This window comes from Sorghum bicolor, chromosome 8 (assembly GCF_000003195.3).
Source record: "Sorghum bicolor cultivar BTx623 chromosome 8, Sorghum_bicolor_NCBIv3, whole genome shotgun sequence".
In the NCBI taxonomy this organism is placed as follows: domain Eukaryota; kingdom Viridiplantae; phylum Streptophyta; class Magnoliopsida; order Poales; family Poaceae; genus Sorghum; species Sorghum bicolor.
In genome coordinates, this window is record NC_012877.2 from 5,820,283 (window position 1) to 5,961,669 (window position 141,387).

At 45.3% G+C, this 141,387-nt stretch overlaps 10 protein-coding genes, 2 long non-coding RNA genes and 1 other non-coding gene across 16 annotated transcripts; 5 read left to right on the forward strand and 8 right to left on the reverse strand.

Moving 5' to 3' along the window:
- On the forward strand, window positions 4,370-6,548 carry LOC8076294 (nifU-like protein 1, chloroplastic). The gene is made up of 4 exons (XM_021445748.1): window positions 4,370-4,473; window positions 4,565-4,643; window positions 4,984-5,294; window positions 6,249-6,548. Exons 1-4 carry the CDS (start codon window positions 4,387-4,389, stop codon window positions 6,438-6,440), a joined length of 669 nt encoding a protein of 222 aa, XP_021301423.1. The 5' UTR covers window positions 4,370-4,386; the 3' UTR covers window positions 6,441-6,548.
- TRNAR-UCU lies at window positions 7,922-7,994 on the forward strand. The gene has a single exon. It is a non-coding gene; the product is annotated as a tRNA-Arg (tRNA).
- LOC8079895 (F-box protein At3g26010) lies at window positions 34,025-37,116 on the reverse strand. Of its 2 annotated transcripts, none has more exons than XM_002442863.2 (2): window positions 35,454-37,116; window positions 34,025-35,365 (listed from the first exon to the last, which is right to left on the reverse strand). In XM_002442863.2, exon 1 carries the CDS (start codon window positions 37,046-37,048, stop codon window positions 35,822-35,824), a length of 1,227 nt encoding a protein of 408 aa, XP_002442908.2. In that variant the 5' UTR covers window positions 37,049-37,116; the 3' UTR covers window positions 34,025-35,365; window positions 35,454-35,821. The 2 variants fall into 2 exon arrangements, with proteins under 2 accessions (XP_002442908.2, XP_021301273.1); XM_021445598.1 differs by having other exon boundaries at window positions 34,025-35,121; window positions 35,213-37,116.
- On the reverse strand, window positions 39,309-41,679 carry LOC8076295 (F-box protein At5g07610). The gene is made up of 2 exons (XM_021445721.1): window positions 41,309-41,679; window positions 39,309-41,183 (listed from the first exon to the last, which is right to left on the reverse strand). The coding sequence occupies exon 2, from the start codon at window positions 41,156-41,158 to the stop codon at window positions 39,944-39,946; it is 1,215 nt and encodes a 404-aa protein (XP_021301396.1). The 5' UTR covers window positions 41,159-41,183; window positions 41,309-41,679; the 3' UTR covers window positions 39,309-39,943.
- Window positions 56,753-57,631, reverse strand: LOC110429850. The gene is made up of 4 exons (XR_002447037.1): window positions 57,447-57,631; window positions 57,275-57,354; window positions 57,075-57,199; window positions 56,753-56,989 (listed from the first exon to the last, which is right to left on the reverse strand). It is a non-coding gene; the product is annotated as an uncharacterized LOC110429850 (long non-coding RNA).
- Window positions 57,639-60,100, reverse strand: LOC8076296. Its single transcript, XM_021465950.1, has 4 exons — window positions 59,940-60,100; window positions 59,424-59,646; window positions 58,006-58,110; window positions 57,639-57,927 (listed from the first exon to the last, which is right to left on the reverse strand). The coding sequence occupies exons 1-4, from the start codon at window positions 60,098-60,100 to the stop codon at window positions 57,649-57,651; spliced, it is 768 nt and encodes a 255-aa protein (XP_021321625.1). The 3' UTR covers window positions 57,639-57,648.
- Window positions 61,876-63,030, reverse strand: LOC8076297 (F-box protein At5g49610). The gene has a single exon (XM_002442866.1). The coding sequence runs from the start codon at window positions 63,028-63,030 to the stop codon at window positions 61,876-61,878; it is 1,155 nt and encodes a 384-aa protein (XP_002442911.1).
- Window positions 63,956-66,593, reverse strand: LOC110429857. The gene is made up of 3 exons (XR_002447044.1): window positions 65,974-66,593; window positions 64,637-64,728; window positions 63,956-64,503 (listed from the first exon to the last, which is right to left on the reverse strand). It is a non-coding gene; the product is annotated as an uncharacterized LOC110429857 (long non-coding RNA).
- On the reverse strand, window positions 68,284-71,033 carry LOC8076298. The gene is made up of 5 exons (XM_002442867.2): window positions 69,441-71,033; window positions 69,077-69,299; window positions 68,615-68,950; window positions 68,381-68,472; window positions 68,284-68,301 (listed from the first exon to the last, which is right to left on the reverse strand). The coding sequence occupies exons 1-5, from the start codon at window positions 71,031-71,033 to the stop codon at window positions 68,284-68,286; spliced, it is 2,262 nt and encodes a 753-aa protein (XP_002442912.2).
- LOC8076299 (replication factor C subunit 2) lies at window positions 75,901-79,968 on the forward strand. 2 transcript variants are annotated; one of them, XM_021446719.1, is made up of 13 exons: window positions 75,901-76,235; window positions 76,345-76,423; window positions 76,534-76,613; window positions 77,484-77,603; window positions 77,687-77,756; window positions 77,848-77,921; window positions 78,002-78,122; window positions 78,248-78,310; window positions 78,391-78,450; window positions 78,836-78,961; window positions 79,058-79,141; window positions 79,412-79,527; window positions 79,756-79,968. In XM_021446719.1, the coding sequence occupies exons 1-12, from the start codon at window positions 76,192-76,194 to the stop codon at window positions 79,508-79,510; spliced, it is 1,020 nt and encodes a 339-aa protein (XP_021302394.1). In that variant the 5' UTR covers window positions 75,901-76,191; the 3' UTR covers window positions 79,511-79,527; window positions 79,756-79,968. The 2 variants fall into 2 exon arrangements, with proteins under 2 accessions (XP_021302394.1, XP_002441912.1); XM_002441867.2 differs by having other exon boundaries at window positions 75,902-76,235; window positions 79,412-79,949.
- On the forward strand, window positions 82,700-90,069 carry LOC8079896 (SWI/SNF complex subunit SWI3C). 2 transcript variants are annotated; one of them, XM_021445994.1, is made up of 9 exons: window positions 82,700-82,865; window positions 82,963-83,517; window positions 83,633-84,198; window positions 85,273-85,627; window positions 85,750-85,808; window positions 86,526-86,614; window positions 86,804-86,856; window positions 86,944-87,086; window positions 88,730-89,013. In XM_021445994.1, exons 1-9 carry the CDS (start codon window positions 82,838-82,840, stop codon window positions 88,748-88,750), a joined length of 1,869 nt encoding a protein of 622 aa, XP_021301669.1. In that variant the 5' UTR covers window positions 82,700-82,837; the 3' UTR covers window positions 88,751-89,013. The 2 variants fall into 2 exon arrangements, with proteins under 2 accessions (XP_021301669.1, XP_002441913.1); XM_002441868.2 differs by lacking the exon at window positions 88,730-89,013 and adding an exon at window positions 89,293-90,069 and having other exon boundaries at window positions 82,702-82,865.
- On the forward strand, window positions 112,721-116,087 carry LOC8079897 (aspartic proteinase Asp1). The gene is made up of 9 exons (XM_021466231.1): window positions 112,721-113,178; window positions 113,454-113,571; window positions 114,174-114,409; window positions 114,498-114,728; window positions 114,890-115,028; window positions 115,112-115,300; window positions 115,384-115,456; window positions 115,551-115,638; window positions 115,727-116,087. The coding sequence occupies exons 1-9, from the start codon at window positions 112,988-112,990 to the stop codon at window positions 115,836-115,838; spliced, it is 1,377 nt and encodes a 458-aa protein (XP_021321906.1). The 5' UTR covers window positions 112,721-112,987; the 3' UTR covers window positions 115,839-116,087.
- On the reverse strand, window positions 116,101-117,992 carry LOC8079898 (amino acid permease 3). Its single transcript, XM_021465951.1, has one exon. It carries the CDS (start codon window positions 117,990-117,992, stop codon window positions 116,544-116,546), a length of 1,449 nt encoding a protein of 482 aa, XP_021321626.1. The 3' UTR covers window positions 116,101-116,543.

A 141,387-nucleotide genomic window follows, 5' to 3' on the forward strand; every position in this document is an offset into this window, starting at 1 on the left:
CACTTGCTAAATGTATGAAGCTTGAGTTTCATGTCAAGTTTGAGTATTCAAAACTCCAATCATACATTTAGGGGGAGCTCCTATGCTCATGACCATTTAATTCTCAGTTATGATTATTATCATTTGTAAGCTCTAATTTGGTTGTCATCAATCACCAAAAAGGGGGAGATTGTAAGTGCAATCAAACCTACTGTGGGTTTTGGCGTTGATGACCACTGAATTAGGGAACTAATGAGATTTGTTGAGATGACAAGCAGGGAATATAGCAAAGAGGTTGTTGAATACCATGGAGTATCCCCCAATTCTAAAGGATGGTTTTCCTAGCTCCAAAGGAGGTTTAATTCGTTTTCGGTTTGAATTTGAGTATAGGAAAAGCCGTACTATAAAGAGGGACTCCAAGGTTGTTGATCAAATTGTGAACCAAAGGCTCAAAAGCTCATCAACATCCTCAGACCCAAGCCTAACCAGCATATCTTTCTCTCTACACTTTGGTGTTTTCAGGCTGGTTCAGGCAAGGGCGGCACTGCCGCCCTACCCTGTGACAGTTGGAGAGCTGGGTTTAAATACCCTTTCAGACCGTCTCAAACGGTAACCTGCTCATCTTCCTCGCTCCCAACCGTTGCAAACTGACCAGAGCTCACTTCTCTCTCCCTCCATTGTTGCTCCTCAAGCTCCCAAGCCAATCCTTGATTCCAACCATCAAAACTTGAGGGAAAAGGCAGCAAACTTCGATTGGAGAGCAGATCCATTGATTCTCAGTGTCAAAAAGAGCTTTTGGTTCACGTTTGGCCGGCAACCTTGAGTTTGTTACTCTTGGAGCTTGCTCCTAGCCGGCTAGGCGTCGCCCTAGAGCTTGCCAAAGTGTGTGGCAGCCAAGGGAAGGTTTGTAAGGTTACCCTTGCAGCTAATACATTCTTTACTCTTTGCAAGGGGTAAAATCCTTGCTTTGAGAACGAGGAGAAGGTAAGCCTGTGTGGCTAAGCCGGTCCTAGTGTGGGCGCCTCAACAACGTGGAGTAGGCCAAGCCTTGTTGTGGCAACAGCCGAACCACGGTAAAAATCGTGTGTCTTGTGTGCTTTCACTTGTGTATGAGTTTGTGTTAGGATTTGAGGCCGATCTACTTGGTGGGGAGGCTCCAGCACATTCTAGCCACATACCTGTGCTCTAACATCTTGCAGGAAGCTTGGAAATTTAGTCGATCTAAATTTCCCTGGGTAAAGTTTGAATCAATTCAGTTAAGCTTCTGTCTGTTTTTCTGTTGAGGCCGGCAGTGCTGCCCTGGGAGGGCCTCACTGCCGCCCTTGCCTGTGTGACTGATAAACTTTGTTGAAAAAGTTTGAACAGGCCTATTCACCCCCCCTCTAGGCCACTTCCTGTACGTCCAGAGATCCTACAATGGTCTGGGGTTTTCTCCACGAAATCTTTAAGTGGAATAATTACCCGACTTCTCTTAAAGATTTTTCTGACTCTTGGACTCAAGGCAAGGGGCCTTTACCTACTAGGTTAATTTTGTTTGTTTTTGCAGGTTTCGCTTGGGCCATCTGGATTAACAGAAACAGGATGGGTATTCAGCATGAGTTTCCAAAGTATCCCTCTGACATCATATACTCTGCTGTAACATTTATGCAGAAATGGAGTATTCTGCTTAAGGAAGATGATTGGGTTCGTGTCAAGCAAGTGAAAGACGACATCATGCTATGGATTGGAGATTTCAAGCCCACGGTGTTCAGCTCTACTGATGTCGTTGAAATCTAGTGGCTGGTTTAGCTTTTGTTTTCCTCTATGTGTTTCTGAGTAACTGGTGTTCCCAGTGGATTTGTTGGTTTGGACGGTTGTTCAAACTTCAAACTCTGTATGCTATGCTTTCTTAAAAGCAGAGGCTTCGCCTCTTATAAAAAAAAGGATGGGACGCATAGTGAGATGAATAGCATTAGATCCAGATTCCTTTGGAGGGGAGCTGAAGAAAAGTTTAGATATCATATGGCAAAATGGAAAATGGTTAGTAGACCAAAAGACCAAGAGAGTTTGGGTATTATAAACACTAAAATCATGAATGAGAGTCTTCTGGTTAAATGGATCTGGAAAATCTTTCAGCAACCAGATGAGCTTTGGTACAAAATCTTTGAAGCTAAATACTTAAGGGGTCATGGTTTTTTTTATTCTAAGGTAAATGGGGTCTCTCAATTTTGGAAGGGTTTACATAATGTAAAACATCTCTTTAAGTGGGGAGCTGTTTTCAAAGTGGGCAATGGTAAACTCTGCAGGTTTTGGGAGGACTGCTGGATTCAAGATGTGCTTTTAAAAATCCTCTACAGTAACCTTTATAATTTGTCTAGGAATCCTTTTTGCTTTGTTAGTGATTGCTATGAGAGGGGCTCTTGGGTAGTTGAGTTTAAAAGATGCTTATCTTCCCGAGATTGTGACAGTTGGCTGGGTCTTTTACATTTGCTTAAGGACTGTTCTTTGATTGACAACAAGGCTGATTGTACACATTGGGCCCTTGATAGGAAAAAGATTTTTTTCTACCAAATCGTTGTACCGATTCTTGACTAACAGGGGAGTAGCAGAATTGCTGGTGTCATATGGAAGAGCAGGGTTCCTTTAAAGATCAAATTTTTTCTTTGGCAAATTTCTAATAATAGGCTCCAGGTTGCTACTAACCTAATTAGAAAAGGGTGGAAAGGTTCTCAGCTATGTGGTGTTTGTGGTCAGGTTGAGGATATTGATCATATTTTCTTTCATTGTCACCTGGCAAAGTTTACCTGAGAGGTAATTTGTGAAGTATTTCATTTGTCTTCGCATCCTACCTCCTCGGAAGATTTCTCTATCTTTTGGTTAGGGGGCAAGGGGCCTCTACCAAAAAATCTGATCATTTTCTTATTCTCGGCCTTTGCCTGGGCTCTATGGATTACCAGAAACAAGATTGCTATTGAGAAGAAATTTCCAAAAGCTCCAATTGATGTGATATATTCTGCCTTGTTTTTGATTCAGAAATGGAGCGTGCTTCTTAGGAAGAAGGACCAGAAGCATATCATACAGGCAAAAGGAGACATTCTAAACTGGCTCAAGTCTTTCAAGATAAATCCTATTCTGCAATAAGATGTTGTTGAACTCTAGCTTGTAATAATCTTTGAAGCTACTTTTTTTCTTACTTTTTCTGTTGTGAACTGATATCCCCAATACTTGTATCAGCTACCTATTGCTTTCTAAAAAGCAGAGGATGTTTCCTCCTTTTTTTTAAAAAAAAAAGTAGATAGATCACCGCAAATAAGCTTGGCCATTGTCTCCATCGACGGAATCGACGGAAGACATCCCAGCTAGCTGGGAGATTGTGTTCAAGGCTAGAATAATTGCATTATAGTATAGACGTGTTGTTGACACATGTGCATCCCTGAACTGCTACTGTCGCGTTAGTATAGGCACTATACTAATCAAAATAAAATATGCTTATTTTATATTGGTAGTTTCTACTTACTTATGATATCGTATTAAAGCTATAATAGTGTTATCAAATACTAGTAGTAAGGCAGTTGACGCAAGCATAAGCTTATACTGAATGGACGTGAATTGAATTTACCAAAGAGCCAGACATGCGAGTCATGAACCGAAGGAAGAAGCAGCACAGTTCATATATAGGGCCTTGGTACAACAGCTTCATGAGCTGTTGTGAGCTGTTTTTTTTTTTTGCCAAACACTTATTTTCAAAACAGCTTCATGAGTGAAACTGTTTTTACTCTCCTCTCACAAAGACATAAGTTGGATGAAGCTAGAAAAAAGTAGCTTATTGCAGCTTCTCCCTCATTTCTCTCTCTCAACTATGCATAAAGTAGTTGGTGAAGCTATTTTGCCAAACACTTTCTCCAAAACAGTTCAGCTTCATCTAGAAAGTCACTCATGAAGCTATTTTCTAAAAAAACAGCTTTACTAGTGAAGTTGAGCTGTGCCAAACAAGCCCATATTCTATGCATGAATCATTCCTTCCTCATCAACCAAAACTTAAAAATCTCGCACATAGTATTTTGAAAGGGAGCAAACGAAAATCGATTTCTCTATTTAAAGAAACAGTACCTGACTCCATGGTGCAGTTATTTGAAGGAGGTGGCACGAGCGCGCGAGGTGGCGAGTTGCCGTGGAACCGCGCGAAATTTGGCGAGAAGCCAGCGAGACAAGCGCCCGGACGAGGCGGCCGTGCCCGGGAGTCGGGAGATAAAGCCGGCGAGCCCAGGACTCGCGGCACAATACAGATCAACCCGCCAGCCACCACCAGGAACAGCGGTGGCGGCCGGCGGGGAGCCTACGTCGTCTCGACCCCCACGCCGGCCGATTGGAACAATCCTTCACCCTGCGGGCGTGAGGGGGCCGTTCCAGTCGAGCCGTCGGACGGAGATGGCGACGTCGACGGCGCCGGCGTCGGCCGCCGCGGCGTGGGCTCCGGCCGCTTCCTCCTCGACGTCGTCGTCCTCGTCGTCCATGGTTGTGCTAGGCTTCCTCTTTTTCTCTTCTGTTGCTTGGAATTGGGAATGTGATGACGCTAACTGGGTGAGATGGATGTTCCGGCGTGGAGGTGCGTGTGGCGTCGTGGTCGCGTGGGAGCCCTGCGCCAAGATTGGTTGCCGCCCCGTCCATTGGCCGGCGTCCGCAAGGTGAGGCCTCCATCCTCATCGCCGGCTGCAAGTGCCAGTTGCAAAGCTTTCTCGCAGAGATGTTCTATAGCTTTATAGGACGACGAATTCTTGCATGATTCAGCTGAATAATTACATTGTTTCGCACTGTTCGTAATGTGGTTCTAGATGACTGACTGAAAAACGATCAATTCATAGTTTGCATCTAGCTTATTGCCAACTATTTTGCTGAATTTCTGCGCGGAATCTGATAGAGCAAGTTCATCTGAATGATCTGAACAATTCAGTCCTTGCCTTGCCCTTTTATGAGGTCATCAACTGCAACCTTTTAACTGTTCTATATACGTTCTATGTGAAGCAGTTGCACGAGCTGTTGCCGGCCTGAATACAATGGTCCAGTTGCCATTAACCACTGGAAATGTGGAGTCGGTTCTGGATGAAGTGCGCCCGTATCTGATAGCAGATGGAGGCGACGTCGCCTTGCACGAGATCAACGGCAATGTTGTGAGGTTGAAGCTGCAGGGAGCATGTGGATCGTGTCCGAGCTCAGTGACGACGATGAAGATGAGAATTCAGCGACGCTTGATGGAGAACATACCAGAGATCAGCGCGGTCGAACGTGTTGCAGATAAGGAGATGGGACTTAAGCTAAATGAAGCAAATGTTCAAAAGGTATATTTGTTAACCTGTAAGCTTATTCTGTTTATTTATTCTGAATCTTGTAGACATACTAGATGATTTGCATGAATAAACGAACAGGGTAATTCAACTGTAAATGGTCGATAGGCCCAACACTGCTTGGCACTGATTTTTTTTTCTCTAAAGGGGCGTTTGTACTGAAATTTGATGCACTGGCTGTCTGAATAAAAAATGTCTAAGCAAATAGATACAAGTATCTGATTGATAGCTGATCTCAGACCATTAGTTTGTGCAACTTTTAGTGCTTGGTAGTAGTTCTAGGAACATTTGCAGATTCTTTTGGACTTGCATTTCGAAACTACATCGTTTCAATTTAATCTTTTTTGCCTGTGAAATACTGAAATTTGTAAATATGAGGTATGAAATACTGAAATTTGTCAGTTTTATTTTGTAGGAACGAGGAGCGTATCTGAAACTCTGAATCTGAATAGATAAAACATCTTTTCTTTATGATCAAGTGATATTTTTCTATTACCATCATAACAATGGTTATTTGGACATTATACATTGCCTTCTTCTGGCTCCATTTTACGCTATTTACACCACTAAATGATTCACCTTTCACCTTCTTATACAGATAAAAAAAAACTCTATTAAGAGGGATATCTGAAAGTACTGGTGACTAGAGATGAAAACGGTACGGATATTTTCCGACCGTATTCGAGACCGAATTCGTTTAGAGAGGTTCAGATGTGTCCGTATCCGAGTCCGAATGTTTAACATCCGATACCGTATCCGTATCCGAATACTTAAATCGTATATTTATGATGTCGACATCTAATCATATCTTATCCGACATGATTGACATTATCCATATTCGTATCCGAATCCGACCAGAAATATGAAAACAAATATGATATCGGTGATATCCGTCCGTATCCGATCCGTTTTCATCCCTACTGGTGACCCCTCTAAACCAAATTTCAGGTACTAGCTGAGATTAGACCATACCTTGCTGGCAAAGGAGGTGGCGAGCTCGAGCTCATCAAGATCGTTGGCCACGTTGTCAAGGTCCGCCTCACAGGCCGAGCTGCAGGCGTGAAGACTGTTCGAGTGGCGCTAACTCAGAAGCTCCGGGAGAAGATCCCATCCATCGCAGCAATCCGTGTATTGTCATAATTTTTGTGGATATCTGTATGTCAGCTCCTAAAGGAGCACAGCTACAGGACCTATCAAGGATATGATGTACATGTGCTGTCTGATCGTTGCTATCAGGCAGTAGTAGCCTCCTGAAGTGTTCCTCGTATTGGCAGTCACTAGACAGGCAGAGCAATGCTACTTTGGATGCAACCGCCAACCAGATGTATATATGGTACGGGTGTTTAAAATTGAAGATGTGTGTTTTGGCCAAAATTATGCTATTGTTGACTCAAGCACCGTGCAATTCTGATAGGAAGCAAATCAGAAACCAAAGAGCTGCTAAAAGGTTTCACTCAGGCAAACACAGAACCTATGGCACTTGGTGTATGCGAAACCGTGCAAAGTTGAAACCACACCAATGTTTGGCTGTTTTGTGTTGTGTTGATGAATGCTAAATAAGAGTCTACTTTGACAATCTGACTTCATGAACAAATAAGTAATGGTGGGAACACTGTAAGACTAAGGGCAAGCAGTATTCATTCATGAAAAAAAAGAATTCCTGTGTCATTTGAGGTTGGAGCAAAACATGAAGTTATGAATAATTCCATCTACCAAAATTGCTGAAAAGCCAGTGTACATTTTCGATCCGATTCTGGTTTAATAGTGCAGGCTGGTTAGAACGACCACGTTTATTCAGCTGATGCTCCAGGCAAGTGAGGGGATGAGCGAAGGTAGATATTTAAAGCACAATATGTCAGTCATGCAAAGGTATTGAACCACAGATTCATACTGCATCGAAAACGAAGCATGAGATCCAGGTAGCTGATGGATTTACCTTTCAGTTGGCGTTCATCAGTAGCAAGGAGGCATCACAGATTGCCACACAAACGCGAGATCAATGCCCAAGCAAACTCAGCACACGAGCAGGGATAGTAGCAACTGAACAAAGCAAAGATTTGTCACATTACCAGGCAAATTGCCAAGAAACACCGCTAGTTCTCGTCTCATCAAAATGTGTCCGGATTACATCGCGGGAGCGGCGTCAGATCGAGACGAGAGCCACCCGGCCGCCCGGCAAGATCTCGGTGCTCTCACCGCCATCGGCTCCAAGAAAAAAAAACCAAAAAGGTGGAAGAAAGAAGAGAGAGATCCACGAACGCGGACCGGTCTAGGCGGAGCCGGCGGCGGAGGGAAGGATCCGCGACCCGACGAGGTAGGCGAGGAAGCCGGCGAAGGCGAGCAGGAAGGCGTAGTCCACCGCGACGAACAGCGCCGTGGATCCGTGGCTCCTGTTCTTGGCCGTCTTCTCCCCGGCTCCGGCGCTGAGCTTATTGGCCTTGTCCATCTTGCGTTCCCCCCTCCCTTCTCCGGTTCCGGCGACGTCGTGCGGCGGTGCGGGGCTGGATGGGTGAAGCGGCCGCTCGCGTAGAGGATGACCGAAGAGAGATCTGCTGCGCGTATCTATACGAGCACAATTAATCAAAATGTATATAAATTTTATGAAGGAATTAAACTAATCAGCGCCTGTGGCCTAATGGATAAGGCGTCTGACTTCTAATCAGACGATTGTGGGTTCGAGTCCCACCAGGCGTGTTTTTTTTCTTTTTTTTTGGTAGTTCTTTAAACTGCATCTAATCTCTTTACAGATTGATATAAGAGGAACCCTTCTTTTAGTTTTTTTATTCTTTAAGCTGCATCTAGTGAGAGCAAACCAGGTTTTCCAAAAAGAATAGTTTTATCTATAGTATGCCACATTTTTTTTATTGACAAAGACTTATTCTTTAAACTGCATCTAATGAGAGCAAGCCAGGTTTCCAAAAAAGGATAATTATATCTACAGTACTCTACATTTTTCTTGACAAAGACAAAACGTCCGGTTTCTAGAGTGACTTTACTCTACAGGTATGTTTTATGAGAACTTTTATTTTTCAAAATTTGTCTGAATGCTTGTGTGTTCATTTGTTTTTTTTTGAAAAAATTCTGAATTGACTTGAAAAGTAAAAAATAAAAGAAAGTGTCCAAACTAAGAAGAAGTATATATATGTTGCTCTAAAAAAATTTCATGCAAAATAAAAACATTGAAATACGAAATTAGACATTTGTAGTTCTATAAGGCCCCCCTTTGGAACATATAAAATTTTCATCGTGTGAAATTTCTGCGTTCCAAAGGGTCCCTAAATCCAAATTGACTTGCAAGGTAGAAAACGAAAGAAAAGTGTCTAAACCAAGAAGTATATATATGCACTCAAAAAATAAAGCAAAAGAGAATATGAAATGCTTGTGCTATATAGAAATGGTGTAAATAAAAATTTTGGTGTGGGAGAAGAAATATTTTTCACACGATTCTTGTAATATCTCTAATCTAAGATGTGGAACTCCTCAAACATGCAAACTTTCCCTTTAAAATCCTTGCAGAATTTGGTTGTAGGAAAAAAAAGTGGACAATCCCTATTTTGAATGTTTTTCATCTTTTATATCCTAACGATGATAACAATTTTATCGTTGCCAAATTCAACTTTGAAAGGATCTAATTAGCCTAGAGGGGGGGGTGAATAGGCGTATCTTAAAACTTGAAACTCAAAAACTCAAGTTGCGGAAGTCAAATGCCTGTCGGTACCACCGACAGTTTAGGCCGGTACTACTGGTGTCACACAGCCAGTACTACCGACGCAAACTGCTGGTACTACCGACTCCCTAAGACAGCTACGAAATCAGAGTGTAAAGGGCTTAGATTTCAAATCTGAGTTTTACCCCACTTTCCTAGGTATAGAAGAAGGTGTTGTTGAAGTCTCCTTAGCTCAGTCCTTCTCCACACCGTAGATCGACCTTTGTTTACCTGTCGAAAAGTGAAAAGAGAGAGGAACACAAAGAACACAAACAAGGGTAGTCGAAGCTACCTCCACAGCAAGACAAGGTATTTTTCCCGAGGTTTGGCAATCTCCACTAAGGAGTTCCTACGTCCCCGTTGTTGAGGTGACCACGAAGGTCTGACCACTTAGGTCTCCTCCTCAAGCAACCACAAAGGTTGGCTTGATGTATCCACTAAGAATCAAGGGGTAATACAAACACTTCGGGGTGCCCTCACAAATGAGTCAACACGGGCAACCACGAAGAACGCCTAGCCGGCTAGGGTTCCAAGAACCCAAGAGTAACAAACACAAACCAAACCGGCAAGACGAGGAACGGAGTGCTCAAGTCACAGATCGAAGCTCCCAACTCTCTAATCTCACTTCTCTAGCTAGAATCTCTCAAGAAATGAAGTCTAGGAGCAAGAGGGAGAGAGAGTGGGTGAGACAAAGCTTGGAGACTGTTTTCTCAGATGTGGAGTAGCTAGAATGAGCAAAACCAACGGTTACAAAAGAGGGGAGAGCTATTTAAACTAGAGTACAGAACACTGGCCGGTACTACCGGTGCAACCACCGGTACCACCGGCGTCCCCAGATCTAATCGTGAGAAAGGCAAGAAAGATGCGAGAAAAATACCTACCGGTACTACCGGCCTTGGGCCGGTACCACCGGCCAGCGCCGGTACCACCGGTGGAAGGCCGGTACCACCGGCAGTGCAAAATCTCGCAAAACAGCAGTTCTGCGAGAATTTGGCCTGCCGGTACTACCGGCGTTTCACCGGTACCACCGGCGGTAGCCGGTACTACCGGTCAAAGCCCGGTACTACCGGTAGTTCATTTTCTCGCAAAACTCAGGAGAGAACTGGCACTGCCGGTACCACCGGCCCTGAGAGCCGGTACTACCGGCTCACCCTGGCAGAGAAGGAACTTTCTAGAAGTTCGTGCGTGCAAGTGTGTCTCTCAAGCGCAAAACCTAAGTTGACCTGAGCACCTCTATCCTCATCTTACCGACTCAATTTGCATCCCTCTTGATAGTGCGGCGTTTCCTATAACTCAAACAAGAAATAAAACTAGGTAGCTTCTTGAGTTGAAACGTCGCTTAAATGAAGAAATTTTGGAGGTGCTGTGATTCACCAAATGTGTTTGTTTGATTCCATCAATGAACTAACACCTGTAGATTACACTTGATAGACATGTTAGTTCCTAATTTGATTGTCATTAATTATCAAAACCCACACCGGGGGCGAATGCACTTACAAACTCCCCCTTTTTGGTAATTGATGACAACCAACTTAGGCTTATAAAAGATTGAAAGAGGTAGAGCTTTTGAATTCCAAAAATTAGGTTGGGCTCCCCCTTAATGTATGCATTGGATTTGGAATTTCAAGTCTTGATTAATATCAAGATGGCATACATTAAGATCAAGCTCCCCCTAAATTTTGCAATCCGTGGGGTGCCTAAAAGAGTGTGTGTGTGAAAAGAAATAAACTGTGATGCGTATGACAGGATATATCACAAAGAGTAAAAGAAGAATTTGAATGATTATGCAAGAACCGAAGAGCTCACAATAATCATTCAAAAACAACATTGCACCAACAAAAGTTTAAAGAATCTAACACAAGCAAGGTATAACGAGAAATAAAAGTGTTTAGCTTACAATCAACCATCACACAACGTAGTTCTTGTTCACCACACATAGTTCACCACTTAGAAAGGTTTAAGACGGGCACCAACAACTAACTTATTACATCAAAGATAAGCCTAACACTCCCCCTTTGGCAGCAAGTGCCAAAAAGGGTAGGCTGTGAGTAAGAGCTAGAAGGACTACTCGTCATCATCATCAAGGTCGTCGTCGTCGTCGTCGTCGCTGTAGTCGATGAAGGTACGCAGCGGCCCCTTACCATGAGGATCAGCGGAGGTGGACTGCTCGTGAGGGGGTGCAACAGAAACAGAGGCCCTAGTGACATCGTCCGTAGCTCCAAAGATATCCTGATAAGCAAAGCCGGCCTCGGTGTCCTCCATGGAGAAGCCAGCAGGAATCCCACCACCATAGAATGGATCAAAGGCAGAGGGTGGTGGAGGATCCTGCTGCTCCTCATCCTCATCAGTAGAAGTCCGATGCAAGTTGTCATATTCAGCATAGGGGTCCTGGAACTCACGAAGAGGAGAGGACGGAGGAAGCGCTGCCTTCTCCTCAAGACAACGGAGACGCTGATCGGTCTTCTTCTGGCAATAGCAAAAGTAGGAGAAGAACCGCTGTAGCGCATGACGTGTAGGACTGCGGCGACCACGACCGCTGTCCTGAGGAGGGATAGCTTCCCCGTGAGCACCAGCAGCACCAGCAGGAGGGGAACACCAAGGGTAGCAGCACCAGGAGTAGCAGCACCAGGAGTAGCAGCACCAGCAGGACTGAGAGGAGGAGCATGAGGAGCACCCAAGTGCTTGGCACGAACTGGAGCATGAATGCATGGGTGCGAGAATTGCATGCCAGAAACTTGCTCAATAATATGCATCAGATATGGAGCATAGGGCAAGTACTTGTTAGGATCCACGGACGCATCAACAATCTTGTTCCACATGAAATCCGAGACACCAAAGCGGCCACCATTAGCACCAAAGTGAGCCAATATCTTAGGAGCATCTTGACGAAGGTGAATGGAATCTCCAAACTTGGGGTCAATGGTGTAGCGGATCAGGTTGTTCAGCACATAGAAGTAAGGCTTCAGCTGAGTAGTCTTGAAATCCGGATGGGCTCCTGGCTTGTACATTTCAGCAGCATCATGATCAGCCTCAGAAATCCCCTCAGCAAAGATGGTAGACAGCCGGGGTGCATCTCGATCCATATGATCAAAGGCAAGCAAGCGAGAGAAGGTGATAAAGTCAAGGCCATAGTGAACACCTTGAGTCATCCAATGCAGCACCCTAGATGCTTGATCCACCCATAATGTTGCCCAAAACTGAAAGATGATCTCCTCATTCCAAGTCTTCTCAAGGGTCATAAGAGGAAGGATGCGCCATTCTTCAAGCTTTTGTATCAAGGCATTGACCTCAGGGTGATTGAATTCTTGCAAAGACTTGAGAACCACATACTTGTGCTGAAAGAGTGGACCATTCTTGGTGACTTTGCTAGCCTTATAGAGGACGGACTCATAAAAGTCATTTTGAAACTGGGACCAAAACCGCTCCTCAACGCCCTCAAACTTGATGAACTTGTACGGGTTCTCGCTGCGCTGATTTCTCAAGTCCACAAGGCGCTTCTTGTAGTCAATACCAAGCCGAGGAAGAGTGCCAGATGGAATAGAGGGCCTCCGGACATGGGCATTAAACTGAGGATGCCACGAGAGGGTCCGGCGAGCACCAACCTCACTGAGATGCAGAGGCGAGCGACGAAGGACATTGGGGTCCATGGCTCGGCCTTCCTCTTGCACAGGATCGGGCACGGCTTGGCTTCGAACTCTTGCCTGGTGAGAGAGGGGTGGACACGGGACGGAGTGGGTGTGAAGAGGAGCAGGAATGCCCTCATCACCGGCGGAGGCATCAGCCGCAACCGGACCACGGGAAGGGGTCCCACGGCCACGCACTGCCCGGTCCGCAGAGCGACCACCGGCATCACTAGAGCGAGGACGAGCACCACGGGGAGGGTTCTTGCGCTTGTCGGAATCCATGCTGCAACACCACAAAGAGGGGCAGCAAGAGAAAGTTACAAGACCATACTAGAATGCAGCAAGAGATCGATCAAGGCAATGGGAGGAACTGCCTTGCTCACAGGGGCCGGTACCACCGGCCCTAGGGCCGGTACCACCGGCGGCACTGTGGAGCAAGGGAATCACCTCCAATCGATGAAATCAACCATGGGAAAAGCGCATAAAACATTCTAGAGGCTACAACACACTAAGATAAGGAAAGGAGTGCGAGGAATCGGCCTAAAAGTAGGTACATTGGGAGATCGGGCAACTTCAAGATGTACCTTGCTTCACGAAGAAAAGTGGCCGAGTCCAAGCAAACCCACGGGTCTTGGAGTCAACCAAGGGCCTCCACGCGTCCCTCACGGTCGGGGCAAGGTCCTCCTCAAAGATCGGGCAAAGAAGATGGAGGAGCCGAGAGATCGGGGCAAGAGAAGTGCCGCCGCCGCCGGGAGAGAAGAAAAGAGCAAGGGTCGGGCGGGTGGGGAAGAAGGAGAGAAGAGAAATAACTGCGGGGGGGCTTAAATACCGTAGTAAGAATTAACTGCCGGTACTACTGGCCCAAGGGGCCGGTACCACCGGCGAACCAAAAACCTGCGCGCGGAGATCTGCGAGATTCTGGCCTACCGGTGCTACCGGGCTTTGGCCGGTACCACCGGCTAGAGCCGGTACCACCGGGACTAGCAGCCGGTACCACCGGCTGAACAGGAAAACAGCGCAGAGGTGAACTTAGTGTGGCAAACATAGAAACAAATCAATCATGGCCAGATTTCATCAAATCATTACAAAACAATGGCCAAGCTTGAGATGTGAAAAATAGATTTTGAAAGAGCACTAGATTTTTCACAAAAGTTTGACCTTTCTAATCAATCAAGTATGTGCGAGACATCAAGCCATGTTACGAGAATCAACGATATTTAGTTCACGCCTCAAAGCACAAAATCTTGACTCATCTAGAGGTTTAGTGAAGATATCGGCTAACTGGAATTCGGTTCTCACATGTTGCACAGCGATATCTTCTTTGGATTGGTGGTCTCTCAGAAAGTGATGGCGAATGTCTATGTGCTTTGTTCTAGAGTGGTTTACAGGGTTATCAGCTAGCTTGATTGCCCCCTCATTGTCACACAAGAGGGGAATCTTGCTTTGCTCACAACCAAAGTCTCTCAAGGTTTGCTTCATCCAAAGTAGTTGGGCACAGCAAGCGCCTGCCGCCACATACTCGGCTTCAGCGGTGGAAAGGGCAATGGAGTTTTGTTTCTTAGAACTCCTGGACACCAAAGATTTACCAAGGAATTGGCAAGTCCCTGATGTACTCTTTCTCTCTACCCTGCAACCGGCATAGTCCGAATCGGAGTAGCCAAGTAGAGTGAAAGTGGAGCCCTTTGGGTACCATAAGCCAAGATTAGGAGTGAACACAAGATATCGAAAGATTCTCTTAACAGCCATAAGATGACATTCTTTCGGACTAGCTTGAAATCTTGCACACATGCACACACTAAGCATAATATCAGGCCTGGATGCACAAAGGTAAAGCAAAGATCCAATCATGGAGCGATATACCTTTTGATCAATGGCCTTGCCGTCTCCATCAAGGTCAAGATGTCTGGTTGTTGGCATTGGTGTCTTTATGGGTTTGGCCTTGTCCATGTCAAACTTCTTAAGCATGTCGGTGGTGTACTTGGTTTGACTTATGAACGTGCCGTCCTTGAGTTGCTTAATTTGAAATCCAAGGAAGTACGTCAACTCCCCCATCATGGACATCTCGAACCTTTTGGTCATGATCCTGCTAAATTCCTCACTAAAGTCCGCATTAGTACTACCAAATATAATGTCATCGACATATATTTGGCATATAAAAACATCATTATTGACTTTGCGAGTAAATAAGGTGGGATCGGCTTTTCCAATCTCAAACCCTTGTTTGAGTAGGAAATCCTTGAGACAATCATACCAAGCTCTAGGGGCTTGCTTAAGCCCATAGAGTGCCTTATCCAGCTTGTATACATGATCGGGATGATGTGGATCTTCAAAACCCGGTGGTTGCTCCACATACACGGTTTCGGAGAGGGGGGCATTGAGGAATGCACTTTTCACGTCCATTTGAAACAACTTGAGATCATGGTGAGCAGCAAAGGCAAGTAATATACGAATAGATTCAAGCCTAGCTACAGGTGCATAGGTTTCCCCAAAATCCAAACCTTCGATTTGAGTGAAACCTTTGGCAACCAACCGAGCCTTGTTCCTAGTGACCACGCCATACTCATCTTCTTTGTTGCGGAAGACCCATTTGGTACCTATCACGTTTTGCTTGGGTCTTTCCACCAAGGACCAGACTTCATTCCTAGTGAAGTTGTTCAACTCTTCTTGCATAGCCATCACCCAATCCGGATCCGCCAAGGCATCTTCCACCCTATTTGGCAACATAGAGGAGACAAAAGAGTAATGTTCACAAAAACCAACTAAACGAGAGCGTGTTGTTACCCCTCGTTGTATGTCTCCCAAAATGCTATCAACGGGATGATCTCGTTGAATAGAGTGATGGACTCTTGGGTGAGGCACTGCTATTCTTGTTTGAATGGGACCATCATCTTCGTCTTCATGGTCTTGGTTGATTTGAGAGTCTAGATCTTGAATGTTTTGATCTCCATCTTGGTTTGGTTCTTGTGCTTGAGGTGACTCTTGTCCGGCGTGTTCTCTTGAGTCATGACCTCTTCTTGATGTGGAAGCATCATCATGAGCATTGGTTGACCCATGATGCAAGCTTGGGTCACGAGAAATTTGCAAGTGTGCATCATCTTCTTCTTCTTCAACGGGTTTCACTTCACCGGTAGCAAGCTTTTTGATTACTTAGCGAGATGGCTCTTCTTTACCTAAAATTTCAGCATTGACTTGCTCCTTTTGAGAGCCGTCGCTTTCATCAAAAGTCACGTCTACCGCTATTTCAACTTGACCAGTGGTCTCATTGAAAACACGATAGCCATGTTGATTAGTAGCATAACCAAGTAAGAACCCTTCATCAACCTTTGGTGCGAACTTAGAGCTTTTGGATTTTTTATTAAGTATGAAACACTTGCATCCAAAAACTCTAAAGTAATCCACCTTAGGCTTTTTACCGATTAGAAGCTCGTAGGCAGTTTTCTTCCTTAGCTTGTGAAGATATAGGCGGTTGATTGCGTGACATGCCGTGTTAATGGCTTCTGCCCAATAATCCTTTTCGGAGATCTTGTATTCATCCAACATTGCTCTTGCGGCTTCAATGAGTGTTCGGTTCTTTCTTTCCACCACACCGTTTTGTTGTGGAGTGTATGCAACCGAGAACTCATGCTTGATGCCTTCTTCATCAAGGTATGCTTCAATGTTGGTGTTTCTAAATTCAGTCCCGTTGTCGCTTCTCACTTTCTTGATCTTCACTTCAAACTCATTTTGAGCCCTTCTTGCAAACTTCTTGAAGATCCCTTGAGTCTCACTCTTATCCTTCAAAAAGAATACCCAAGTGAAGTGAGAAAAATCATCAACAATTACAAAACCATATTTGTTACCTCCAATGCTTATGTAAGCATTGGGTCCGAATAAATCCCAGAAGAAGTTCAAGCGGTCTTGATGTAGTCACGATGTTCTTCGCGGGATGCTTGGCTCCAACTTGTTTTCCCGCTTGACATGCACTGCAAATTCTATCTTTCTCAAAAGAAACATTCGTTAGTCCAAGGATGTGTTCACCTCTTTGAAGATCGGCCAAGTTCCTCATCCCAACATGGGCTAGACCGCGATGCCACAGCCAGCCCATGCTAGATTTTGCCACTAGACAGGTTTCGGACCCTACTCTATTAACTGAAAAATCAACTAGATAGAGCTTGCCCTTTAGTTGGCCCGTAAAAGCAATAGAGGAATCCGACCTTCTAGAGACTTCCACACCCTTATTCGTAAAGAGACAATTGTAACCCTTCTCACAAAGTTGTGAGACGGATAACAAATTGTATCCCAACGAATCCACAAGCAAAACATTCGAAATGGAATTATCATTAGAAATTGCAATTTTACCTAAACCAAGGATATCTCCCTTACTATTGTCACCAAACACAATCCTTTCACTTGTGGTTTGATTTGGTTGAAAGGAAGTGAACATGTTCTTCTCTCCGATCATGTGATTGGTGCATCCACTATCAAGCACCCAACTTGGCCCACCGGAGGAGTAAACCTACAAGATAAGATTAAGCTTTTGTTTTAGGTCCCGAGTTGGAACCTAGGGGGTTAGACACATAAGATTTGGGCACCCAAACACTCCTCAAGATTTGTCTCTTCTTGAGGGCGCCCACATACTTCACAACAATCTTGCCATCCTTATCCTAACAACACATGTAATCACAAATATGATTGCGTGAGATAGGCACCTGCTGCTTGGGCATTTCCCCTTGCTTCTTCTTGATGTTCTTGTTGTTTGCAAGTGGAATTGTAGGAGTGGCAACATTGTTCACTTTGTCAATAAGATCAACGAGAGGCACACTCTTGTTGAATTTCACACAAGCCACCCCATTTATCATGTTTCTCCCATTGGCCTTACCATTGTACCGATTATATCCGAGGCCATCCTTGATTATGGGGTGCCTTGATGCCTTGAACACATTTATCAGCTGCTTGTCCTTGCACTTGCAGCCAATTTTGACAATAGTGTTCAGTCTTTGAATTTCTTTGTCCTTCTTGGCTAACTCATCACGGTTAGTGAGACATGCATTTATGTCAACATTTATGCATCTTTCACAGCTTTTACTTGTAGAAGCTTTTGAATCCTTGGAAGCGGTAGAGGTGCTAGACCAAAGTTTGTCATAGTTTAGTTCAAGCTCATGATATTTTGTTGTCAAGCTTGTGAGGCTTTCTTGGGCCAAACTATGATCATTCTTTAGGCTAGCCAAGGATCCATTGAGTGAGGAATGTTTCTTAGTCAATCGCTCATTGGAGTCCTTGACTAGAGACAACTCTACACTCAATTTCTCAACCCTCTCCTTTTCCTCGGAGAGACACACTTTGAGTCCTTGGTTCTTCTCCCTTTCCTCTAGGAGCAATTCGCCTTGCGACTCGATGCATGACTCAAGCTTGTCATTAGCATATATTAGCTTTAGAATTTTAGTTGCAGCAGCTTTACCATATTTCTTAATGAGATTATTGGCATAGTTTTCATCATCTTCATTATCACTATCATAGTCACTAGTGGTTTGAGGAGAGGAGTCAGTTTGTACCTTGTCTCCTTTTGCCATAAGGCATGTAGGAGTGTCATCATCGTCATCGGAGAGATTGGCGAAGAGCCTAGGCGATGAGTGGGTGTCGGAGATAAGTGCTGTGGATGAGACAACGTTGGTGAAGATCTTATTTGGGAAGGATCTCTCTTGTACGGCGATGGCAGCTACACTCTTCTTCTCATTGTCATCATCATCACTGTCACTATCCGATTGCCATTCTTGCCCGAGGTGAGCTTCCCCTTTTTTCTTGTCCTTGTACTTCTTGTCATTTTGTTTGGTGTACCTTGACTTCTTTCCTTTATTGGGACAATCTGCTGCAAGATGGCCGGTATCACCACACTCATAGCAAAACCTCTTTCTATATGGCTTGTTTCCTCCATATCTCCTCATCTTATCTTTCTTCATCCTCAGATAGTTCTTGTAGTTTCCCACTAGCATAGCTTGTTCTTCATCAAGATCATCATCCTCTTTGTGCTTATGCTCACAATATCCTTTGTTGCAATGACTTGACTCACTTCCATGTGAAACTGTGAGTGCTATGTTCTTTCTTTGATTTAGGGCTTCTTTGGCTTCATCATCCAAGACTTCATGGTGCATCAATTTTGCTAGCATTTCTTGAGGAGTCATAGTATGATAGTTGTCTTTCTCCATGACGACGGATGCAAGCATGTTGTTCCTTTATCTATACACTCTACAAATCTTTCTTGCTGCAGAGTTATCCTCCCATGTTGTTGCTCCAAGTGCTCTAATTTGATTGATCAATGACATAAACCTATCAAACATGGCTTTTGTTGTTTCTCCCTCAAGTATGCAAAAGTTCTCAATCTTGCTTTGTAAGAGCTCAATGTTTCCTACTCTTACACTCTTGTCTCCCTCAAAAGACACTTTCAAGGTGTCCCAAATCTGCTTGGCATTTACCATACCATTTACTTTGTTGTTGTCTTCCGGAGTAAGACATTGCAGAATCAAGGTAGCAGCTGTTGCATTAAGGTGAAAGTCTCTCTCATCTTCGGGAGTCCATTCACTTGAATTTTGTGGTGGATTTACTCCAATGTCCACTACTTCCCAGCATCTTGCGGCAATGAGATGCAACTTCATTCTATGAGCCCAATCGGTGTATCTTATGCCATCAAATGGAGGTGGCTTTCCTGGATTGATCATTGGCAATGTTGGATTCTTGCTTGAACTGTTGTAATCAAACCCAGCGTTGTTGTAGGTCTTTGACCCTTTGCTAGCATCTTCATTTCCACCTTCGCCATCCGACTCAAGACTCCTTTTACTTAGGAGTTCTTTCATCTTGTCTAGCTCTTCTTGCATCTTCTTCATCTGCTCTTTCTGCTGCAGCTGCAAGGATGCTGTGATTTGTGCTGTGATTTGCTCAATGATTTGTTGTTGAGTTGTTGGATCCATCTTGGCCAATATTGTTCCTCACGCGGTGAAGCGTTTGTACGAGGAACCTCGCTCTGATACCAATTGAAAAGATCTAATTGGCCTAGAGGGGGGGTGAATAGGCGTATCTTAAAACCTGAAACTCAAAAACTCAAGTTGCGGAAGTCAAATGCCTGTCGGTACCACCGACAGTTTGGGCCGGTACTTCTGGTGTCACACAGCCAGTACTACCGACGCAAACTGCTGGTACTACCAACTCCCTAAGTCAGCTACGAAATCAGAGTGTAAAGGGCTTAGATTTCAGATCTGAGTTTCACCCCACTTTCCTAGGTGTAGAAGAAGGTGTTGTTGAAGTCTCCTTAGCTCAGTCCTTCTCCACACCGTAGATCGACCTTTGTTTACCTATCGAAAAGTGAAAAGAGAGATGAACACAAAGAACACAAACAAGGGTAGTCGAAGCTACCTCCACAGCAAGACAGGGTATTTTTCCCGAGGTTCGGCAATCTCCACTAAGGAGTTCCTACGTCCCCGTTGTTGAGGTGACCACGAAGGTCTGACCACTTAGGTCTCCTCCTCAAGCAACCACAAAGGTTGGCTTGATGTTTCCACTAAGAATCAAGGGGTAATACAAACACTTCGGGGTGCCCTCACAAATGAGTCAACACGGGCAACCACGAAGAACGCCTAGCCGGCTAGGGTTCCAAGAACCCAAGAGTAACAAACACAAACCAAGCCGGCAAGACGAGGAACGGAGTGCTCAAGTCACAGATCGAAGCTCCCAACTCTCTAATCTCACTTCTCTAGCTCCAATCTCTCAAGAAATGAAGTCTAGGAGCAAGAGGGAGAGAGAGAGTGGGTGAGACAAAGCTTGGAGACTGTTTTCTCATATGTGGAGTAGCTAGAATGAGCAAAACCAACGGTTAGAAAAGAGGAGAGAGCTATTTAAACTAGAGTACAGAACACTGGCCGGTACTACTGGTGCAACCACCGGTACCACCGGCGTCCCCAGATCTAATCGTGAGAAAGGCAAGAGAGATGCGAGAAAAATGCCTACCGGTACTACCGGCCTTGGGCCGGTACCACCGGCAGTGCAAAATCTCGCAAAACAGCAGTTCTGCGAGAATTTGGCCTGCCGGTACTACCGGCGTTTCACCGGTACCACCGGCGGTAGCCGGTACTACCGGTCAAAGCCCGGTACTACCGGTAGTTCATTTTCTCGCAAAACTCAGGAGAGAACTGGCATTGCCGGTACCACCGGCCCTGAGAGCCGGTACTACCGGCTCACCCTGGCAGAGAAGGAACTTTCCAGAAGTTCGTGCGTGCAAGTGTGTCTCTCAAGCGCAAAACCTAAGTTGACCTGAGCACCTTTATCCTCATCTTACCTGAAAGAGCATCTAGGCCCCTAAGTGATTTCGGTGATTAATGATATTATTGACTACTATGACTAACGTGTGTTTTGTAGAGGCAAAGTCATAGGTAAGGTCATGGTAAATAGATACTCGATGGACAGAGACGTACATGCCTACTTAATAGTGGAAATCGTTTCAGTTTTCAAAGGATGGATGGACATCGTCAAGACTAGACTAGGTCTAAGTGCCATATGGTGGAGAAGGGCACTTAGAGTAGTTTAGGACTTTGTTTTCCTTTGACCGTACTATTAAGAGGGGCTTTGATCTAGTAGCTTGACTTAGGCAAGGCTTTAGGATTAGGTGTGGTGCACACTTGGTAAACCTAGCTCTAGGCAGCTCAGAGATAGTCCTTAGATCGAGAGGAACCAACTTCGTTTTGGAGCGATCGCGTTTCGACGAAGTTAGGGTGCCCAAGGAGGCACCGGACGCTGCACCGGACGCTCTGTGAGTGCGTCCAGTGAGGTCCTTAGCCGTTGGAACAGTGTGGTGCTTAGGGTTAGGCACCGGACGCTAGCACCGGACGCACCGGGTAGCGTCCGGTCCCATACCCAGGGAGGTTGCAAGCTTTCCCTGAGCACCGGACGCTAGCACCGGACGCGCCGGGTAGCGTCCGGTCCCATGCGCAGGGAGCTTGTAAAGTTCCCCCGAGCACCGGACGGTGCACCGGACGCTGGGAGTTAGCGTCCGGTGACCTGTCAGAGAGAAGTACAGTTAGCCGTTATGAAGCACCGGACGCTCGGTGCAGTGCGTCCGGTGACCCCGTTTTCAGTGGAAAACGGTTGGCCGACCTTTGGACTTCGTGGATAGTATTTATACTCCTCCACCTCGTCCATGAGAGGTCTCTTGCCCATTTGAACATCAGAGAACCTTGTTGTGGAGCAAGAGAGTTGCAAGAGCCTAGAGAGGATTGAGTTTTGAGTGATTTCTTGAGAGAATCCTTCTCTAGTGAGTTCCAAGAGTCAAGTGTGCATCCACCACTCTCTAGAGCCTTGTTTGGGTCAAGTGAGAGTTCTTTGCTTGTTACTCTTGGTGATCGCCATCACCTAGACGGTTCGGTGGTGATTGGAGGCACGAAGACCGCCCGGAGTTCTTGTGGGTGGCTCGTGTCAAGCTTGTGAGCGGTTTTGGGCGATTCACCGCGACGGAGTGTCGAAGAATCAGCCCGTAGAGAGCACTTGGTGATTGCATAGACCAAGGGGGAGCAAGACCCTTGCGCGGGTGCTCCAACGAGGACTAGTGGAGAGTGGCGACTCTCCGATACCTCGGCAAAACATCGTCGAGAACTTTCTTCCACTACTCCTTTACTTTCTAGCATTTACTTTGTGTTTTTACATTCTTAGAATTGCCATGCTAGAACAGGATTGGAACTAGGTTTCAAAACTTTTTATCTGGTAGCTCTCCAAGTCACACTAGGCACAAGGGGTTGAATTGGAGCTTATAGGTTGTTAAATTTTTAGAGAAGCCCAATTCACCCCCCTCTTGGGCATCTTGATCCTTTCAATTGGTATTGGAGCCTAGTGCTCATTATTTAGGCTTCACCGCCTAGAGAAAAGATGTCTAACGGGGATGGACCGCCACCCATGTTCGATGGGGATGATTTCCCGTATTGGAAAATACGGATGGAGTCATACCTTGAGGAATGCGACATAAAGTGCCTAAAAGCCGCGACCGAAGGGTTTGCCCCTCCGGAAAGAGCCACCGCTCTTACTCCACAAGAGCAAGAAAACGAGAAGTGGAATGCGAAGGCCAAAAACCACATCTTTAGAGGCCTTTGCAAAGAGGTGTTCAACCGCGTTCGGAGCCACAAAACCGCCAATGAACTTTGGAAGGAACTTTGTGCGCTCCATGAGGCATCAAAGAGTGAACGCGAGGAACGCTATCACTTAGTGATGAACAAGCTTAATACATTTGAAATGCTTCCTAAAGAAAATGCTAATGAAATGTATTCTCGCTTGAATGTCATTGTAGAGGAGCTTAATGGACTTGGGCTCACTCAAATGAGTGCGGCGGATGTAGCAAGGAAGATACTATGTGTTCTTCCCATTGAGAAATATGGGCACATAATAACGGTGCTTCATCAAGGAGATCTTTCCACCGCTACACCAACCACCATATTGGGGAAGATCAACGCTCATGAGATGTACATGCACATGAACCCCCAAGATGGCTCCTCGTCGGCCAAGAAAGAAAAGAAGGACTTGGCTCTCAAAGCTTCTCACAAGGGCAAAGCCAAGAAGATTGAAGTTGAGTCATCAACTTCAAGTGATGATGATGTATCTATTGCCCTCTTGGTGAGAAGAACCACAAAGATGTTGAAGAAACTCAACAAGAATGGAGTCAACTTTGACTCCAAGAAGAAGAAGTTCTTCACAAGTAGCAAGAGGAAGCCCATCTCCGAGATGGATTGCTACAATTGTGGTGAGCTTGGTCATCTTGCTCATCAATGTCCAAAGCCCAAGAAGGACAAGTACAAGAAGAAAAACAAAGAGCAAGATGACTCAAGTGATGATGAGAAGAATGACAAGAAGCAATACAAAAAGAAAGGTGGCAAGAAGAAGGAGCACTATAAGAAGAAGAATGGCAAGGCTTACATTGTTGGTGATTGGCTCACCGACATTGAGAGCTCAAGTGGTGACTCCTCCGGCAATGAAAGTGATGATGAGAAGGTTGCCGCCATTGCCATCGATGCTCCATCACCATCATCTTCACCACCATCTACATCCTCTACACACCTATGCCTCATGGCTAAGGGTGACCGGAAGGTGAACTACAAGACCGGTGGATCACATTGGGTAATTGATAGTGGTTGCACTCAACATATGACCGGAGATCCCCGGATGTTCACCTCTCTTGATGAAGATGTTGACAACCAAGAGAAGATCACATTTGGTGACAATTCAAAAGGGAAAGTCAAGGGACTAGGAAAGGTTGCTATATCAAATGACAACTCCATCACCAATGTGCTCTATGTGCAATCCTTGAGTTTTAACTTGCTCTCGGTTGGACAATTATGTGACCCAGGATTTGAATGCCTATTAAAGAAGAAGGAAGTAATTGTGACCAAGGAAGATGACAATGAAGTGATATTCAAAGGCTTCCGACACAACAACCTATATGTAGTTGATTTCTCATCCGATGAAGTTGATGTCAAGACTTGCTTATTCACCAAGACTTCACTTGGATGGTTGTGGCATAGAAGGTTAGCACATGTTGGAATGGGCACACTCAAGAAGTTGATGAAGAAAGAATTGATTAGAGGCTTGAAGGATGTGACATTTGAAAAAGACAAGCTTTGTAGTGCATGTCAAGCGGGCAAACAAGTTGCAAACACTCATCCAACCAAAGCCTATCTCTCTACTTCAAGAGTGCTTGAGCTACTTCACATGGATCTATTTGGACCAACCACATATGCTAGTCTTGGAGGCAACAAATATTGCTTGGTCATAGTTGATGACTTCTCCCGGTACACTTGGACATTCTTCTTGCAAGACAAGGCTGAAGTTGCATCAATATTCAAAAAGTTTGCAAAGAATGCCCAAAATCAATTTGATGTGAAGACCAAGAAAATTAGAAGTGACAATGGCAAAGAGTTTGACAACACCAACATTGAAGAGTATTGTGATGAAGTGGGAATCAAGCATGAGTTCTCCTCAACATACACACCACAACAAAATGGGGTTGTAGAAAGAAAAAACCGAACATTGATCACCTTGGCAAGAACAATGCTAGATGAGTACAACACTTCGGAGAAGATGTGGGCTGAGGCAATCAACACGGCATGCTATGCCTCAAACTGGCTCTTTCCTCACAAATTCCTAGAGAAGACACCATATGAGTTGCTCAATGGGAAGAAGCCCGATGTCTCATTCTTTAGAGTGTTTGGGTGCAAATGCTACATCTACACGAAGCGCCAACACTTGGGAAAGTTCCAAAGAAGATGTGACATTGGCTACTTGGTTGGCTATTCATCAAAGTCCAAGGCATATAGAGTCTTTAACCATGCCACAAACATGGTTGAAGAAACATTTGAAGTTGAATTTGATGAAACTAATGGATCCCAAGGAGCAAATGATAATCTTGATGATGTAGGTGGTGAACCATTGAGGGATGCCATGAAGAACATGCCGGTGGGGGACATCAAGCCAAAAGAAGATGATGATGATGTGCAAGTCATTGAGCCACCTTCCACCTCACATGTACCACAAGATGAAGACAAGGATGTGAGAGATGCTCATGAAGACACCCAAGTCACTCATGAGCAAGCCGTGGCACAAGCACAAGATGTTGATGCTCCCCAACCAACCCCTCAAGTGGCACCAAGAAGAACATCACATCTCCTCCAAGATCACTCTCAAGATCTCATCATCGGGAGTCCATCATGTGGTGTAACTACTCGTTCTAGACATGCTTTATTCATTGAACATCACGCTTTTGTGTCTCTTGAAGATGAACCAAAGACTATAGAGGAAGCTCTTCGTGATGCGAATTGGATCATGGCCATGCAAGAGGAGTTGAACAACTTCTCTCGCAACCAAGTGTGGACACTTGAAGAGCGACCCAAAGATGCAAGAGTGATTGGAACAAAATGGGTCTTCCGGAACAAGAAGGATGATCAAGGCAAAGTGGCGCGCAACAAGGCAAGACTTGTGGCAAAAGGCTTTTCACAAGTGGAAGGTCTTGACTTCGGTGAAACCTTTGCACCGGTGGCAAGACTTGAAGCAATCCGTATCCTACTTGCATATGCATCTAGTCATGATATCAAGTTATTTCAAATGGATGTGAAAAGTGCCTTTTTAAATGGTTATATTAATGAACTTGTCTATGTTGAGCAACCCCCCGGTTTTGAAGACCCTAGGTACCCCAAGCATGTCTACCGGTTGTCCAAGGCTCTTTATGGTCTCAAGCAAGCCCCTAGAGCTTGGTATGAGAGGCTTAGGGACTTCCTCATTGAGAAGGGTTTCAAGATTGGGAAAGTTGACACAACACTCTTCACTAAGAAAATGAATGGGGAAATCTTCATTTGCCAAGTTTATGTTGATGATATTATTTTTGGCTCTACTAATGAAGATTTTTGCAAGGAATTTGGTGATTTTATGTCCAAGGAGTTTGAGATGTCCATGATTGGCGAGCTATCCTTCTTCCTAGGATTTCAAGTCAAGCAAATGAAGGAAGGGGTTTTTATCTCTCAAGAGAAGTACACTCAAGATCTTCTCAAGAGGTTCAAGATGATGGATTGCAAGCCAATCAAGACTCCCATGGCATCAAATGGGCATCTCGACTTGGATGAGGGACGTAACCCTATTGACAAGACTCTCTATCGCTCCATGATAGGAAGTCTACTCTACCTCACCGCATCTAGGCCCGATATAATGTTTAGTGTGTGTATGTGTGCAAGATATCAAGCAATGCCTATGGAATCTCACTTGATTGCGGTCAAGAGAATTCTTAGGTATCTAAAATACACACCTTGCCTAGGCTTGTGGTATCCCAAAGGTGCAAGATTCCAACTTGTAGGCTATTCCGATTCGGATTATGCCGGGTGCCGGATTGACAGAAAAAGCACATCCGGAGGGTGCCACTTCCTAGGTAGATCACTTGTCTCTTGGATGTCAAAGAAACAAAATAGTGTTGCCTTGTCAACGGCCGAGGCGGAATACATAGCCGCCGGTGCTTGTTGTGCACAAATACTCTACATGAAACAAACTTTGCTAGACTATGAAGTAGTTCTAGACAAAGTACCTTTGTTGTGTGACAACGAAAGTGCCGTAAAACTTGCAAACAACCCGGTTCAACACACCCACACAAAACATATTGACATCCGCCACCACTTCCTTAGGGATCACGTTGCTAAAGGTGACATATCTCTAGAGAATGTGGGAACGGAAAATCAATTGGCGGATATCTTCACAAAACCCCTAGATGAAGCTAGGTTTTGTATGTTGAGAAATGAACTTAATGTGCTTGACCTATCCAACTTCACTAAAAGATAAAAGTTGTGTGTTGAAACTTGTAAATAACTTTTGCTTTGCATATCATGCATACTAAAACTAAAATCCAACTTGCATGTAGGGCTTGTCTAACATGGTTAAGATAACCCCCTTGTGAGTGTGAAAAAGCTTAACCTTGGATCAAACTTGACAAGCATTAGTTTACTTTCAAGTATTGCATTACAACTCATATCATATGCATGCTTGTTAGTTGACCGTTTCTTTTCGGTTATTCGTTGAGCATCCTCTGTGTTCGTCCATAGATAGGGGGAGCATTCAAAGCTCATTGTGATTCTAACCCCTAGCTTTATGGCCATATGATGCTCCTTGGTGATTTCTCGAACTATTTTCATAAAAAATTACTAAGCCTATGGCAAAATATTTGTGAAAATTTGAGGGTTTGAGAGAAGTCACTCATACCAGTTCCATTTGGTGTTTATTTGTGTGTTATTGAAGATGGAACTTGGTTGGGTCAAAATCGGACGTGGTGCTTAGTTGAAAAAGTGCTCAGAGGAGCACCGGACGATGCACCGGACGCTGCCTGTGTGTCCGGTGCGGTGAGTGTGCCAGACTGCACTCACCGGACGCAGGAACAGTGTCCCTGCAGCGTCCGGTGTGGTGCGTCCGGTGCTCACCTGGCGTGACCTGAAGCACCGGACGCTAAAGCCAGCGTCCAGTGCCCATCGTCCGGTGCAATGCCGATTTGCAATCTTCTCTGCGCATGAGTCCGGTGGTCACCGGACGCGTCCGGTGCCACATAAAGAGCGTCCGGTGACCCCATGGCGGGCGCATAAAGCCCGCGCCCAGGGGCTTTCGCGGACGGTTTCTCTTTCCATCTCTCAATCTCGCCCGAGTCAAGCGCTCCGCCGCCGTGCTCTAGCGCCGTCGCCGTCGTTCATGCGTCGTTCGCCGGCGGTTTTGGAGCCTTCCCCGCGCCAGATCCGCCCCGGAAGCTTTCCTCTCCCTCCTCTTCTCGCGTGGATCCAATCTCGTGAGATTTCAAGGGTTTGGGTGAGTCCTTTGTTTCTTGCCCTTAAGGTGTTCGATTCTTTGCGTGAATGGATCTAAGTGTTGTTTTTGACGACGATTCGATTCATTTTCCCCTTGTAGCACCTTGAGGAGTTGGCTCGAGTTCTCCGGCGGCCTTTGATCGTGTCATTCCTTCCGGATCGCGACTCGTCCTTGGATCGTAAGCCGTTCGCGCCCGTTCTTAATCTCATCTTGCGATCTATAGGGTTTTCTCATCTCTAGCTATTATGTTTTCTCATATAAACCCTATCTTGTCGATTCTCTACAGCGCTTTAATCTCCGTTGTCAGTTGGTTGTGTGTCGGACATTTGATCAGTCGTTAGTTCTTGCAATGGCACGTTGCAAGAATGTCAGCGGTCCGGCAGCCGGCACTAGAGGTTCCTCAGGTGGTGATGGTGGAGGTGATCCTCCCCGTCGCCTTTCAGCGGCAGAGAAAGGCAAAGGCAAGAAGCTGGCCACCAAGAAGCGCAAGGCCAGTGACAGAGATGCAGAGGTGGCAGAGGCAGTTGCAGCAGCGGCCGAGGAAGCTGAGAGAGGTGGACGCTCTGGTGCTTTGAGGATTGGGGATGATCTCACGCCACAGCAGCGGCGTGCAGTTCTTCAGGCAGAGGCTCTACACGGATCCTCTCTAGGCACTGTGATGATTGGAGGACAGAGGATTAGGCTCGTGGTTAGGGATCCGGCTCAGGAGGATCCAGACACTGAGACAGAGACCCAGGCAGAGGGTCCAGCACAGGAGCAGGAGCCGGAGCAGCCCCTCCGGAGGTCGACTCGCGCTCGTACCCAGGCCACTCCTCGGACTGGTACGCAGGGTCAGTCCACCTCCACTGCTCGTGCTACACCAGCTAGAGGCACTCTAGCTTCTCGACCGAGGCCAGTCAGGATCCACCGGTATCTCACTCTTGTGTCAGCCAGAGAGATCCAGCAGCTGAGGTTCATTCCGTTTCCCACCTGGTTCCCAGCTGCCAGGGATCCCAGAGCCGGTGCCAGGTTCTACACAGTCGTCCAGGAGGACATCCACGAGGCACTGGTTCGCTCTCAGGCACAGTTCAGGGAGCACAGAGTGATAGACCTAGAGATACTAGGGAACGTGGTTGGAGCAGACATTCGTCAGTATTTCACCTACCTCCACGGACTTCCAGAGTTACTAGCACTCCCCGGCACTTACTGTGAGCAGTGGGTCAGAGAGTTCTATGCGTCAGTGTGGGTTTCTCCAGATCACAGTTACATCCACTACGCACTGGCAGGCACAGACTACAGAGTGATAGCTCAGAGGGCCAGAGAGGTGCTTGGGCTGCGAGCCTCTCCCACCAGGATTCATCGGTTGTGCTACGGGAACGTCGAGCCCCCTCGTCGTCCTCACGGTGGTGAGATACCACCGGTTGACTTCGTGGCTCCCTGTTTCCGTCCACCTTTTGGGGAGGGTTCCAGCAGGACAGTGGGAGATTTGACACGCCCAGCTAGGATCCTCGACTTTGTGTTGAGGAAGACTCTTCTCCCCAGGACAGGCTACAGAGACAGATTCACTCGTATTCAGCAGTGGCTCGTTGCTCACCTCATCACTCAGACACAGTTTGACCTATGGGATCTGATTGTCTCAGAGATAGAGGACACCATCTCAGAGAGCTTCAGGGGCCGGCGTCAGTTGCCCTACGCACATTGGATCACCTTGCTTATACTTCGTGCTAGGCCACTGCCCCTGCCAGCTCACTTGCAGAGGGAGTTGACAGAGTCAGACACTGTCTTCCCCCACTACGACCCCAGGCAGATGTTGAGAGCGCACCACGACCTCCGAGCTCCTCCTCCTCCTCGTGCACCACGTGGACCGGTGCCCCCACCTTCTCCTAGGGGCACCCGCAGTACAGCAGCAGTTCCAGAGACAGAGGAGCAGCAGGATATAGCCATTGGGGCTTTCGCAGATGCAGAGGTTGAGGGAGAGTTTGACTTCGCCTCAGACAGTTCGGATGATGACTATCAGCCGCCAGTGACAGATCTCCCTCCCAGAGCACACGACCACGAGGCAGGCGGTTCTTCGAGTGCTTCAAACCCCGCCCTGCTTGCTATCTTAGAGGGGATGAGGGCAGATCAGCGCCGTGCAGCTGAGGAGCAGGCGAGGCGAGACAGGGATCAGGCTGCCATCAATGCAGCCATGCAGGCCAGGCAGGATGAGCTCCAGCGTCAGCTTCTCACCTTTCAGGAGCAGCAGCTTGCTTTCCAAGCCTAGCAGACAGCGATGATGTCCGCTCTCATGGCCGCCTCCGGGATTCAGCTACCGCAGATTCAGCTCCTAGGCACGTCGACTGTCAGGCCACCCACTCCTGCGCCTCAGACTCAGAGCCAGTCACAGCAGCCTCTCCAGCTACCAGCTCAGAGTCAGTCGTTCTCGACGCCACAGCACCAGGTCTCCCAGGGTGCTATTTCTTCAGGCTTTGAGCAGGTACCTCAGTTCACTCCTCTCCGCTCAGGCTTCACTCCTCAGTCAGCTTCAGCGTCGCAGCTTGTGTGGGACTCGCAGACAGATCCGCACCTCAGCTTCACCTACAGTGCTATGACTGGTGACCCTACGCCTCCTCCTCTGCAGGCTCCTGCAGTCTTTACGGCGCCAGTTACCACTACAGAGCTTTTGTCGTCGTCTGTAGCGTCTTCCGAGCAGCTAGCACCGTCCTCTACCATGCCAGAGACGATAGCTACCGCGACCGAGCCTGTGCCTGCTTCGTCAGCCGGACTCGAGCAGCCAGCACAGCCTGTGACAGCTCCAGAGCAGACCCGGACCGCTTCACCAGCTCCTGCAGCTTCAGAGGGTCACTCCACTTCCTCCGCCTCGACGGCCGACAGTTCAGACGATGCAGCTCGCTTCGAGGCCGTGCCGAGGGACTCCACTGCTTCACCTCCTCCACCGACTTCTTAGGTTTTTGGCGCTTGATGCCAATGGGGGAGAGAGTGCATAGGAGTATGAGAGTTAGGAGTCAGGGGGAGCTAGAGAGGGTTTTTATTCTTTTGAGATACTTTTTATGTGTGCTACTTTATCATGCATCACGTTTACTTTCATGCATTGCACTTGTGTGAGATACTATGGTTGTGAGACATGACTTGTGGTTATTGTGATATCTTAATGTCATGCGTTTTGGCTCATATTACCTTTGCTTCCGCGTTTCTACTCCGATGTACTTATGAGCCTTATGTTTATATCCTGTCGTATACCTCTCACATATTTGGATGTAGGATATTGGACTTGGTTGATATAAGCATGACTAATCCCGTTGTTCTTATTGCAACATGCTTATTGAAACCAAGTCACTTGAAAAACCTCAATTCTTTTCTACTCAAGGTTGTCATCAATCACCAAAAAGGGGGAGATTGAAAGAGCATCTAGGCCCCTAAGTGATTTCGGTGATTAATGACATTATTGATTACTATGACTAACGTGTGTTTTGCAGAGGCAAAGTCATAGGTAAGGTCATGGTAAATAGATACTCGATGGACAGAGATGTACATGCCTACTTAATAGTGGAAATCATTTCGGTTTTCAAAGGATGGATGGACATCGTCAAGACTAGACTAGGTCTAAGTGCCATATGGTGGAGAAGGGCACTTAGAGTAGTTTAGGACTTTGTTTTCCTTTGACCGTACTATTAAGAGGGGCTTTGATCTAGTAGCTTGACTTAGGCAAGGCTTTAGGCTTAGGTGTGGTGCACACTTGGTAAACCTAGCTCTAGGCAGCTCAGAGATAGTCCTTAGATCGAGAGGAACCAACTTTGTTTTGGAGCGATCGCGTTTCGACGAAGTTAAGGTGCCCAAGGAGGCACCGGACGCTGCACCGGACGCTCTGTGAGTGCGTCCGGTGAGGTCCTTAGCCATTGGAACAGTGTGGTGCTTAGGGTTAGGCACCGGACGCTAGCACCGGATGCACCGGGTAGCGTCCGGTCCCATACCCAGGGAGGTTGCAAGCTTTCCCTGAGCACCGGACGCTAGCACCGGACGCGCCGGGTAGCGTCCGGTCCCATGCGCAGGGAGCTTGTAAAGTTCCCCCGAGCACCGGACGGTGCACCGGACGCTGGGAGTTAGCGTCCGGTGACCTGTCAGAGAGAAGTACAGTTAGCCGTTATGAAGCACCGGACGCTCGGTGCAGTGCGTCCGGTGACCCCGTTTTCAGTGGAAACGGTTGGCCGACCTTTGGACTTTGTGGATAGTATTTATACTCCTCCACCTCGTCTATGAGAGGTCTCTTGCCCATTTGAACATCAGAGAACCTTGTTGTGGAGCAAGAGAGTTGCAAGAGCCTAGAGAGGATTGAGTTTTGAGTGATTTCTTGAGAGAATCCTTCTCTAGTGAGTTCCAAGAGTCAAGTGTGCATCCACCACTCTCTAGAGCCTTGTTTGGGTCAAGTGAGAGTTCTTTGCTTGTTACTCTTGGTGATCGCCATCACCTAGACGGTTCGGTGGTGATTGGAGGCACGAAGACCGCCCGGAGTTCTTGTGGGTGGCTCGTGTCAAGCTTGTGAGCGGTTTTGGGCGATTCACCACGACGGAGTGTCGAAGAATCAGCCCGTAGAGAGCACTTGGTCCTTGCGCGGACCAAGGGGGAGCAAGACCCTTGCGCGGGTGCTCCAACGAGGACTAGTGGAGAGTGGCGACTCTCCGATACCTCGGCAAAACATCGCCGAGCACTTTCTTCCACTACTCCTTTACTTTCTAGCATTTACTTTGTGTTTTTACATTCTTAGGATTGGAACTAGGTTGCAAAACTTTTTATCCGGTACCTCTCCAAGTCACACTAGGCACAAGGGGTTGAATTGGAGCTTATAGGTTGTTAAATTTTTAGAGAAGCCCAATTCACCCCTCCTCTTGGGCATCTTGATCCTTTCATTACCGACTCAATTTGCATCCCTCTTGATAGTGCGGTGTTTCCTATAACTCAAACAAGAAATAAAACTAGGTAGCTTCTTGAGTTGAAACGTCGCTTAAATGAAGAAATTTTGGGGGTGCTGTGATTCACCAAATGTGTTTGTTTGATTCCATCAATGAACTAACACCTGTAGATTACACTTGATAGACATGTTAGTTCCTAATTTGATTGTCATTAATTATCAAAACCCACACCGGGGGCGAATGCACCTACAAACTTCCAGTCACAAAAAAAAACATGTATTAAAGTTCGTTTGTCTTTTCAGCGGTACTTTTTCTGCCAGCCAACAATTTTTCTCTTACAATAAATAAGCGAACAGTATCACTGGCGGAGCCACCGTCCGGCCACCCCGGGCGGCTGGCCGGGCTCCTCGGCAAAATGCAAAAGAAATCTTCTTTATATTTATATAAAATTCTATGATTTTATAGTTAAATATTTTTGCTTAATGAGAATTGCCCGGGCTCCTGAAATCTTCTGGCTTCGCCACTGAACAGTATTTTTGGTCATGGCTTTTCAGACCAGCGAACAAGCTCCGCGGGACAGCTAGCAGCTGTACCTGATGTGATCACTACCGAGACAACGGCGTGCTGGAGGCCAAGTTTATGGCATTTCGCGTGAACAGCTCGAAGTTGATTCTTCTGTTCTGAAACAAGCCCTCTTATCTTCATCGATGGACTTCGCTACTTTGTGTGTCATGGAGTATTTTCACTACCTAGAGTTTGTAATGCCACTACGCATGATCTAGCCTAGCTAGCTGGGCTTGAGTTGGGACCCAGATGCGTCATGTGTTTGGACGAACCCTCTCTCAGAGTTTATAAAAAACTTAGTGCCTCACGATGTCGTCGAGAAATCTTATTCAATAGCAGGGCCCTAGAGCCAGTTAGCCAAGCGAATGATATTCCATGATGTAGTTAGATAATTGACCAAAGCATTGTCTGATTGAGACAGAGGGTTCTTCCCATTGTTTCAGTTTATAATAGCTTCTTCTGAAGAAACCACTGCCAAATTTGAGCTTTGTATTGAAGTTTGTGAAATGTTTTTAGTTGAGAGTAGTTTTTCTTTTCTTTTTTTTTTGAGCAGTTTTAGTTGAGAGTAGATGGTGATGCCCCTGAGTATAATGGAACAAATGTTAAATATTTGCGACATACGTCATCTGTTTCCTGAATCTTGAAACTAAAAATAGGGCACTTCTAGAGTAAAATGCACATCCCTGTGATAGGACACTAGTCTTTTATGAGACCAGTCATAGAAGAAAATCAAATTGCTGTCTCGATGAAGCACAGCTATGTAGTAGTCCCATATCCTTCCAAACATTCTTGGTCCAAAGAGATCTGGCTTGTTGATGCTTTGCTTGAAGACCCACGTCCATTACTCACTATCATGATCCTCAAGAACATAGATTGAGATGACATCACTCGACCAGACATTGCTGTCAACATAAAGTAAGCGTCCCTGAGAATGACATAGAGAGAAAAAAAACAGGGGCACAACCCTCATGTTGCCGGTGTCACAATCGGGAGATCTACCATGTCTCACCCTGTGTCCACTGAGACAACTGCACTGGAAATCATGCACAAATGCAGCCTCTGAAATAGGTTATTCACTCATTTGGCCCGTGAAGCAGATGTAGTCCCGCTCATCTATATGTATTGCATTTCTAACTTGGACCTTGTATATTGAACTTGAACTAGTAGTGAGGTATTGAACTTGAACCTTGTATATTTCTAGACTGGTAACACATAAAACAAAAAGAAATTTGTGACAAAGAAAACAATACCAGCACAGGCATGTTGTTTCCATTCCAGTGTTGATTCTTTAGATACAAATTCATATCATGCCAGACAACCGATCATCCAGAAAGAATAAAACTCAATAAGTGATCAAGTACTGGCTGGCAGGTTTCTTCAGCAAATTCCCCTAATAGTAAACTGTAACTACTCTTTCAAATGAAAACGCAGGCACGAATATGCTGATCTTGAAAAGGACATGGCTCACTGCCTCACTCATTGCAACACAAGAAGATATTTCACTGTTAAAACACATAATAACTCACAGCTAAATAGATTGATGGCATTCCAAATATCTAAGAAATTTGACCAAACATTGTGGTTCACGGCAATAGATATGTGCACATCAAAATAAAATAAAAAACTTATTTGAATTGCCACAAATATAGTAACAATGTCAGTCCTACTAGATGTTCCAGGTGCATTCAGAATAGCTACTTAGGAATGGTTCAGCACTGCTGCACAAAAATCAACATATAAAACACAGGTAACCTGCTTTCCAGATTCATTACATCCAAAATTACCAGTGGCAATAAAAACATGTACCTTTCCAAGACAGTTTAATTATCATCCAAAAATATACTGTTGGGATGATTCAATGGTACGAAGGCCTCCACCAATGCAATGCTGATCTCAAAAGAGTGCTTTGTATAAAGCAAGTTTTAGAAACACATGCCTGCCTGAGTATCATAATGCAGTCTACATGCAGCAGATAATTGAACAAAACACTGTTAGTGCTCATAAATCAGAAACTCAGAACAATTGCAGATAGCTGATTGGCACTTACATTTCCATCTTTACAGCACAAATATCACTTGATCAGAAAACCAAGTCACTTGCAACAACCAATGGTTCCTCCAACGCGGAACTAATGTAATCAGACAATTATTTGCCATGGAATGTCAGCTAGTAACTGCTTGGAATGTCAGCTTACACGGTTTCATATCTAAGCAACATGGTCTCAACTCTGAAGATAAAAATTATTTGCCAATCTTACAGTCTTCATATCTAAGTAACATTGTCTGAAGACATCTTTTGGTGCCATTTACCTACTGGTTGGCATAAAGACATACGGATATTCAATTTAGTTCCCTATCTCCTTGTAAATAAACCAGTGACAAATCTGAGCCTTGTACTGAAGGTTGTCCAGCAATCCTAGTTGACACTAGGTGATGTTAATGCCCTTGTGTATAATGGAACATATGGTAGAAACAGGCGATGCACATTGCACCTTAAATCAAGTTCAATCTTGACCACTTCTCCAAGAGTACAGATAACATGCACATCCTTGTGTTCCATATCATAGACCATCAGTGTTTTCTGCTTCCAATCATAGAAGAAAACCAAATTGGCATTTGGATGAAATGCAGCTATGCAGTAGTCCCATCCCCCTTGTGCCCCTCGTGGTCCAAATAGGTCTGGCTTGTCGATGCTTTGCTTGAGGATCCATGTCCACTCCTCGCTGTCCTGATCCTCAAGAACATAGATTGACAGGTCATGATCCTGCCAGCCATTATCGTACACATAAAGCAGGTGCCCCTGAGAGTGGCTGATGGTAGAGGAACGGCCATAACTTGCATTTTGCCGCATGCTAAAAGAGATGCCTACATTGTGCGGCACATGGGAGATCCTCCATCCCTGCACCTGTGTGTCCACCGAGATGACAGCTGCATTGAAGTCGTTGCAGAAGTGTAGGAAGCCACTGAAAAAGGTCATCTGTCCGAAGAAGTGGATGTCCCAATGAACCCACAAGTCATCATTTTCCTTGAAAACCCATCTGCCAGTTTCGGATGAGTAGATCTCCACTGCCACAACAAAGAACAAGTCGTTGTAGAAGTAGCACTCCTGCACCAGCTGAAACACATGGAAGTTTGCAGAGACTGCTGGATCAAACCCTAGCGCTGCCGAGCAGGTATCCGGTGAACCGTACAGCCCCTGGGTATCTCTCGGTTGAGGCAAGGCAACCCATTCCCCGGTGGCCGGATTGCACACGACGTAGAAGGGCGGTGGTGAAGGCCGTTCCCTTGTGTCCTGGCACCGCAAGAGGAGCAGCCCGTTGCAAGAGTCCAGCAGATCCATGTCCCCGCAGGTTGGGGGCAGGAAGGAGAGAGCCGTATCGACCCCAGGAGGCGGAGACGTGGGCAGGCCGACGAATCCGCGGGGCCACGGCGGGCGGTGGCCGGAGGGACGGGAGAAGAAGAGCCCCGACAGCGTCTGCGCGAACCTGCCGCGGTGGTCCGGGTCGGAGATGAAGGCGCGCCAGGCCCGCGAGACGCACTTGCAGAGGCAGAGCGACTTGGCCGGCAGCCGCGACAGGATCTCGACGACGAGCTCGTCCGGGAGCGGGAGGACGGCCGCCCGGTGGCTCCCGCCTTCCTCCATCCCGAGCAGCAAGGCGCGGCGGAAACCTGCGGCGGCGCCTGGTTAGGGTTTTGGGTGGGGGGTGGGGGGGGGTGTGGGGGGGCGGGGGCGGGCGATTGGATTCACTGCAACGGTTATTTTTCGTTGGGAGTTAGGGACTCCTCTAAGGCGCACTGCTCTGCTCCGGTTTTTGCCGCTCCGCTCCATGAACTCCACCATGGAACAGCTCTACGGTGGAGTTTGTGGAGCAGGAGGTACTGTTTGGCACGCAGCTCTGCTCCAGCTTAGGAATGGGTTGTTTTCATGCAAATGACCCATTATGCTCCTGATCAAAATTGCTCATGATATTTTCCGACCATAATAGAAATCAATATTTTTCGACCAAAATAGAAATCAAATGATGGAACATTAACAGAGACCATAATTAAAATACAAATAATTGTCCCATAAATTGTAAATAATAGAAAATTAAACAAAGGTTATAATTCAAATAATTCAATACCTGCTCATCCTTTCCTTCCGGCGGCACCTTGTCCTCTAATTCTCTGACCGCTAGCTCCCTGAACGGCACCAGCTTGCCTGCCGATGCCCTGGCCACTAGGGGCTTGTGTTGTCGCTCCAGTGCATGGCCACTGGCCGAACTCGGTAAAAGAACTCCAGCCATGATCACCAGGGGCCACTGGCCAGAAGCCGTATGAGGCCGGCTGTGGCGACGGACCGTACGGGGCCTGCGGCGACGTCGCGCCGTATCCTGCGCTCCCGCTTTTACAGGAACTAATCTCGTGATTAATGAGTGGCAGGGTGGGTAATTACCTCACAACTTTATGTGGGAGTATCAAACTCCAAAAACTGGAGTACCCCTTGAGATACTCCAGGAAAAACATGGAGCTGGCCTCTAGCTCCACCTTTTTTTTGGAGCGGAGTTCGTAGAGCTAGACGTGTTTGGCAACCCAGAGCTGGAGCGGAGCTGCAAAAACGGGAGCGGAGCAGTCCCAAACACCCCCCTAAGGCCTTGTTTACTTTCCAAAAAGCCAAAAATTTTCAAGATTCTCCGTCACATCGAATTTTTAGACGCATACATGGTATATTAAATATAAATATAAATAAAAACTAATTACACAGTTTGATCGAAATTTACGAGACAAATCTTTTAAGCCTAGTTAGTCCATGATTGGACAATGATTACTATAAACAAACGAAAGTGCTACGGTGTCGTGAAATTTTTCCCACAAAAAACTAAACACGGCCACAGAAAACTTTCAGAAAGTGCCATGGGATTCTACTTGTGCTTGATAATGCTGGACATAACAAGCGCAGCATGGAAGCATGATTGCTAGTACAAAATAGGATAAACAGCAACAACAACAACATTGGTGCTACATCATTTCCACAATTGGCACTGCTGTTTCCTAAAACAAAAGAAGGGCATTCATGCACTAGTAGTTAGCACAACGAATTCAGTTATGCTAAAACAATCACTCGTTGCAGCATAACCAGATAATTCACTCGGACTCGATAGCCTCACCGGGAAAGTTTAAATCCATGAACTCCATTTCAAAAAATAAATGATGGCAGTTAATCAACCAGACTACTAACGCAGTTATATATATGTTTGCATTCCCACAAATGCAGTTCCACGATTTCTCTTGGTACTGCACGTTCCAAATGGAATCAGGCTAGTAAGCTAGTTACTATAACTGAAATCAATCAGCATTGAATAAATTCTGCATATAAAAGGTGGAAAACACAAGAAACCATTCCCTCTTAATAGGTAAGGCTACAGAATAAACCTCAGTAAAATATAAGGTCAGCTGAATTCAAAGCCAGTAAGTGCTCCATCGATACACTGTTCGGTGTTCACTTATCTTAATCCTTCAGAACACGAATTTCATGAAAAATCTGTTTCAAAACAGTTAATGCACACATCCTTAAAATATTGCTTGGTGCAGCCAGCTGACCAGTACAGATTTCATCATGCCAATCAATAGTTAATTAGTGAAAGCCAATAGTAAGTGGTTTCTTCAATGAGATTCCCTGAAGTAACCACACTGTCAAAGGCCAGCCAATATCCATAATTGGCCATTGCTGTTTGTCAAAGCCAAAATGCTAGCATGAATCTGCTGATTATCACAGTGAACATAATTATGCTCACATGTCCCGCTCTTTGCAGAACAACCAGATAATGGTATCACCACCAGACCCATCTAAATCCATCAAAGTCATTTCAAATAGATTGGTAATTTGACCAAGATCTGCGGTTAGCAACAAAAGAAAATGCATGTACATCATAATAAAACCACACATTGCATTGCCACAAATATAATAAAAAGATTAGTCCTACTAGTTGCTCCAAGTGCACTCAGAATAGTTACTAAATTAGGAATTATACAGCACCAAACAAGTGGAATAACAAAGGAAGATAAACAGGAAAACTTAAGACTCTTAACAGGTACCCTACTTTCTAATTCATTACATCCAGAATTACTAATAAATTCTAAAACTTGTACACATCCAAATAGTAAATACGATAAGATATATTGCCAGCACGGTTCAAAAGCATGAAGGCCTCATCTGCCATGCTGCTCAAAGCAGTGATTGAAATTTCAATTCTTCTTCTCAACAAGCTTCAGAAACACATGTCTATGCAGATGATGCATTCATCACTGATATTGCCTGATGTAGACACCTAATGGACCAAAACATTGTTTTAGCAGCTCATAAAAATTGTCGATGGCATTTTGACACGGACATATTTCCATCTCAACAGCATGGAAATCCTCTTGAATCACCAAACAGAGCTAATCACAACAACAAATGGTTCCTCCATCGTGATACTAAAACTATTTTAGTTTACCAGCTCCTTCTGAAGAAATTAACGCCAAATTTGAGCCTTGTATTGAAAGTTGTGAAGTGCTTCTAGTTGAGACTAGATGATGGTAATGCCCTTGAGTACAATGGAACATATGGAAAAAATTTACGATGCACATCGTCTGTTTCTTGAAACTCAAAATAGGGCACTTCTAGAGTACAGATAACATGCACATCCCTGTGTTTCATATCATAAAAAATCAGATTTTTCTGAGTCCAATGATAGAAGAAAATCAAATTGCAGTCTGGATGAAATGCAGCCGTGTAGTAGTCCCAGCATATCCTTCCTAAATTTAGTGGTCCAAATAGATCTGCCTTTTCGATGCTTTGCTTGAAGATCCATATCCACTCCTCGCTGTCAAGATCCTCAAGAAAATAAATTGACATGGAACTTGATGTGCCAAGGGTATCAACATAAAGTAAGCGTCCTTGAGAATGACAGACAGAAGTAAAACGGCTCCAACCCCCACTTTGCCTCACTTGGGAGATCCTCAATGTCTGGCCCTCTGTGTCCACCGACGCGACTCCATTGCCTATGCAAAAATGCAGGAAGCCTTTGAAATAGGTCATATAGCCAGTGTATTTGATGTAGTCTCTGTCACTGCACTTGATTTCACTAAGAACCCATCTGCCAGTTCGGGACGAGTATATCTCCACTGCCTGGACGGAGAAATCGGGGCCATCCAACACCTGCACTAGCTGAAACACATGGAAATGTGTGGAGATGGATGGATCGAAGCCTAGTGCTGCTGTGCTGGTGTCCATGGTTGGACCCTCACTGGTAGAATAGCCAACAAGACCCGGGACGTGGCTTGGTTGGGGTAAGGTAACCCACTCTCCGGTGGCTGGATTGCACACGACGTAGAAAGGTGGTGGCGAAGGAGATTCATGGATGTTGCCAGTGCAGCACAAAAGGAGGAGCCCATTGCAGGAGTCGAGCAGCTCCATCTCCCCACAGGTAGGGGGAAGGAAGGAGAGTGCCGTATCGACCCCGGGAGGCGGAGGCGAGACCGAAGACATGGACAGGCCGATGAAGTCCCAGGCCGGGCGGCTGCCGTAGGGGCGGGGGAAGAAGAGGCCCGACAGCGTGTGCGCGAACCTGCGGCGGTTGGCCGGGTCGGAGATGAGGGAGCGCCAGGCACGCGAGACGCACTTGAAGCGGCAGAGCGACTTGGCCGGCAGCCGCGCGAGGATCTCGACGATGAGCTCGTCCGGGAGGACAGCCGCCGCCGCCGCCGCCGCCCGGCAGCTCCCTTCCTCCATCCCGACGAGCGAGGCGCTGCGGAACCTGCGATTCATGCGGCGGCGCGCCTGGTTAGAGTTGGGGGGACCGAATGGGTTCACTGCGGATTTTATATCATCACCACCGGGATTCGGCGAGAATCGAGATGGAGAAATCCATTGCATGCTCACCTCTTGTGCGGCGTTGAAGAGGAATCGCCCCGCCGCCGCAGACTCTCCTTGCTGGAGAGCCCAATCAACCGGCACCGGAGCCGGATGTGCGCTGGATGAAGAAAAGGTGAGGGATGAGGGGGGCCGGAGCCGGAGGAACTGGAACTGGGAGTGGCAGGAGCACAGGAAAACGAAGGGGGCGCAGCCTGACGGCGAGGTGTCTTCAGAAAACGAACGCTCGGACGGGAGCCTCCGTCCGACGATTCCGGTTCCGGCGCGATGGTCGTCCTCCCGCGCGCGGACGCCAGCAGCCGCGACTCGTATGCACGTGCGACGGTATATGTTACCCTTTTTGTTTCCTATTCTTTTCTTTTTTTTCCCCTTATATTTATCTTCTTTTCTTTTTCTTTTTGCTTTCTTCCCCTCCCGTTCGGTGTTGTTTAGTTTTCTTTTCTTTTTCTTTTTGTTTCTTTTCCTTTTTCTTGGTATTTTTCTTATCTTTATTTTATTTTTCTTTTTATTTCTTTTCTTTTTTTATTTTCTTTTTATAGCTTCAATTTTTTGTTTTATCTTTTTTTTATTTTATTATGTTTATCTTTATCTTTTTACCTTTTATTTTCTTTCTTTGTTTTTCTATTCCTTTTTTCTGCTTCACTTTATTCTTTTCTTATTATTTCTATTTTCTTTCTTTTTTTATTATTTTTTTGTTTTATTTGTCAACACATTAATCTAACACTGGTTATAAAGGTATTTATTGGATCATTTTTTTGCGATATGCATGTGGTTGATGCATAATAAACGCCTTCATATGATTCTGCAGTAGTTATTGAATTTTTTTAGTGGACTGATATTAGTTACACATAGAGAAAAACTAGAAAATCTACGTACTAGCGCTGGATCGATATTATTTTTTGTATTTATTTCATTCAATTTTTTATTATTTTTATTTGTACTATTTTTAGCCCTGGTAACTCGACAAACTGTTGTTGCCATCTCGCGATCGCTGTCCACGGGCATTTGGTGAACATTTTTTTTCAGCACGGGCGCATGGGCGAAGTGCTATTTTTGAGCACGGACACCTTGCCGAACAACTGCTTTTGCTTGAGACGTTTATCCGTCACGCTTTTTGCTTTACTATCATTAATAATTATTTTGTTTGTTTTATTTTATTTTTATTTTTATATTGTATTCTTTTTTATTTTGTATTTATGTTTTTTATAGATTTTTAGTTTTTCTACTTTATCCTACTTAATTGTTTTAGTTTTTCAATAACTTCAATCTTTGCTTTGTCCACCTCTATACCACGTTCAGACACTTTATGTCCTAGCACTATTCCTTCCTGAACCATAAAATGGCATTTCTCCCAGTTCAGGATTAAGTGCTTTTCTTCACATCGCTGCAAGACTCTATCTAAATTCTCCAAACAATGATCGAAGGTTTTGCCATAGATGGTAAAATCATCCATGAAAACCTCCATGATCTTCTCAATCATGTCCGAGAAAATAGACATCATGCACCGTTGGAAAGAAGCTGGAGCATTGCACAATCCGAACGACATTCGTCGGTATGCATAAGTTCCATACGGGCATGTAAAGGTAGTCTTTTCTTGGTCATCTGGATGGATTGGGATTTGGTGATATCCAGAATAACCATCAAGGAAACAAAAGAAAGAGTGGTTTGCAAGCCGTTCCAACATTTCATCAATGAAGGGTAACGGAAAGTGATCTTTCTTTGTAGCCTTATTGAGTTTTCGATAGTCAATACACATACGCCACCCAGTGACAATTCGTTGACGGATGAGTTCATTTTTCTCATTCCTAACAACCGTCATTCCTCCTTTCTTTGGCACTACTTGGACAGGGCTAACCCACTCACTATGTGGCACAGGATAAATAATCCCAGCACGATAGAGTTTGAGGACCTCTTTCTTAACAACCTCTCGCATAGCATTGTTAAGTCTCCGTTGTGGTTCCCTTGAAGGTGTAGAATTGGGATCAATAGGGATACGATGAGTGCAGAGAATGGGACTAATGCCCGTGAGATCCTCGAGAGAGTAGCCAAAAGCTGATCTATGTGTTTCAAGAACAGTGACAAGTTGTTGTGTTTCATAATCGGAAAGCTTGTCACTGATAATTACTGGAGTTTTTGAGTTGTTGTGCAAGAAGACATATCTAAGGCCAGAAGGAAGAGGTTTTAATTCTATCGAAGGAGGTGAAGGTAGTTTATTTTTGTCTAGCTCAACGGGTTCTACCAACTCTTCTTCTTCTTGAACAAAGTGTTCATGATTAAAGAATGGTTGGGTCATCTCCTCTTGAGTCACCATTAAGATCTCCTCAATAGGATCTGGGTCAAGTTTGGGTTCCACTATCGTGTTAATTGATCTAGCTAGAGGAACAACAATAGTGGAATTCCCAACTTTGAAGTCTAAATGACCTCGTTGTGGTTGTTCTTGTAGAAGTTTCATGATTGGTCTACCAATCAAGAGAGGAATCTCCGATATGTCAAAAATGTGGAAATGTAGACATATTCCAGAGTCCTTGATTCTAACAGGAACTGCCCTTAATACCCCATGGCTTTCTAGAATTAATCCAGATGGACTTTGTAAAAGTTTTTGAGATGGGGTTATGGACTCGTTGGGATAAAGAGTGTCAGCTAAATCCTTGGAAATAACATTTATCCCAACATATGGATTGTAGTGGACCTTCCTAGTGGACCCTCTAATTTGGCACAGAAGAATGGTTGAAGGAGTGATGATCCGAGCTACCTCAGGAGACAGCTCTGCTTCTGTTAGCCATTCGTAACTCAGAATAGCCGAAAGGCTTTTGATGTGTTCTATGTCAACAGATTCTACTCTTAGAACGGATTGAGTGGTCCTTGCTAGGGGTCGTGTTTAGATAGGAAAATTCGAGGTGTTTCCATAATCTTCAAAAAGATCTTCCTCGAATTCAAAGGGATGCTCTAAAGGTGGTGGTTCATCATCCCTTAGTTGGTTTTGCATTCCTTTATCAGGAGGTTTCTCTACAACCAAATTAATGGATGGGTCAGGTGGAATTTCTAACTCGGTTGCAAGTTCCTCATCTTTTGGTTTAGGATCAGGCTCGACTTCTTTTTCTCCTTCAGGAAACTCATCATAAATGCCTGTGTAAGGGGTATTTTCAAGAATTCTTTCTAGGATAGCTCTCCCCTCATCTGTGAGTTTGTGTGTGAATGAGCCTCCTGAAGCAATGTCGAGGTGAAGAGCAGCTTCCTTGTTTAGACCACGATAAAAGTGGTAGTACAGTACATGGTCAGGCAGGGAAAGGTTTGGACCGGAATTGGTAAGGCTTGTGAACCTAGCCCAAGCTGCTCCTAAAGTTTCCTTCTCTCTTTGTTTGAATGTAAGAATTTCAATTCTAAGATCAGCAATTCGAAAAAGTGGGAAGAAAGCGAGACAAAAGTTGTCTCGAAGTTCATCCCAACTTCCATTAACGCCTCCTACAGAATGAGCATACCACTTTTTTGCTCTTCCCAAAAGGGAGAACGGAAATAATTTCCATTTAAGGGTGTCTTGTGTCATGCCGGAAATAGATCGGCAAGAGCACAACTACTCGAATTCTCTAAGGTGGGTGTATGGATCTTCATCTACTTGCCCAGAGAAGGGTTGCTCCTGAATCATGGCTATTAGATCAGGGCCAAGGTCATAGCCATCTGTAAGAATTGGATGTGATGATGGTGGTGGCTCTAATAACTCGCCCTTTGGAGCAAAGAATTTATAGATAGGAGTGAAATCCATGTGGTATGGTGAAAATGGTAAGGTGAGTGTGGTAAAAGGGAAAAGAAAAAGGATACACGGACGACTTGGTTCGAAACTAGCACAGCTACCGCTCCCCGGCAACGGCGCCAGAAAGCTTGTTGGGTATTTTAAACGCAAACAGAAAAATCCGCAAGCGCACGGATACCGATGTAGCCTTCACCCGGGAGTATTCCAGAGTATCGATTTTCCACAGAGAACGTGAGTGTACTAATTAAGATCCAAGATCGCCCAAGGATAACTATATAATTGTTTTTGGTGGGAAGAGAGGAAGTTTCCTGAGAGTTCTCTAGTTGATCTAAGAATCAAGAATTACTTCAAGATTATCTATATCGGGACATCAGAGCACTAACCACAGAAAGAGATGAGAAGAGGGCTAGGAAGGTCTGACTACGGTCCTACAAACACCGATCCGAACGTGGTGGAATACGTCGACCGTTAGGGCTGTCACTACCCTAAGGCTACCACAACAATCCGCAGGATTGGGTGCAATTCCAGGTAATCGCAAGACTAAACACCAAGTCTAATCTATTAATTACTACTCTAGCGTTATAAAGACTAGAGCACTTGATGCAAGCGGGAATCCAATAAATAACTTGAATGTAAATAAAAGTAATTAAAGAACTCAGGAATTATGAATTGAAGAACCTGGAGAACGATGAAGAACGAACTAGATGCTGCAAAAGTATAATGTTGAGGAAGATCCGACAGATCCGGCTCCTCCTCCGCTCTCCTCTTCTCTCTCCCTATTTTCTAGATTACAACTAGAACTAACTAGAACTAGAACTAGAGGAACTAGAACTAGAACTAGATGAACTAGAACTAGATCTAGATGAACTAGAGGTAGAACTAGAAGAACTAGAGGGATCCTCTCTACTTGGATGAAGACTTGAAACCCTAGCTTTGATTCTGTAGAAGAGGTATGATCTCCAGGGGCCAGGGGGTCTGGTTTTATAGTCCCTTCAAGTGAATCTGGGCCGTCGGATCAAACCGACATTGATCGCATGGTTTTCCATGATCCTTTAGGTCGGTGGAGCATAATCCGCGAAACGTGTCCTGATTGGGCACTGTAGCTGGGCGGGCGCCCAGGAGAGTTGGGCGGGCGCCCTGCCTCCGAGCCTGATTTCCTTCCCGTTCGTTCCCGTGGCTTCTGGAGTCTTCTAGATGATAGAAAATTGCGCGACACGTTAATATCTCTATGTAAACCCGACGTGTGGGCCTTTCTTCCATATTTCCTGATAACCCCCTGCAGAAATAGACAAACACCAAAACTTGTGGAATTCTGTCAGATAAAACCCTAAGTCTAGGTGTTGGTTGCATTTGGATCCTTTTCCATGATTAGTTGATGGTTAAATGTGAGCATTATGGACCGTCAACAAGCTCCCCCAAGCTTAACCTTTGCTCGTCCCTGAGCAAAGCTAAAATCAGCAAGAAATCAGGGGTTACTTTTATGCCTCTTACTACAGGGTTTTTTTAAGTTATTACTAAGGTCTTAAGTGATTGAAAAAACAGAACGATCAAGTCAAGCACTATGTCTTAAGTTCTTCTGTCTTACCTTTGTTCTGGAGTTTTTTTTTAATAAGTCTGCAAAATAAAACTGAGGCATTTACCTTCTTCTCGAAAGATATATAAGTAGAGCTTTAAAAGTTTTAGCATACTTACTTTGCATTTTGCTATGTCAACGCTCGGAGTAAGGGAGAGGAATGTCATACTCCTAGATCAAGATCTTTGACCTTTTTGAAAAGTTTGTCATCTCTTACTGGCATATTGCTTATTAGAGGGACCATGGGCTATCATTTTTTTCTTTTTTTTCTTTTTTTTCAGTCTCTCTTTTTTTTTCAAGTGGGCAGCAAGTACCCCCTAATTCTACTGTCGGACACATGTCCATTTTTTCCACTCAGGTGGGTATCTTTGTACCCCTAATTCTACTTCGGACACTTGTCCACTTTTACCTCTCGTCTCACTCTTTTTTTCTTTTGAATCAAATTTTTACATAGTCCCATGCCTCTAACGCAATAATACTTCGGAAGAGTGAATCTTTTATATTTTTAAAACAAAAGGATCTTGATCTTTGGAGCATGATAATTCTCTCAACCAAAACTACAAGAATTAACTGGCTTGAACAAAGCAAGTGCCCACAGTTTTAATATTTATATCTTATAAGACTCTAGGTATTATGACCTCATATTTTTTTATGAATTTTTAGATTTTCAAAAGATAAAAATCTCCAGAACTCTAGCAAAACTTGGAACAAGTTAAATAGTAGCTCAGACCTTCTCATATCATGTTTGTCAATTACCTAGACTTGAATCAAACTTTCTTTTTATTTTATTTAAAACTTAGGATTACTCAAAACTATTGTATATTACTCAAAAGAAAAACTTTGTTTGGTTTCATGGTAATGCATTTTTTATTTAAATAAAACTATGAAAGAAAAGTAATACTTATCTAGATACACGTGGGAGTGCCTCCCCCAAGCTGGATGTTGACATAGTCGTTCACTCTTGTGACCTGCATGTTCAGTCTCACTCTTCTTAAGCCTCAAAATCCTGCACAACCCAAATAGACAACAAAACTTGTGGAACATGTTAAGGGTTAGGTAATTGTCTAGAGCTTATGAGAGCTTAATGTGAGAATTCTATGAACTCAATCACATCAAGTTCCTCTACCAGGTTGTTTTGTGGCTCAAGATAGATTTTCAAGCGTTGACCATTTACCTTAAAAGTGTTACCTATGTCATCTTGGATGGTAATGGCTCCATGTGTTGAAGTGTCAATAACCTTGTATGGTCCATCCCACTTACTTCGTAGCTTACCATGCCCAAAGAGCTTAACTCTTGAATTGAATAGTAGAACCTTATCTCCAGGCTTAAACTCCTTGTGCTTGATTCTCTTATCATGCCATCGTTTTGTTCTCTCTTTATAAATCCTTGAATTGTGGTAGGCTTTCTCTCTCCATTCTTCTAGCTCAGATAGTTGCATCAGACGATTCTCACTAGCGAGGTGGAGATCCATGTTCCATTTCTTGAGTGCCCAATGAGCCTTAAACTCTACTTCCACAGGCAAATGACAAGTTTTTCCATATACAAGTTGATAAGGTGACATGCCTATGGGTGTTTTGAATGCAGTTCTATATGCCCAAAGTGCATCAGGAAGTTTGTCCTTCCACCCCTTACCCATCTCATCTACGGTCTTTTGTAAAATATTTTTGATTTGTTTGTTAGATGTTTCGGCTTGCCAGCTAGTCTGAGGATGGTATGGTGTTGCGACGTTGTGTCGAACTCCATGATCGGCTAGGTACTTTCGGAAGATTTTGTCGATGAAGTGAGAACCTCCATCGCTTATAACTATCCGGGGTATACCAAAGCGAGGAAAGATTACTTCATGGAACATTCTCTTGGCATGTTTTGAATCAGCTGATCGACAAGGTAGTGCTTCTACCCATTTGGACACGTAGTCCACAGCTACTAAGATATACTCGCAATTCCCGGACATAGGGAATGGCCCCATGAAATCAATGCCCCATACATCGAAAAGTTCTACTTGAAGATTATTTGTGAGAGGCATTTCATTTCGTGAGTTAATATTCCCATGTTTTTGACACCGGTGGCATCTCCTGACAAAGTCCTTTGTATCTTCATACATCGTTGGCCAGAAAAAACCACTTTGCCAAATTTTAGCATGTGTCCGGAATGCTCCATAGTGTCCTCCATATGGCGAGGCATGGCATCTTTCCATAATTTGAGTAGCCTCAGCCATAGGAACACACCTTCTCAAGAGTCCATCAGCGCAAACTCGGAAAAGATATGGCTCATCCCAAAGGTGGAAACGACTATCGTGAAGCAACTTCCTTTTGTTTGCACCAGGTGGGACATAGCCTTTTACTATAAAGTTTACGATGTCTGCGTACCATGGATCTGCATGTGTTATCTTAAGAAGGGTGTCATCCCTTAGGTAGTCATTTATGGGAAGCTCATCATGTGTTTTCTTATATTGAAGTCTAGACAAGTGGTCGGCTACGGAATTCTCAACTCCCTTCCTATCTCGGATTTCTATGTCAAAGTCTTGGAGTAGAAGAATCCATCGAATTAGACGAGGCTTAGCATCTTTCTTAGTGAGGAGGTACTTGAGAGCAGCATGGTCTGAATAGATGATTATCTTTGCCCCCACTAAGTAAGATCTAAACTTGTCTATAGCAAAGACAACAGCTAAAAGCTCTTTTTCAGTTGTAGTGTAATTGAGCTGTGGTCCAGATAAGGTTTTGCTAGCGTAGGATATGGCATAATGCATTTTATCCTTGGTTTGTCCTAAAACGGCACCAACCGCAAAATCGCTAGCATCACACATGATCTCAAAAGGAAGATTCCAATCAGGTGGTTGAATGATTGGGGCTGAGATGAGTGCTTTCTTAAGAGTTTGAAAAGATTCATGACACTCATCACTAAAGATGAAAGGTGCGTCCTTAGCTAGGAGATTAGTTAGGGGTCTAGCAATTTGAGAAAAATTCTTGATAAAGCGTCTATAGAACCCTGCATGTCCCAAAAAGCTACGAATTCCTTTCACATTCGTGGGAGGTGGAAGTTTTTCAATAACTTCAATCTTTGCTTTGTCCACCTCTATACCACGTTCGGACACTTTATGTCCTAGCACTATTCCTTCCTGAACCATAAAATGGCATTTCTCCCAGTTCAGGATTAAGTGCTTTTCTTCACATCGCTGCAAGACTCTATCTAAATTCTCCAAACAATGATCGAAGGTTTTGCCATAGACGGTAAAATCAACCATGAAAACCTCCATTATCTTCTCAATCATGTCCGAGAAAATAGACATCATGCACCGTTGGAAAGAAGCTGGAGCATTGCACAATCCGAACGACATTCGTCGGTATGCATAAGTTCCATACGGGCATGTAAAGGTAGTCTTTTCTTGGTCATCTGGATGGATTGGGATTTGGTGATATCCAGAATAACCATCAAGGAAACAAAAGAAAGAGTGGTTTGCAAGCCGTTCCAACATTTCATCAATGAAGGGTAACGGAAAGTGATCTTTCTTTGTAGCCTTATTGAGTTTTCGATAGTCAATACACATACGCCACCTAGTGACAATTCGTTGAGGGATGAGTTCATTTTTCTCATTCCTAACAACCGTCATTCCTCCTTTCTTTGGCACTACTTGGACAGGGCTAACCCACTCACTATGTGGCACAGGATAAATAATCCCAGCACGATAGAGTTTGAGGACCTCTTTCTTAACAACCTCTCGCATAGCATTGTTAAGTCTCCGTTGTGGTTCCCTTGAAGGTGTAGAATTGGGATCAATAGGGATACGATGAGTGCAGAGAATGGGACTAATGCCCGTGAGATCCTCGAGAGAGTAGCCAAAAGCTGATCTATGTCTTTCAAGAACAGTGACAAGTTGTTGTGTTTCATAATCGGAAAGCTTGTCACTGATAATTACTGGAGTTTTTGAGTTGTTGTGCAAGAAGACATATCTAAGGCCAGAAGGAAGAGGTTTTAATTCTATCGAAGGAGGTGAAGGTAGTTCATTTTTGTCTAGCTCAACGGGTTCTACCAACTCTTCTTCTTCTTGAACAAAGTGTTCATGATTAAAGAATGGTTGGGTCATCTCCTCTGGAGTCACCATTAAGATCTCCTCAATAGGATCTGGGTCAAGTTTGGGTTCCACTATCGTGTTAATTGATCTAGCTAGAGGAACAACAATAGTGGAATTCCCAACTTTGAAGTCTAAATGACCTCGTTGTGGTTGTTCTTGTAGAAGTTTCATGATTGGTCTACCAATCAAGAGAGGAATCTCCGATATGTCAAAAATGTGGAAATGTAGACATATTCCAGAGTCCTTGATTCTAACAGGAACTGCCCTTAATACCCCATGGCTTTCTAGAATTAATCTAGATGGACTTTGTAAAAGTTTTTGAGATGGGGTTATGGACTCGTTGGGATAAAGAGTGTCAGCTAAATCCTTGGAAATAACATTTATCCCAACATATGGATTGTAGTGGACCTTCCTAGTGGACCCTCTAATTTGGCACAGAAGAATGGTTGAAGGAGTGATGATCCGAGCTACCTCAGGAGACAGCTCTGCTTCTGTTAGCCATTCGTAACTCAGAATAGCCGAAAGGCTTTTGATGTGTTCTATGTCAACAGATTCTACTCTTAGAACGGATTGAGTGGTCCTTGCTAGGGGTCGTGTTTAGATAGGAAAATTCGAGGTGTTTCCATAATCTTCAAAAAGATCTTCCTCGAATTCAAAGGGATGCTCTAAAGGTGGTGGTTCATCATCCCTTAGTTGGTTTTGCATTCCTTTATCAGGAGGTTTCTCTACAACCAAATTAATGGATGGGTCAGGTGGAATTTCTAACTCGGTTGCAAGTTCCTCATCTTTTGGTTTAGGATCAGGCTCGACTTCTTTTTCTCCTTCAGGAAACTCATCATAAATGCCTGTGTAAGGGGTATTTTCAAGAATTCTTTCTAGGATAGCTCTCCCCTCATCTGTGAGTTTGTGTGTGAATGAGCCTCCTGAAGCAATGTCGAGGTGAAGAGCAGCTTCCTTGTTTAGACCACGATAAAAGTGGTAGTACAGTACATGGTCAGGCAGGGAAAGGTTTGGACCGGAATTGGTAAGGCTTGTGAACCTAGCCCAAGCTGCTCCTAAAGTTTCCTTCTCTCTTTGTTTGAATGTAAGAATTTCAATTCTAAGATCAGCAATTCGAAAAAGTGGGAAGAAAGCGAGACAAAAGTTGTCTCGAAGTTCATCCCAACTTCCATTAACGCCTCCTACAGAATGAGCATACCACTTTTTTGCTCTTCCCAAAAGGGAGAACGGAAATAATTTCCATTTAAGGGTGTCTTGTGTCATGCCGGAAATAGATCGGCAAGAGCACAACTACTCGAATTCTCTAAGGTGGGTGTATGGATCTTCATCTACTTGCCCAGAGAAGGGTTGCTCCTGAATCATGGCTATTAGATCAGGGCCAAGGTCATAGCCATCTGTAAGAATTGGATGTGATGATGGTGGTGGCTCTAATAACTCGCCCTTTGGAGCAAAGAATTTATAGATAGGAGTGAAATCCATGTGGTATGGTGAAAATGGTAAGGTGAGTGTGGTAAAAGGGAAAAGAAAAAGGATACACGGACGACTTGGTTCGAAACTAGCACAGCTACCGCTCCCCGGCAACGGCGCCAGAAAGCTTGTTGGGTATTTTAAACGCAAACAGAAAAATCCGCAAGCGCACGGATACCGATGTAGCCTTCACCCGGGAGTATTCCAGAGTATCGATTTTCCACAGAGAACGTGAGTGTACTAATTAAGATCCAAGATCGCCCAAGGATAACTATATAATTGTTTTTGGTGGGAAGAGAGGAAGTTTCCTGAGAGTTCTCTAGTTGATCTAAGAATCAAGAATTACTTCAAGATTATCTATATCGGGACATCAGAGCACTAACCACAGAAAGAGATGAGAAGGGGGCTAGGAAGGTGAAAGCTCCAAATGGCTAGTGGGGGGGTGAATAGCCTATTTAAAATTTCTACAAACTTCACTAAGCAAGTGAGTTAGTAAAACAAATGGCGAAGCAATTCTAGCACTAGCTCAACTAAGCTATGCAAGCCACCTATACAAACTAGTACAAGGCTAAACACTAAAGCACAACAACAAGAGAACTAAGCTAAACAAGCTACACAACTAGCAAGGTAAGCAAGTATGTAAAGAGAGGAGAGTGATTGTTATACCGATGTTGTAGAGATGAGATATATCCAATCAATCACGTACACAATCACAAGAGAGACCTCGGCAAGAGATGACACAAGATTTTTTACCGAGGTTCACTTGCTTCCCGGCAAGCTACTCCTCATTGTGGCGATACACCCACTTGATGGATCACGAGCTAATTGGCAATCCAAAGCCAAACCCTCAGCGGGTGCCGCACATCCACTCACAAGATGGGGTTCTCCAAAGCCACGAGCAATCCACTAGAGTAGCCAATTGCGATCTCCCGCGGGGAAGGCTCAAGAACCCCTCACAAAACACTTGGTGAGGCTCTAAACAATCTCCAATCACGAGCTCAACACCACCGCTGCTCCAAGCCGTCTAGGGCGTCGGGAAACACCCAAGAGTAACAAGAAATCCGCAGTAAACTCAAGAATCAAGTGCCACTAAAAGCAACTCTCAAAGCAATGCACTTGAATCTCACTCAATCTCACTAGGATGAGCAATCAAGCAAGGAGATGAGTGGAGGGAGTGTTCTCTAGCTCAAAGTATGTCTCAAGTAATCAAATGTGCAAGAGTTGACCTCCCAAAGCCGGCCACCAACTATTTATAAGCCCCTCAAAGAAACTAGCCGTTGGCTGTTTTCACTGGGCTAAAAACGGGGGCACCGGACGCTACTAAGTGAGCACCGGACGCTCGACTCCCTGCGTCCGGTGCACTGGAGTTGGCCACGTGTCCTCTTTGAATCTCGCGTGTCAGATCCTAACGGCTACCTGCAACACACCGGACGCTCTGCAAGTCCACACCGGACGGTCCGGTGCACACCGGACTCGTGCGCAGAGAGGGTTGCAAAAACCCCTCACACCGGACGCTAACCACCGGACGCTACCAGAGTGCGTCCGGTGCTCAACCCTAGTAGGGTCAAGCACACCGGACGCTGAGGCCAGCGTCCGGTGCCTCCGCACTCAGCGTCCGGTGAGTGTTTCTCAGTGAGAAAACACTCCCGTGACTTCTCCAAAATTCCCACCGGCGCAATAGAAAATATACTCTTATTTTTCTCAAAAGCGCCGAATCCCGCCTCGCAAGCTCGGCGGGAGGGAGAGAGGAACCCACACCCCTCTCAACCCTAGGAACTCCACCTCCTTTGTAAATGTGCTAACACCAACAAGTGTCCACCACCAAAGTGCATTTGTGTTAGCTTTTCACAAACATTTTCACCAAAGGAGTTAAGTTAGCACTTTACTAGATCCTAATGCATATGCTCAAGATGTAGACCTAGTAGCACTTGATTCGAGAGATGACCGTGATTTCCCCTCTTGATAGTCGGCTATCTATCCTAAACCCGGTCAATCACTTCTCTACTCATCTTAGACCGGCAAAAGTAAAACCCTATGTTTATACCTTTGCCTTGATAACTTTGCTCCTTGTTTATCACCATGATCTTCACTTTATGCTTCATCCCTTTGTGATCATGTGGCCACCTTTCCATGCCACCATGCACCTTCATCACATGTGTTGCTATGCCTAACTCAAATCACTTAAACAAGAGGCATTAGCAACTTGGTGTCATTAATTACCAAAACCAAACTTGGGCTTTCAGAAGGTCTGACTACGGTCCTACAAACACCGATCCGAACGTGGTGGAATACGTCGACCGTTAGAGCTGTCACTACCCTAAGGCTACCACAACAATCCGCAGGATTGGGTGCAATTCCAGGTAATCGCAAGACTAAACACCACGTCTAATCTATTAATTACTACTCTAGCGTTATAAAGACTAGAGCACTTGATGCAAGCGGAAATCCAATAAATAACTTGAATGTAAATAAAAATAATTAAAGAACTCAGGAATTATGAATTGAAGAACCTGGAGAACGATGAAGAACGAACTAGATGCTGCAAAAGTATAATGTTGAGGAAGATCCGACAGATCCGGCTCCTCCTCCGCTCTCCTCTTCTCTCTCCCTATTTTCTAGATTACAACTAGAACTAACTAGAACTAGAAGTAGAGGAACTAGAACTAGAACTAGATGAACTAGAACTAGATCTAGATGAACTAGAGGTAGAACTAGAAGAACTAAAGGGATCCTCTCTACTTGGATGAAGACTTGAAACCCTAGCTTTGATTCTGTAGAAGAGGTATGATCTCCAGGGGCCAGGGGGTCTGGTTTTATAGTCCCTTCAAGTGAATCTGGGCCATCGGATCAAACCGACATTGATCGCATGGTTTTCCTTGATCCTTTAGGTCGGTGGAGCATAATCCGCGAAACGTGTCCTGATTGGGCACTGTAGCTGGGCGGGCGCCCAGGAGAGTTGGGCGGGCGCCCTGCCTCCGAGCCCGATTTCCTTCCCGTTCGTTCCCGTGGCTTCTGGAGTCTTCTAGATGATAGAAAATTGCGCGACACGTTAATATCTCTATGTAAACCCGACGTGTGGGCCTTTCTTCCATATTTCCTGATAACCCCCTGCAGAAATAGACAAACACCAAAACTTGTGGAATTCTGTCAGATAAAATCCTAAGTCTAGGTATTGGTTGCATTTGGATCCTTTTCCATGATTAGTTGATGGTTAAATGTGAGCATTATGGACCGTCAACAACCAGCTCGTCTGGGAGTTGGGCCACCGTTGGTGCCTCGCCCTCCATGCCAGCGACGAGTGGTGGAAACTGCAATTTTGGTTAGGGTTAGGCACTGCCGAATCTGAAATCGAACAAATCCAAAGAACCCTAGAGAGAAAATTCGACAAATCCGACCAGGCACAACGACTCTTGTTGTGAGGGCATAGGAAGGCACTGGAATTGGAACCCTAATACCACGCGTCCACGCCTAAAATCCGAGCACTTGAATGAACTCGTAATCATAGCTTACTAGCCTACAAGGGGAAGTCGGATGCTTACCGGGACCGGGTCGCTCTTCTGGAGCGTAGAGAGCACGCCGTCTTCCGCCGCGGCACCCCTGATGGCTCCAGTACGCGGCAGCCGCCACCGGCGTCGCACGCGGAGGATGTGCAGTCGGCTCGCAGCGAGTCGCCGCTCTCTGAGCTCTGAACAAGACGAAAAGAGCAGCGATGAGATGAGACAGAGATCTGAACTGCCGTGTGAGGCCATGGATACATCTGTAATGCTGGTTGTTGGGCCTGGGCCTGGGCTGGCCCGGGATGAAAAGCATACAGCCCACTAGTACTTGACAAGATCACAATATTTAATAAATAATTGCATAATTGCTCAGGATATTTTTTTATCGGTTGTCATAGTTACCAGATGATTATTATTATACTAGGTAGCGTGCCCGTGCGTTGCTACGGGACAAAAAACTTTTATGTTAAAAACACATAGATCGCACCATTAGTTTCATGCTCATATGTTGCTACGGGACAACTAAATATTTGTAAAGGAACACACGATAAATGTGACATTAAAATAACATTTAATTAAAAAACAAAGTTCGTGAGATTAAGACAGCCACACCTTGTTCTTGGCACTACTTCAACAGTACTTTTTAGCAAAGAAGCAATATTTTTCGCTCAACATTTTAATATCAGTTTCAGCACAAGTCAAATTTCAGCGAAACAAATCCTTGTTGCACACATTAGAACAACACAATAATAAATAGAAACGCACCCACAGATATATCCATGTCTACTAAAGAACGAGTAAAGATGTTTCTAATGCATCTTCAAGTTGATAGTGTAGAAAGATATGAGTATCTAACAAACCAAAAAGGCATATTTATTTCTTCCAAAAAATCACACGGTACCCTTGATCTATCTAGAACTATATAACTGAAAAATTGATATATCTATCTCTATGTAAAGTTCGCATATAGAAATTTGTTTGTCCAATAACCTCCTAAATCTATAAAATTGTGGCATAGTTAATAAAAGCCCAAGATATTTTTAATAGCATTAGTAAGTTGGTAACAAAGGCAAATAGATCAACAAATATGCAACGCAGGGAAAAAAGAGCACATCGGTAGCATACATTCATACCACAAGAATTTTGTTTTGTTACAATCCAATTCAAGATACAATGCTAATTCAAGACCATGGATTCCAAACTAAACTATGATTTGCAAGCATGCATGATCTCAGAAGAAAACTCAACGGAACAACTTCAGTCACCTAGTAACCTCATAGTTGTCTTTCCTTTCTTCACTTCACACTGCATATCCATCACCACCTATCTGAAAAGCCTTGATCCCCAAAAAACAAGTTATTAATCAGTCGTGCAATGACATTGCAAGATTTGCATGGAACAATTATGGCCAAGTTAGTTACCAGCTTGGAGAAGACTGCAAGGAGGCAGGCAAGCTGTGTGGCGACATCCACTGAATCGCTTTTTGTGTAAACTGTAAGATTTGATATGGGATATTTTGATTCCAAAAATATTTTTGCACTTCACACTACAAGACTTAGAGAATAAGTGAATAACCATAAACCCAAATAACTTTGAACTTAACTCAAATAACACTTGTTACCTTTGTGCCTGCAACACAGCAAGCAATTAGATATGAATTGCATATGGGTTCAGAACACCAATATCTTGCGTTCTAAGTTTCTAACATAGGTGAGAAATTGATCAAGTACTGGACAGTTGACTGTGATGGGTTCACATGCTTGCAATTAGAGAGAGAAATTTAAGCTACATACTTTAACTTTGGAAGATCTGATAGCTTCCTATTCGTTGATGAGAGCATGCAAAAGCTCCGGTCTTCTCCTAAAGAGCACATAATAGCAAAAATATTATCTTGACATGCCTGGACACAAATAACAACAGCTTTATAGCCCTCAAATTCGTGAATTCACCAGGTCCTTTCGAGCCAAGATTGCGACGATCCCACATTCATACAGATCACCAGGTCCTTCTGTCTGTTTCAAGTGGCTTATCAAGATCAACAGTTGATTTGACTGGACACTGCTTGAAATTACCATTTTCAAGGTTGTTGACTAAATTTGTTAAATTCCCAGGCTGAAGCTCAGTACTGGCAATAGTGGGCCTAGGTGTATCAATATTGGAGTTAAGATGGTGGACATTGCATAAGGACTGATGATTGTCGTGTTTCTTGATACCATTCTGCTCCACTGATGATGATGCAGCCATAGATTGGATCTCTGGGTCCACTTCTCTAAGCTGCATGTAAAACAACAGGTTGGTAGTATTTTGGGGAGACCTCCAATTTTTCATTTTAAAAATACCTTTGCAACTTACCAATTCCAAACAAGACTCTGGTAGTGTAGGTTTCTTGATACAAATAAAGTTTTGAATATCTTGTCTAAAAGGCATAATTATATCCCGAATTCCAGAGCTTCCAACCTGCAAATTTTACACTCTAAGTAACATATACCTTGAATCTGGAAACTGGGAATGACTTAATGACAACCAAATTGCAAAATGACGTAGTTTTGGAAGACAATAAACAAAATTAAAAAACGCTTGAAGATTGTTTCACAAATGATAAGACAAGCTACACTTGAATCACAAAGAAGCACCAATAAGCAGTAGCCGGTAGCCACATACATGTAAAATCTCCACGGTAGGTATACATGACTTCTTATGCGATGAATTACAAATAAGATGATATCATTATCTTTAGGCACTAAATAGAGCACTTAAACAATTTCCTGGTAAAGCAATGCCTTAATTCTTTTTAAAATCGGAATCATATATTTTTTTTTCTCGAACTATGCATGAGTGCTGTGTCATTTCATTAATTAAGAAGAAAAAGGTGAATAATACAAGGGATAGATGCAGAATGCCTTCTCCCAAACCCAGCACATGCATGCCCAGCAGGGGATTAGCTAAAGACGCGCCACCAATCACTACAAACAACCACTAACAGCACCTCTGCTATATAGGACTAAACGACCATGTCATGGAGACAAAATAAAATGAAAGACCCGACTAATACACGGCTGTCCATAAGACCAGCCAACAACTCCGCTGAATGAACTACACGCTGTCATCAGCTTTACATCCAAAGGGCTGCAAGATGGGCATCGGCAAACTTTGATGAAGTACACTCCACAATTTGAATATCATAATGACGAACAAATCAAAAAATGATTACACATCATATGATCACTCTTGAATCATCAATAAAAATTACATATTCAGTTACTTGTTGAAGATAATCTTTGAATCAGTTTAGATGAAAATGGATAATTTCAGTTTCTATCATGAAATGAAAATGCTACAGATCTATCACAATTGTTTTTCTTTCAACCTATTGTGACAGATGACATTGGTCAACAAGAATAGCTTGTGATCAGATACACTGTCCAGATTATTAAGTTTTCAAAACCAAAAATGATATCTGTTTATTCGTTTATCCTCACTAAACACAGGCTTCACAGTTTTAGTGAATTTCCCTGCCCTAGCACAAAGTTTCTACCAATCACAATTGACAACTAAACCAGGACAGTTTCAACAGAAACCAAGTGGCTACAACAAATAACTATATAGCTTCCTTCGAATTGTTCCAAAAGTGACGGGGTAAAATAATCAACATTAACATAAATGCAAGCTCTTCACGTAATAAAATGGATAGACAAATCAGAAGTCAGAAACACCCACATCGAAAATGCACATGGTTGCATAGGCTCTAAAGGGATCCTGGCTCTAAATACCTGCTCGGTGAGCTCAACCAGCAAGTCCTCGCAAGAGCGGACGGCGTCAACCCTAAGAATCTTCGACGGAGGTGGCGCCACTGCAGCAGCACCTTCGGCGGCGTCGGCGAAGGTTCCATGCTTCTCGAGGCCCCGGAGCGCCACCCGCTCCCGCACGGAATTTGGGGCGCCGATGAGGTACTCAGGCGAGAGGTCCACCAGCGCTGGCGGAGCATCAGGAACCCTAGGTGAGAGAACGAAGGAGTGAAGGAGAACCGAACGCGCGACACACGCGATCAAGGCTTGTAGCTTACTCTTTATTACGGAGAAATTGATGGCCTCATCGGCAGCGAGGGCATCAGCGGGGGGCGCGGGGCGCGGTCACCGGCGTGCACGCAGCCAGCGGGCTCGCGGCGACACCGGCGCAGCCGCTCCGGCAGCGGGCTCGCGGCGGGGGGCGCGGCCACCGGCGTGTGCGCGGCCAGCGGGCTCGCGGCGGCTCGCGGCGGGGGGCGTTGCGGCGAGGGGCGTGCTCACGGCGGCTCGCGGACGGGGGCGCGGCCACCGGCATGCGCGCGGCCAGCGGGCTCGCGGCGGGGGGCGTTGCGGCGAGGGGCGCGGCCACCGGCGTGCGCGTGGCCAACGGGCTCGCAGCGGCTCGCGGCGGGGGGCGCGGCCACCGGCGTGCGCATGACCATCGGGCTCGCGGCGGGGCTCGGCCACCGGAGATCGAGAGGAGCAGAGGCAGCTGCGTGGCTCGGCCATGGAGATCGAGATGCGGGGGGCGTGGGGCACGGATCGAGAGGAGGGAAACCAAGAATGGCGAGAGAAGGGAAGGCGCTAACCGCAGCGACCGAGGGTGCGGGGGCGATAACCGCGGGAGGGGGGGTGGGGCGATTAGAGCGAGGGCGGGGCGATTAGGGTGGGGGCTGACGATGACCTCCGGGTCTTTTTAGTTGTAGAGATTATAATAATACACCAGTTATAATTTGTCCTCGGCTCTCACAATCTCCTTTTGTGATTACATTCAGATGATAATGTGAACTATTTAGGATGCTGAGATGTCCAAACTGTGCTTATCCATACATGCCATGGATGTGCACTTCACTAATGCTAAAAATCAGATCAATGTTATATATAGTGGTAGTTGATTCTTGCTTTTGATCTGAAATTGTTTTTTTAGGGGAATTTGTTCTAAAATTGTTGATGGATCACCAGTTGAGCCACTCATGCTTCTTCCAATTGCCGTGCATAGGCTTAACAAGCTCCCTACCTGCACATCTCAATCTCCACACCTCCTCCACACTTCAACAATCTCATTCATCTACAACTACAAGTACCCTGCAGGCTGCAGCACAACAGGCAGCAATCACATTGTATACACAAATGATCAGTACTCGCATGGAGTGCCAAGTTACTGTCCATGTTTCTTACAGTGCTATCAACAGGCTACTGAATATTTGCCACTAGCAGTTATAGGTGATGAACTAAAGCCTATTCGCTTGAGCTTATCAGCCAAATCTGCCAGCCATTCGGCAGTATTTTTTTGTCACAACAAATCAGCCAACATTAGTAAAGGTTTCACTTTCACAAATGCCTAGAATAGATTCAGGAGAATCATGAGCTCCAGTAGCAGCAGTAGTACCTCTAAGCTAGCACAAGACCATAATAAACTCCCATCTCTTTGCTAGGCGGCAAGTCCAGGAGACCAGGATGACAGAAAATAGTCTCTAAAATTTCAAAAAAAAACAGAAAATAGTCTTGGAAAACTCCTGTAGTTCCGTTGGTAGAAAACGAGATTAAATTCTGCATAACAAGGTGGAAAATAAGAAGAAGAAAAAAGTTGTCCATAGTAATTGCTCTGTAACTTCATCAGATCCAGAACTACCTGTAATGTGTGAGGCTTGTATCATTCAATGCATGCAGAAAACTATTCTCTCTTACTAGTTGCACAGTACTTGCCTTGTTTAGTTCACCCTAAAATCTAAAAACTTTTCAAGATTCCCTATCACATCAAACCTTGCGACACATGCATAAAACATTAAATATAGATAAAAAATAACTAATTGCACAGTTTGTCTGTAATTTTTGCGTGACGAATCTTTTGAGCCTAGTTAGTCCATGGTTGGACAAAATAATTGTCAAATACAAACGAAAGTGCTACAGTACCCGAAACCAAAAAATTTTGCCAACTAAACAAGGCAAGTCTGGACATGAAGTCAATCACAAGAAAGGCAGGTTCTTCCAACAAGACATTGAGTTCACTGCTTGGAATTTCAGGTTACGTATGAGCTTCATGTCTAATAAACATGGTCGCAAAGTGAAAATTAAGGCATTTATCTAACGATTGGCAGTCCGCCAATCACTCATTCAGATGGCACTAGTTGCATTTCAAAATTCAAACTGAAACTAATGGCATGCAAATGTGACAACGGTATATGTTGGAAACCATGCATGAAACACAAGTACACAACTAGTCAGCACTTGGCGATGCTAAAGGCCCTGAGTAGAACGGAACATATGGTAGAAATGGGCGGTGGACGGGTGACACTTCACTGAGAGTGCAGATAACATGCACAATCCCATGAGTCATATCATAGGACATGAGTCTTTCACCTTCGTAGAAGTAAATCAAGTCATCATCTGGATGAATTGCTGCAACGCCGAAATACACTCCACGTGGTGACTTTCTTGGTTGAATCAGATCCAGTTTGCTGACGCTGTGCTTCAAGGTCCATTCCCATCTGTCGTCATGGTCCTCAAGAACATAGATTGAGATGGAATCATCATTCAGGTTGGCATCCACATAGAGCAAGCGCCCCTGAGAATGACCAACAAAGCCATCGCCACCGTCATCAGGGTCGTCACGACGCTGCTGTACATGGGTGACTCTCCATGTCTGCCCTTTGGTGTCCACCGAGGCAACTGCATCGTCGTCGATGATGCCAAAATGTAGGAAGCCATTGAGGTAGGTCATCTGAAGATTGCAGAGTATGGATTTACTCCACCCACTTTCCTTCAGAATCCATTTGCCAGTTTCAGACGAATAGATCTCCATCGCAACGACGACATCCACAAATTGGTCCTCCTTCTCCACCAACTGAAACACATGGAAGTGCAATGAGGTGGCCGGATCAAAGCCTAGCGCAGCAACGCAGGTGTTCTTGTCTGCCATCATCGCATCATCATAGCACATCTCCCCTGGGGCGTGGCTCGGCTGTGGCAAGGTAACCCAGTCGCCGGTGGCGGGATTGCACACGACGTAGAAGCGGGGCCGAGGCGACCACGGGACACGCGAGCTGCGCAGGAGGAGGAGCCCGTTGCAGGAGTCGAGCAGCTCCATCCCCGCACAACTCGGCGGCAAGAAGGAGAGCGCCGTGTCGACTCCGGGAGGCGGAGGCGCGCGCAAACCGGCAAAGCAGGGCCGGTGGGCGCCATCATGGGGACGGTGTCGGTAGTAGAAGAGGCCTGACAATGTCTGCGCGAACCTGTCGCTGTGGGCGAGATCGGAGATGAGGCGGCGCCAGGTCCGGGAGACACACTTGAAGCGGCAGAGCTGCTTGGCTGGCAGCCGCGCGAGGATCTCGATGACGACGTCGTCGGGGAGGTAGGCGGAGGCCGCCTCCATCCCGGTTCCGCGCGAGGCGGCGAGGCGTGATGACATCTGCGATTTGTGAGAGGCGACTCCGGTTTGGTTAGGATTGGGGAATCCAGAATCCAAAATCTTCCACAAGTAGGTAGTATATATATGTTCGACGGGCGGCGCTATGTCGTGCCGTGCCGTGCCGTGCCCTGCCGAAATTCCATCGTGCCTAGCGGATCTGTGCTTCGTGTTTGGCTTTCGGGCCCAAGACACAACCTGTGAGCCGGTTTTCGTGATGTAGCGGTTCGTCAAATACGTCGTGCTACACCGGTCCACGGCCCATTAAGGCAACAACAGCTTAGGTATTGTTTAGTTTTCAAAAAAATTTACAAAATTTTTCAAATTCTCCGTCACATTAAATCTTTAGACGCATGTATGAAGTATTAAATATAGACAAAAATAAAAACTAATTGCACAGTTTTGTCGAAATTGACGAGACGAATCTTTTGAGTCTAGTTAGTACATGATTGGATAATATTTGTCAAATATAAACGAAAGTGGTACTATTCCTATTTTGCAAAAATTTTTGGAACTAAACAAGACCTTATTTACATTATATTTTTACTAAATCCTAAAACATTTCATCATTTTCACCAACAATTCATAATTTTCGCTAGTGTAATAATTAATGACACACATATATAAGTCACAAGTACATTAATAATTAATTTTCATCGGGTCGACTATTAGAACGGGTTGTGCTCGTGCTGTGCCACGTGCCTGGGTGGCGGGCCAGGCACGGCCTAGTCCCTCAGGTCGTGCTCAGGTCGGGCCAAATCGTCGGGCCATGGGTCGTGCCACCACGCCGTGGGCTGCATCGCCATGTATACTAGGTAGCGTGCCCGTCCGTTGCTACATGATAATAAACAATTTATACTAAAAATACACAGATCACACAATAAGATAACACTACTGTAAAATTTAAGTATCAACATTAAAACAATGTAAATGCAACCCAAAAAGGTTATGAAATTAACATAGTCATGGAGAGCAACACGTCGCAGGCTCACAAACTCTACTTTATAGACCTTTCCGTGATGTGGCTAAGATAGTGTTTAATATCGGTAGGAAGAAATTTCCGATATCCATTTCTTTCATGCGCCAATAAATCCACAAATAAGGTTCGCCGTATCTCCGTACCATCTTGTCACACATTCGAGTATGTATATGTAAATATTAGTATGTGTCGCATAGGTAAGAAGTACAAAAATTTAGGGGGTGTTTGCTTCCCCGCCACATTCTGCTGCCTCAGGTTTGGCTCACCACTAGCAGATGGCGGGTGTTTGGTTTGGAGTTCGGACATGGCAGCCACAAGCTTTTCCCGTTATAAATCCCGCCACAGCCAAGCTTTTCCAGTTGTAGCTAAATCCAAAAGTGTATTTGACATACATCAGCGCTGGTGTATTCTTTACACCACTCTTCCACTGGTTTAGAATCAATCATGATAAGTAACTTTTCCTGCTGATCGAAAACAGAGAGCATATAATATATTTTTGAACGTATAGCCATGGCAAAAAAAAAACTGCAAACACAATAACCATTAGAATATCGTATAGGACACAAGTAATAAAAGTAGGAGCAAAAGACTTACATATCTGCATTGTGCTAAGTTGTACTCCATATTCTATTTCACTCGTAGTGTATCTTTTATGAAATTCAGGCATCTTTGTTAAAGCACATATTCTGTGAAAGTGAAGGACATCGAGAGTGAGGATTATTATAACATAGAAAAAAAGACAATATATTATAGCACGATAACCATTATAAAAATGTACTTATATAAAATCTTAGATCAATGTGATGCTTAGTAATATTAATATATTTTTTCATTATATTGCACTCTCGAGCCCTCTGAAAATGAACACCTAATTCGAAATAGTTCTCAGAGATGTCTCGATTGCTCATTAACAACTCGTGTAGATCCTGAACACTTATCACAATCTTAGAGGGATGAAAACCTTTAACCCAAAGTCTTCTGCAAAGCATTAGACATAGATGATTATTTTCGTCATATAAGAGAGCACTCTATCATTAGTAAATCAAGTAATTAAAATAAACATGTAGCTTACTTTAACATCGCTTTATCTTGAATTGCCATGACGTAATCACATAGTAACTCAGTCATCTATCATTAATTCATGATCATAGAAAGTTTACTAGGGACACTGAAGCTTCAAAGATTAGTGAGTGATTAGGATGTGATAAGGTTCTAAAATTCAATTTAAAGGCTCACGGCCTTGTGTGTCAATAACATATAAAGCAAGTAGTTTGCACTGATAGCCGAAAAGTTTAACTCTAGAAGGTACTAAATTCAATTGGGTTCATGGCCTTGTGTGATCTTAAAGCAATATATATATTTGAACGCTTGCTAATGAAAACGATTTTTAAGAAACTAATCAGGAGCCTGAAGAGCCTACTAAGCATGATAGCTTGCTAAGAGATGTTCCAAGATAAGGGAAAAAAGTTACTAAATGGACATTAAAAATATCAAAGAAGCATGGAGAAGTCTATTCATTGAAAATGGACACTGAAAATATATCTTTTCTTTGTCATTTTGATATAGTAAGAGATAAAATGCATCTGATCCCACGAGATAGCCATGGCAAACAATCACTTTAGTGACAAACAGTCCTTGTGTATTCAGAGATTCAATCCAACACATTCATATTTATCCAACACGGACAAACAATCTGATTTATACCATTCTGACTAATTCAATTTTGAACCCTATTGCTATATGGTTTGCCCGCGTTGTAATGCTATCCACAACTACTACCTACAAGCTCTGATAGAGCAGAAAAATATTGAACCTCAACAATGAAATAAATAATTAAACTTTTGGTGGACTAATCAAGCTAAAGTGAATTGTTCTAGATGGCATACAACATGAGATGATGCAGTAAGGAGAAAGGAGAAGGGATGGCATACTTCATAAACAGGGAGGTTGTTGACTTCGGCGACGGCACGTCGCAGCGCTCTCCGCGGTGTAGCCAAAGGGCGCCCGCGTGCTCTTCACGGTGCTCTCCGCGCGGGAGCCGAAGGACGCCCACTCGCTGGTTTGCACCAGGATACCACGCCGATTCATGGTGGGTCGGCGGCGGGCAACAACCACCGGTGGACGGAGGGCCGGATCCAGAGGATGCGACGTGCTGGGTTGCGTCATCGTTGCAGTGCTCTCCGTGTCACCGGCGAACGGAGGGCCAGGTTCGGCGGTGGGCAGCAGGCCGATTCCGGTGGTTCGGTGGTGGACACCAGTCACCAGAGAACGGAGGGCCGGGTTCGGCGGCGGGCACCAGCGAATGGAGGGCCGGATGCGGAGGCAGAGGACGGAATAAGATGCCGCACTGTAGGAAAGAAATGCCGTGATTGATGCCACATCATAGGAAAGAGATGCTGTGATTTTGTCCTGGGGCAGAACCTTCCTAATCGCGCGCGCGGGGGTGTCGTTCGCAGGACGAAAAGGCAGACGGACGAACCAAATTTTGTTACATTAAAAAATTGTTCACACTTTATTCTTTTTATTATAGTCGTAGGAGATTGACCCATCAAGCAGCCTTGGGCTGGAAACAGATCCATTCCTCACATTTGGCATGTTTCCAGCATTGATTCTTCGTAGATACAAAATCATATTATCCCAGTCAATTGTTGATCCAGAGAGAATAAAACCAACAGCTGGTCAAGCACTGGCAGGCAAAATCCCCTGATAGTAACCTGTAACCACTCTTTCAAGTGAAAATGCAGGCACGAATACGCTGATCATCACAAGGAATGAAATTAGTATGTTCGCATGGATCACTGCCTCACTCATTGCAACACAAGATATTTCACTGTATAACACAACCATACACATCTAAATCCATTGCTGTCATTTCAAATAGCCAAGAAATTTAGCCAAGCACTGCGGTTCACAGCAACAAATCTTTTGCCCACCAAAAAAAAACGTATTTGCATTGCCAAAAATATAGTCACAAGGTCAATCCTACTAGATGTTCCAAATGCATTATTCAGCACTACATAAACAATATCAGAAGCAATGTCATTCAACTTGGAAATACAATGCAAACATCCAAAAAAGAATACAGTTAATAAAGAATTAACGACAAAAGGTAAGTACCTAACTCATATAATTTTGAATTGGTACTGTCTGAAAACCTGGAAAAGACATTCAGGCTTGCAAATTGTTGCAGAAAATTAGGCATGCGAATTTTAAAATACAAATGACAAACAATACTACTCCATTCATTGACACAAATAATAAAATAGCTCACTTGAGCTTCACAGCAAAAAGTAGTTGAATAATGGCATAAATAGATTATCCACATCTACTAATAAAGAACTCATGTGCTGTGACAGAATAACACCCGAGTTCCATCTTCAGATTCTCCTAAATATATCCATCTTACCTATCGAATTCCAGAACCAGTGCCAAAGCTAGCATACAATGCACGTTCGCAGAACTCTCAAAGCAAGTACGCTCTCCAAACTATGACCTAGCCTCCATGAATTGCGAACAGAATGAGACCGAGTAAATGTGCACTGTTGTGGTGGGTCTATGCACTGGAGCACCCTCACAATTTCTGCATCTTCTTGTAGGTTCTTTAACCAACTAATAAGCCTTTAAATTCTCTTGAACTGGCGGACGAGCTGTAATGGGCAAAAGATTCATGTCAGTTGGTAGTCTATTTTCTCCTGTATACAAGTAACCATGTATTTTCCACATATGTGCATCTGTGAGTGAAAGCTAAGCTGCTGTGATGATTTGCCTTGGGAGTCAGACCACATGCTCAAAGCTCAATGCATCCATTCATAAAAAGTGATTCTGTACGTCAGAATTAAATGTAACATAACCACCTTTGTAATGTAGAGGCAAGTTTCAAGTTATTATCTCTAACTGGTAGTCTTTCTCCATTGGGAACAATCTCTTCTTATCACAGGTTTTGGATATGAACATGATGATGTCTGGAGGACAAATATAAATTTGCAAAGGAATTATACTACATTAGCAGGTTAAGTTATTTTTTTCTCAGATTTGCAGAACCTTTTTTTTCTTTTTTGCACATTTGCAGAACTGAGTTTTATAGCATCCTTTTTGGGACCTTTTTTTCTTCAAGGGGTGTTACAGAAGCCTACTGGTAATGCCATCTTAAGCCATGGGAAGCCTACTGGGAATGCCATCTTAAGCCATGGGATATAGCTGCTGGAGTCCTGGTAGTTGCTTTTGCTCCCATGGAAATATGATCATTTGATAATTAACTTCTGAAAGCAGTTGAATAAATAATCATTGGATACAGCAGAAAATATGGATCAGCATTTTTTCCCTTGGTCTAATCTTTACCTCAATCAGGTCTTGCATGTTCTTGTTCGCGAGGATCATTCTACCAACTGGGTTGTAACATTTTTGGTTGAAATTAGTTACAGGCACTACCTCTAAGAAAGCAGTAAAACCAGTTTTAAAATGCTATTGGGATATCCGTGGTCATTTCAGTGAAGACTGAACACCCAAGGTGAATGAATGAATGCATTCAATTACATCCAGAAGGAAAAATTGTGAGGCGAAAGAGGAACATGCCTGTCTTAAGATCAGATTTGCCTGTCATAATCCCTATCGAAGCTTGTGGTGGATGAGGTCTTCTCCTCCTCATTTCGTCATCTAAACCAATATTCATCACCCATGCAGCACGGTTCACTGATTGGATTAACTTGTTCTGGGCAGGATCTAGATAGAGACCATCCTGGGCGAATATGCCCACCTGGCTATCTAGACGCTTGCTGCGATTAATAATTTCTTGATTCGAAATAGTGTGTTCCCCACAAGCAATTTTCTCAAAATCTGTTGCACCCTCCCAACAATGTGCAACTGGATGCACAATTCTAACACCTTCACACTCGCAATAACAGCAGCGAACTTCAAAGACAAAAGACAAACAAAGAGATAATTAGCTTTAAGGTATTTAAAGAAGTCACAAAAAATATTATATTAGTTAAATGTCAATTTATGTAGGTGCTTGCAATGTCGAGATAAAATCAATACCTTGAGCTGACAGATCTGATGCAGGGAAGCAAAACAATTGATGGTTGTCATTATTATCTTCATAATTACTAAATTCTGCAAAAAATAATGTTGCACCTGATCCATCATCTGGACTTGCCCAAAAGTTAACATGTGAGTACTGACCCTTCGATTCTAGAATCTTTGTTTCATCGCCGACATTAACATTCACACCACAAATGATACCAAGCTCATAATGATAGCCCTACAACACGGAACGTCAAATAAGGAGAGAAAAAAGTGAACAGATTTTACACTACTTAAGGAAAAACCCAGATGACATCATTTCATATCTGTGCTCAGAAATCTGGAATTAACATAATAACACTGCAGGAAAACAACTGACCTTAGTTTGCTCATAATTCCACAATGCTGCTTGGACCTTTCCACGGACGAAACTTTGTTGAACAAGGAAATCTTCTTTTTCTTTTGCAAGCATCTTTAGGGCATCTTCAGTTAGCTCACTGATTGGCTCCAGCGCTTTAGCAATTGGAAATGACAGTAGTTCAGAGAGCTGAAGAACCTCGTTGGACGAAAGTATATGAGAAGCTTGCAGAAGTGACCTAATAGTAGATTGCACCTTAGGCAAGCATCGCACAACAAATTCACAATATGCATCAGGATCAGGGTGAGATGCCGCATGTGCTGCTTCCTTGTAGCCATTGTCCACACAGACTGGTGTATCATATCCTTCTAGTCTTGCTGTCTCAATTATCTTGCAGATATTCAGATTGCTCTTGAGCAAATAAATCATAGCATGATGCTCAGATATCTCAGGGAAGCATGCACGCACAAACGCAAGGAGTCCATTAAGGGACCGAGACTCAACGTGTCTCAACGTGCAGATGATGTCCACCTTGAATTCTTCGGACGGAGGGAAGTTGGTGTTGTACCAAATAGTGTTGACAATTATGTTAGACACGGTATTAAACGGGCCAAAACAGTAGCCTGCCTTTAGAAGGCCACGGTGGTGACAGGTCTGAAATTCTTCCATCGGTAACCGAGGCACCACCTTGAGATAGTGGCCATGGATTCTATCCATAAGAACACCTCGAAGTGACTCCGTCAGCTCACCCGGCACATTCTCAATACTTGCATTGATTTCTCGGTCATGAAAACGTTCAGCAGCAAGATTCATGGGTGTGTATTTGTCTGACCTCTTGAACTTGAGTGGCTTCTTGAGGACCGCAGACAATCCGCAGATGTCTTGAGTAGTAAGGCGACAATGGCGCTTTGCTGACAAAGTCTGGGTAATCAACTTGATATGAGACGCTAGTGCAAAGCAGCTGGTGATAAAGGCATCAAAATTGTGCAGCATTGCTGAACAGGCAGCGCATTTGAGAGCAGTCTTGACAGCAAGTGATGAGCAGGTATGGAGTTCGTCGCTGTGGCGATAGCAGCGATCGTCTTGAATGAGGCGAACTGCGACGAGGAGGTCGGCCCGAGCCAGACAGAGATAGCGCAGGGCCTCACAGGTGGGGAGGTGGCGGAAATACGATGTCAGGAAGCAGACGAGGCCCTCCAGCGAGCGTTCCGCAAGGGTCCGGGCTTCCGGCGGAGAGGAGGGGCCGTCGCCTGCGACGATCTTGGAGAGGACCTCCTCCCTCACCCTTGCCTCCCCGAAGGCCTTCGTCTTCAGCTTCTTCCTCTTCCTCTTCCGCTTTTTGGCGCCGTTGGGCTCGGGTTCGAGAAGCGCGGGCTCGCCAGCCTCCTCGGTGTCGGGGAGGAAGAAGAGCGTGTTGGCGATGATGTTGGTAACGGGGTCGGCGAATCCGATGCAGACGCCGGCGTCGAGAAGGCGCAGGGCAAGCACTGGCATGTCCTCCAACGGCAGCGCGCGGAGCGCCTCCTCGTAATGCTCGTAGATTAATTCCAAAAGCTCGCCCGCTCGGGTGCACCAAACGCCCGAGCCGCCGCCGCGCCGCCATCGACCTGCCATGTTCCGTGGTCGAGAGAGGGGAAGTGGGAGCTGGTGCTGATTTCCTATTTAGGGCCTCATCGGTCCCTTCCCACTAAAAATTAGCAGCTAAAATTAATACGGATAATATGCTAGATTTAATAGTTTTATTAATAAACCTATTAATTATTAATTAAAAGATTATTATATTAGTTATATACCTCTAGCTCACTATCTAACCACATATTGGTAGGTTGATCCAATCATAGGCCTTGTTTAGTTCACCCCAAAAAGCAAAAAGTTTTCAAGCTTCTCCGTCACATCGAATCTTGTGGCACATGCATGAAGCATTAAATATAGATGAAAGCAAAAACTAATTACACAGTTGAGCTGGAAATCGCGAGACGAATCTTTTGATCCTAGTTAGTCCATAATTGGATAATATTTATCACAAACAAACGAAAGTGCTACAGTACCGAAATCCGAAATCTTTTCGGAACTAAACAAGGCCATAGGTTTGCTAAAAATTAGGCAAAAAAGGTAGCAGCTATTTAGCTAACTAATTTTTAGTGCTGATAGGTAGCAGCTATTTAGCTAACTAATTTTTAGTGTTGATAGATGTAAACAGGCACTTAGCTAGAGTTTCACTGGGATGGACATGACAATGAGGCGGATTTTGGGTCCAGCGGGTGTTCGGGTTTGATTCTCCACATGGTTTTTGGTGGAACCAAAACTTCGGGTTTGGCTTCGGGTTTCGGTGTCCATAAGCTGATATCCAATGGGGCACTGAAATAGACCATTTTGAACAAAAACTCATGTTTTTTAATATATATATTGTTTGCATAAGCTATTAAGTTTGTTCTAGGTTAAGGCGTTAATTTTTCTGTTGTTTATTACCTCTTGTTCATACATGTGAACATGTAATATATCATGTATTTTTTGCTAGAAAATATTTATTGGTTTTTTAATTGTCATACAGTGGTGGGTCTCAGGGATCCATTGGATTTGGTTTTAGGTTCAGATTATCACGTGAAACGATATTGGGGTAGTTTCGAGTTTTGTGGTTGAGTCCACGGAGATTCCACCTAGCGCGAGTCTGCTTTGTTAGACAACTTCTTAAAAAAGAAGAGGTCTACAACAGTCTTGCTATCAGATAGCTAGTGTCAGTGGTTGGCTATATATGGCCAACGAAAATCAAGGAATAGCAAACTTTCTATTTTACAAAACCAAATAGCACATCTGTTGGAGCCTATTTTTCTACTATACAAGTTCTAAAAAGCCTTCATAATAAGAATAACAAAGCTGTTGGAGTTGCTCTTAGAGCATCTCCAAGAGCTTGGCTAAAATTAGTTGCCAAATTCTAATGTTTAGCCATTTTGTAAAATAAAAAACTTTTTTTAAAAAAAAGAGATCCACAACAACCTTGCTATCAGATAGCTAGTGTCAGCGGTTGGCTATATATGGCCAACGAAAATCAAGGAATAGCAAACTTTCTATTTTACAAAACCAAATAGCACATCTGTTGGAGGCTATTTTTCTACTATACAAGTTCTAAAAGGTCTTCATAATAAGAATAGCAAAGCTGTTGGAGTTGCTCTTACCATCCTTAAGCAGATGAGCAAATAGACCTAGCATGTAGCTCTGCTCTGCTTACAGGGGTATGAGGTTTTGATGACAATGGTCAATTTTGCCGATGTTGTATGTTGTATCTTATTATTTTAAGAATCATTCCCAATAAAGTGTTAACAAAATTTATAAAAAATAAACTCTTTCATATCCATATCTTATTAGGAAGTAAAATTTCCATGTCATCTTCTAATGCTATGAAACAATTTTGCACTACATTCCATCAAAGCAGGAAAAAAAAGAGAGGGCCTAATTGGTTGCAACTTTCAAGCCAAAACAAGGGCAAGTTTGAAGAATTTGGCATGCAATTGGTATGGTGCTAAAACATTAGCAATTCCTTCTAAATTTTGGCAAGACAACGTTAATCTCTCTAGCCGGTAACAAACCAAGTACCACCTTGATTGCCTTACCAAAATGTTGGCCTACCCTAATATCACTGTACCCATATTTTGGCTTGCCTTAAATTTGACATGGGCAAAGATCGATGTTCAACCAAGCCTAAAGAACAAACAAAGAATATATATAAAAATTAATTCAAACTCATCAGTGCTCCTCTATAATGTGAGCATGGAGGTCTGGGAGGCCCTGGTAGGCTGGTGCTACGCCATGGCCACTTGCACTCGCCTCTAAGAGGTCGTGGCCCGTTGCTGGCCACTGGTCGGCCGCTCCTAGACACTGACAACCCATCGCGAGGAAGTAGCCGCTTGCCGTGGGCCACTGGCTGCCCCACCTTCAGTCGTCAGAGTAGATTCATGAGTAGAAGGATCGAAGATTTAGGAGTTCATGGAACACAATATAGAGGAGATTTGGGGTTCGACAAAGGATCCATCCTGACCACACATGGTTGGATCTATCCATCCTAGCCATCTTCTGGCCAGAGCATCAAGGAGGTGTGAAGAATAGGACGACGACGCCAGTCGACCTCTGTGCCCGCAGAATAGAGAAGTTGCGAGTGAAGGTGGGGGAATAAATAAACTGAGGATTGTGTAATGAGTGGCAGCGGTGGATAATTTTTCACTAAATCTATAAGGAGGTACATAAGCTTGTTTCCAAAGTACTCTTGAGGAGCTCCGCAAAAGAAAAATATGGAATTGACCCTTAGCTCCACCTTTTTCTTTGAGCAAAGTTGTCAAAGTTAGACCCGTTTAGCTAGACAAGTTTGGAAGAGTTAGAAAAAGAGAGACGGAAGCAGTCCCAAATAGAAATAAACCCTAAATACTTTGAAACATAAAATAAATACTCACTCCATCCTAAAATAAATGCATATCTAACTTTTGAGGAGTCAAGCATTTTCACGCTTGAATAAAAATATAAAAAATAGTATCAATATTTATATATTCAAATGTTTATTATAAAAATATATTTAATGCTCAATCTATACTTATTATATATACATTATAAATATTAGTATATTTTTATATAATTTGATCATACTTTGAAAGGTTTAACTGTTCTAGAGGCGAGATGTGTATTTATTCGAATGGAGGGAGTACTCAAGTCTTGTTTAGTTCACCTCAAAATCCAAAAACTTTTTAAGATTCCTTGTCACATCGAATCTTGCGACACATGCATGGAACATTAAATATAGATAAAAAACTAATTGCACAGTTTACTGTAATTTGTGAGACAAATTTTTTAAACCTAGTTAGTCTATAATTAGCTAATAATTGCCAAAAAAAAACAAAAGTGCTATGTTCAAAAAAAATTTAACTCCCCAACTAAACAAGGCCTTGATATACAAATACAAGTAACCGTGATCTGGCTGATTGGCCCTTAGCAGCGGGGGTACGGGAACATGGGCACGTTCCCCGTTCCGGGAACTTCGTCCCGAAACGTGGAACGGGAACATCATGGAACATCGTTCCCAAATGCGGTGGAACACGAATCATATATAGGAGCAATCATAGGAACGTCAGTCCCAAGCGACTATGGAACTTCGTGGTGTGTGTGCATACTGCGTCATGCCCGTCCGTGAGCGGTCGGCGAAAAATCTAGATGGTGATTGACTCATTGGCCTAGACTTGCAATGAGCCTTAAGGTTGGAGTTGGACAGCCCTAAATGAAACAAAAATACAATAGTAAACTATATCACGCTAGGAATCGAACTCATTTGGTTCAAAACAACACGTAAAACTACCTGAGCCAACCACTACGTCCCAAACACGTTCCTTTAGAAAGTGGAACGCGTTCCACAACTTAAAGGAACAAGACGAAGCTATATACCCCCTACGTTCCATAGTATGAGAATGTCGTACCGCGTACTACGTTCCCGTATCACGTACCTATGTTCCGGGAACTTGGCGGATTGGCGGTCAAAAAAAAAGTCCTTGTGGAGGGTCCTAATCGTTGGCTCACGTATTTTTCAGCCCAATAACAAAGGCCCAGTAGCACACCTAGAGTCCTCACGTATTCCCTGCTCGTTTGTTCGTCTCCCTCGCACCGCACCGTCGCACGAGCGTTTCGGCTAAAGATGGCAACGGATAAAATCCGCGCGGATAGTGCCATCTCACGCCCGTGCCCGCGAGCAAAATCTCATGCCCGCATCCGTGCCCGCCACCCGCCACGGGTAGCAACTTGTGTCCGTGCCCGCTATCCGCGGGCAAAGCTTGCCCGTGGGCATGCCCGTATACTCAGCAAATACCTCTATTGGGAGGCACAATATTTATTGGGAGGCATCAAGAACAAGTGAACTTTCCTTTGAAATTGCACAGGAAGACGATGGCGGACTGCGGGGGCAGAGACGATGGACTGCACCGCGGAGACGACGTCTGGGTTGGAGGCGCGCGAGTGGGGTCTAGAGCGGAGGCGGCGTCCTGGATCAAGGATGCAGCGAGTAGGGTCTCGAACTCTGAGGAGCCGGCCAGCTGTGAGTGGAGACGGTGTCCTAGACCTAGAGCGGTGTGCGCCGCGAGCAGAGCAGCCGCGCTTGTCGGAGTGGAGATGGCGTCGTGGAGCGAGGAGCCTTCGAGCGGGGAGGCCGGAGTCGCAGGCTCACGAAGCAAGGAGGCGGCTTTGCGGAGTCGCAGGGGTGAGGGGAGGAAGTGACGGCGGCTGGTGGTGGAGTGGTAGAATTGAGAATTTGGATGAGAAAACCCTAGCATCTGAATTTATATATCTTCTCGACATTGGCCCCACATGTCAGTGCGGGTTTGGCGGGTTTGCGGGTACGGGCATGATCTTTTCTTACCTGTGAAACTATGCCCGTTGGGCGCAACTTTCTGCCCGCGCCCGTGTCCGTGGGCACAGATTCGTGCCCATATCCTCGCCCGCCGGGTCGGATGCCCGCGGGTACGCGGATATTTTCTGCCCGTTGCCATCTTTAGTTTCGGCCGCACGGGTGGAAGCGAGGACGGAGGGGCTAGCTGCCTGCCGGCGCGCCTACCCAGCCGGCCGCCGCCCATCCCGCCCGTGCTCTCTCCCTCCAGGTCGCACAGGTGCCGCGCCGGCGGCCCCTGCCCTCCAGGCTCCAGCTCCAGGTCACTGGCCCCGCTCGCAGCGCGCACGAAAACGCAGGCCCACTCGCCACCACCGCCCCCGCGCACTGCGACGACCGCTGCGGCAGAAGAGTTAGCAGATGGCGCCGCTCGTGCCGATGTCGCAGCCATGGGTGGAGAAATAGTAAGCCCGCACCACTCCCTCTCTCTCCCCCCCGCAATTTCCATCCCGGAATTTGGAATGGAGCACTCGCGGTTCTCTCTAATCGCGCCTCTTCTTGCTGGGGTTGCAGCCGGCCGAGGCAGGTCAAGGATGTGGCTCACCAGGAGGAGGTGATTCGGGTGCTCACCAATACCCTCCAGACCGCCGACGTGAGCAAGCGTTAAACCCTAACCCCTCTTCCGCCCCCCAACAAAATTTCTTCTTTTTATTCGCGGAACCCCCTTGGAGATTTTCTTATTTGCTGTTTGGTCACTCGCAGCTGCCGCACATGCTGTTCTACGGCCCGCCGGGAACAGGAAAGACCACCACCGCACTCGCCATCGCCTACCAGCTCTACGGGTATAGCCTCGTGCTGGACCCTTTCTTTTAGTGTAGGATTTCTTAATTTGGTTGTGCTAGTATGAGTAGTGTGCTATGTAATCTTGGATTGCCTGAGACTTGCCAGTTGCTACTGTAACGGAGCAATTGATGGCGAGTGCAGCTTGCTTTAGGATATTACTGATGATTATATAACCTCCAATGACAAACAAGATACTCTTTTTTTTCTTCTAAAATGGTCAAAAGAACAGCAACAGTTGTGGAGATCCCTAATTTACTTGCATTTTCAGCCCATTCTAAGGATCCATAGGCATTTTTTAGCTTGAATGGTAAAATTTGTTGGAGGTCTTGTTAGAGACTCTACATATGTGTGATTTTTTAAAAGTTGATTATTTCCATCAAGGTTCAAGGATGGACCATCAAAATATTCGAATTTATAATGTTGTTTTTTGGGGCGAAGATTGGCATTTCTGTTTGTCCCATGTATATGTTCGTGCTTATCATTGAGTCGAATTGAGTCGAATGATACATAGTCAGGTAACCTTTTTTATGCAACAGAACAGCAGCAAAATTAAACTATATGTGTTTAAAAAAGCCATTTAATAGGAACTCTGACTAATACAGAAGTAGCAGAATATGATTTTCTCTTCAACTCACATTTTTTTAACTTATTGAGAATGACTGTCAGACAATCAGTGTTGCCTCTGTTATGTGGTTTATGCATGTGGTGATTAATTTCTCAAATTTGTTCATGAAATTTGTATACCCATGTTAGTGCTAGTAATTCAGAAATGACGTTGAAACTGTTTTGTTTTTTAAAAACACGTCACTACTCTCGGATGGTTTGAGGAGTCAGTTTTCTTCAATTCTTCTCCTATTTGGATAATGCAGTCCAGAGCTGTATAAGTCAAGAGTTTTGGAGCTCAATGCTAGTGATGATCGTGGAATTAATGTTGTGAGGACGAAAATCAAGGACTTTGCTGCTGTTGCCGTTGGTACTGCACGGAAAGCGTAAGATCATCAAATTAGAAAGCTTTTCATTCTCATCTGATTTTTGTATTCCTTACTAGTTTTCTTGTTGTGATGGACTTTAGTGGTTATCCCTGTCCACCTTACAAGATTATTATACTTGATGAAGCAGATTCAATGACAGAAGATGCCCAGGTATGTTGCCACACATAATTCTTCTTAATAAATGCTTCACAGCTTCAGACCTAATACATATGTTAAGTTGATATTTGATATCCTTCTGTAGAATGCTTTGAGGCGTACCATGGAGACTTACTCCAAAGTGACTAGATTCTTTTTTATATGCAACTATATCAGCAGGTATTTTGTCAACGTGATCTTATTATTTTTCTATGGTACAAGTATTGAATTTTTATGATACATTATTCTTAATGTTACAGGATAATAGAACCACTTGTGTCGAGATGTGCAAAGTTTAGGTTCAAGCCTCTTTCAGAAGAAGTGATGAGCAACCGCATTATGCACATATGCAATGAAGAAGGTCTCAATCTTGATGCTCAGGTATTTAAATTAGCCTTATTCATGATGAGTCAGATGTCATACATTATTATGATAATATCCGGTCAATTGTTTCGAGCATTCTTTCGTTTAATAATTACTTAGGTTGAGATGCTTTGAATTAATAGGCACTGTCCACACTGAGTGCCATTTCTCAAGGTGATCTTCGTCGTGCTATAACCTATCTTCAGGTATGAATTTCCTCCAAACCTACTCTTTCGCATTAAGCTTTCAGTTGATTGTAGTTCCATATTCTTTTGGTTCGTTGCAGAGTGCAGCTCGCTTATTTGGATCTTCTATCTCTTCCAGTGACTTGATCAGTGTTTCGGGGGTACATCACCATTCACTTTTCTCCTCTTTTATTTGCGAATAGGTTAATTTATCACATACTACGAATTTACTAGTTCCTGTACAGTGTGATGATGAATTCATAATTTCCATTTGAGATAGTAATGTTATTTTTTGCTTGATGCTTGAGGTTATAAAAAGTTCATTCATGCTTGATGATGTTGCCGCCCCAGAACTTAGTGTAGTTCTAGCCTTCAACGAAGTTTTACACTCATAGCAACAAAATTGTTTATGTTGAAAGGAAATTTATTGTGCTTTTCCATGGAAAAATATCATATATCATGACAAATTTTACCATGCAAGTAATTGGTGACCTGAACAAAGGGAAATCAAACTTGTCCATTCATCACTTTGTCTCCCTGTGACAGGTTATCCCTGAAGATGTTGTCAAGTCACTGCTTGCAGCTTGCAGATCTGGTGAATTTGACGTGGCAAACAAGGAAGTTAGCAACATTATAGCAGATGGATATCCAGTCTCACAGCTGATGGCACAGGTCATCTATTTATTTTGTTCTAGATTTCATATTCTAGTTAATTACTATTCCTGTTGATTTCATCTGTCATTGCTGCTAACTGAATTACTTGTGCAGTTTCTAGATGTCATTGTTGGCGCGGATGATATTCCAGATGATCAAAAGGCAAGGATATGTAAAAAGCTTGGGGAAACTGACAAGGTTTGTCCGGCTAAAATTACAGTACTACAGTTCGTCCTTTTCTTGTTTCCCATGACTTGTACTCTTCTAAAGGGAAACCAAGAAATTTTTTTTCTTCCACATGACTAGTTCAGAAATAATATGATGTTGAATCCTGCCATTCTAGAGTTGCATCTTTTTATCCTGTAGCAAGTCTCTGAAACTGTATCCACACATGTATCGCATACTGAAACTTCCATAGTATCTGTAATGCCACATTTCTCACCTTTCCCCTTTTGGATGATTTCACAGTGCTTGGTTGATGGGGCAGATGAGTATCTACAGCTGTTGGATGTCGCCAGCGAGACTATTCGTGCTCTTTTCAACATGCCACAAACGCTGGTCTTCTAAGTTCATAAAGAGGAAAGGTGGTTACGATTGCGATCCCTGGCGAAAGCTTTTCCTGACTCTTAGATGCTGCCCGAGGCTAATCTGCCTCGGCATGCTGTTCCGATGTTGCTAGCTTTGTGATGGGTTGAAAAGCGATGAACTCGCCCTAAAATCCTGCTGAACTATGTGCCTGTGGATGTCCAATATGACAATGAACATTTCTGAACTTCACATCTTGAGTGTTATTTTTCCTCTTCTACTCCCAGGTGATGCATGATGGCAGAGAGCAGGTTAGCATCTCAAGACTTCAGATGCCTCCAGAGTCCAGAGTGCAAGAGTTGACACTGGCATTGCAGTTAGATTTTGTTAGGTTGTGCTTTGTAACGAAAATATGGTAACAAAATTACATTTTTAGGTGGAGAATATAACAAGGTTGCTTAATTGAGTAAGATTAACAGCAGGCAATGTCATCAAGGTTCCATCATATGTGTTGGTCTCACACATGGTCACGGTAGCCTCTAGAAGAATTGTTATCCTCAACTCGCACACATAAGAGCAACTCCAGCAGTAGCCTCAAAACAGGCCTCTACTTTTCATTTGGGTGCTCCCTCTACTTTTGGGTGTCCAAAATTTTTACTTCCACTCTAACAGTACTATTTAAATGAAGACCTCTAAATCTAAATTGGCAGACAATGACATGTGGGACCCACTCATCATTGGGTCAAACAGTTCGCTACCGCATGGCCACAAGAAGGGAAGGCTCGATGCTCACGATAACCATGGCTAGGACTGATCCTGCTCATCGAGGAGAGGCCATTCTCACCAGAAGGGACGGCGGCGGCGAGGCCCAACGGTGGAGGTCGGAGGTGGAGGGAGGGAGCGCGATAGTGAAAATCAGCGCTGGAGGGAGATGGGTGAAGCTGCGTTTGTTCGGTGTGAGGAGGTAATTGCCACACCACGCAGGATGGAGGCTGGGCTGTTGGGCCAACAGGAATGGAGTCTGCAGGAAAGATTTATGTGCCCACCCCAAATTGGGCCTATATTTAGCTATAGGGGCTCAAGTAGAGGCTCTGCTAGAGTTGCTCTAAGCAAATACCTGTATATGCATGCGTTGTGCGTGCCCTTAAAAAACCAAAATTGTTAGTGACACACCGCAACACGATTCATGCATTACAAATGTTTAGTTCAGTGGTTTGGTAAAAGAAAAGTCGGGGCAAAACGTGTAAGGAACGCCTATTGTTGGTTATGTGTATTGTGTGCTTTGATATTTGCTTGTTCTTTTTCATGCTGGATTAATTTACACATGGATATTCTTCTACATAACCCCCTAAACTATCTAGGGTGGAATACTTCATCCCTCAAACTATACAACTGAATATTCTATCCCATGAACTTTCAAAACCGGTCAAATAATCCCCTCGAGTGGTTTTAGTGGGTGGTTTTGTCTTTTTTCTTTTTTGATTATTTCACTGAATATTTAAAAAATCATAATAAATCACAAAAAAATCATAAAATAAAAAATTCAACTTTGTTGGACTCCTGATGAGTAGATCTATACAGGAATATATAATATGATATACTTTAGTACAAAGTTTTTGTTGTAGCTTTAAATCTATTTTTTTCTATAATTAATTCGAATAATTCATATATGTAGTTCCTATGGTTCAATTGTGGTAAAATTTTTATGGTGGGCTCACTATTATATGCTTGAACTATGGTAAAAATTCTATACTCGTCAGATCACGTATAACTTAGTTATAGATAAAGCATAGATTTAACAATAATAAAGCTAAATAAATCTATAACTAAGTTATACATGATCCAATGGGTATGAAACTTTTACCATAGTTCAAGCATACAATAATGAGCCCACCGTAAAATTTTTACCACAATTAAACCATAGGAACTACATATATGAATTATTCTTATTAATTATAAAAAAACATAGATTTAAAGCTACAACAAAAACTTTGTACTAAAGTATATCATATTACATATTCATTGTGTATATATACTCATCAAGAGTCCAAAAAATTGAATTTTTCATTTTATGATTTATCTATGATTTATTATGTTTTTTCAAAGATTTAACGAAAATAAATAAAAAATAAAAAGACAAAACCACCTTCTAAAACCACTCTAGGGGTTATTTGACTAGTTTTAAAAGTTCATGGAGTAGAATATCTGGTTTTCTAGTTTGAGGATGAAGTATTCTACCTTAAACAGTTTGGGAGTTATGTAGACTTTTTCCTTTTGTGAATATACGACATAGTAAGACATGGCTTTAGGTAAATTTTCGATGTCTAAGGGCACTCACAATGCAAGACTCTATCACAGAGTCCAAGACAATTAATTACATATTATTTATGTTATTTTGCTGATGTGGCAGTATATTTTCTGAAGAAATAGGTAAAAAAAATAAGACTCCAAGTCTTATTTAGACTCTAAATCCATATTGTTCAAGGTAATAAATAACTTTAGACTCTATGATAGAGTCTGCATTGTGAGTGCCCTAATACATCTAAAAATATTAGTCATTATCAAGTATTAAATGCATGCAAGAAACTCCTACAACTAATTAGCATAAGAAATTAAAAAGGGACTTGCTAAAATTTAGGTGTCTGAATTTTAGTTTTCTTTCAGTTGTCGAGCATTGCATATATTAAAATTACAACTTTAGTTTGTTGTAATTTTGATAGATACAATTTGTAATTTCTGATTCCAAGAATAAAAAAACTTGTTAGATAAATCCACAAACACGACAAAATCTAACTTGAAAACAATCCAAGACTATGGAGTTATGTCTTTGATATTGGAAAGCTGAGATATATGAAGTCTATCACACAAAAGAGACGTGTTATCATACATTATTATTTTTAGTTTTCAAATTTCTTCTATCTAACTCTATATTATTATTTTTAGACCCATCGCTAATGTTATAATTCTTAATTATTATCGGGTTTAGCCATATGATAATTCGCTCACAATTGATACCGTATCATTCAAGACCTAATGACACCATGGCCAACTCACATTTTGTTGACAACTTCCCTTCTGTACTATGGCTCATCTATTTGCAAGACCAGCTGTGCCCCCATATTTGGGTCTAATTCTATTGAATTTAAATCCTGTGCTGACAATTTGAATCCTCTCCAAAAATTTCATTTCAAACGGAAAACCAAGAGCTGAAATTTGAAGGAGCTGGAAGCCTCGGTCGGCTCACCCTCACTGCCATCGCACGTGCCTCCCGACCAACCGCCGTGGTCCCCTCACTCGCGGACACCACTCTCCGGGCGCCCACCACCTCCTCCGCCTCTTCCGCTCCCGCCGCCGCGTGCGCCGGCGACGATGCCGCGCAAGGCGTCCTCCAACTCAGGTACGCGCCCCGCCAGACGACCCCCGCTTCGCGCCTCGCAATTTCCGCACTCCCAAAACCCTAACGCGCTCTCTCCCTTCTCGACTCCCGCGTCCAGATGCGCGGGCCAAGTGGCGGAAGCGGAAGCGCGCCGCCGCCAGCGCGTCCCCGTCCAAGCAGCCGGGCGACCACTCAGACGACTCCGACACCGCCGCGGCCGCGAACGGCGACGACGAGGCGTCCCGCGCCACCTCCGCCAACGGCGGCCGAGGAACCCTAGCCGGCGGCGGAGGCGGCGGCGATGACGACCCCGCGCTCGACCTTCGTGCGGCGGAGGTGCTCTCCCCCAACGCCGAGCTAGTCTCCACCTTCCCCGCCGCCGTCCGCCGCGCCGTGGGCCGGCCTCACCCCTCGGTGCTGGCTGTCATCGCCGCCGAGCGTGCGGCGGCCAGTTCCGACGGCGCTCCGGCCACCCCAGCCCCGGTACCAGTTCTCGAGAACATTTCGCATGGGCAACTCCAGGTGATCTCGGCGATGCTGCCCGACCATCCGTCCCTGTCCTACGAACCTGACAAGCCGTCCACGTATGTCTGCACCCCACCTCCACTGATGGAGGGATGCGGAGTGCACAAACAGTTCTATGGCAAACTTCACATCGTGCCCAGGCACTCAGGTTTATTCTTGTCTTGGCACCAAAAAAAAATCATTGTTTGTCACTGACAACTACCTGATACTATAACAAACTGATAATTTAAATTGTGTTTTTTTTTGTTGATTCATAATTGTAGATTGGTTTGTGCCAACGACGGTGCACAGGTTGGAGAGGCAGGTTGTGCCACAGTACTTCTCTGGAAAGTCCCAGGGGCAGACACCAGAGAAGTACATGATGTTGAGGAATAAGGTGATTGCGAAATATTTGGAGCGTCCTGGGAAAAGACTTGTGTTTGCTGAGTGCCAGGGACTTGTCACAAGCACACCTGAATTGTATGACCTGAGTAGGATAGTTAGGTTCTTGGAATCTTGGGGTATCATTAATTACCTTGCAACAGGGTCTGTGCACCGTGGCCTGAGGATGCCAGCATCCCTCATCAAGGAAGAGATAACAGGGGAGCTTCAGTTGGTATCTGCACCAATGAAATCAATTGATGGTTTGATTTTGTTTGATCGGCCCAAATGCAGTATCCGGGCAGATGATTTATCTTCGTCGGTGTCAACCTCATCTGCTCCATTTGTGGCTAATGGTGACGCTGATTCAGCAAATTTGGACGAGAAGATCTGGGAGCTCTTATCCGAGAGTTCTTGTAGATACTGCTCACAACCTTTACCCAGCTTGCACTATGTGTCACAAAAGGAGGTGTGCACAATCATAATTGCTACTTTGTTATATTTTATTCTTCATATTTGGATGCTCCTTTGCATCTTCAGGACTGGATTATGCAATGCACTTCACACTTCTGACCTTATATCGGTCTATTCATAATTTTCAGTTTGTAGAATGAGACTATGTTATTGATCAGAGTACTCTATTGATTCTATTACATCCAAAACTTAGCATAGTTTATAACGCGACTCACTATTCCAGAAGGAACTGATTAGGACAACAATATTCTATGCTTGAGGTGATATTGTTGTTTCCTATGACAGTATTCTGAACTGATTAGTACAAGATTATACCCAAATAGCAATGATTAGGAAAGCAGAGATCATTATATAATTTTGCTGAAGAATTTACAAACAGTTTTGTATCTTACACCTCAACATAGGTATAGTATTGGTATTCTACATTATTAAACCTGTGATTTGAAGTACCAAGAGCCCATGAGATTGAAATGATGATTTGGTTAAAGGCATTGTAGAGTATCACCGTATACAACTGAATGTTACTACAGGGTAATTCTCATCTAGGTACCGAAATACAAATAGGCCTGAGTAAAGTTAAGTTGCTTATGTTTTAGTTTTAAACATGCTTGAATGTTTTAGTAGGGTAATTCATGAGTTAGGAAAATGGAAAAGTGTATTTTTCAAACGCTTTTTCCAGTTCAAAATACTTTGTCCAGTTTACTGGAATGTTTTATTTCAAAATAGTTTGACATAATTATCAACAGCATTTATTTGTGATTGGAAAGAGTTCTTGGCATGCTATGAAGCTTTATTTATATCCTACTACTATTTGGTTTTCCTAATAACTTGTATGAATTGATTTTGTATTTGATTTCAGTGTGTTATATACTTCATGATGATTTGCCTTGTACATGCCCTCTGTTTTGATATGCCATGTTTTAAGAGTGATTCACTTTAGTGCAGTCACTTTCTGTTAATGTGGATCTTAGTTGATATATATATTTTTTTCTTTTGTAAACTAGCCCTCTTTATCAGAGAAACATATAAATGAGACTAACAAGCTATCTTATTTTAACTGGTGGAGCAGGCAGACATTGCTCTTTGTTCAGACTGCTTCCACAATGCAAAATTTGTTATTGGGCATTCAAGCTTAGATTTTCAGAGAGTGGATGTGATGAAAGATGGATCAGACACTGATGGGGACAGATGGACTGATCAGGAAACTTTGCTGTTGCTGGAGGGCATAGAGAAGTTCAATGATAACTGGAATCATATTGCAGGTCATGTTGGGACAAAATCAAAAGCACAATGTATTCACCATTTTATTACTCTCCCGGTGGAAGATGGTTTGTTAGAGAACATTGAAGTGCCAGAAGCATCCCTTCCATCCAGAATGCAAAGCAATGGATTTTTGCATTCAGATTCCAATGGCAGTACTTCAGGTGTGTTTTGTATTTGTTCAACTAGCAAACTTCTCAGTTTTGTGCTTCAGTATTCATGGTTGCAAAATGTATCGGGATTCTATATTTTTGACTGATGATTTGTTCTCTTTGCTTTCCTCAAGGTAGCCAACCTGGAAACCAGATTCCATTCATTAATTCTGCTAATCCAGTCATGTCACTGGTGAGTCATTGTACATTATATTCAAATTTGGATACCGAAATGTCTGAAAGCATTTACAGCTGTAGTTATCTTCACTATTTGTTTATAGGACCATCAGTGATGTGCATACGTTTTCCATGCCTGAAATGTTTTGAATCAAAGCCCTTACTATCTCAAATCTCAAACAAAAAAAAATATTTACCATTTACATGTTGCTAACCATGACTCGGGTTGCTAATCCATTTCCTATGCTTTATTACTTTAGAAATTGACACAGTTTGGGACTAGACAGTTTATTGCAGTTCTTTTAATTGATCAAAAGCTGTTAAAAAACAATAATTCTGGGTGGAAGGCTGTATGCCTGTACCACCTTTAGCTATTAATTAGCTGTCTAAACTCACAAATATCTGGCTAGGGCACTGGTGGCATAATCATACGAGCTATTCCAGTGATAATGATAAATCCATGTGTAAATACTTATTGGGGGAATATGTAGTGCATAACCATATTTCAGTGTGAAAATGCTAGCTCTGAAACAGGGGCCATTGGGTGGGACTTGGAATCATTATGTTAAGGTGAACAAAAGGAACAAATAGGTTCACAAGTTCTGTTAGTAAAGCCTCGCAAGCTGCGGGTTGCAGTTTGCATACCATGCAGTTTTCTGTGTCATTATAATATGTCTCAATGGTCAATCTGTGTAAAGATTTATTTATATCTCTGGTCTTATTATTCTCGCAGGTTGCATTTTTGGCTGCTGAAGTAGGACCGAGAGTTGCAGCATCCTGTGCAAGTGCAGCATTATCGGTTTTGACGAGGGATGATTCCAGGTGAGCCACCTGTGCAATAAGTGATGCCCAGTGACTTGATTAATGAACATTTGCTGATTTTGATTTGCCATGTTTTATAACTGGAATGCAGTAACACTTCTATTATTTTGTGGTACCTGATTTGTTTTGTTTTTGGGGTCTCACATTTCTAGAGCTATTTGTTAACTTGGTATTTTCCATTCTGTTAAGGATGCATGCAGAAGGCATTGATGCTATGGGTCATGCTACTCATCTGAACTACGGTAAGTGCTTTGTCCCCCCTCCCTTTGTTTCAATCTTATTGTGCAAGAGGTTATTGTAAAAATACAACCAATCTTCTTGTGTACCAGGACCCTCATCATCCATTTCTTCTGAAACTGTGAAAAATGCTGCAATCTGTGGCTTGTCAGCAGCAGCAACGAAGTCCAAGCTTTTTGCAGACCAGGAGGAGCGTGAAATTCAGAGATTATCTGCCACCATCATAAATCATCAGGTCAGTTGCAATAAAAAAGTTTGTGGATTCTGCAATTTAGTTATTTTGGTGTCTGACCATCTTATTTTCATGGTATAGTTTTACAATTGTTGTCTGGCTACTGTGTCAGTGTTTTGCATCTATATGACTTCACAAGAAAAAAGGAAACCCTGATTCTCAACTATGATAGTCGTAGCTCTGGAGGAACCTATGCCATTATAAAAGTTGGTAATTACCTACAAGTCATTAAAAAAGTTGAGTTCACACAGGTGCCACTGCTCCGAACTCTTTAGCTCTGTATGCCACTTCTGTCAGATTTGACTCTAACGGTGTTAAACTGCAGGTATGAAAAGTCAAAAATACCCTTATGTCTGAATATCCAATTAATTTTTTTCAGCACCTTAACGATCTCAAATGAAAAAACTCAAAACTAAAAAGTCATAGATCTCGTCGGGATCTACAATATTTATATTAAAAATATTTTTATTTGATTTCATATAAAAAATATGTTTTTTCTAAGACATATTAATCATATCAAATCATATCATTTTTGTATGGAATTAAACGAAGATAATTTTTATACAAAAATTATAGATATTATCGAGATCTACAACTTTGTAGTTCTGAGTTTTATGATTTGAGGTCATTAAGATGCTCAAAAAGTTAATTACATATTCAGGCTTGAGGGTATTTTTACTTTTCACACTCGCGATTTGACACCGTTAGAGCTAAATCTGACAAAAGTGGCATGAAAGGCAAAAGAGTTTAGAGCAGTGGCACCTATGAAAACTTAACTTTTCTAATGGCTTATGGGTAATTATCAACTTTTATAATGGCACGTAAGTAAAAGCCTCTTTGTTCTTTTGTGTTAAAAAAAAGAATCTCAAGCATCCTTGACATGATGTCTTTTCCTTGTATTTTGATATGTTACTTCATGTGATGGTTGTGTTTTATGAAAAATGTCCAAACACTGAGTAGAGAGGAGGTTTTAAGCATGAAAGAGCCACTGAGAAAAAAAACCCGAATTCACACTTGTCGAAGTTTGGCATTTACCATAATTGGAGCTTATTTCTTAGCCGATCATGCTAATTCTCAGTAGTTTTGTAGTTTGACAGAAAACAATTTTCCTGCCACTATTATAGATATCTAAAAAACAAAACCTTGAGGTTGAGGGGCAGTTTGGTAAAAATTCATAACTGGGTTAGGGATATTCAGGGCGCCCTATCTGCTGTTTTCTTCACTGAATATCTCGCACTTTGGGATCTCATCTTCGAACTGATGCTTCAACCAGAGGTGGAAGACTCTCATGTTTGAAGTTCTCCAGTGATGGGCAATATATTCAGCAAAAAGCCTCCTATGAAAGCCTGTTTCATGGTACTGTAGTTTTCAGTCCTTATGATAGGATTTGGGAAACTTGGGTGCCTGGCAAATGCTGTTTTTTCTTATTGCTAGTGGCCCATGAGAGGTGTTGGACGGCTGATCGGTTAGCACGAAGAGGGCTGCCATATCCCACCTGCTGCCCCTTTCTGTGACCAAGAGGAAGAAAATGTTAATCACCTTGTGTTGACATGCTTCTTCACATGAGAATTTTGGTTCTTCCTTCTGCACTGGGTTGGCTTTCACTCCCCTACCTGATAAGATTTCCTTTGATGATTGGTTGGCAGAAGCACAAGGAGGGTGGCTGATCACTTAAGAAAAGGCCTAAACTCCATCTCAGGGGCCTGGACATTGTGGAATCTTCGTAGTCGCTGTGTTTTTTGTGGCAAACCTCCTAACCTAGCTAGAGAACTGTTGCTCGCTAGTGAGGAGCTCATTTCTGGGGTTTCAGTAGGGCACGAGGTATCAATCACCTCCTTGCCTGGGATTGAATGGGTTTTAATTTTGGTATTGGTCGTCTTCTTCCCTTTTAAAGGGCACGTCTTTTTGCTTAAGATTCTACTGTTTTGTCTGTGTGTGGTGTAAGGGTTCCTGCCCCATTTTTCTTAATATAATGATACACAGCCCTGCATGTCTGAGAAAAAAAAGTTTGACAAAAACGTATAGGTCACTGGTTAAAACCGCCCTTTACTAACTATCATGGAGATTCAACCAAGCTCAAACAGGTTCTGTTTTGAATGACTTTGAATCACTTACTTAGATAAATCTTCTTGAATTTCCTACTTGTAATTCTTGATAAAAGGCAAATGATATAACTTTCAGCTTGTTATTCATTTTTTTGGACATGCAGTTAAAGAGACTGGAGTTGAAATTGAAGCAGTTTGCAGAGGTTGAGACAATGCTCTTGAAGGAAAGTGAGCGGTTAGAGGTGATGAGGCAGCAGATGGTAACTCAGCGTGTCCGGTTGTTATCAACCCGGTTCACTTCCACAGGTGGTACAATACCTGGAGGCAGCAGCAGTATGGTTGCAAACCCAATGAATCAGGCCACCGGCCTTAGACCACTGATGATGCCAGGCACGGTGTCCCAGTCCAGCGTGCCGGCAATGTATGCAAATAACATGCAGGGGCATCCTCAGATGGCTCTGCTGCAACAGCGGCAACAGATGCTCTCATTTGGACCTCGCTTGCCTCTCTCGGCCATCAACCCTGGCTCGTCCTCGTCGGCACCCAACATGATGTTCAACCCTGGCATGCCCAACTCGGCAGCTCCTAATCATCACCCTTTGTTGAGATCACCCTCAGGGAACAATTCAAATGTAGGTTAGTGAGATGAGTTTTTCTTTTTTGGGTCTTAGATGCCTGAGTTGTAGCCCCTGATTCGTGATCGTTAACCATCAATTGCACAATCACATATAGAGATAGTTGTTATCAGCGATAGGTTCTCATTTTCTCTAGGCTGTGGACCGTGTGGTGTGTGTTTTGATAAGACTGGTGTTGCTAGTGGCTCAGGCAATGCATAGAGGATGTAGAGTTTCACCCTGATTAATTATTATTACTGCCCCATCGTAAAATGATGTCAAAAATGATTCTGCATGAATTCCCCATTCTTCATCTTTGGTCTGCAACTCTGCATCCAGGGGTCATGGTATGCCAAAATGGTTTACGTTTGGAATTTGTTGGATGCTAATGAGAAAATTTGGATTTTGTGCTGTCTCCAGCGGTGGGAAAATTTATCGAAACTGGTACCGAACTAAACTGTTTTAACTGGAAAAATTGGTAACTGAAATTTTCGCGATCTATTTGATGAAGGCTGACTCTATTATGTTAATGAAGTTTATTCGGTTTTGAGCTGGCATAACCGAATTGTATGACTGCACTCATAACCATGGTATCGGCTCTATTAAGCGTCGTATCCATGATAGTTTTGTGCCTCCGTGTTGTTGAACCATATATATAAATATATAACCATTTCCTGCTGGCACCTCCAACTGATAAAATTATAAACCAATATCAGATGTCACACCAGAGAACTACTTGAGGTGACCTCAATTCCCTAGACAAGTACCAATACGGCAATGCCTACCATTGTTTGATCATGTGCTTCTTAGTTGAAACATTATTAATTGTGTACACACTAGTTTTTTTTTTGACAATAACATATCATATATGTTAAAGCAGTCATAATACAAGAAGGTTCCTAAAGGGAGACCTTGATACAACGAGGTCCTCTGAGGCTCTGACCAGAAATAAAGACAGCAACGTCGATTAAGGCGAAGAGATAGACTATTCTGCCAGCGAGGGGTAAACGCAGAGGCGTCCAAGACGCGTGCACCCAGATGGATTGACCGTGCACTGCGACGGTTGGAGGGGGGTCGGTTAAGCCATTGAAGAAGACATATTCCGATAACCGAAGAATGATGTTGTTAACGTTGTCGGAGGTAGAAGAAGCTTAAACCGATAACCCAAATAAAGGCAGTATTATCGATCCAATGCCGAAGAAGTAGCTGTCTGAATAAAACATAGGTCACAAGGAACACAGACTACTGATTAAACACTATACATGGACTAAAAGGAGGGGGACAAAAGAGCCGGGCGTCTCTGTCCGAATGAAGACCTGTAGCCATGTAAGAGTGATACGAAAGAGACACATAAAGAAGATAGATAACGAATACTAGAAAAGATAAAAGATGGAGATGCACAGGTAAGGATGCAGACTGAGTCCACGTAGTGAACCAACACATCGCGATGCAAAGGCATGCAGGGCACGTCGCAGGCGAGGGTCCCACTTCGTAGGCCGCGGGACCCACTCCGAAGGGCGTGGGCCCCACAACAAGCTCAGGACGACGGCAGAGATCTGGATCTCGCGAGCTGGTGGTGTTGCCTCCATCAACATCAGCGACAAGGCCGTCGAAGCAGAGGCATCGTGCTGAGGCATACCTCCAGGTAAGATGCGTCGGCAAGAACATCCTTGGCCAGTGAGAACCACCGGCTTCTTGCCCAGACACGAATCCAAGAAGCTCCTCCGCCATGGAATCGAGCTTGCAGAGGTCGGCGGGGACGAGGAGGAGGAGGATCTGAAGGAATGGTGGAGGAGCACCTCAATCACCATATTTTCTCCATCTATCTCCATGGCTTCTTCTTCACAAGTAGTAGAAAAAATGGCCAAGAAGACCTTTATTTGGCAAAGGAATCTTACAAGGAGGAAGGGGAGGGGAATAAGGGAGGTAGGGAGGGGGGCCGGCCCACCTGCCCTGCCGCCGGCGAGCACACCGGGGGGGACAGGGGACCGGCGGCGGGGGGAGTTAGGGGGCAGCTAGGAGAGGGAAGGGGGGAATCGCACAAGGCGTCTTCCGCACTACGCGAGGTGGTATCGTGTACACACTAGTTGGCACCTCCTTTAACTCAAGATGGCAACGGATACCCAAAACCCGAGTACCCGACGTGTTTTACAGGCGGTATGGGATAAATTTTCTACCTATGGATATGTTATTGGGCAAAATTCTATACTCATCGAGTATGACGGGTACGGATGTTGGTGTATACTACACATACCTGCCTACCCGCGGGTAAAAATACCCGCCAAAATAACTGGCCACGCCCTTGTCATTTTGAAAAAAAATTGGATGGACCTTGGGTCCATAGCAGGTCCTGTGAACTCCCGTGGATAGCTGCCACGTGGAGCAGACAAAAAATCCAATACTACACATACCTGCCTACCGCGGGTAAAAATACCCGCCAAAATAACTGGCCACGCCCTTGTCATTTTGAAAAAAAATTTGGATGGACCTTGGGTCCATAGCAGGTCCTGTGAACTCCCGTGGATAGCTGCCACGTGGAGCAGACAAAAAATCCAACGGCTCCACCCGGACTTCTCTTCTGCTTGCAGCTTCTCCGTTCAAGTGGTTAAGCATGGCTCCACCACAGCATCCTCTCCTACATGCGCAGTCAGACGTCGGATTTATGTTTTCACCACGTGGCAGCTATCCATGGGGGCGCTCACAGGACCTGCTATGGACCCAGGGCCCATCCAATTTTTTTTTCTATTATTATATGAATATTAGTTTGTAACTTGTTGGAGACTTAGAATGATTTATTTTTGTGTGTGAATGTCTGATATTTATATGTAATTCTCCGGTATACTATCGGGTTCGGGGTTACCCGTCGGGTAGAATTTACCCACGGGTACATGTATGGGAGTCTTTTCCTATCTATGTGCGTGTACGGGTAACCCAACGGGTAAAATTTAGACTTCACTGGTGCGGGTACGGGTGGCCAGTGGACACTACCCGTCGGGTACGTACCCGTTGCCATCTTGAGCTCCAACTAACTAAGCTTGTTCGCTTGAGCTTAGAGCAACTTCAGCAGTAGCCCTAAAAATAAGACCCATACTTTTGATTTGGGTGCTCCCCTTACTTCTTGGGGCTCATTTTTTTTTCTTTAACTCCAACAACAGCATCCAAATTTAGATCCCCAAACCTATTCTAGAGAGAAAGAGAGAGAGAGAGAGTTGTAGGATGTCATGCACATGCAAGAGAGAGAGAGAGAGAGAGAGAGAGAGAGAGAGAGAGAGAGCGCTGGGGCTAGGACACACGATGGAGGATGGGGGTTGTCCTGTTGGACCAACAAGAATAGGGTCTAAAGGAGAAATATGAGTGCCCAAACAAATATGGGGTCTGGAGTAAGGGCTCTGCTGGAGTAATGTTTTTAGCTTGAGCATCCGTATTTAGCTATTGAGGCTTAAGTAGGGGCCCTGCTAGAGTTGCTCTTATCAGCCGATTCTGTCAGCAGCACAAGAAATCAGGCAACAATACTTTTTGCTATGGCTTATCAGCCAAATGAACAAGGCGACACTACAACTATGGATTCACATTACAGACTTTTAGGCCTTGTTTGGATGTCTATGCATCCACCTTAATCTATGTGTATTGGGGGTGTAATTTAAACTAAATATCATGCCAATACACCTCAATATACGTAGATTGAGGTAGATATATGGAATTTTTTTCCCACCGGAACCGTGGAACAATCAAAGCCAGGAAATCCGCCTCAAGTTCTCCAATAAGCAGGAATCACAGCACAGTTGCAAACATATATCAGTAATTGAGCTTATATTGAAACAGAAATTTAAAACAACAAGCCTTTCTATAATTTTTTTGACTAAAAAAACGTTTTTTCTCCAAAGTGTGAAAGAAATGAGATTCGTGAAATATGAATTGTACAATCTACTCGCCTGATTTGTCCTTAGCTCCTCATCGACGGCTAACGGCTTCCATTATGCACGTGCTGAATCACAAGCTACCATGGAGTACTTGGCAACGCGGCATGCGAGCCAAACGGCTTTGGAGTACAACATTTACAAGGTTGGCATCGGTCATAAGTACCATTCATTAATTTATTTATTTTGAGAGAAAAATATTATTGAATGATTGATAGATTTGATATATAAGCTCAAACACTAATCACCTTTAAAATCTTCTATACACTTCAAGTCTATTGAATCTTTTTGGTTGACCTTATAAATAAGGTCACGACTATGAGAAATGAACACTAACACAATGAACAAGATTCAAATAAATAATTTTTTTGGTTGAGCACCAATAAATATATTATAATTTTAGAAAGAAAATGATACTAATTTCATATTTTTCATTAAATGATTTTGTTATGATTTTTTTAGAGATTTCACCATATTTTTATTATGGCCAAAGTTGTCTAGTTTGAGAGCCATAGATGCGCTGTGTGCAATGTGCATCAACTTTTTATATGGAAGACTTGCGCTGAGTCAACGGTCAGTGGGTCAGCGGACAGATACAGGAACAGGAGCCAATTGCGAGGCAGCAGCAGGCCTGTCGCCCGTACTACTTCGACAATGACGTGAAACTGCCCGACGGACGACGGTGCAATCGACAGCTCCTCGGTGTCACTCGACTCCTTTTTGCCTGAAAAATCGTAGCTAACTTTTCACTCATTTATTATGAGAGAAAAATTCTACTAGTTGATAGAAAAAGTATGATTTATAAGATAAACAAATAAATTCACAATTCTATTGTTTACTCTATCTTCTATTTTAAGTAAAGATCCGAACAAATTTAATTAGATTTATAAAAAATATTTTAGCAATATTTATATCTTTTAAAAAGTTATTATAAAAATAAATTCAAAGCTCTATCCAATAATAATAGTTATTCATACTCTATAAATATTAATACTTTATTTTATAAAATTAGTCAAAATTAAGTAAGTATGATTTCTTGAGAAGTGGGAATGATATATGAAGATAGAGAGAGTACAGTAGCTCTTTTCAAAGGAACTGTTTCTCTCTTCTCCCCAAAATAAATTAGAACATAGTAAAACACTAAAACCAATTCTTTGATACACCAGCTCCCACAAGAATAGAGCAAGAAGCCGTAGCTCTCAGAAGCCTACCAAATGAGCTCACTAGTCTTAGGGCCTGTTTAAATCGGAGATGAAAAATTTTTGGATGTCACATCGAATATGTCAGAAGGATGTCGAAAGTGGTTTTTATAAACTAATAAAAAAATAAATTACATAGCTCGTCAGAAAACTGTAAGACAAATCTATTAAGCATAATTACTCTATCATTAGCACATGTGGGTTACTGTAGCACTTAAGGCTAATCATGGACTAATTAGGCTTAAAAGATTCGTCTCGCGATTTTTAACCAAACTGTGTAATTAGTTTATTTTTTTTATCTACATTTAATGTTTCATGCATGTGTCCAAAGATTCGATGTGATGGATGAAAATTTTTTTATGGGAAACTAAACAGGGAGAAGAAATAGCCTAGCGAATAGCTGTAGTCTTTGTCATTAATAGATTTATTATTATTATTTTGACGTTCCAATTCGACCATGTATGGAATACATGGTCCACATTGGTAGGAGGAGGGGCATCTAGAAATACATGAGCACTATACCATTTGGTACAGTGACAATCAAAGAATAGATGTTTAATTATATGTTTCAGGTTTGCTACAGTAATAATAAAACTTTAACGTCAAAAACAGTAATAATAAAACTTATTTTTATTTCAGTTTATCTTTGCTAGGTTATATTTGGTTAGAATGACCCCATTTTTCGATACCACAAGAAAATGTTAATCTTTAGTGGTAACTTAATATGTCAAATTTCCTATGAAACCTTAACCCTATTATTGACAAAAAAAATTGATACGTCCATTTGAAATGTCATATATATTTTTCTAGATATTTTTGGCAAAATTTTTCTCTTGCAAGTTACAAATGTTGATATACTAAACGACATGTAATTTAGCGGGTGTTTGATTGGGGGTGTTTAATAGGTACTGTAGCATTTCGTTTTATTTGGCAATTAATATCCAATCAAGGACTAATTAGGCTCAAAAGATTCATCTCGTAAATTATTCTCTAGTTATACTTTTAGTTTCGTAAATAGTCTATATTTAATACTTCATGCATATGTTTAAACATTTGATGTAACAGGTGATAAAGTTTACTGATTTCAACCAAACATGGCCTAGATTGGCCCGAGTCCTATCATTTTTCAAGTTTTTACTTTTGTGCTATTATAAAAGTTGATAATTATCATAAGCCATTAAAATAGTTGAGTTCTCGTAGGTACCACTTCTCTAAACTCTTTTGCTCCTCACGTCACTTCCGTTAGATTTAGCTCTAACGGTGTCAAACTACGAGTGTGAAAAGTCAAAAATACCCTCAAGCTTGTATATGTAATTATTTTTTGAGCATTTTAATGAACTCAAATGAAAAAACTCATAACTAGAAAGTTGTAGATCTCAATAATATCTATAAATTTTGTATAAAAATTATCTTCGTTGAATTTCGTACAAAAAAGATATAATTTGATATAATTAATATGTCTTAGAAAAATCATACTTTTTATACGGAATCAAATAAAAATATTTTTTATATAAATATTATAGATCTCGGTGAGATCTACAACTTTCTAGTTTTGAGTTTTTTCATTTGAGATCGTTAAGATGCTCAAAATAAATTAATTGTATATTTAAATATGAGGGTATTTTGACTTTTTATAGCTGCACTTTAACACTGTTAGAGTGAAATCTAACGGAAGTGGCATGGAGAACAAAAGATTTTAGAGCAGTGACACCTATAAAAATTCTACTTTTTAATAGCTTATAGGTAATTACTAACTTTTATAATGGCATATATGTAAAAGTCTCATCATTTTTCTGTCGTTTACACTCCCAAGCATTATTAAATGAACTCTGAGGACTATAGCATGGTATTGTTTAGATCCAATTTTTTTTTGAATTTCGTTACTATAGCATTTTTATTTTATTTGGTAATTAATGTCTAATCATATGAAAGGATCAAGATGTCCAAGAGGGGGGGTGAATTAGGCTTCTCTAAAAATTTAAGCAACCTATAAGCTCCAATTCAACCCCTTGTGCCTAGTGTGACTTAGAAAGCTACCGGATAAAAGTTTTGCAACCTAGTTCCAATCCTATTCTAGCATGGCAATTCTAAGAAAGTAAAAACACAAAGTAAATGCTAGAAAGTAAGGGAGTAGTGGAAGAAAGTGCTCGGCGATGTTTTGCCGAGGTATCGGAGAGTCGCCACTCTCCACTAGTCCTCGTTGGAGCACCCGCGCAAGGGTCTTGCTCCGCCTTGGTCCGCGCAAGGACCAAGTGCTCTCTACGGGCTGATTCTTCGACACTCCGTCGCGGTGAATCGCCCAAAACCGCTCACAAGCTTGACACGAGCCACCCACAAGAACTCCGGGTGATCTTCGTGCCTCCAATCACCACCGAACCGTCTAGGTGATGGCGATCACCAAGAGTGACAAGCAAAGAACTCTCACTTGACCCAAACAAGGCTCTAGAGAGTGGTGGATGCACACTTGACTCTTGGAACTCACTAGAGGAGGATTCTCTCAAGAATTCACTCAAAACTCAATCCTCTCTAGGCTCTTGCAACTCTCTTGCACCACAACAAGTTTCTCAGATGTTCAAATGGGCAAGAGGGCTCTCATGGACGAGGTGGAGAAGTATAAATACTATCCACGAAGTCCAAAGGTCGGCCAGCCGTTTTCCACTGAAAACGGGGTCACCGGACGCACATTATGTTGCACCGGACGCACTGCACCGAGCGTCCGGTGCTCATAACGGCTACCTGCACTTTTCTCTGACAGGTCACTAGACGCTAACTCGCAGCGTCCGGTACACCGTCCGGTGCTCGGGAAAACTTTACATGCTCCCTGCGCATGGGACCGGACGCTACCCGGTGCGTCCGGTGCCTAACCCTAAGCACGGCACTGTTCTAACGGCTAAGGACCTCACCGGACGCACTCACAGAGCGTCCGGTGCAGCGTCCGGTGCCCCTTTGGGCACCCAAACTTCGTCGAAACGCGATCGCTTCAAAACGAAGTAGGTTCCTCTCGATCTAAGGACTGTCTTTGAGCTGCCTAGTGCTAGGTTTACCAAGTGTGCACCACACCTAAACCTAAAGCCTTGCCTAAATCAAGCTACTAGATCAAAGCCCCTCTTAATAGTACGGTCAAAGGAAAACAAAGTCCTAAACTACTCTAAGTGCCCTCCTTCACCATATGGCACTTAGACTTAGTCTAGTCTTGACGATGTCCATCCATCCTTTGAAAACCGAAACGATTTCCACTATTAAGTAGGCATGTACGTCCCTGTCCATCGAGTACCTATATACCATGACCTTACCTATGACTTTGCCTCTGCAAAACACACGTTAGTCATAGTAATCAAAAATGTCATTAATCACCGAAACCACTAGGGGCCTAGATGCTCTTTCAATCTCCCCCTTTTTGGTGATTGATGACAACCTCGAGTATGAAAAGAGTTAAGGTTAATAAGGAGACTTGGTTTCAATAAGCATGATACAATAAGAACAAAGGAATTTGTCATGCTTATATCAACCAAATCCAATACCCTGCATCCAAATATGTGAGTGATATACGACAGGATATAAACACTAGGCTCATAAGAACAACGGAGTAAAACGCGGAAGCAAAAGGTAATATGAGCCAAAACTCATGACATAAAGATATCACCTAAAGCACAAATCATGTCTCATAATCAGTGTATCTCACACAAGTGTAATGCATAAAAGTAAACATGATGCATGATGAAGTAGCACACATCGAAAGTATCTCAAAAGAATAAACTCCCTCTCTAGCTAGCTCCCCCTAACTCCCTAACTCTCTCATACGCACTCTCTCCCCCTTTGGCATCAAGCGCCAAAAACCTAAGAAGACGGTGGAGGAGGCGGAGCAGAAGAGTCCCTCGGCGTGGCCACAAAACGAGCTGCATCATCGGAACTATCGGCCGTCGAGGCGGAGGAGGTGGAGTGACCCTCTGAAGCTGCAGGTGCTGGAGAAGCGGACCGTGGCTGCTCTGGTGCTGTCACAGGCTGTGCTGGCTGCTCAAGTCCGGCTGACGAAGCTGGCACGGACTCGGTCGCTGTAGCTGTCGTCTCTGGTACGGTAGTAGACGGTGGAAGCTGCTCGGACGACGCTACGGACGACGACAGAAGCTCTGTAGTGGTAACTGGCGCCGTAAAGACTGCAGGAGCCTGCTCAAAGCCTGAAGAGATAGCACCCTGAGAGACCTGGTGCTGTGGCGTCGAAAACGGCTGACTCTGAGCTGGTAGCTGAAGCGGCTGCTGTGACGGGCTCTGAGTCTGGGGCGCAGGAGTAGGGGGCCTGACGGATGACGTGCCTGGGAGCTGTATCTGCGGTAGCTGAATCCCGGAGGCGGCCATGAGAGCGGCCATCATCGCTGTCTGCTGGGCCTGGAAAGCAAGCTACTGCTCCTGAAAGGTGAGAAGCTGACGCTGGAGCTCATCCTGCCTGGCCTGCATGGCTGCATTGATGGCAACCTGATCCCTGTCGCGCCTCGCCTGCTCCTCAGCTGCACGGCGCTGATCTGCCCTCATCCCCTCTAGAATAGCAAGCAGAGCGGGGTCTGAAGCACTCGAAGAACCGCCTGCCTCGTGGTCGTGAGCTCTGGGAGGAAGGTCAGTCACTGGCGGCTGATAGTCGTCGTCTGAACTGTCTGAGGCGAAGTCAAACTCGCCCTCTGCGTCTGCATCGGCAAACGCCCCAATAGCTATATCCTGCTGCTCCTCTGTCTCTGCAACTGCTGCTGTACTGCGGGTGCCCCTAGGAGAAGGTGGGGGCACCGGTCCACGTGGAGCACGAGGAGGAGGTGCACCTCTGAGGTCGTGGTGCGCTCTCAACATCTGCCTGGGGCCGTAGTGGGGGAAGACGGCGTCGGACTCTGTCAACTCCCTCTGCAAATGAGCTGGCAGGGGCAGTGGCCTAGCACGAAGTATAAGTAGAGTGATCCAATGTGCATACAGCAACTTACGCCGTCCCCTGAAGCTCTCTGAAATGGTGTCCTCAATCTCGGAGACGATCAAATCCCACAAGTCAAACTGCGTCTGGGAGATAAGGTGAGCGACGAGCCACTGCTGCATACGAGTGAATCCGTCTCTGTAGCCTGTCCTGGGAAGAAGAGTCTTCCTCAACACAAAGTCGAGGATCCTGGCTGGGCGTGTCAAATCTGCCACTGTCCTGCTAGAGCCCTCCCCAAAAGGTGCACGGAAGCATGGAGCCACGAAGTCAACCGGTGGTATCTCACCACCGTGGGGACGACGAGGGGGATCCACGTTCCCGTAGCACAGCTGGTGAATCCTGGTGGGAGAGGCTCGCAGTCCAAGCACCTGTCTGGCCAACTGTGCTGTCACTCTGTAGTCGGTCCCTGCCAGTGCGTAGTGGATATAGCTGTGATCTGGAGAAATCCACACTGACGCATAGAACTCTCTGACCCACTGCTCACAATAAGTATCGGGGAGCGCTAGCAGCTCTGGGAGTCCGTGGAGGTAAGTGAAATACTGCCGAATATCTGCCCCGACCACGTTCCCGAGAATCTCTAGGTCAATCACCCTGTGCTCCCTGAACTGAGACTGAGAGCGAACCAATGCCTCGTGAATGTCCTCCTGGACGGCCGTGTAGAAGCGGGCACCGGCTCTGGGATCCCTGGCACCTGGAAACCAAGTCGGAAACGGAATGAACCGCAGCTGCTGGATCTCTCTGGCTGACACAAGGGTAAGATCCCGGTGGATCCTGACTGGCCTCTGGCGGGAAGCTGGAGTGCCTCTAGCCGGAGTGGCACGAGCTGTGGAGGTGGACTGACCCTGCGTACCAGTCCGGGGAGTGGCCTGAGTACGAGCACGAGTCGACCTCCGCAGTGGCTGCTCCTGCTCCTGTCCCTCTGCTGGACCCTCTGCCTGGGTCTCTATCTCAGTGTCCGGATCCTCCTGAGCCGGATCCCGAACTACGAGCCTGATCCTCTGTCCTCCAACTGTCACAGTGCCTGGAGGGGATCCATGGAATGCCTCTGCCTCAAGAACTGCACGACGCTGACGTGGCGTAAGATCATCACCGATCCTCAGAGAACCAGAACGACCACCCCTCTCGGCTGCCTCAGCCGCTGCTGCAACTGCCTCTGCGACCTCTGCATCTCTGTCACTGGCCTTCCGCTTCTTGGTGGCCAGCTTCTTGCCTTTTCCCTTCTCTGCCGCTGACAGGCGACGGGGAGGATCACCTCCACCATCACCTCCTGGGGAACCTCCTGAGCCAGCTGTCGGACCGCTAACATTCTTGCAACGAGCCATAGCAAATCAAACGTCCGACAAACAACTGACTGGCAATGGAGAACAACGCACTGCAGAGAATTGACAAGATAAGGTCTCTATAAGCAATTATATTGACTAGAGATGAGATAAGCCTATGGATCGCAAGAATAGATAAGATACGGGCGTGAACGGCTTACGATCCAAGACGGGACGCGTTCCGGAGGAGAGATCTTGATCGACAACCACCGGAGTACGCGAAACTTCTCCTCAAGGTGCTGCAGCGAGAAGACAATCGAGATTGGAAACAAACCCTCAACCAATGCCTTTGACACATAAGATCAAACACCTTGAGTGCAGGGGATTTAACACTCACCCAAACCCTAACTCTTAGCAAGAAAGAGGGCTCAGCACGAGGAGAAGGAAGAGGAGGTCGCGAGCGCAGATCTGGGCGCCGGGAGGATTCCAAGGGCGCCGGGTTCTTGGACTTCGGCGGCGGCGGCGGCTTGGTGACTTAGGGCAAGGCGCGGGCTCGGGCAGAGAACGGGAGAGGAAAAAGAACGCCCGCGAGATGCCCCTGGGCGCGGGCTTTATGCGCCCGCTGCGGGGTCACCGGACGCTCTCTTAAAGTGGCACCGGACGCGTCCGGTGACCACCGGACTCATGCGCAGAGAGGTTTGCATTTTGGCATTGCACCGGACGATGGGCACCGGACGCTGGCTTTAGCGTCCGGTGCTCCAAGTCACGCCAGGTGAGCACCGGACGCACCGCACCGGACGCTACACGGATACTGTTCCTGCGTCCGGTGAGTGCAGTCTGGCACACTCACCGCACCGGACGCTCAGAGGCAGCGTCCGGTGCATCGTCCGGTGCTCCTCTGAGCACTTTTTCAACGAAGCACTACGCCCGAATTTTACCCAACCAAGTTCCATTTTCAAAAGCACACAAATAAACACGAAATGGAACTGGTATGAGTGACTTCTCTCAAACCCTCAAATTTTCACAAATATTTAGCCATAGGCTTAGTAAATTTTTATGAGAATAGTTCGAGAAAAAACATCAAGGAGCATCGTATGGCCATAAAGCTAGGGGTTTGAATCACAATGAGCTTTGAATGCTCCCTCTATCTATGGACGAACACAGCGGATGCTCAACGAATAACCGAAAAGAAAAGATCAACTAACAAGCATGCATATGAAATGAGTTGTAATGCAATACTTGAAAGTAAACTAATGCTTGTCAAGTTTGATCCAAGGTTAAGCTTTTTCACACACTCAAGGGGGTTATCTTAACCATGTTAGACAAGCCCTACATGCAAGTTGTATTTTTAGTTTTAGTATGCATGATATGCAAAACAAAAGTTTAATTACAAGATTCAACACACAACTTTTATCTTTTAGTGAAGTTGGATAGGTCAAGCACATTAAGTTCATTTCTCAACATACAAAACCTAGCTTCATATAGGGGTTTTGTGAAGATATCCGCCAATTGATTTTCCGTTCCCACATTCTCTAGGGATATGTCACCTTTAGCAACGTGATCCCTAAGGAAGTGGTGGCGGATGTCAATATGTTTTGTGCGGGTGTGTTGAACTGGGTTGTTTGCAAGTTTTACGGCACTTTCGTTGTCACACAACAAAGGTACTTTGTCTAGTACTACTTCATAGTCTAGCAAAGTTTGTTTCATGTAGAGTATTTGTGCACAACAAGCACCGGCGGCTATGTATTCCGCCTCGGCCGTTGACAAAGCAACACTATTTTGTTTCTTTGACATCCAAGAGACAAGAGATCTACCTAGGAAATGGCACCCTCCGGATGTGCTTTTTCTATCAATCCGGCACCCGGCATAATCCGAATCGGAATAGCCTATAAGTTGGAATCTTGCACCTTTGGGATACCACAAGCCTAGGCAAGGTGTGTATTTTAGATACCTAAGAATTCTCTTGACCGCAATCAAGTGAGATTCCATAGGCATTACTTGATATCTTGCACACATACACACACTAAATATTATATCGGGCCTAGATGCGGTGAGGTAGAGTAGACTTCCTATCATGGAGCGATAGAGAGTCTTGTCAATAGGGTTACCTCCCTCATCCAAGTCGAGATGCCCATTTGATGCCATGGGAGTCTTGATTGGTTTGCAATCAATCATCTTGAACTTCTTAAGAAGATCTTGAGTATACTTCTCTTGAGAGATGAAAACCCCTTCCTTCATTTGCTTGACTTGAAATCCTAGGAAGAAGGATAGCTCGCCAATCATGGACATCTCAAACTCCTTGGACATCAAATCACCAAATTCCTTGCAAAAATCTTCATTAGTGGAGCCAAAAATAATATCATCAACATAAACTTGGCAAATGAAGATTTCCCCATTCATTTTCTTGGTGAAGAGTGTTGTGTCAACTTTCCCAATCTTGAAGCTCTTCTCAATGAGGAAGTCCCTAAGCCTCTCATACCAAGCTCTAGGAGCTTGCTTGAGACCATAGAGAGCCTTGGACAACCGGTAGACATGCTTGGGGTACCTAGGGTCTTCAAAACCGGGGGGTTGCTCAACATAGACAAGCTCATTAATATAACCATTTAAAAAAGCACTTTTCACATCCATTTGAAATAACTTGATATCATGACTAGATGCATATGCAAGTAGGATATGGATTGCTTCAAGTCTTGCCACCGGTGCAAAGGTTTCACCGAAGTCAAGACCTTCCACTTGTGAAAAGCCTTTTGCCACAAGTCTTGCCTTGTTGCGCACCACTTTGCCTTGATCATCCTTCTTGTTCCGGAAGACCCACTTTGTTCCAATCACTCTTGCATCCTTGGGTCGCTCTTCAAGTGTCCATACTTGGTTGCGAGTGAAGTTATTCAACTCCTCTTGCATGGCCATGATCCAATCCACATCACGAAGAGCTTCCTCTATAGTCTTTGGTTCATCTTCAAGAGACACAAAAGCGTGATGTTCAATAAATAAAGCATGTCTAGAACGAGTAGTTACACCACGTGATGGACTCCCGATGATGAGATCTTGAGAGTGATCTTGGAGGAGATGTGATGTTCTTCTTGGTGCTACTTGAGGGGTTGGTTGGGGAGCATCAACATCTTGTGCTTGTGCCACCGCTTGCTCATGAGTGACTTGGGTGTCTTCATGAGCATCTCTCACATCCTTGTCTTCATCTTGTGGTACATGTGAGGTGGTTGGTGGCTCAATGACTTGCACATCATCATCATCTTCTTTGGGCTTGATGTCTCCCACCGGCATGTTCTTCATGGCATCCCTCAATGGTTCACCACCTACATCATCAAGATTATCACTTGCTCCTTGGGAGCCATTAGTTTCATCAAATTCAACATCAAATGTTTCTTCAACCATGTTTGTGGCATGGTTGAAGACTCTATATGCTTTGGATTTTGATGAATAGCCAACCAAGTAGCCAATGTCACATCTTCTTTGGAACTTTCCCAAGTGTTGACGCTTCTTGTAGATGTAGCACTTGCACCCAAACACTCTAAAGAATGAGACATCGGGCTTCTTCACATTTAGCAACTCATATGGTGTCTTCTCTAGGAACTTGTGCGGAAAGAGCCGGTTTGAAGCATAGCATGCTGTGTTGATTGCCTCGGCCCACATCTTCTCCGAAGTGTTGTACTCATCTAGCATTGTTCTTGCCAAGGTGATCAATGTCCGGTTCTTTCTTTCTACAACCCCATTTTGTTGTGGTGTGTATGTTGAGGAGAACTCATGCTTGATTCCCACTTCATCACAATACTCTTCAATGTTGGTGTTGTCAAACTCTTTGCCATTGTCACTTCTAATTTTCTTGATCTTCACATCAAATTGATTTTGGGCATTCTTTGCAAACTTCTTGAATATTGATGCAACTTCGGCCTTGTCTTGCAAGAAGAATGTCCAAGTGTACCGGGAAAAATCATCAACTATAACCAAGCAATATTTGTTGCCTCCAAGACTAGCATATGTTGTTGGTCCAAACAAGTCCATGTGAAGTAGCTCAAGCACTCTTGAAGTAGAGAGATAGGCTTTGGTTGGATGAGTGTTTGCAACTTGTTTGCCCGCTTGACATGCACTACAAAGCTTGTCCTTTTCAAATGTCACATCCTTCAAGCCTCTAATCAATTCTTTCTTCATCAACTTCTTGAGTGTGCCCATTCCAACATGTGCTAACCTTCTATGCCATAACCACCCAAGTGAAGTCTTGGTGAATAAGCAAGTCTTGACATCAACTTCATTTGATGAGAAATCAACCACATATAAGTTGTTGTGCCGGAAGCCTTTGAAAATCACTTCATTGTCATCTTCCTTGGTCACAATTACTTCCTTCTTCTTGAATAGGCATTCAAATCCAAGATCACAAAGTTGTCCAACCGAGAGCAAGTTGAAACTCAAAGATTGCACATATAGCACATTGGTGATGGAGTTGTCATTTGATATAGCAACCTTTCCTAATCCTTTGACCTTGCCTTTTGAATTGTCACCAAATGTGATCTTCTCTTGGTTGTCAACATCTTCATCAAGAGAGGTGAACATCCGGGGATCTCCGGTCATATGTTGAGTGCAACCACTATCAATTACCCAATGTGATCCACCGGTCTTGTAGTTCACCTACACACAAGAGATCAAGCTTGAGATTTAGGGACCCACATTTGCTTAGGGCCCTTGACCTTCTCTACTAGTTGCTTTGGCACCCAAATCTTCTTTGGCCTTTGCTTGTTTGGTGGCCCCATGAAGCTAACCTTGACCTTGCCACACTTGTCTTTCCTTACAATGTAATGAGCATTGAAGGCAAATGGTCTTGCATGCTTGGGCAAGGGTGGTGGTAGTGGTGCCTTGCACTCATGAGCAAAGTGTCCTTCTTGACCACACTCAAAGCACCTCTTGGGCTTTGGCTTGCTTGGTTGATCATGAGTGGCTAGTGACTTGATGAGCTTTGTTTGATGAGCCTTGTAGCCAATCCCACTCTTGTCCTTCTTCATGACGGTGTTCATAAAAAGCTCACTTTGAAGGTCCTTTCCCTTTGTGAACTTTGCTAATCCCATGGTTAGGTGTTCCTTCTCTTTCTTTAGCTTGTTGTTCTCTTGAGTTAGCTTCTTGATGATTGGGTCATTGTTGCTAGCTAACTCATCCAAGATGAATGTCTCATCTTCTTCTTGCTTGTCATACATCAAACCAAGCTTGAGATATTGATTCTCTTCCTTGAGCAACTTGTTCTCATATGCAAGCTTCTTGTCTTGATCAAGTGACTCAATCACATTGGTCTTGTGCTTGGCTTGTTCTTGCAACTCTTTCTTGAGCATGACAATTTCATCCTTGAGCTTGATAGTGTCCTCATAACTCTCGGCCACTACCACTTTCTTGCCCTTGCAATCAACACATTTGCTTGTGCTCTCCACAAGTAAGTCATCACAAGATGTGGCTATATCAAGCTTAGCAACATTGTTAGTAGCAACATGTGTTTCATCAATTGCAAGTTCATAAGCAATCTCAAGGTTGTCATAGTTTGCTTTTAGAGTTGTTAGCTCTTCTTTAATTGCTCTATATCTAGTGATAAGCTCATCATGAACACTCTCAAGTTTATCATGTTTTTCTTTGAGCTCTTTTAGAGAGAGTTTGAGCTCCTTGAGCTTAGTGGTCATGATTTCATTTTGATCTCTAAGCTCATCACTAGACTTAAGCTTTGCTAGAAGTGTTTCATTTTCAAGTTCAAGCTTTTCATTTTCACTTCTAGATTTTCTTATGACTTTAGTGTACTTATTTAGCAATTTTACAAGTTCATCATAAGAAGGTGATTCATATTCACTATCACTTTCACCACTTTCATCCTCACTTTGTACCTTCCGGTCACCCTTAGCCATAAGGCATAGATGTGTAGAGGATGTAGATAGTGGTGAAGATGATGGTGATGGAGCATCAATGGCAATGGCGGCAACCTTCTCATCATCACTTTCATTGCCGGAGGAGTCACCACTTGAGCTCTCAATGTCGGTGAGCCAATCACCAACAATGTAAGCCTTGCCATTTTTCTTCTTGTAGTGCTCCTTCTTCTTGCCACCTTTCTTCTTGTATTGCTTCTTGTCATTCTTCTCATCATCACTTGAATCATCTTGCTCTTTGTTCTTCTTCTTGTACTTATCCTTCTTGGGCTTTGGACATTGATGAGCAAGATGCCCAAGTTCACCACAATTGTAGCAATCCATCTCAGAGATGGGCTTCCTCTTGCTACTTGTGAAGAATTTCTTCTTCTTGGAGTCAAAGTTGACTCCATTCTTGTTGAGCTTCTTCAACATTTTTGTGGTTCTTCTCACCAAGAGGGCAATGGATGCATCATCATCACTTGAAGTTGATGACTCAACTTCAATCTTCTTGGCCTTGCCCTTGTGAGAAGCCTTGAGAGCCAAGTCCTTCTTTTCTTTCTTGGCCGACGAGGTGCCATCTTGAGGGTTCATGTGCATGTACATCTCATGAGCATTGATCTTCCCCAATATGGTGGTTGGTGTAGCGGTGGAAAGATCGCCTTGATGAAGCACGGTTACTATGTGCCCATATTTCTCAATGGGAAGCACACATAGTATCTTCCTTGCTACATCCGCCGTACTCATTTGTGTAAGCCCAAGTCCATTTAGCTCCTCTACAATGACATTCAAGCGAGAATACATTTCATTAGCATTTTCTTTAGGAAGCATTTCAAAAGTATTAAGCTTGTTCATCACTAGGTGATAGCGTTCCTCGCGTTCACTCTTAGTTCCCTCATGGAGCGCACAAAGTTCCTTCCAAAGTTCATTGGCGGTTTTGTGGCTCCGAACACGGTTGAACACCTCTTTGCAAAGACCTCTAAAGATGTGGTTTTTGGCCTTTGCATTCCACTTCTCGTTTTCTTGCTCTTGTGGAGTAAGAGCGGTGGCTCTTTCCGGAGGGGCAAACCCTTCGGTCGCGGCTTTTAGGCACTTTACATCGCATGCCTCAAGGTATGACTCCATCCGTATTTTCCAATACGGGAAGTCATCCCCATCGAACATGGGTGGCGGTCCATCTCCGTTAGACATCTTTCTCTAGGCGGTGAAGCCAAAAAAATGTGCACTAGGCTCTGATACTAATTGAAAGGATCAAGATGCCCAAGAGGGGGGTGAATTGGGCTTCTCTAAAAATTTAAGCAACCTATAAGCTCCAATTCAACCCCTTGTGCCTAGTGTGACTTAGAAAGCTACCGGATAAAAGTTTTGCAACCTAGTTCCAATCCTATTCTAGCATGGCAATTCTAAGAAAGTAAAAACACAAAGTAAATGCTAGAAAGTAAGGGAGTAGTGGAAGAAAGTGCTCGGCGATGTTTTGCCGAGGTATCGGAGAGTCGCCACTCTCCACTAGTCCTCGTTGGAGCACCCGCGCAAGGGTCTTGCTCCGCCTTGGTCCGCGCAAGGACCAAGTGCTCTCTACGGGCTGATTCTTCGACACTCCGTCGCGGTGAATCGCCCAAAACCGCTCACAAGCTTGACACGAGCCACCCACAAGAACTCCGGGTGATCTTCGTGCCTCCAATCACCACCGAACCGTCTAGGTGATGGCGATCACCAAGAGTGACAAGCAAAGAACTCTCACTTGACCCAAACAAGGCTCTAGAGAGTGGTGGATGCACACTTGACTCTTGGAACTCACTAGAGGAGGATTCTCTCAAGAATTCACTCAAAACTCAATCCTCTCTAGGCTCTTGCAACTCTCTTGCACCACAACAAGTTTCTCAGATGTTCAAATGGGCAAGAGGGCTCTCATGGACGAGGTGGAGAAGTATAAATACTATCCACGAAGTCCAAAGGTCGGTGTCGACGAAAGCTAGTCGGCAGTCTACCTTGGGGTATACCCACGGTAGTAGTTTATCGGTAGACGGTGCGCAAACTACGAACTCGATGGTGACGCAAGACACGGACAAGCTTTTTATCCAGGTTCGGCCGCCGAGTTGGCGTAATACCTACGTCCTGCGTCTGGTTGTATTGATTTGTGCTGAGAGAATATGATCTGTCCTAGGGGGGTCCCTTGCCCCTCCTTATATAGTCTGGAGGGCAGGGTTACAGATCTAGAAACTAATCCTAGTCGGTTACAATTACCATAGATAATTCGATATCAATTCCTATTCTAACCGACTAGAATCCTGCTTGATCTCCACGTCTTGTTTCCTTGCACGAAACACGGGCTGTCGGATCAAGCCTTGAACTCGTCTCGTAGTGGGCCAAGCTTCCTAGCTGAAGTCTAGCCGTAAGGGTATAGGGGTTTATACCCCCACAGTCGGCCAGCCGTTTTCCACTGAAAACGGGGTCACCGGACGCACATTATGTTGCACCGGACGCACTGCACCGAGCGTCCGGTGCTCATAACGGCTACCTGCACTTTTCTCTGACAGGTCACCGGACGCTAACTCGCAGCGTCCGGTACACCGTCCGGTGCTCGGGAAAACTTTACATGCTCCCTGCGCATGGGACCGGACGCTACCCGGTGCGTCCGGTGCTAGCGTCCGGTGCTCAGGGAAGGCTTGCAACCTCCCTGGGTAAGGGACCGGACGCTACCCGGTGCGTCCGGTGCTAGCGTCCGGTGCCTAACCCTAAGCACGGCACTGTTCTAACGGCTAAGGACCTCACCGGACGCACTCACAGAGCGTCCGGTGCAGCGTCCGGTGCCCCTTTGGGTACCCAAACTTCGTCGAAACGCGATCGCTTCAAAACGAAGTAGGTTCCTCTCGATCTAAGGACTGTCTTTGAGCTGCCTAGTGCTAGGTTTACCAAGTGTGCACCACACCTAAACCTAAAGCCTTGCCTAAATCAAGCTACTAGATCAAAGCCCCTCTTAATAGTACGGTCAAAGGAAAACAAAGTCCTAAACTACTCTAAGTGCCCTCCTTCACCATATGGCACTTAGACTTAGTCTAGTCTTGACGATGTCCATCCATCCTTTGAAAACCGAAACGATTTCCACTATTAAGTAGGCATGTACGTCCCTGTCCATCGAGTACCTATATACCATGACCTTACCTATGACTTTGCCTCTGCAAAACACACGTTAGTCATAGTAATCAAAAATGTCATTAATCACCGAAACCACTAGGGGCCTAGATGCTCTTTCATCATAGACTAACTAGGCTCAAAAGATTCGTCTCATGATTTATAGACAAACTATATAATTATTTATTTTTTATCCATATTAGATGATCTATGCATGTGCCGCAAGATTCGATGTGATGGAAAATCTTGAAAAACTTTCGAATTTTAGGGTGAACTAAACCAGGCCTAATACTGCTGCTTCTTGACCAAATACCGCAGTACACGGAACATTCCGAGGAGATGAAGGTGTTGCAACCACCCAATAGCATCTAAAGTGGATGATTTGTAATTTCACATTATCTTGTCATGTTTATATTATATTGTTTAAAGTTTAGCCACTAAACTTACATCACTTTAATTCTCAAGGCTCCACCATATGAACTAAAGTGTTGTTTAAATTTGTCCAATTCCAACTTCACAAAAAGACCATTAGTTTATTAGACCATTAGTCTAAAGTTTAATCCTCACCTTTAACCGACTAAACTTTAGACCATGAATTCTAACTAGAGTCTTGTAACAGATACTAGTATATTAACATTTTTCTTTTTTTAGAAAAGCTCTAAGTACTAAATGAGAGTGTTGTTTTTCCTATTACACAGTAGTGAATGGTCAGTTTGGAAAGTAGTAGGTCCGAGCTCCATACATGATTTTAACCTTAAAATAAAGTGACTTAATCATACATGTTTAATCCACAATAGTAACAAAAATGATTAATTAAACATATTTAATTGCCACTGCTCTATTTGCAAGAATTTCTTTATTTCGAAAAGGGAAATTTTACGCAAGAGTTTTATACTCAGTCATCCATCATTATACGGTTCCGGCCTAGAGCTATTTAAATAAACAAGGTAAAAAGTATCAAATAAAAGAACCAACATAAATACAAACAACGAACAACACTAAACCTATTAGAAGACACTCATCTATGCTTGGCAAATGTTTCCATTGTCAAGGTCTCCAACATTCAATATGCCCATTTCGAGATAAGTCTATCATCCTACTTTTTAAGTGTAGACCAAACATGTGTCTCGCAAGTAGGCTTGAAATAGCCTTTACATAAGAATGTAGACTTCGTTTTTCAAAGATTACATCATTTGTAGTCAATCAGAAAAAAGTTATACTTATTTCCAGACAAACTTGATATTGGAATTTTTTGGTACTTGTTGTAACCAAACTAAAAGATGTCTCATGTTCTTTGGTCGTTGTAAACTTAATGCAACTTAAACAACTCTCCAAACAAATTTTGCAACATGACAATTGAAAAACAAGTGTATGATGGTTTCCTTGTTGCTACAAAAACAACCATTTTCAGCATATCTCTAAGTTCATTTTCGGTGATTGGCCTTTCGTTCAAATAATATCCTGAAATTATTAATTGTAAGTTGCACCTAAAATCCAAAAACTTTTTAAAATACCTCATCACATCTATTCTTACGGCACATACATAAAACATTAAATATAGATTAAAAAATAACTAATTATATAATTTATCTGTAATTTACGAGATAATTTTTTTGAGCCTAATTAATTTATAGTTGGACAATAATTACCAAATATAAATGAAAGTGCTACAGTACTAAAAACTTTTCACCGAAAACCTAAACAAGGCCGAACGATTTTTGTACATGCATTGCAATTTGGAGTAGAAAGTTGTATAGTGCTATGCGTTTGATTGGTTTTCTACGTAAGTCGTTAGACCGAGTCTCCATACAGAGCGGAGAGTGTGCAGCTCAACTTGCTTTGAGAATAATGTAACTTGTCTATGGCCTTGTCAGATAACTAAGGGGATGTTATGTTTGGTTTGGGTGTTAAAGTTTAACAGTGTTGTAGTATTTTTGTCTTATTTAGTAATTATTATCTAATTATGGGTTAATTAGTTTTAAAAGATTCATCTTGTATTACTCTCTAGTTATATTTTTAGTTTGGTAAATAGTCTATATTTAGTACTCCATGCATGTGTCCAAATATTCGATGTAACAGGAGTTAAACTAGGAATCTTGGATAAAGGGTTGCAGGCGACCAATCCGACCCTACATTATCTTTAGGATAGTTTGCAACACGAGGTGACGAGGTACAAGAAAGTTATAAAGATCAAGAAATAGTTTGCTGAGATAAACATTCAAGCTTCACACGGTAAAAAAAAAGCGTCAATCTGGCACCACTTGCAGCTCTGTACAATAAATAAGTATTGACACTGCTGACTTCCTGTGCATGCACCACGCTTGTACACACTTAAACAATGATGCCAATTGCCAAAGCTGAACACAACAGCTAGGCAATACCTTCCTTCCTTTCCTGGAACAATCAAAAGAGTAGATGAGTACAGCAGCGTCCACACAAGAAACAGCCACTACTATTCCTTGACCCACACTCCTCCCTTTCCATTCCATGCAGAGGCAACCTTTCACCTTTGCCTTTACCTAGCCGATTGATCAAAAAAACGAAGCTGAAAAAAGCCGCATCAGAAACATCTCTGAAAAGAAAAGGGGGAATAATCTAACAGTTAACTGAAAGTCTTCTCCTTCCCTTGCATTTGCATCTTTTTTGTTCCTTGCTGCTGCAACAAAACCAAGAAACAGCAGCAAGCCTTTCTCCTTCCTCGGAGGAAACTTCCAATCCACAACACCACTCCTCCTCCCATCTTCTTCCTCCTCCGGTGCTCCCTATAAAACCCCTCGCCTCCCCACCCTCCCACAGGCCCCCACCACACCACCAAGAAAATAAATTCAGAGAAAGGAGGAGCAGACAAGTATAGCTAGCTAGCTGTCTCCTCCCCTGCTCCCAGACTCTGCCTGTCCTGCCCCCCATGGCTCCGAGGTGGGCCCCGCCCGCTGGCCTCGTCGTGCTTGTGGCGCTGCTCGCGCTGCTGCTGGCGGCGGCGGCGGTGGTGCGCGGGGACAAGCCCGTGAGGGGTGGGGCGTCCAGCTCCGTCGCCGGCGTGGAGACCGAGGCGTCCTCCGCCGTCTTCCCGCTCTACGGCGACGTCTACCCGCACGGGTGCGTTCCCCCTCGCTCTTGCTCTGCTCTTCTCCGTGGCCAGCCAATCTGTTTCCGTCCATTCCCCTTGGCTGACTCCAAGAGCCACTACGGACGAACCAATCAACTGATTGCCACTTTTGGTTCCATTCGGGAGCCCCGTGGATTTCCGTGCGCATTGCTCTGTTCTTCTTGGAGCGTCAGACAGAATTGTTTACTGCTCCAGAGATGGATCATCTTTTTCAGAGATTAAAAAAAAACAATTTTTTGATCAGCAAAATCGATTTCTTTCGCAGCTTGTACTATGTGGCCATGAACATCGGCAACCCGCCCAAGCCATACTTCCTGGACGTCGACACCGGCAGCGATCTCACCTGGCTGCAGTGCGACGCGCCCTGCAGGAGCTGCAACAAGGTACCGTTCCTTCCTTCGCCGTCCGTTCCATGATTCTCTGATTTTTAATTCAGGTCGGCCAAGGATGCTGCTGCCATCATGAGTTGTTCATGGAATCATGGTGGTGTTAGTTCAAGGATCATTGTTCGACCTTGGGATTGTTTTGGTCCAAAGTCTTTACCTTCACTGTTTTCTTGTTTATTTAGGCACTGCTTTAATTTATCAAATTCACAATTTCGCTTTCTGGAATATCAGTAACTGCTGGCTTGTTGATTACGCTGCTTCCACTGCAAATACTATAGTTCGGATACCATGTAGGCACTATATTCTGTTAGTTAGTTGGTATTTCTTTTCAAACGAAAAGTCACTTCTGTCGGAAAAAGAAGGATAAAGTGTAGTCCACAAATGACAGTCACGAATCAGTTCAGTTCAGGTCTTCTGGAATTGGCATTTTCTCCTGGATGTCCTATTTGGACTTTGCTTTCCAATTCAAGATTTATCGTCTGTCTCTTGTTAGTCTTGCATTACATCACCTGTGGAGCATTCTATTTCTCTCTAGCCCAAAATTTGTAATTGAACACAATGCTTAACATACTTTTTTTGGCATTGTCTTGTTGGTGCAGGTGCCACACCCACTCTACCGGCCAACAAAGAACAAGCTGGTGCCATGCGTGGATCAACTGTGTGCTTCCCTCCACAACGGGCTAAACAGGAAACACAAATGTGATTCACCATATGAGCAATGCGACTATGTGATTAAGTATGCAGATCAGGGGTCATCCACCGGTGTGCTTGTCAATGACAGCTTCGCGCTCCGACTCGCAAATGGCTCTGTTGTCCGCCCCAGTCTGGCGTTCGGGTACACTACTTGCATCCTTTGAGGTGTACTGCTTTTGCAAAATTAGATTCTTGAACTGGTATTTTTTTGGCCCCTTCCATTTGTGCAGGTGTGGTTATGATCAACAGGTCAGCAGCGGTGAGATGTCGCCTACTGACGGTGTGCTTGGGCTTGGGACTGGATCAGTTAGCTTACTTTCACAGTTCAAACAGCATGGAGTCACCAAGAACGTGGTTGGCCACTGCCTCAGCCTAAGAGGTGGCGGGTTCCTCTTCTTTGGTGATGATCTTGTGCCTTATCAACGTGTGACATGGACTCCTATGGTTCGCAGTCCTCTCCGGTGAGCATCATGGTCCTTTAAAGTTGCAATGAAACCTGTTTCCTTTGGCATTTTCAGATGACATCAGAATAAATTGTGGCCTTACTTTCTCCCTTTCAAATTGTCATAACATTATATTTTATGAATTATTATTCTAGCTTGACATAAGGTTGTATTTCCAGGAATTACTATTCCCCTGGCTCAGCAAGTCTGTACTTTGGTGACCAGTCACTGCGTGTGAAACTGACGGAAGTAGTCTTTGACAGTGGAAGCTCATTCACCTACTTTGCTGCACAGCCATATCAAGCACTTGTCACCGCTGTAAGTTTAAAAACTTCTTCTCATGTAGTGCAAATAATAATTCATGAGTAAACATGGGGATAATGAGGTTTTGTTTCTTGCAGCTTAAGGGTGACCTAAGCAGGACGCTGAAAGAGGTATCTGATCCCTCTCTTCCTCTGTGCTGGAAAGGGAAGAAACCATTCAAATCTGTGCTTGATGTGAAAAAGGAATTCAAATCTTTGGTGCTGAACTTTGGCAATGGCAACAAGGCGTTCATGGAGATCCCTCCTCAAAACTACCTCATTGTTACAGTAAATATTCCATAACCCGATGAATTATTATCAGTGGCAGTAGTAAGTTGTTGGTGGCTAAAATCTGTTTCTCTGTTTGTCAGAAATACGGTAATGCCTGTTTGGGCATCCTCAATGGATCCGAAGTCGGTCTCAAGGATCTGAGCATTCTTGGAGGTAGGAAGTTTAGACAAAACCAATTAACCCCATTTAAAAAGTTTATTTATGACTCGCACAACAATTAATGTTATTTTTTTTATTTCCCTTGCAGACATTACGATGCAGGATCAGATGGTGATTTATGACAATGAGAAAGGGCAAATTGGATGGATTCGTGCACCTTGTGATAGAATCCCCAAGTTTGGATCCTCCGCTCTTCTGTGATCATTTCACACCCCTGTACAGTGAACATACACCCACTTAATTCATTTCTATTTATCCGAACAGCGACAATACCATTGATGGATTTGATGAACGTTATTGTTGGCCTCAATTCCCGGGGATCATGGGTCTTCCGAATGAAGATTGCCCAGCCTATTACCGTTCAAACAAAGAGTGATTTGCCCAAGGGGAGGCCGCTAGAGTGACAGAAAGAACAGAAGGATGATCACCATGGGGAGGCTGGACACAGTGTTAGGATCGTGTATTCTTTAGGAAAGAGAGAACCTAGTCACATGTAAACATCATAATGTTCATATATGAAATATAATGATCACCCTGTTACGAGTATACTCTTTTCGAGCTTTTCTTTGTACATTCTTTACTTGGTGTTCTATTGATGTGATATATATACTACGGTTCCAGGTGTCTAGCGACTGTGTGATACACAGGCAGCAGATTGTCTTATTCTTCAGGGGCGTTGTGTGGATAATGGCCCCTGGAAACGATGATGTTTCAGAAATACTTGTGTTAGATTATGCCCTCAAGGCCTGTAGTAGCTGGGTAAACTTGTATTATTACTAGACACAAGGTATCTGTTGCTGGTATCACCTTGTTTGCTTCAGAGTTCAGAAAGTACTGAACATGTCGCAGCAGGCATTATTGTTTGGCATATTGTTAGTTGCTTTTATTTCTTGCAAACCTTGAAATGCTTTGTTATGGACAATCCAATGGGAAGCTACAGAAACAAGTCTGTCCTGGCCACTATTATACACACATTACAATGAAATGATGGCAGACTTTCAGTAGCAGCTGCTACTTCACAGAAACAAGCTTCTCTGGTCATTGCAAACTTTCAGTAGCATGCACATGTATACGGCGAGGTTTAGCCACTGAATGGCCGGAAATCCCTGAACGCGCCGACGAAGCTGGCAATGGACCCTGCTGTGGCGACGACCGACACGACGAGGCAAACGGCGGCGAGGGCCTTGAGGCAGATCCACTGGGCGCTGCGGCGCGTCACGGCGCGCTGCTTGATGTACATCTCGACGGGGAAGTAGACGGTGAGCGGCCAGAACGTGAAGGCGCCGATGAGCCCCACGACGCTGCCGAAGAATGGCAGCGCCATGGCGACCACGGTGGCGAGGCACACGAACGCCGAGCGCCACACCAGCCGGAGCGCGCTGGGCACGAAGGGGCCCAAGCGGAGCTCCTTGGAGATGAAGGCGCTCTCCGGCCACGCGGCGGCGGCCCGGCTCTCGACGAACGCGTAGATGGGCTGGCAGAAGACCTGGTACGCGCCGACGAGGTGCACGACGATGGCGGCGTTGGCGACGTCGACGAGCCAGAAGGGCTCGTAGAAGCCGAAGCCCGTTAGGAGGTTGTCCGGCGCGGCGTTCCCGAAGGCGGCGTACCCCATGCAGCCGCACAGAGCGTAGAACGCCGTGGTCGTGGCGATGCTGAGCGCCGTGGCCTTGTTCATGACCGCCGTCTCCGACGGCGGCGGCGCCTTGATCGTGTCCTGGATCTCGATGAGCACGTTGGAGAAGGAGTAGGCGAAGGCGATGTTGCCCAGCGCCTGCATCGTGCTCCAGACCTTGTGCATGACGGTGACGCCCGACGCGCCGCCGACGGCGACGCCGGTGAGCGTGCCCCTGAACCCGCCGTTGGCCACGGTCTGTGCGACGGCGAGTCCGATCCCGATGCCGGAGTAGGTGAAGGACATGACGGAGGCGACGATGGACAGCCACTCGATCTGATGGAAGCCGGGGATCTGCGAGAAGACGATCTGGGTGGCCCCGAACGCGATCATGTACGGCACGCTGGAGCTCCGGCACGCGTCGTCGTGGCCCCGGGCGTGGAAGCAGTTGGCCCTCCAGACGGCCTGCATGCTGATGGACGCGGCGATGGTGTAGCCGACGGCGACGGCGGCGAGGTTGGCGTACTGGATGACGCCGCAGAAGGTGACCTTCCAGCCGCCGAGGATGGCGCGGACGGCCTCCATGTACGAGTAGTTCCGGCGGCCGCGCGCGCCCGTGGCGTCGGGGTTGTCGCTGCCGCCGCCGGCGCGGTAGCACTCGGCGAGCAGCGTGGAGGTGTAGTACGTGGCGCCGCCGAAGACGAGCAGGACAGGGGGCCCCGCGGCCCAGCCGAGCTGCGCCACCGCCCAGGGGAGCGAGAGCACGCCGGAGCCGATCACGGAGGTGATGATGTGCGCGCTGGCTGTGAGGACCGTGCCCGTGCGGCGTGGGCGGCCGTCGTCGTCGAGCTCGGCCGAGTGCTCCGCCAGGTTGCCTGCCTCCAGCGAGACCTCGGTCGGTTTGATCTGTACCATGGCGGCGAGACGGGGTGGTGACGACGTGATCGCGTGGTGTTCGGAGAGGCAGAGGACTGAGCGGGTATATATATATAAGATGGAGAGCTGCGTCGGAATTCGAATTCGAATTCGAAATGAACAGCAAGTCGGATGTCGGAATAAACAGGGTATCGGACATACAGTCGGATTCTCTCCCGATTCCGGAAGACGATTCTAACAAATTTGGGGGTGTTTTCCTCGTAAAATCTAAAATACAAAATGGCAACTACTTTAGAGTCATGAAATGCAAATTAAAATTTTCAGAGTTATGTTTAGTTCCGTCCAAAATATAGAATTTATTGCTTTTATAAAAGCCTCTTGAGGCTCTTTTAGGTTTTTTTATCTCTTGATGTCAAAATCTAAAATGGAGAATAACCGTCTTTTTTACCAAAATTTTTAGTGTTTAGTTTTATTTTATAAAATGATATACCAAAACCTAAACTTTTTTTTTAAAAAAAGGAATTAAACACGCCCAAAGTATGTTAGACTGTCGATATACGATAATTTTCCATATAGTACTATATTAGATGAGTAATGTTTTTTTTTTTGCTCAGTTCATTTCTTTTCCATACCCTGGTTCGTGATCACTAAAGTTTTTTTTTTTTTTGCTCAGTCCCGCCTTCTGTTCTGTTTCTCTTGAAATATTCGGCCCAGATGGGTTTAGGTCCAGCGTGCATCATAAAGCCCATTTCAAATGTATGTTTTAGATTATTAAGAAGGAAATGTTCTTCTTTTCTATTTTTCCTTTCCTTTTTCTCTCCTTCTATTTATGGAGTTTTTGTTTTAATTTTTTTCTATTCAATTTGACTTCTTTTTATTTTTTTGTCTAATTATGTTTTATTTAAAAAAAGGTTTGTAAAGGATGCATGTTGTATTGTTTGTATAGTACCAGGGAGATCTTCGTTGGTGTATTTCTTGTTGTTTATTATGTGGTATCCATATACGTTCCATGATGTATTTTTAATTGTTCACGCAATACTCATGAAATGTTCCATGATATATTATGGGTGGTTCAGGTGGTAGTAGCAGTAGTATATCCACACAATATTCCATGGATTTTCATAGCCATTTTCATGTTTTTATGGTTTTTTATTTTCATTTATGATTTATTATTTTAATAGTTATTGTCGGCGTCTAGACTCGTGGTCTAGGCACTAACAAATATAAGTCTGCGTGACTGTCCAAACTTGGATGGCGATGCAAGTGAGACACAGAGGGTTTATACTGGTTCGGGCCAAGAATGCCCTACGTCCAGTGCGATCGGGGGTTCTGTATAACCTTGCACCCAAAGGTGCTTGTAGTAGGGGGTACAAGCAGGTTGCGAGAGAGGGCTGAGTCCCAGGTCTCGGCTTTGTGGTGGACAGAGTGTTGGTTGTTGCTCTGGCGAAGAGTGTGTTAGGCGTATGTGTGTGAAGACCTGATCCTAGCTATGAGCCCTGGCTCCCCTTTTATAACCTCAAGGGGAGACAGGGATTTACATGGGTAAATTTCCCTGAGTGGAAGAGTTACAGCCCCGACCCTGTTGAAGCCTGTACGTCTTGTCCTTGAGGGATGGTCACTCCTGTGGAGGTTTACCGAGCCCTGTAGGAGTCGTGGGGGTCGGATCACCGGTGCTGCTGCATGTCGCGTCAACAGTGGGAAGAGACGTCAAATAGTGGTGCTGATTAACCTCCCCCATTCCCTTTCTACTGTGAGGCTGTACGCCACAGTGAAAGAGGTAAGAGCACACAGTGAAAAAGGTGATGCTGCAGTGCCCAGGGTGGTTGGGACAGTCGTCGCCCTGCCCTGCTGCGGTATGGGAGACATCGCATCTGTCATGTCGTGGGTACGGGCGCCGTGTGGTGGAAGTCTCGCTGCCCAAGTGGAGTGGGGTCTGGTGCCCGAGTCTGGAAGGGGTCGGGCGAGACGGAACTTGACGTCCGAGGCCCTCCCTGAGGGGTCGGGCGAGTCGGAACTTGTCGTCCGAGGTCCTGGAGGGTCGGTCGAGTTGAATGAACTGGGGCCCGTACCCCGATGATTGTGGTTAGTATGTTTTTTACGTTTTGTATTGCTCTGATTTGGATATCCCTTTTTATGGTACCCAACAGTAGCCCCCGAGCCTCTGAAGGGGTGGGGTCACCTCTTTAGAGGTTCTTTCCCCGGGGACTGCTTGTTGACTGGGAGCTTTTTACTTTTCTCCGGAGGGTGCGCGCGAGCGCACCCGCCGGGTGTAGCCCCCGAGCCTTTTGAAGGAATGGTGTTATTCCTTCAAAGGCTTTTACCTCTTGCAGCTATAGTCTGGAGTATTTTTGAGAGATAAGTTGCGCGTTCTTTACACGTAGTGCCTGTTCCCATGGTGCGAGGAAGCCCCCGAGCCCTTTTCCCCAAAAGGGGCGATCAGGTTCTTTCTCGTCTTATAATTACGTCCCTCATTCTTCCTATCGCTCGGAGGAGGGGTGGGTCGTGCCGTACTACCCTCGATGGGCGAGTGACGACGCTTCCCGGGAGCTGCAGGCGGGTAGATCCAAGTGGATGCCCGAGTCCCATTCGATAGGGGTCGGCTAGTGGCCTTATGGGCACATCTCAAAAAGTACCCGAGGGCAGTCACGGTGGATGTCGGAACCGTTCGTTAGGTTCCGAGGGCTCGATGCCTCCCTCGATGGGATCCCACTCACGTGACACCCGCATGGGTCTCGGATATGACTTGTAAAGATGCGCCGATTCCCTGTGGGGCTCGGACCTTGGCCTCTATTGTGCTCATCTTCAGTCATCCCTCGCTCAGTCATCCTGAGGCGACTGTTCGAACCTGTGTCTCAGGTCAGTCTCGCAACCTCTGGAACGTAGGTGGCCGTGGCCTGGGGATTTTGGGCCTCGAAAGGCTTTCTTCAGACTCGTTCTGTAGTGTTGGGGTCGGGCGAGACGGAATCTGCGCCCGACGGGAGATCGCCTTGCAACTTTAGCTCGGGGTCTTGATGGGGTCGGGCGAGACGGAAAACTGCGCCCGACGGAGACCTTCCTGCGACGCTTGGTCAACGGGGGGTCGGGCGCCGCGTCCCCCGGAAGGAACTGCCCTGACATAACCTTTCAGGGCGCTTCTTTTGAGGCGTGGTGCGCGGGGAGTCGAAACGGCCGTGCCGTCTTGCGCTGGCTGGATGGGACGTTTCGCCTGCGAAATAAATGCGCGCGTGCGGCGGGCGCGAGAATCAGAGGGAGTTGGCGCTTCGAATTTTTCACCTGGTGGGGAGTGGGCGACGGTTGCTCTCTCTCCTGCTTGGCCTTCTGCGTAGGCGGCGTGTTCGTGGCGCGCCCCTTCTATAAAAGCGGCCGCTGGGGCTTAGTTTCTTCCCCCTTGCTCCTGCGCAAAAAAGTCTTTGCCTCCTGCCTTTTCTTCTACCGCCGTCTTCTCCACATCTGCCGCGCAGACGCTCTTTTTCCTCCCAAAGCCATGGCCGGCGTTGAGGCGTGGCCGCCCAGCAATGTAACCAAGTCCGCGCTGGAGGCGCGCGTGAAGGCCGGGATTCTCCGTCCTCTCAAGGATGTTGAGTTCCCAGAGTGGATCGTTCCCTCGGCGAACGACAGGGAGCCAAACCCGCCACCGGGCTATGTGGTTTGCTTCCTGTCGTTCCTGGACCGGGGGTTCAGGATTCCGGCCGGTCGTTTGATCAGGGCGATCCTCCACTACTACGAGGTGGAGCTACACAACCTGAATCCCAACTCGGTGATGCAGGCTGCCGTCTTCACCACGGTTTGCGAGGGATTCCTGGGGGTTCCAGTCAATTGGAATCTCTGGCTTCACCTCTTCAAGGCGGAGATGTCGGCCTGCTACGTGGGGAAGGAGAAGTTCCCCCTGCGAGCCGGCGGCTGCACGCTGCAGATTCGTCAGCAGCGGGCCGGGTTGTACATCTGGAGCTCGATGCCCTCGTCAAACCGGGGGTGGCAGAGCGGGTGGTTCTACCTCCGGAATGACGGTGGTCTACTACCAAGATACACCGGGAAGATGGTGACGGAGGTTCCCCAGAAGTGGGCGTGGGGTGCTCCGGCCGAGGAGCAGAAGAGGCTCGCCCCGCTTCTCGCGGGGCTTCAGAAGTTGCAGGATGCGGAAGTCACCGCGGCCACGGTGGCAATCGCCTTCCACAAGAGGAGTCTGCTTCCGCTGGCGCAGCGGCGAGCGTACATGTTCGAGATGACTCGGGACGTCCCCTGGGCCGGGACGAAGATGTTAGCCGAGCCGATATCGGCATCGGACATCGCCGCCCGGGTGGAGAAGACGACGCACTCGGACATGAAGAATTCCCGGGTGGTGCCGATGCGTCCTGAAAAGGGCTATATTTCTCTGGTAAGTGTGGATTTTTTGCACCTTCTTCTCTTTTCCTTCTTGCCTTTTTCTTGACTCCTGATCGTTCGTAGAGGATGGGGGTCGTCAAGGATTCCCTGCCCCCTGTCCCAGAGGACAAGGAGATCCGGACCAAGAATTGGGCCCGGAACGAGGAGCAAAAGAAGGCCAAGGAGGACAAGAAGGCCAAAGCAGCGCGGATAGCGCAACGGCGGGAGATCTCCGCCAAGAATCATCGTGAAGCCGAGAAGGCGGGGGTCGCCCCGCCCCCCTCTCCCGAGACTTCGGTCTCGGAGATAGAGGGCGGGGGCGACAACGCCGACTGGCTTGACGAGCTGATGGAGGAGGACGACGTGGTCCCCCCTGCAGGCGGGGGGACCGAGGTTCCAGAGGGGTCAAAGGCCCGAGGGGGGTCGGAGGCCCCCGAGGAGACCCAGGTGCCGGGGGGCGGACAGATCGTCCCCCACGTCATCGTGGATGACGAGGACATTGCACCTCGGGAGGGCTCGGCCCCCGTGGGCCCCTAAGAGGGGGAGAAGGCGTCGGGGGGCGAATCTGAGGTGCCCCCGCAACCGGTAGCGCCAGAGGGTCAGGCTGATCCCTCCCCAGCGTCCGGGGTGGGAACCGGCGCCTCGGTGGAGGCGTCGCAGGCTGAGACCCCTGTGGTGCCTCCTGCGACGCCGGTAAGCGAGACGGGGGTGCCATCGACGGCCCCTGGCACTTCGGGAGGCCCTCAAGGAGCTCTGAGCTCCCAGAAAAAGTCCGCTCCCCGAGCGAGGTACGTATAGGATTTCTGAACCTTTCGCTGATTTTTTTGTTTTTCTCTTTCTTCTGATTTGGCGTTGCTCCCTCAGCCGTAAGCAAAAGGCGCCCTCGGTGGCGCTGGCCCCCCTAAAGGCTGTAAAGAGGGGGGCTCAGTTGACTCCTGGGTCGGCTAGGCCTGTGTCGCCGCCGCCTCCGGGCTACGAGGAGGGAGGGCGCCACCAGGGGCAGGATACGGGGGCGCCGAAGCCCCAAGTACCGGAGGAGACGCCCCTTGCCCCCGGGGCTGCGCTTCCTCCGGAGGATGCTGATCTGGGGGGTGCGGTCCGACCTGCGCATGCTGAGGAAGGCCGAGCCATCGTGGCGTCCAGCGCGGCGCCTGAAGCCCCCGCGGCGGGAAGGGAGGAAGATGCCCGATGGGGCAAGAGCCCCATAATCTGGCCCAACCTCGGCGATGCCGAGGGAGGAGCCAGATTCGTTCTGGATGACCCGTCGGAGAATTACCTCTGGTAGGGTCTGGAATCGTGCGGGCGTGCCAGCGTCGAGGCCATCAACCGAGCTTCTCAGCTCGTGGCCCGGGACATGTTCAATTTGGCCCAGGTAAGGCTTTCACCTATGTTGCAAAGTATTTTTGTTCTTATTTTGCAATACTAACTCCCTGCGTGACTTCCGATCTTGTAGGCGCTCAAGGCAACGTCCCTGGAGAAGTCAGTTTTTCTTCGCCGAGAAAGGGATGCCTGGGCGTCTTTCGAGAAAGAGAGGGCTGCCAGGGAGGCGGCTGAGGGGGAGCTTGCGAGGGAGTGCGAGATCTCCGCCGAGCTTCGGCAGAAGTGCTCGGCCCTGGCATCAGAGGCTCGGGAGGCCCAGGAAAAGGTCGCCCCCCTAGAAAAGAGGGTCGGGGGCCTTACCCAGGAATCCGAGGAGCATAAGGCGGCGGCCGAGAGGTACAAGGGTGAGGTCGCTCGGCTTGAAGCTTTGCTCGCCGAAAAAGACCTTGCCCTGAACCAGACTTAGGCTGACCTCGCTGGGGCTCTAGGCCAGGTGGCCCGCTGGCATCAGAGCTCGGCGGAGCACGAGAAGCGAGCCAAGGGTAAGACTTGCGCCTTTTACGTTGGCCCCCTTTGCACTTTTGAGTTAGTCTTTCCTACCTTTTTGTTTCTTGTTCTGTTTTTTAATCAGAATTGGAGAGGAAGGTGGTCGAGACGACCTCTGCTGCCGAGGCCCTGCAAAAGTCCCTTGACGCCGAGGCTTCGGACCGTTCGGCTCTTGAAGCCGCGGTCACCTCGGCGTGTGAGGGGCTCGGGGTGTCGGCGTCGGGATCGTCGCTGCGGAGTCGGGTCGAGGCCCTTTACTCCCGGGCCGGGGAGAGGATGAGGGAGGCGCTCCACACCGGGGTGAAGAAGGTGAAGGGTCGAGATGGCGGACTAGAGGGGGGGTGAATAGTCCTTTCAAAAAAAAAATTACGCCGGCTAACCAAAAACAAAAGCGGAATTAAATCTATCGGCCTAGCCAAGACTACACCCCTCTATCTAAGTTCTCTAGCACCTTGAAAAGATCCTAAACAAGCAAGCAAGGTGCTACCTTAGCAAGAGCTCACCTAATCAATTCTAGGAGCAAGGTCACACAAACCTATGCAACTAGTACTTTGCAAACCGGGGGAGCTCCTACACAAACTAGTGAGGCAAAGCGCACAAAGCCTAAGCTCACTAGCAAGCTCAATAACAAGGCAACTAATGCCAAATTAGAGAGCGCAACTTACTTAGCTACACAAACTAAGCAATGTGACTAATAAGGTTACGCAAACCAAATTAGTCACGCAAGGGAACTACTTCTAGCTACACAAGCAAGAAGGTAACTAGCAAGCTACACAAGCTAACTAATTACAAGAGCAACTACACAAGCACAAGTATATAAATGTAAGAAAAAGCTTGTGTTAGGGACTTTGCAAACCAACGGGAAGAACAATGTTGACACGATGATTTTCTCCCGAGGTTCACTTGGTTGCCACCAAGCTACGTCCCCGTTGAGACAAGCTCCAAGGTTGCCGCCGGTCCTCTTGCTAGTGGTGACCCGCAAGTCACACTCTCCCACGTGGAGTGCTTACCACAAGCTCTAGCACTTGATCCGGCCGGACCACTTGTCGCTCTTCACGTCTCGCTCAACTAGAGTTGCTCTTCACGATCCCCGCGGGGTGAGCACCGTACCCCTCACAATCTCTTCTCTGGAGCACCGCACAATCTCCTTGCGTGCTTTGACGGAGTCACAAGCCACCAAGCCATCTAGGAGGTGACAACCTCCAAGAGTAACAAGCACCACCGGCTTGCAACACGAACACCTAGTGCCACTCGAAGCAATCTCTCAATGCAACGCACTAGAAACACTCACTCGCTATTGATTCGCACTCTTGCAAGCATAAGTGAGATAGAGGCTTTCCTAGCACTTCCCAAGCATGGACACTAAGTCACAAGGGTGCTCAGCACCAGCCAAGGCCCGGCCACCACTTCTATTTATAGCCCTAAGGGCTAAACTAGTCGTTGCCCCTTCACTGGGCAAAAGTCGTGAGCACCGGACTCACTATAGGTAGCACCGGACGCTGGAACAGTGCGTCCTATGCTCCAAAAACAGCCACGTGTCACTAGCCGTTTGAACTTGACCGTTGCCGCCAACGGCTAGCACACGCACGCGCGTCTGGAACAGTAGCACCGGACGCTCTGCTGCTTCACACCGGACGCGTCCTGTGCGCACCGGACTCACACGCAGAGAGCAACGCAAACTTGCAGCAGCACCGGACTCTCAGCGTCCTGTGACACTGGACTGTCCTGTGCGCACCGGACTCTCAACGTCTTGTGCGTGCAGTTCAACTTGTTAGGTTGCTAACTTCTAGCTCCGAACTCCAAATTCGATGATCTTGGACATTTTGGAAAGCTTACTTAGAGTACTATCCAATATATATGAATACTCAATCCAAATCAAAATGGATCAAAGCAGTATTCCAATCTAAAAGCCATCCTAATGTCCGGAGAACACCGAAAGACTTCTCTCTCTTCTCCAAGTTGAACAAAATCAACTTCAACACCTTCTCCTTTGCAAATGTGCCAACACCACCAAGTGTACACCACCATGTGTAAGTGTGTTAGCATTTTCACAAATATTTTCCCAAAGGAGTTAGCCTCTCAACTTGCCACGCCACTCGATCCTAACACGTATGCAAAGTTAGATCGCTCAAGTGGCACTAGATGACCGATATGCAAACAAGTTTGCCCCTCTTGATAGTACGGCCATCTATCCTAAATCCGGTCATAAACTTCTCTACACACCTATGACCGGTGAAATGGAAAAGCCCTAGGTTATACCTTTGCCTTGCGCTTTCCATTCCATCTCCTCCAATGTTGATACAACACATGCACCAACCAATCACCAAATGATATGATCCACTTCATATCATCACACGACCGTATTGGTTCATTGATCTTGACCTCACTTGCTCTTCACCGTTGCCTCGGTCCATCGGCGCCAAGTCTTGCTCAAGCTTCACCGTCACACGCGGTCCCTCGCTTCAAAGCCTCCGACTTGCCCTTCACTCTTGCAACCGGTCCATCAAGCCAAGCCTCATCTTGATCTTCTCCACCTTGGTCACATGACTCTATGTCATGTCTCATATGCAATGAGCTCCTCCATCATCACATCATCACCTGTGGACTAATCTCCTGTGTATCTCATATAAACACTATTAGTCCACCTAAGTTGTCACTCAATTACCAAAACCAAACAAGGACCTTTCAATCTCCCCCTTTTTGGTAATTGATGACAACTCTACAAAGATATGGAAATTAAGCTTTTTCAAGCTAGCACTTCACACAAGTGTAAATTGCTAACTTGATTTGGATTTCATGCTACTTATCCAACATTTAAGCTCTATGTCAAGATTTGGATAAGCACCATAAAACCCTACTAAGTGCTAAGGTGTATAGAATAAACCTTTGTAGTTCGATACCAAATTCGATATCATTTGAAGTATTCGATGTACACCATCCTTAGCACCATGAGTAGCTAGACAACAAAAACACTAGAAACCCTGTGAGATCAACATTAAAAGCAAGGGTCTAGTCTTTACTTAAAGAACATAAGTCTAGCTACCAACCTATGCATGCTAGTTATCATATCATCATTCAAGTTCTATAACTAGCATACACCACACAAGCATGCATATTGTTTTTAGAGACTTATGTAATGCAAGCAAGCATATGAATATGCACAAATCAAATGCAAACAACCAATATTCATGAGCTTGCTCCCCCTACTTATGTGCTCTTTTCCTTAATGTTGCTCCCTTGTCCATGTCCATCTTTGATCTTTCCCCTTTGAAACATATCTTTTGTTGTCCAACTTATCCCATGATTATATCTTTGTTCCAACTTCTCCCCCTTTGTCATCAATTTCCATAAAAGGTATGTGATACCAATTAAATCTTGATACCAATTGAGAAAGAGTGAATCTCATTGTGACAAAGGATTGCATTGGGATAGATGGTTGAGGCTTGAATCTTGCATTTTTAATGGACATCACCATATGTGTTGGAATGACATTTCTTGAATTGCTCTTGAGATACCACATAGGATCTTTTGACCTTTATAATTTGGTGGGGCACTCCCCCTATGTCATAGCATGGGTCATTCACTTGTCAATCTTGTTGGTGTGGGAACTTGCGTCGCTTGATGATCACTTAAAGTTGAGGATCACTTGTGGAACCACCTTCTTATATGATAGATACCATATGTATAAATGTGATATCATTTGAAGTGTCTTGTCCGATACCATATGGGATTCTTCTACCAGTTAAGGTCTTCCAGTATGGAACCACTTGTTTTCTATCTTGAACATTTGCTATCATGAGTACCAATTGTAGGATACCAATTGAGGAAACATTTGAGTTTAGATATCCATTTGCATTGTTGTCTTGTTCTTGTACTCTAATCATCATGAGCTTCTAATTGTAGACTTGAACTATGTTGATTTGCCTAAGCTTCCAAGTCCGGTTTGAACCAATGACAAGCTTTTTCACACCTCACATTAAGGGTTATCTTGCCAATGTTGTACTTGTCACTTGTTAGGAATCCAAAATAGATCAAGTACTTGGGTTCACTAGCTCATGAACAAACTCATATACATACCACTAGATCAACTAATCATTCAAGCAATAGTGGTAGGCTATGAATTGAAAACTTTTCATTTGTCATGCATGATCCTATTAAGCATGTACTATATGCACTAACCGCATACTAGTAAGGGATGAAATGATCATGCACATTGCAATGATACCTTTGCTATGTTGGAGAAGAGGATAGTCACATAGATTCCAATTCATTTCTCCAATAGCAATGTGAAGTCCAACTATAAGCTTGGTGAAGATCAACTATAAATGCCAATTGATAGATCAAATCTTCACCCATATGAAATGAAAACCACTTTATGATCAAGTGCACTATCTTGTTGTGGTTGACTTGCTTCTTCTTTTGACCATTGCTTGCATGAGAGAACTACTAAGAATATCACTTGAAATAGCATGACTAGCTCTCTTTTGGGTTGTTGCTTGCTTTCTTGATCAATCCTTTTGATTGCTTCAACTAAGCATCTCAAATGTCCTTCGGATCACCACTTCCATGTTAGCCTTCCAAGCACCACACTTGGTTTACCCACTCCTCGGGCGGCACGCCCCTCACATAGGGAGAAGTGACCTCTCTCCAAAGAACTATTTTTGACATTCACTTGAATTGCCTTTGATTGATTGATTCAAGTGATGGACTTAATATGATGAGTAACCATGAATTCCTGTTTAAGTCCTTTTCTTTCTACTTGTTTAAGTCCTTTTCTTTCTACCAAATGATTTCCAATAGTCACTAGAACTTAAACTTCATCTTCATCTTGAGTTTGATCTTGATCTTCAATTTGAGTACTAAATGTGTACACCAAGTACATTCCATAATCGAATGACCTTGTACTCATTACTTGTCATGCTTCTAGATCAATTCAAAACCAAACTTAGGTGCCTCAAACACTTGTAAACATGTTTCCAACTTGAGGACCTTTCAATTTGAAGTGACTCTAGATCAATCCAATATTTGTCACTTTTCTGGCAGATTCTGTACCCTTTAAGGAAATATCCATATCTCACAATGTACAGATCCAAATGCCACGAAATTTGGTGGAGATGTGATTTACTGAGTCATCTAGCAGCTGTAAAAATTTGAGCTTCATTTGACTTCTAGATTGCTACCAGATTTCAATTCTTCCACCACTGCTACATGCTGAAAACTGCTGCACTATAGCTGATAAGATCCACTCCAAAACTGAAGTATCTCTTATCCAATTCTCATGAAATTTCTACAGCGTCTTCTATGATAATTGTACAGCATGCATTCCAAATTTCAAGCCATTTCAATAAGATTTGATCACTCAAAAGCAGACTTGATCTCAGCTAGCTCAGATTCTCAATGTTGGACAGATTTCAAGCAATTGAGCTATACTTGTTCAATTTGAACCAAACTTGAAATCAACTTGATTGAATGCATTCACAAGACATATATCCATTCAATCCACTTAATAAATGTTATCTTATGAACTTATCCAACCCAAATCAATCCAAACTTGATTACTAAGCATTTATCCATTCAAACATCTTATAGCAAGCAACATTGCATATATATCCAATTCAATCAACTCATATGCACCCAAATGAATGTGATCAACAAAGATATACCTTGGTTAGCTCATGATCATATAATTTGCAAGCTTCAACTCATGTATTTGCAAGCCATCAAATAATCCAATAAATCACCACAATTTGAATATTTGCACTTGTATGTTGTAGCACATTTGGACTTCACTATCTTGTCATGGCATTGGGTTTGGATGTGCACTAGGCTTCAATACTTGACTCAATCATATGATGAACAATTATAGGATCAATTGAATCAAGTCTCCAATGCCGATGGTACCTACAAACAATCATCCACTTTTTGATGGTACCCAAACTAGTTTGGGTCTTCTCAAGTTAGGTGCAACATACTTAGGCATCGCCTTAGTATGATAGCGGGATGTTTTGCAATAGCAACCATAGAGGTACCATTACCATCCTTTCTAAGCATAGTATTATCATCAATTGAAATAGGCTTAGAATTATTACCTAGGGGACATGAATAAGCCATGTGTCCCCTTTCCCGGCACAAGTAGCAACTTCTCTTTGATTGAGCCTTTTCTTCCTTGCTCATGTGTTGCTTCTCATTGCATTGCCTCTTGAGTGTTGCTTGAGCCTTCTTCTCAGGCTTGGTAGGACACCTCGAGGCAAAGTGTCCATCATTCTTGCACTCAAAACATTTGATGTGAGCATAAGCTTTCTTCTTGTCTTCATTCTTGCTCATCATCTTGGCATCTTGGATTTGCATTAGATGCCTTGCTCTTCCACCCCTTCTTGTTTTCTTCTTCTTCTTCATCAAGTCACCGTGATGGTTGAACTTGACTTGAGCTTGGGGCTTCTTTTCTTGCTCAACTTGTGGCTTAGGTTGAGGCTCTTCTTGTTGCTTCACCAATTGCTTGGTTGGGCACATTGAGGTGAGATGACCCCAAGTGCAGCACTTGAAGCACTTGACATGCTTTAGCCTCTCTTCTTCTTTTATCTTCTTGAGCTTCTCTTTGATTGGGCAACCATTAGCAAGATGACCCATTTCATGGCACCGATAGCACATGAAATAAGAGAGCTTTTCTCTCTCTTGCTTTCTTTTGCCCTTTGTCATCTTCTTCTTGAAGCCAAGGCCACATTTGTCACCATAGTTTCTTTGAGTCTTCAATATATGCTCAAAGGTGACTTTTGAGTAGTAGCACCTCTCTAACTTGTTGCTCAAATTCTTCACTTCCTTTTTGAGCTCATTGTTCTCCTTCAAAAGGTTAGTCTCACAAGACATAGAAGTAGAACAAGCATCTATATGTGAAGAACATGGCATAGATAATAAATCATCACAAGAGGTGGATACATGCTTCTTGCCTACATCACAAGGGTTAGTAACAATATGTGATTGATCATTTGACCCAAATGATGAGCTCTCACTAGTTTTAATTTCTTCATTAGAAATCTTCTTAGTGAGAAAAGCATGATCTTTTAACAAGTTATCATGAGTAACACAAAGTTCCTCATGAATCAATTTTAGCTCCTCATGTGAACAAGTAGTAACATAAAGTAGATGCTTTTTTTGTTCACATGTGGTCTTTAGAAATGAGTTTTCATTTTTCAATTTACTTGTTTTAGCCATCTCATTTCTTAAAGCTTTGGTGAGTCTACATACAAGCTCAAAATTTGGATCATCACAATCAACAATCACACCTCCAATAGATACCTTGCCGTCGTCGTGAGACATGGAGGAATGTGATGAAGTGGATGAGCTTGTAGAAGCATCACTCTCATAGCCATCATCTTCATCTTCACTTGACCATGAGATGGAGCAATCCTCCACAACCACCTTGTTGTGGTCATGCTCAACAACCTCATGTATCTCCACCTTTGGTTCCTCCCTTTTGAACTTGCCATCATCCCATGTGGAGGAATCACCGAAGGTGTGTTTGATAGACTCCCACATTTCATATGCGGTTCCTTTGGAGTTTATCCTATCAAACAACTCAAAGCTCAAAGATTTCATTAGATAACAATAAGCTTCACAATCAAGTTCAAAGAGAACCTTTTGAGATTTGGTGAGATTCTTATGGTCCAAGTTGTGTGTGAGACCATTAGTGACAATCCACCAAAATTTAGGTCCCTTTGCACGAAAATGATCGAGCATGTGATTTTTCCAAAGAGCAAAGTTTGTACCATCAAAAATGTGTGTCTCACAATCATCTATCCCACTTGAAGGGTCGAGATGGCGGACTAGAGGGGGGGTGAATAGTCCTTTCAAAAAAAAATTACGCCGGCTAACCGAAAACAAAAGCGGAATTAAATCTATCGGCCTAGCCAAGACTACACCCCTCTATCTAAGTTCTCTAGCACCTTGAAAAGATCCTAAACAAGCAAGCAAGGTGCTACCTTAGCAAGAGCTCACCTAATCAATTCTAGGAGCAAGGTCACACAAACCTATGCAACTAGTACTTTGCAAACTGTCGACGAAAGCTGGTCGGCAGTCTACCTTGGGGTATACCCACGGTAGTAGTTTATCGGTAGACGGTGCGCAAACTACGAACTCGATGGTGACGCAAGACACGGACAAGCTTTTTATCCAGGTTCGGCCGCCGAGTTGGCGTAATACCTACGTCCTGCGTCTGGTTGTATTGGATTGTGTTGAGAGATAATCTGTCCTAGGGGGGTCCCTTGCCCCTCCTTATATAGTCTGGAGGGCAGGGTTACAGATCTAGAAACTAATCCTAGTCGGTTACAATTGCCACGGATAATTCGATATCAATTCCTATTCTAACCGACTAGAATCCTGCTTGATCTCCACATCTTGTTTCCTTGCGCAAAACTCCGAGCTGTCGGATCAAGCTTTGAACTCGTCCCGCAGTGGGCCAAGCTTCCTGGCTAAAGTCTAGCCGTAAGGGTATAGGGGTTTATACCCCCACAGCTAGTCCCCGAGCACCATGTATTGTGATGCAACACGCCGTCTTGAGCTTCTTCGATCAGCGAGGTTTGTCGTCTTCCATAAGTGGGAAAATCGCCCAAACAGTTGCAACGGTTCCTTGACCAACTCGAAAGACAGTTGATCAACATTGACGTCGAAGAAACAGGTTGTTCGAAGAATGCATGGTGCTCTAAAAAAAAATTTCTTTCCTGGTGAAGTGTGCCCACTTTACCTTCTTGAAAGGTAGAAGCATCAGAAAAGCAAGCAAATTCACCGCTAGGTGAAGTGTGCCCACTTAGTCCCCGAGCCTGGTAGTAGGTGACGTAGGCACGTGGTGCCAGGGTCAAAAGAAAATTCCCCAAAGTAGTTTTGAGACTGAGATGCATCGCTAGATGCATCGTACCGATGTAGTCCCCGAGCTTGCTGGAAGGCGAAGTATGAGCCTTGTAGCAAGGTCTAAAAAAAAATTGAATTTACCAGTCCCCGAGCATGTCATGCTCGCTTGCAATTGAAAAGACCAATCGACCAGTCCCCAAGCACTTAGCGTGCTTCTTGGAATTATATGTTGCTATACTGTACGACCAGTCCCCGAGCACCGAGTGCTCAGTGGTCGGTGCATGCTTTAAAGCTTTGAGCTGATAGACTGAGCGACCAGTCCCCGAGCGTCGAGTGCTCGGTGGTCGGTGCAGTCCTTGAAGTTCTGACTTGATAGACTGGGCAACCAGTCCCCGAGCGTCGAGTGCTCGGTGGTCGGTGCAGTCCTTGAAGTTCTGAGTTGATAGACTGGGCAACCAGTCCCCGAGCGTCGAGTGCTCGGTGGTTGGTGCAGTCCTTGAAGTTCCGAGCTGATAGACTGGACGACCAGTCCCCGAGCGTCGAGTGCTCGGTGGTCGGTACAGTCCCCGAATTGCTGACTCACTAGCGTATGTGTCTTCTTACTTTTGAAAAGATCTTTCCAATTAAAGTTGACGTGACGGGGTCTCCTGACGATATGTCAGACGGATGCATGGAAAGCTGCACCTGGCAACTGTACAACCGCTCTTTGCATGGTTTGAGAAAAGGAAACCATCAATTGGTATGAAAACTCCGCCGCATTAATTGTCTATAATCATTATAAACCGAAACGCCGCGTCCGCCGCATGGCCTGCCCACTTCCCGAGAATACAGGAAGTGGAAGAGGTGGGGTCGCGGGTTTATAAGGGCCTAATAGGACCGCCTGTACCGCTTCTCCTGCCATTGCCTTCAAACCTTCCGCTCTCATCTTCTCCAATCTCCTGCATCTTCCTAACTCCAGCCCACATTCGCACCTCTAATGGCGAAGAGCGACTCCAGGAAGAGGGCCGAACTGATGGCCAAGGAGTGGAAGAAGTCTCGCAGCACCACAAAATCTCTTGGTGACCTCGTCGATATGGGGCTTCTGCATGGCGCAGAGCTCGGCGGCTGGAGGGCACCGGAGGGGGAGAGCTACCCCGACCCTCGCGCCGGTGAGATCGTCGTTTTTGAGGATTTCATCAAGAGAGGCTTTGGTGTTCCTGTTCATCCTTTTCTTCAAGGTCTTCTTTTGTACTATGAGATCGGGATTTGCAATCTGCATCCAAACTCAATTCTCCTTATTTCCACCTTCATCCATCTGTGCGAGGCCTATGTTGGCATAGAGCCGCACTTTGATCTTTTCCGGTATCTTTTCTGTCTGAGGAAGAAGGGAGCAGTTGGAGGCTCCAAGGTTGCAGGTGGAGTATACCTCAACCTTCGTGATGGGATGAAGAATCGCTACCTGCACTGCCCATGGAACACCTCCTTGACCGAATGGTACAGGAAGTGGTTCTACGTCAGGGAGGAACCGGGCAGCTCCACGTTCTGCGACGTGGGGTACGTTCCCGAGAAGAGGACGAGCTGGACCGACCGCCCAAAGTTCGACGGTCAAGTGGCGGATCTGATGAAGCTGATCGACTGGTCGCGCCTGGATGGGCTTGGCGTGGTCGGCAACTTCATTTGCCGCCGGGTGATGCCCTGCCAGAAGAGGGTGCACTCGGCGTACGAGTATGCCGGAAGCGCAGACCCGACCAGGATGCGATCGGAGATCTTGGAGAAAGCAGAGGTACAACAGCTGCTGAACGAGCTGTTTAACTTCGCGGATGGGGGCTTCACCCGTGGCAGTGATCGGGTGCAAGCCTTCAAGTTAGGACGACCAGCACCAAAGGTATGTAGCAGACTCCGTTTGATCATTCGTATATCGTCTGCAGTTGACTCATCTCTGTTGCTTTTGCAGGTCGGTGATGTCGACCGGTGCGTGGTGTATGTATCACTGGCACCGGGGATGGAAGATCCTGTGGGAGAGGTCCCGCCAGAGGAGGACGCTGCTCGGTGTACTCATTACACCAGCAGTGAGGAAGACCGAGCCCGCCCCGTCCCGACCTCCGAGGAGAGGGTAGCGGGGAAAAGGCCATTGCCGGCGGATCCCTTGCCGACACCGGAGCTGCCGGCAGACCTACCGGCGGAGAGCAGCCAAGCGCCGAAGCGTCGTCGGCTCGTGCGGATCGTCGACGACGACGACGACGAGGAGGAGGCTGCGCCGTCGTTGGTCCGACGGCCTCGGAGCCGCCCAGACACTGCGCCGGTCGCCACTGATCGAGTGGCCAGCGGCGCCGCTGCCCCGCAAGTTGCCGAGGTGGGGGCACAGGTGCCGACCGGCCGGGCGAGGAGGAGGTTCACCGCGACCCATCGTCGGTCAGACCTGTAAGTGTTCGACTTACGTATTTTGGACTCCTCCTTTTTTTTAACTTTTGTTCCTGTAGTGCGGCATCGGATGTCGACCCTGGCCAAACTGCCGGCCAGGGAACGGGCGAGCCTGCCCGCGGTTCTGGGGATGCAGCCCCCCAGACCACAGAGCAGCCAACAGCTGCAGTCGCGCCTGGGAGCACCGAGGGGCTCCCGAGCGCGGCGCCGACAACAAGCAGCCCGACCAGGGCTGGAGAGGCTCCCCCAACTGACTCCTCGGAGAAGGGGAGATCTCCGACCGCTCCTCCTGCCGGGGGGAGTGAAGTCCCCCCGCCGCCCCGAGCAGGAGCCTCTTCGGCTGCGGGCTCCCCAGGTCTGGTCCAAGGGCCAGTAATGCCTGGGACCACCACCGGGGGTGACGCAGCACAGGAGGAAGAAACCCGGGCGGCCTCCGACGACGAGGTGGAGGAGATCGAGGGTCGTCCCCGTGATGGCCGCCAACACGTGTATGTGTGGCGCCAACGCGGGGATCACTTTATCGGTCATGAGGAGGTCGCCGAGACCGAAGAGGCCGCCAGGGTGGAGCGCGCGGCCAAGCGCCTTGTCGACGAAGTCAAGGTAAGCGGCTTTTTGTACTGCTGCGCATTCTTTTGCCTTGTCTTGCTTGATCGTTGTATGCTTGCTTTGTAGGACGTAATGAAAACGGCGAAGTACCAGAAACGGTGCTTTGACCAGATAGAAGGCGTCATGGCCGAGAACAAGGCCCTTGCCGCGGAGGTAGACCGGTTGCGGGCGGAGGTCGGGGAGAAGGTGGTCGAGATGAGCGCCGAAAAGGAGCGTCGTCTCGACCTCGCTCGTCGTCTGGCCGACCAGTACCGGCTGCAGGAAGGTTAGTCACACGCTCCGAGCAGTTTCGCGTACTTGTATAGTTTGCTTTGCTGACCAGTTTAGGATTCACGCAGACTTGGAGGAGGTGGCGAGCCTCCAACAAGAGAAGGAGCAGCTCAGCCAACAGCTCGCCGGTGCGCAGGAGTCCGAGCGGCGAGCGGAAGAGGAATTGGGTCGAAGAGACCGGGAGTTAGCTGGTAATGGGTGCCGCCTTGTTGGTTGCTGCCTGCCCCTTTATTTGTCTGGTATGCCGAAAATAATGTTTCGTTTCGTTTGCAGTGCTCAAGGTGAACACCAAAAAGCTCCTGGATGACCTGATCAAGGACCGGGACTCCTGGAAGGCCAACTGTTGCAGGATCTGGAAAGGAGTGTCCCCGGTCCTAGACCTGATCAGTCCCGAGCTCCCGGAGAGCCAGCCCCGCGCGCCGCAGTTGACCCCGGTCGAGAAGGCGCAACGGGCGTGGGACTGGCTCCAGCAGTTTGTGAAGGACGCCGGGGAGTTTGCCGGCGCGCACGTCCTCAGCATGGTGCGCGCCCACTACCCCCTGGTCGACTTGAGCAGGCTGGAGAAAGGGTACCCGAAGGAAGTCGGCCCACAGGAAGCGGACGAACTTTGGGGGAATCTGCTGGACTTGTCGTCGACAGTGATCGGCGACATCAATCTGTGCGGAACGGCCACTCCTCCAGACCAGCCGAGCTCAGATAGGTCGGCCAGGGAGTTGTCGGGCGCGTCCGTTGCTGGAGATGGGCGGTCGACGCCTGCGGTCTCGACCAGCCAGGCGCCGGTGGCCCCGACCCCTTCGTCCGGGCAGCAGGGCCAGGCGGGTGATCAGCCCGAGCAGCTAGGCCAATAAAGTAGTCTGTAGGAATAGACTAGTATCTGCCCGTCAGGGTATTTTATTGTAAACTTTGTATGTAAAGTTTGTAATAAAGTTTTCTTTTTGTCATGACTGTTGTTTTGAGCGCTGTAAAAATATCTGAGTGACGTGTCACCGTATTTGTCTTGGTTGTCGCCAAGAGCATCCATTGCAGGAGTTTTGCCGAGTGCTGTGTATGACAAGGTATAGGCGAAAAATAGAGAATTTTATTATCGAAAATTATAAGATACTTACAAAAGAAAGTCATTAAAACTTTATGGATAGAAACGTCGAAGTTTGTCGATGTGCCAAGAGTTAGGCACTCGTGTTCCGTCTGGGTATGCCAATCTGTAGGACGTAGGTCGTGTGACCTCGGTCACCACGAAGGGTCCTTCCCAGGGAGTGGATAACTTGTGCATTCCCTCCTGGCTTGTTTTCCATCGAAGCACCAGATCGCCGACCACGAAAGAACGGTCCTTGACGTTCCTGTTGTAGTATCGCCTGACTGCCGCGAGATATTTTGCTGTTCGGAGACATGAAACTAAACGCTTTTCCTCCATGCAATTGATTTCGAGTTCTCTGGCGTTGTCGGCAGTCGCCTCGTCGTAGTGCTCGATTCTAGGAGATCCGAAGTGTATGTCGGACGGCAGGACCGCCTCTGCACCGTATACCATGAAGTAGGGAGACACCCCTGTGTTTCGACTGGTCTGGGTTCGGAGGCCCCAGACTACTGCCGGCAATTCTCTCATCCATCGACCGGGTGCTCTGTCGTTTTCGGTGTACAGCCTCTTCTTTAGGGCGTCAACGATCATTCCGTTAGCACGTTCGACTTGACCGTTGGCACGTGGATGTGCTACTGACACATATTTTATGACTATGCCTCTGTCATCGCAGAAATCCCAAAAAGTGGTGCCAGTAAACTGAGTGCCCAGGTCGGTGATTATGCTGTTCGGGATGCCGAATCTGTGTATGATTTGATTGAGAAACTCCACAGCCTTCTCGGAGGTTGCCTTGACCAGGGGCATGTATTCAATCCACTTGGAGAACTTGTCGATTAGCACGAAGACAAACTTGAAATTGCCCGGGGCTGGTTTAAATGGTCCGATCATGTCAAGCCCCCAGCAAGCAAAGGGCCAAGACGACGGGATAGTTTGAATTTCATGGGCAGGTACGTGGGTCCTCTTAGCGAAAAACTGACATCCTTCGCAATGCCGAACCAGTTTTTCTGCGTCGCCGACCGCGGTTGGCCAATAAAAACCTGCTCGGAAAGCCTTTCCGACCAGCGTTCTAGATGCGGCGTGATTGCCGCAGGATCCAGCGTGTATGTCTTCCAAGAGCTTGATACCATCATCTTGGGGTATGCACTTGAGCAGTACTTCGGAGCTTGCGTTTTTCCGCATGAGTTTTCCGTCGACCAGGATGTAGTTCTTTGATCGTCGGATGAGGCGCTCGTTCTCTGTTTTGTCCTGATAGCCTGTCCCGTCTGATATGTATTTGATGAACGGGGTACGCCAGTCACGCCCACCGGTTGTCGGAGTGGCGTCATCTATGAGCATTGCCTCGGTGGGTTGCTTGTCGACCAGGGGAGGGCTTACGCTTGGCTCATGGATGTCCTGGACAAAAATACCCCGCGGGATCTGGGCCCGAGATGAGCCTAACTTTGACAACGCATCTGCTGCTTGGTTCTTATCCCGGACCACGTGGATGTACTCTATGCCATAGAAGTTAGTTTCCCATTTGCGAATTTCTTTGCAGTAGAGATCCATCTTCTCGTGGGTTGCGTCCCACTCCTTGTTGAGCTGGTTGATGACCAAAGCGGAGTCGCCGTAGACATAGAGGCGCTTGACCCCCAGTTCAACGGCTAGTCGTATGCCGTGTAAGCATGCTTCGTATTCGGCGACGTTGTTTGACGCCGAAAAAAGGATCCTAAGGACGTAGCGGAGTTTGTCCTTGTTGGGTGATACGAACAATATCCCAGCGCCTGCACCGTTGATGTTCAAGGACCCATCAAAGAACATTGACCAGTGGTCTGAGACATCGGGAACGGAAGGCTCGTTGAGATCCGTCCATTCGGCAATGAAATCGACCAGGGCTTGGGACTTGACAGTGGTGCGACTCTGGAACTCCAGGGAAAATGGACATAATTCCATTGCCCATTTCACGATTCTGCCATTCGCGTCTTTATTGCGCAGGATGTCCCCGAGAGGAAAGCTGGTGGTCACCAGGACTCGATGGCCGTCGAAGTAGTGCTTCAGCTTTCTTGACGTTATCAGGATGGCGTATATAAGCTTCTGTATTTGTGGGTACCTGGCCTTGGATTCGTTTAAAACTTCGCTTATGAAGTAAACGGGTCTCTGGACCTTGAAGACGTGACCTGGATCATCTCGCTCGACCACTATTGCCGTGGAAACAACCCTGTCGGTTGCGGCAATGTAAAGGAGCAGGTCTTCATTGGGCTGAGGCGCTGTGAGGACAGGCGGTGAAGTGAGGAAGGTCTTAAGCTGAGTGAACGCAGCGTCGGCTTCTTCGGTCCAGGAGAATTTTTCTGACGCTTTCAATAGTTTGAAGAAAGGGAGGCCTTTTTCTCCCAGCCTTGAGATGAAACGACTGAGGGCGGCCATGCATCCGGTTAGCTTCTGAATATCCTTGACGTTCTTCGGTGGTCGCATGTCGAGTACGGCTTTGACTTTTGAAGGGTTTGGTCGTATGCCGTCGCAGCTGACGACGTTGCCGAGCAGTAGACCGGAAGGAACGCCGAAAATGCATTTCTTGGGGTTGAGCTTCCACTTGTACCTATTGAGTGCCTTGAAGGTTCGGTCTAAGTTGTCGATTAGGGTGCTCGCGTCCCTTGTTTTTACGACCACGTCGTCCACATAGGCCTCGACGAGGTCATCGCGAATCTCGTCGTGGAGGCATTGCTGGATGGCCCTTTGATAAGTGGCCCCGGCGTTTTTAAGTCCGAAAGACATGGTAGTGTAACAGTATGCGCCGAAGGGTGTGATGAAGGATGTTTTGATCTGATCTTCTTCCTTTAACAAGATCTGGTGATAACCAGAGTAGCAATCTAGAAAGGAGAGGAGTTCGCATCCGGCCGTTGAGTCGACCACCTCGTCGATGCGAGGAAGACCAAAAGGATCTTTAGGACAGTGTTTGTTGAGATCGGTGTAATCAACGCACATTCTCCATTCATTATTCTTCTTGCGTACAAGAACCGGATTGGCGAGCCAATCGGGATGATACACCTCTTTTATGAATCCGGCTGCTAGAAGCCGTGTTATTTCTGTCCTAATCGCCTCCTTTTTGTCACGAGCGAACCGTCGCAGTTTTTGCTTGATTGGTCTTGCGGTCTTCGAGACGTTTAAGGAGTGCTCGATCAGGTTTCGTGGGACACCGGGCATGTCTGCGGGTTTCCATGCGAAAACGCTCACGTTGTCCCTTAGAAACCTGACGAGCGCGTCTTCCTATTTTGGATCCAGGTTAGCCCCGATGAGGGCTGTCTTCTCGGGGTTGCCTTCGACCAGCTGCACTTCTTTGTACTCCTTGGATTTCGAATTCTTTCTGGTTGTCTCCTGCTCAGGTAATCGGAGCTGGTCGGGGGGCAGCTGTGCGGCTTGGTTTGTTGTTTCCGCCATGCGGATTGAGAGGTCAATTGCCTCGGTGATCTTGAAACTTTCTTCTTCGCAGGTGTACGCAGTGTAGACGTTGCCTCTGACGGTCAGGACACCCTTCTCCGTGGGCATCTTAAGCACTAGGTATGAGTAGTGCGGGACTGCCATGAACTTTGTCAGCGATGGACGGCCCAGTATGGCGTGGTAGGTCCCGTCGAAGTCCGCGACTACGAAGTTGATGAACTCCGTCCGGAAGTGATCGGGTGTGCCGAATTGGACAGGCAATGTTATCTGTCCGAGGGGCACCAAACTTTGACCTGGCAAAACCCCCCAGAATTGGGCGTCGTAAGGTTTTAGTTGCGCCGGTGATATCTTGAGGGCGGGCAGGCTGTTGCGAAAAAGGATGTCGATGGAGCTTCCCCCGTCCACGAGCACGCGCTCGAATCTGATGCTATTGATGCAGGGATCAAGAATCAGTGGGAAACGACCCGACTCTGGGATAGCGGCCCACTGGTCATTCCTGCTGAACGCGATCTCCCTGTGGGACCAGGCGGGAAATTTCGGATCTGCGATCAGCCCGTCTGTGCTGTCTATGTTGAGGCAGGCTCTCTTTAACAGCTTTCTTTCTCG

Excerpts from the sequence above, each read along its gene's own strand:
- LOC8076294 (XM_021445748.1), top strand. The coding sequence starts at position 4,387 with ATGGCGACGTCGACGGCGCCGGCGTCGGCCGCCGCGGCGTGGGCTCCG. Across the intron at positions 4,474-4,564 it reads CGTCGTCCTCGTCGTCCATG|GTGCGTGTGGCGTCGTGGTC; the intron begins GTTGTGCTAGGC and ends TCCGGCGTGGAG. Across the intron at positions 5,295-6,248 it reads ATGAAGCAAATGTTCAAAAG|GTACTAGCTGAGATTAGACC; the intron begins GTATATTTGTTA and ends ACCAAATTTCAG.
- LOC8079895 (XM_002442863.2), bottom strand. The coding sequence starts at position 37,048 with ATGGAGGAAGGCGGGAGCCACCGGGCGGCCGTCCTCCCGCTCCCGGAC.
- LOC8076295 (XM_021445721.1), bottom strand. The coding sequence starts at position 41,158 with ATGGAGGAAGGGAGCTGCCGGGCGGCGGCGGCGGCGGCGGCTGTCCTC.
- LOC8076296 (XM_021465950.1), bottom strand. The coding sequence starts at position 60,100 with ATGGTCATGCGCACGCCGGTGGCCGCGCCCCCCGCCGCGAGCCGCTGC. Across the intron at positions 58,111-59,423 it reads TGGTTGAGCTCACCGAGCAG|GTTGGAAGCTCTGGAATTCG; the intron begins GTATTTAGAGCC and ends TAAAATTTGCAG. Across the intron at positions 57,928-58,005 it reads CAGAGTCTTGTTTGGAATTG|CTTAGAGAAGTGGACCCAGA; the intron begins GTAAGTTGCAAA and ends TTTTACATGCAG.
- LOC8076297 (XM_002442866.1), bottom strand. The coding sequence starts at position 63,030 with ATGGAGGCGGCCTCCGCCTACCTCCCCGACGACGTCGTCATCGAGATC.
- LOC8076298 (XM_002442867.2), bottom strand. The coding sequence starts at position 71,033 with ATGGCAGGTCGATGGCGGCGCGGCGGCGGCTCGGGCGTTTGGTGCACC. Across the intron at positions 68,951-69,076 it reads ATCAGATCTGTCAGCTCAAG|TTCGCTGCTGTTATTGCGAG; the intron begins GTATTGATTTTA and ends TTGTCTTTGAAG. Across the intron at positions 68,473-68,614 it reads CAAATCTGATCTTAAGACAG|AGGTAGTGCCTGTAACTAAT; the intron begins GCATGTTCCTCT and ends CTGCTTTCTTAG.
- LOC8076299 (XM_021446719.1), top strand. The coding sequence starts at position 76,192 with ATGGCGCCGCTCGTGCCGATGTCGCAGCCATGGGTGGAGAAATA. Across the intron at positions 76,424-76,533 it reads ATACCCTCCAGACCGCCGAC|CTGCCGCACATGCTGTTCTA; the intron begins GTGAGCAAGCGT and ends GGTCACTCGCAG. Across the intron at positions 78,962-79,057 it reads TCTCACAGCTGATGGCACAG|TTTCTAGATGTCATTGTTGG; the intron begins GTCATCTATTTA and ends TTACTTGTGCAG.
- LOC8079896 (XM_002441868.2), top strand. The coding sequence starts at position 82,838 with ATGCCGCGCAAGGCGTCCTCCAACTCAG. Across the intron at positions 84,199-85,272 it reads ACTATGTGTCACAAAAGGAG|GCAGACATTGCTCTTTGTTC; the intron begins GTGTGCACAATC and ends CTGGTGGAGCAG. Across the intron at positions 86,857-86,943 it reads TGCTACTCATCTGAACTACG|GACCCTCATCATCCATTTCT; the intron begins GTAAGTGCTTTG and ends CTTGTGTACCAG.
- LOC8079897 (XM_021466231.1), top strand. The coding sequence starts at position 112,988 with ATGGCTCCGAGGTGGGCCCCGCCCGCTGGCCTCGTCGTGCTTGTGGCG. Across the intron at positions 114,729-114,889 it reads ATGGTTCGCAGTCCTCTCCG|GAATTACTATTCCCCTGGCT; the intron begins GTGAGCATCATG and ends TTGTATTTCCAG. Across the intron at positions 115,301-115,383 it reads AAAACTACCTCATTGTTACA|AAATACGGTAATGCCTGTTT; the intron begins GTAAATATTCCA and ends TCTGTTTGTCAG.
- LOC8079898 (XM_021465951.1), bottom strand. The coding sequence starts at position 117,992 with ATGGTACAGATCAAACCGACCGAGGTCTCGCTGGAGGCAGGCAACCTG.